Below are 140,790 nucleotides of genomic sequence, written 5' to 3' on the forward strand. Positions count from 1 at the left end.
GTTCTAAATCTGGTGTTGTGTTCTCAGATCAGGCACCTCAACTCAAATGATTCATTTAATATCAATTTGGCTGGTGAACATCTTAAAAATGCCTTGCTGAAAGTCATAAAATGAGATTTTATAATCCCTCTCATGTGTTGTGATGATACACTTGGATTGGAATTTCTATACCATGACTCTGTCTTCCACTTCCCACTGGCCTAAAAACTGTAAGTTTGAGGTCATCTTACACAACGGGTTATTTCAACAGATGAGCCTGCTTCCAATCTGACAGTATACCGTGTCGGCTGAGGAGAAGTTTAGGGACAATGGGTGGATAGGTTATGTCTACAGTGTGCCTGTTGCACACAGAAAGGTATTCGAAAGAAGAAAGAACACATTTTTATACAATCTGGCTCATCTTGACTGCAGCACGCATTCTTTAAACCTCAGAAAAAGACTGAGCTGCTGGCAGCAACATTGTTTATGTTCACTTCAGAGCCTGAGCAGTCTCAGACCCCTGGTCAGACATCTGTGTCCCCATCAGCTATCGGCCTCCTGTGTATGTGATGGCTGGAGCTCAGGACGGAAAGCAGCATAGAATGCATATGAGCCGATTATGAAGACAGCCTCAACACAGATAAGATAGTGAGTGTCTCTCCTTTCTCCACCATTTCTGTGTGTTATAGATACCTTTGCATAAGAGAAATAAGTTGTATAAGATGACGTGTGGAAAATGAGGACTATCGTGAGCCCTGTCTATCCATTTCTGCAGACTCTTAAACACTGAGGTGCCGGTGGATGAATTTTGCTGAATGGTGAGCAGATGTGGTGCAGATGCTATACCTTGGTCCCCAGCTGCACCTTGACGTCCACCTTCTGCTTCTTCTGCTCCAGGATGCTCAGCAGGTACTCCTGAAACACGCCTATCCTGGTGAAGAAATGCTCGTTGTGCCAGCAGCCCTCCATGTTGTCAAAGTCCACCCCGAGTCCCAGCAGAAACTTCACGCTGCGCGGATCCAGGGCGATCTGCTGCGGCCGGCAGAGCAGGGCGCTCCGGTAGCGCTCGTCCAGCACGGTCAGCTTCAGGACCTTCCCCGAGCGGACAGCGACCAGCGCGGCGGTCAGCCCCACCGGACCCGACCCCACCACCAGCACCGAGATCCGGGCCCGCCACTGCCGGATCCCGTCCAGGCTCACCTTCACCAGCACGTACACGGCCACCGCCACCAGCGTGCTCAGGGCAGTGTCACACACCAGAGCTCGGTACTTCTCCTCTGCATCCTCCCCGGTGCCGCCAACTCCGGCGGCGTCCTCCTGCAGCCCGTCCATACCGTTTACTGAGCCCGTCTTCTGTCCTGACGATCGGCCGGTCGGTGCGCTTCCAGATAAAGAGCAGCAGGATTTACATCCCAGCACCGACCAGCCACATGTCTGATCTGCCCCCCCTCCCTCCTCTGGAGTAAGGTGTGCACCCTGACACTCTCAGAGGGCCTATAACGATGTGACACGTATCTACCAGCAGTTTGAGCATGAAGGTTCAGATCAGTCCCGTTTCTAGAAGCGCCGGGACTCCAGAGAGCCAGAGCTGGGCATAGGCATGAGTGGTTCCCTTTGGTAAGTGCTCCGCAGCAAACTGCAGGGGGCGGACAATGCTGTGGTTTAACCGTGACTAACTATTGATTTACTGTTGCTAAAACGAGCTTTACCCCCCCCCCCCCCCACCCCTTCATCTCTGTCTCCCTCAAACACAGCAATACTGTATTCACTGCGTGAAGGAAAAATACTGCTATTCTCCTAAACAATCATTCATTTTGGATAGGAAGTACAACTGCAGTGAAAAAGTGAAAAGTAGATCCTGACAAATCTGATGCGGTGACAAGAGGAAGGAGGGTCCCTCCTGCTGGCTGAAGGATTAAGGGGAAAGCTAAATGACAGAGGATGCTGGTGAATCAGCTTGTAGAAAGTCTCTCTTTAATCTCCCCTTTCTCCCTCTGCCCTTTGCATGACAGTTTCGATTGAGTGTATCTATTATAGGAGAGCTTCCCTTTCTTTTTTCCTTCTCACTCACCTCCTCTGTGAAAAAGAGGAAACAATTTAAATGAAAACATGTACTTCTGCAGTAATGCTGCTGTAGTCGGCTCATAAATGGACCACAGAAAGCATGAGTGACGATGATGATGAAGTACAATTGTTAGATTTTACATATCAAATTTTTTTAAGATATACATCCTTTCAACTTTTTGTGTCACTGTGTTGGTCAGACTTCCTCCTGCTGGGGTGGTAAGGGCTCCTCATACCTAAACCTCTGGAAGAAATAACGAATAAAGGAGCTGAATAAATGACTTTCGACGAAGAGCATTCAGTGTGACATTCACCCATCCAAATATTCCCCATAATTTTTCTCCACTCTCCTGCCACCGCCAAACGATCCCAATGCACATTCATTATGCCTTTTCACATTTTAACTAGTGCTCTGACCTTTAAGCCCCATTTGAGCCCTGCTAATAAAATGAGAACTTTGACGGTGGTGATGACATCAATTTACCTAAGTGATTCTGCTGATATATGCCAAAGCCTTCAGAGCAGACTGGCTGGGAGGTTTGTATGGAGGGTGTCCCTCTGTGTCTGCGAGCATGGAAGAAAAGCACCCAAATCCATAAATCTAATTAAAGGGATCAAATATGAAAAGAAAGACATACTGGTGTGATACCTCCACCGGTAATTGGTTTCCACCCCTGCTCAGGTGCCTGGCAACCATCATACCATCTAGCCAGTCCAGGTGAAAAAGAGAAATTAAGCTCTAATCACAGTCGAAGGCCTACAAGCTGGCGAGCATCCACCGACAAGGCATTTTCAGGGAAATTAACAGAGAGTAGCCGCCTGGAAAGAAAATGATGAGCTGAAATATTCCATAACGCAGCTCTAATGACCAGTTTATGGAACTAAGCTGTTTATCTTAATCCAGAATGAGTTTAAAGTGCAGTTTGGTGAAGATATGGTCCGCCTCCACCTATTTTGCATGCAAAAGGCATCTAGGACCTGCTTCAATAATATGTTGATATTTTTGGGCAGATTTTTCTTCCTATGAGATATTTCCAAAAGTAATTTATCCATTTAAGTACTTCGTGACCGTGAGATATTTCACTATAAAACAACTAGGCATCTAAGCAACATTTTCGCTTTGATTTTCACATTAGCGTGCTAATATATGCAGTTACACAGGTGCTACAGAGATAATCCTGACACGAAGCTTCGGATTTGAATGTGTTAATGACACTTAGTGGATCTCTGACACCATCCTACGCATGAACACAAGGAAAATAGAGAGCAGGGTTTTTCTCTCTCTCTCTCTCCCTTTTATCCACTTGCTCACATCTTACAGTCAGTAATGGGGCTGTGCATAGATCTGAGACCATTAGAGAGAGGAGCGAGGGAAAAAAGTTAGGGACTTACATAATGAAGACAAACCCTCATTGTTGCCAGGGAGTTCATGTGGTAATGAACCAGTATATCCACATACAGGGTCAACACTAAGAGAGTGGGATGGAGCCACAGATGTATTTGCACTATTTGAATGGAACAAACTGAAGTAAAAATGATGAGATCACTTAATAGATACAGCAATGAAATATTAACAAATAGAAATACTAAGAGAATCCCACAGAGGGAGGTGTCACAGACGCACTCTGACAGAAAAGATATCAATGTGAGGGGCAAAAAGCCAAATTTGTAGCAGCCAGGCTGACCGGACAGTACATTCTGAAATTTGGAGACACGCACTTGTGCTATACACCCACAAATATTGGCATGCAATGTAATAACACTCTATTGTCCCATTTTCTTCTCAGCAAGTCATTTCTCCATCTTAGTCCTGTACATGCTCCCCACCCCTGTTCTAAGCCAGAGATGTTATCCTTGCTGCCCACTGTCTTCATCTGATCAGTCTGACAGATGCCCACTACAGTACTGTTATGGGTTTGGCATACGCTATTTCATCAAAAGCTGTTGAGCTGAAGGTTCATTCATTCACGCACAATTCCTCCTCCAGACTGCCATGGGCAGTTGTGTGAAAGGGAATCTTTTTACTTCCTTTTGTAATCTTTGGGATGTCCACCTAAAATAAATTGTCTCCTGTCTATTGGTCTGGAAGATAACAGAAACAACACAGACCCTGTGACATAATAACACACAAGGAAGTCTCCTGTTAATGTAGGCTGAAGTGCAAATATTTTGGACTATTTCAAGGCCTTGGCTAAGCAAACTACACAACCGACAGTGACACAACAGATTACCCTGGACAAAGGCCAAAATATTCCACTCACTTCATCTGAAGGACAGAGAAGTGCTTCCATGTCCTGACTGTTTGTCCAACTAGTCCTTTAGATCAAATCTTTTTTTTTTGCCCAATTAAAAAAAAAAAAAACTATCCTCTTTACTAAGAGATTGAGGTTATGAAAGGAATAAATTCCAGAGAAAATTTGCCAGGGGAAAATCCAGTACTAATTCACAGTATTTGGACTGCCAGCTGTCAACCTGTCCAGCTGAGTTTCAAGCAGTGACGTGATCAGAGCTGGAGGAGTGAAACTGCAGTGACGTAGGTTCAGGCAGCCAAGAACACACTATGACCACAAGGAACAGATCAAATCACCATGTTTACTCAGCATAGTAAGGTCAACGTGTGATGCTGGATGTTACCATCTTACCAAACAACTGGAAGGTTTCCATCACGAATCAGACGAATAGTCTTTTCATCTGAATTGCCATTCTGCTGAGCACACAATGAAACAATGACTCCTTAATTGGCTATTTTCATCTCACTAGTATATTGTTAATGAATTCTAAAGCTACACTGTGGGCTACCAAACATTTCCTGAAGCATGTCATTAAACATTTGCCAAGGAAAGTCCTTTAAATAAACTGTTTCTAAAAAGAAGTAGAGCAAGAGAGTGAAGGGGGGAAAAAAAAAAAAAAAAGACTGATTCAGCGGTCCAACTGCCAAGAGAGCAACTTTCGATCATTATAGCATTATCTTAAGAAGAGATTTACGTAAGATAAGAATTAACATTCATTAGGATTAGTACTAGTATTATAAAACAATTCTTTATTTTGTCACTTGTGCGGCGATACATTGACTGGTTTCATTATCTGCTGAAAACAACTCAAATATACGTATAAAACTGACTCTGCTCTGATTTTACAATACTGGATTTTTCTTGGCAAATGACAGTTAGCATGTCACATTGTGAAAATAAATCTTAGAAAAAGGCCAATTCTAAAAATATGACTTTTACTGTATTGCACAAGCAGTAGAATTGTCTCCTCAGAGTAGCTTTTAACATAAATGTTCTCAGAAAGGTTGAAGAGTGGTGACTATTAATGGACCAACAAATGCATCAGCTGTCCCAAAAGTCTGCAAAAGATAAGCCTAATAAGACTCAGGGAATGTCAAGGTTCTTCCAGCAACAGCTTTTCACTATATTTGCAAGTTATTTTAATTCTGACTGTATACGACTGGTCTGATCCCGATTCTGTTTAAATGACACATTTTCCTGTGAAATGACTATTTAAAGGCCTCTAGTATGCAAGATTTTCTGGCATAACCACACAGTCAGGTCAGAGCCTGTGACTCAACTGTTGGGAAAAATTCCCATTTTGGACAGTTACATACAACAGATTTGAGAGCCTTGACAAAGACGACAGTAAAATAATAAGTTAAAGAGCGTTGTACTCCACACACTTGGATGGATCTGTTGTGAAGTGTTTCTGGCAGATCGTCATTAATCTTTTCAATCCCTGTAGCAAGATAAAAAAAATAAAAAAAAAGGCAAAGAAATTCAGCTGTCATTCAAAAACTGTATTCATATATGAAATGTAAACTATCATTATCACAATTTTACTCCACCCAGTACTATATGCCAAATTTATTTCTAATTTTAACCCAGCAAAAATTATGCAATTATTTAATTCATCAATTTTGCTACAATATTGGTGGCATAATAATTTCATTTCCTAAACTTCTTAGCAACATATAAATCTAGTTCCATTTTAGACATATTAAAATCTGCTCCATCTGTGTTTCAAGATATAGACCAATGAGCAAAATTATATATAGCCAAATCAGCTGACTTTTATTAAGCACTGACCGCATCCATAAACCTGACGAATTTGTATAAAGCCCTTGTTAACATAATTCTTAGGATGTACTGATATAGTCACCACTACACCATCAAAATAATGCAGCAAAATTTGCGTCACCAACATGCAAAATCTTTTGTGACCTGGGTTTACCATAGAAATTGTCCTTCATCAATCCAAGTCATACAGTAATGTGACAATATGTACCTTTATAAAGAGCAAATAACTCTTGACTTTAATAAGAGAGCACTCCCATTAAAGGCAAGGGATTGTGAAAATAGTGCACTTTATACATTTACTTATCTGCAGTGCAATAGTCACATTAACCTGAATATGGCATTTCATAAACTTCAGAGAAAACTACAATTCATTCCTCACAGTTTTATGCCCTTGCTATCTGGACAATGTGCAGTCCACATCTATCATATCCTACAAAGGTTTAGGTGCTACATGTTGTGAATTATTTGAGTTTCTCACCTGAATGTATTTTCTTTGTGTTTCATCGTTGAGAACATGTGCCACGTGTTTGGAGAAAATCTTTTCTCGCCCAGTACGGGCATGGATACCCACCATAGTCACACCAATGGGCCAGGGAGCATTCCCAATGGCCATCTGCAGGTAAGCATCATTTGCCTAAGAGAGATTAAAATTTGTGTAAGTATGTTGCATTAGAGTTCTAATAATAAAGCAGTTAAAATCTTGACGAACCTTGACATACTCTCTCTCCAACATGAATTTAATGATGTCTGTAATTGATTCTTTGATGTCAGCTGGTAAGCTCTGGAAAAGGTAAAGAAATTCAACTATGCTAAATTAAACATTCACAATAAAAAAAAATAAAAAAAATAATAATAATAATAATAATAATAATAATAATAATAATAATATATATATATAGTTTGTTTTGCTCTCTGCAAAAATCACCTTCTTCCTAAGCTTCCTGAAGAGGGGTTTGAGGTAAGACTCAGTCTGTGAGTGGGTTGCACTGGCCAGCTTGCCCTGAACACTGCGCTTCACATGGTCTTCGCGGCTGTTCAGATCCTTGGCCCAAACACCAAGAAGAAACTAGAACACAACAGAATACGGGGCTATTAAGAAAATGTTATTGAGCATGTAAACAGTGAATTACACTAGACAGGTTTTGATTATTTGTTCCTTGTTAGTATAATTAAAATAAAAAAAAAGAAATCACCATCAAAATAGCTTCAAAATTCATTATTTCTTAATCTATTAGAATCTGTGACTTAGTTACAAGAATGCCAACTGTTCCAATAAAAATACTTAAAAACAACATGACTAGCAGCCATGGCAGTGATGTAAACATTTTTTGTCCAACAGCTCCCTCTAGACTGAAGGTCAAGCATGAATCTCTTCCCTTACGCTCAAAAACTTGTATATGACGTCCTGGTCTCCATCATCATCACCTGTGCCCAGAGTTTTACCAAGCGCCTGTGGGTGTTTCCATATTAGAGACAAAAATTAGCCATAGCCTTGGCTGACAAATCATTTAAATGAATAATTAACATGACGATCTGATTAAAATATAATTTCCACATATATTGTTCCTACATATCATATATCTTAGGAGGACAAAAGTATTCATCACACCAGTTGTGCACAGTACAATGGAAAATATACCTCCAGTTCTTCTATAGTGGTGTTTTCTTCATGTACTTTCAGGTCATGTTGTTTATCCACTTCTCCTTGCTCTGTTGCTCCAACAATTTCATTCAGGTACTGCTGGTCAATTTTGTCCATTGCTGCTTTCAGGTCATTCCTCAAGCCCTACACACATAAAGGCATCAGAAAGTCCAAGGACTCCAAATTAATTAGCATCCTAAAACAATATAATACAATTTTTAAAAATGTTATCACAGAATAGCAGTTTACATGAATAAAAATAACAATTGAAAGAGCTTGACAATAGCTTAGCTTGAGCCAAACAAAAGCAACACAACTTTTGATCACTCAAAAGGTGTTGGTGGTAGTGAAATGCAGTTTTCCAAAGACTGAAGTGTGAATTTCTGTCTGGATCTGGACACTGGGTTCTGCTCACAGATGGTCTTAGTCCTACCTTGTTTACTTCTGGGGTCAGAATCTCAATCTTCCTGAGTCTCTGGAAGGCATCATAGTCTGACTCTCCAAACAATCTGATTGGTTCCCCTCTTTCTCTAAGCCGTCGGATTACCTACATAAACACAGCAAGACACATTTTACATGGAAAATAATAAAAAGGCTCAGAGGCTAGTGGAATTAGTACATATTGGCTCACCTCCTGTCGGGAAAGTGTCATTGGCAGTTTCTCTTCTGTTAGTTCCAGTTCTAACACTGGATTTGCTGAAGTGGATGGTTCATCTTCCTCATTGTTATCAATCTTCAGGGTAATAAGAAAGAAAGCAACATACATAGCATTTTTCAGATGTTCAAGGATGTGTGGGTTTAGAAATTCATATCATATCAAAGGATCAGGGGTATTTGGTAAATTTCAATGAAACTTATAGACCCGGGATATGTGTGAAATGCATCTGAATTGTCTTAAAAAAATGACTCCTCCACATTGAAGTAGACAATGATTAAATTGTAAACAGATCTACATCCCTATCTTACCTGTAGTTATTCAGTCATTTGTAGCAGAGGTCACTGAATAACTCAGGGGTAGAAGCAAGCATACTGATTAATAATCTCAATCTTTCAGTTAGTGCTGGCCTTAACACAGCCAAAACATGTCCATAGTCTTTTTTGCAACAACGACGACTAAATAAATAAATAAATCAAAGTATGCAACTGCATCATGCTTTCATAGGCACATGCATCCTGGCCCTCTTAGATTGTAGTTTAATCCCCACAATCTAAAAAAAAAAAAAAAACAAGTGAAACAGACACTGAGCACAACAAACCTTCCAAATACTGGACTTGGCTCAAATAGACATGTATACTGCATGTGTGCAAAGAGCAGGGCTGATTAAGTGCGACATTTTAAGTCAAAGGCAAATGCAGTTTTCCAGAGAACGTTTTGATTACAAGGCAATGCAAAAAACAGGGAAAACTCAGTTGATCAAAAATATTAAAGCTGCTGTAACAGATTATGTGCAAAATAAAAGGTGCAATTTGACCACAGATTTTTTTTTTCATTTCAGTTCAGTATCTCATGCTGAAATTCTGTATCCCATTCTGTCTTTGTGGCTTCCTTTCCTTGTTTCCTTGCTTTCTGAGAAAAATATTTTTTAAGAAAATAACCATTCCAGTAGGTAGACTACAGATCACAGTGGATGTAGCATATAACAAAGCAGTAAAAACATCAACAATGGTGGAGTATTGAATGCATGAGGTGATTCAGAAAATTCATATGATGCAAGTCAGTTTGAATTAAGTCACAAATTTGAAAGCTTTTACGTGTCCGACAACTATAATTTGAATGATGGAAAAATCATTTTGAAAATTATCCTGGAGTAAACCTGATTTTTCAGGCATAGTAAGCAAATTAGTATTGTCTAAAATAAGTATGTTCACAGACTGATAAAACTTGTCTCAGATGACATTAACTTGTGCATCTTGCACCAAAACATCCAGCTCTTATTGGGTTAAGTTTAAAAATCTGCAGTCACAAATAAAAGCTGTCTCCACCGTGTTATTTCTGCTTTTATCCACACTGCATTTGGTGAGTGAAGTTTGAAAAAGGATGCCAAGGAAGTGGAAGCTTTTGAGACATATTTTTGTTTTATCCTTTTATCATGCATCCTGTCAGCTAATTTAATGCTGCAATCCCATACCTGGCTCTCAGGAGACTCGCTCTGAACCTACAGATGCAGGCAGCAGAGGCAGGTTGGGGAAAAACAGCACAGTAAACACAGATATATACACTAATGCACATCTGAGCATCAATTCCTGGCCTTATTTTATTTCCTTTCAAAAAAGGTTATCCACAGTTTCAAACAGCCAATCAAAATATGAAATTAAACTGAACTGGAGAAAAACAGTGAAGTGGTTTAGATGTGTGTCAGTGAGATTCCAAGAGACAGTGACCTGATAGTATCTACCTTATAGCCACATCTTCTGAAGTAGTCTTCTTGTTCTACTCGTGCAAGTTCAGACCTTTTGAAGAATTTTTTTGACTCCTGCGAAGAGAAAGGTTGCTTGAATTACATGCATTTTCCACAAGGCATTGCATCAACACTGAAGAAGACACTAGGGCCATTATTAATCATTTCAGTGACTTTAGTTTCCTAAATGAATATATATATATATATATATTTTGTCGGATTTAATCCCAGTAATGACACAGGTAGGTTATTAATGTCCATCAGGTTACATGGTGATAGTCTGATAACGTTACAGTTACGTACTGAATAAGTAAATAAATAAATAAAATGTATTTGTATAGAACCAATCATAAGAAAGGCACTTTAAGCATTGAGCAGACCAAACTCTTTTTTTAATTAGTCTAGATCTCTACTTGTTAACTTTTAGCTTGGAAAACGATACGTTGGCCACATGTTCGTCTTTAACATGCGTGTAATGTAATAAATAAAAAGCGATGATCTGCGCTACGACAACATATCAGGAGAAACATGTTGATTAAACGTGTTTTGGTAGCAGAGCTGCCTAAAATAGCGCTAACATTAGCAATTTGGCTAACGAGCGAACAATAACAATTAACTTATTCGACAACTCACGCCGACAAGCTGTTTGCCCGTGACGAGTTTCCTCTTTCTGGCGATTTCCTCTTTAAGTATGTCCATTTTAAAACCTCAGTATTCCTCGTTAGTTGTTTATTTGAACAACTAATCACCAACAGCAGCCGGAAGTTACGACGCTAACTGCTATATGCTTTAACCGGAAGGTAGTAGTGGCTAGACTCCAGAATAAGAGTCCTGAGTGGCACTATCTTGTCTTTCAAAATAATGTAAAACGTAAAAATTAAATGTAACTTGTTGATCTTAAACGTTTGTTTTCGAGATGTCACATAGATATAAACATCAAAATATATGTGATTTGTTTCATATTACTTCAAGCCGCTCTTCTCTGCGGCTGAAGGACCAACAGAAGAAGCCTCTGTTAGTGTTTTCCTTTGGACATTGTGCTGTAGATAGGTAGATACTGCAATGCACAAAACATTAATGAGCAACTGATTAAAACTGTTATTTAGAAGGTCACATAATGGGGATGTTTAATAGGGATGCACCCTCCATAATTTAACATGCAATGTTGTCCTGATGGAATATCATTGAATGCATCAGTTCCAATATTCAGTTTCTTTTCGTATTATTTAAAAAAACAGATTTGTCCTGTTTTCCTTTGTGCCTGTGTAATGTAGTCTTACCACAACAATACACCGAGCAGCTTCCCCTCTCTCTAAATCACTCACCCACCTGCATCACATGGTTTAAGTGATTATCACGATACAAGAGGGGGGTTAATGAGAACTTTGATAACGAGGCTGGAAAAAGTGAGATAAACTTAACTAGACAACATCTGAATGCATACTAAAAGCTTGAGAAATTATGAATTATTCCATCTGTATGAGAGACGGTGTTTGGTTTCAATGAATTTACCACCTGGACTGAACAATCATTCATCTGGCTCTCCCTTCAGCCGATTGTGTAAACGTGAGGTCACTGAAATACTATAATTTAAATATGTCGTCCAAAATAAATCGCTTCTACAAAAATAGAAACAAAGCAGTATGATAATAATCTGAGAACCCATAAAAGAAGTTTATATTTGTAGTCTGGTGTGAATTGTGCTTTTGTTCAGATGCTGGTTCATTATAAGGACACTATAGTGGTAAATGTCTGACTCGACCTTTTAGATGAGCACGTTACCATCAGGTGGCGCAAAGGGATATGTGACGATTTTTTAATATTAAAGTCATTAATTTATTTACATGGCGCAAGGGAAGAACCAGCATCATGTTGGGGGACGAGAACAGATGATACAACAGCCTTTATCAGGACAATTTACCCATAAAGCGGCGGAAATCTGCCGCTGACAGGATCTGTAGCTGAGCCGGGGGAGAAATTGAACTGATTAATAAGGCAGACGGACACTGATTGTATCCTTGTCACTGATTTCGTCTCTCTGAAGAGCGATCTGCGACCAATACGGCTGACTGAATAATCCCCCCTGAAGATGGAGTTTGGGGAAAGGAAGAGGAGAAGGAAGTCACAGAGCTTTAAACTGGTCACGGATGAAGGTAGGCTCCTGGATGAATGCAAGGACCTTGTAAGACGCGCGTCCGTGTCTGGGTGTTTGTCTGGCGCTGTGTGCCAGCAGATCGACTCTGTAAACAAAAGCGATGGCCACGACAATGCCCGTGTTCAGTGTCTCTGTCTGAACGCGCAGCTAACTCTAACGATTCAAGACTTGGACGGTGAAAAAAAAAATCCTCTTCAGACGTTTTTCTCCACGTAGATGAGAGTGTTTAGATTTTAAAATATTGCTCAAGTCAGTAAACAGTTCAAAATCGGAAAATGCGTTGCACATTGTGAACATGCAACATTGTCCACTTTGCCTCTCTTCACTACACTACTTCATACCACCTACAGGTGGTGGTTTGTGCATGGGATGGGAGGGGAGGAGGGCTGGGGGTGCTTCTGGCTCGGTTGACATCACAGTCCCCATTAGATGGAGCAAGCTGCATCTTAAAAATTCAAAAGGCCAAAACACAAAAGCTGTAACTTGATAATTGTCATAGGCTGTTGCTGTGACAAACCAATGCTGATTTCTACATGCAGATCATGACCCGTCATACATGGTGAATTCCAGCTGTAAAGATGCCAACAGACAGCCTAAGGATGCTGCTGTGCCTGACGGTATGTGCCACTGTAAGGATCAAATTTTCATATTATAGATAGCAGAGCTCACGACTTCCACTAACACTTCTCTCTCAAAGTAGTGTGGCTGGGGGATGAAGGAATGGAGATCAAGAGACAAATCACAGGAATGATGAGGCTTCTGAGTGATAAGAGCAGCAGGGTATATCAGCGTGTGGCAACCGAGCAGGAAAGCTTAACAAAGGAGCCCCAGGATAGGCGCCTGGCGTGGGTGCATCAGCCTGTACCTTTGTCTCTTGTATCAGAAGACCACCAGAGCAACAACTGGAATTCTACAGGAGACCCAGGGCCTTCCCCTTCATCCATATCCACCCCTATTCCCAACGGTCCACGCTGTGGCCAGTACAGCACACGCTCAAAAGCTTTAAGGATCCTCAACAATACAAAACATTTAATCAAAGTGAATGAACCTAACGGTAAGTGGCTGAGCGTGCGTGAAGAGGACATGAAAAAATAAAAAGCTGGTCATGTGTAGTGTCAGACATCAAACAGCAACAGACTGTTTTGTTGTTGAAGGTTTTCTCTGCAAATTTCTACATACAGGACAGTTCAACACCTACAGTGCACCCTTAGCTTAAGTGATGTTTTATGAAAACACACTGTGCCCTTATACACGTTTAAGAGAACCATCACTAACCAATGTACCACTGACTTTTCAGCAGATGTTGTGCCTTCTGCTATGCCAGAAGCCCCCTGCTGTATGTGTAACTGTAAGGGCACCTTGCAGGCTATTTTGCAGGAACTACGTGCCATGAGAAGAATAATGCAGACTCAAAAAGGTCAGAGGACAAACTTTCACGCTCACACCCTGTTAGAATGAGCATAGGAGTGATGCTATAATGTGTTACTGTCTTTTTGCAGCATCCTTGGAGAGGCAGGAGCAAACAGTTTCACCATGCCAACCTCGTCTCAGTCCAGGACCTGCTCCTCGCCGCAGGCCACGTAAGAGGAGGCCAATTTATAAAGTGGCACCACTGACTGTGTCTAGTGCTAGAAGAGCTGCTCTTACTCCTCCGGAGGCATCACCACTTATAGTTGCACCTGCTGAATCTGAAGAGACAGAGGAATCTGAGAAAGAGCAACATTCATCCACAGCCAGCACTCACCCCAACTCCTCGGAGATTACTATGCTGCCACCTCAGAACAATCCAGTAACCATTAACAACACACACAGCCCTCTCTTGACCCAGTTAAGGGAACCACAGTCACTGGAGGTAATCTGCATGTTAGTGTACACAAATGTATATGTGGTCGTGTGTTTTCTTAATTTGTAGCTCTGATTTATGTTTACAGTGGATATCACTTTCTCCCTCATAAACAACATTTACAATTTGAACTTATCACCTAATACATAAAATGATTTAAAAATTACATATTTATTATATTTACATTAGGAAGAAATCTGATAATTTTTCATATTTCAAATAATACATATTCAAAATCATAGATATGCCATTAATCTTCCTCCAAAATTGTATTAGGAAACAGAAATAGCAAAATAGTTATTCAATATGAAAAAACCTTCTCTCTTCAGAATGTGTGTTCACTGATCTCTTGGACTAGCTCACTAAATCGTAATATTGGAACAGAAACAGCAGCGTTACTCATTTCCACCTATAAGTTTGTGTTCCTTCTAAAAACAGAATTAATCTTGTTATTTGTTGATTTATAATTTTCCCATATGTCCCATATTAACAGTTCGTTATTTGAATCCTTTTCAGTCTGAGGTGCGTCTTGCAGAGGATTATGATGTGTTTATTTCAAAGGCTCAATTGGACTCCATTCTTGTCAACTATACACGCTCTGGGAGCCTGCTGTTTCGGAAACTGGTCAGCACCTTCAGTTTTTTTAATAACATATTATTTGGCCCATTAAAACAATTATGTTACATTACTGGATGCTTGTAATTTGTTCTCAGCAATCATTTCTATCAAATGACTTTAATAATAAGGCTGCAAAATGCTGTACTATGGAACTGCTCTATGTTTAGGTGTGTGCCTTCTTTGATGATGCTACCCTGGCCAACTCTTTACCAAATGGTAAAAGAAAGAGAGGTCTCAATGATAATCGTAAGGGCTTGGACCAGAATATTGTGGGTGCCATTAAAGGTAGGTAAGAGAAAGATACTTGAAATTTTATCAGTGTCTTACCTGCACTAGCAAAACAATCATGACCTAAGAACATTAACATAGTTGCGTGAATTGCATCCAGTCTTCACAGAAAAATACTGCACTGAACACAGAATAGAGAAATTGCCTGGGCCACGAGATTGGGTGCAGATCCTTCAAGATCAGATCAAGCTTGCGAGGAGGAGACTGAAAAGAGGTAATATACTGCAATGGAGTCATCTTGTAGTAATTTTTTTTGTACACTTAAATTTTAATATTGGATTATTTTTTTTTAAATCCTTTATTCTTGTTTTAGGATAGAAACCTTTTTGTGAAAACAAGTTATCAAAATTTTAAATAGGATATGTTTTTGTGAATGCATCGGGTAAATCTTGGTGTTTCTTTGGCTCCTCAGATGCCGCAGAAACAGAAGAAGTCTTAAATGGACCTTCTAGAAGTATGAAAGACACACAGGGCACACAACGGGGCAGCAAATATACAAGCTACCGTACCTATTTATTCAGTTGTCTTCTTTTATCCCTCAGTTTCTGCACCTTTCCCCTCACAACTGTGTTCCCATTTTGCAACATCTTTCTATCAGCCCCCCTCTGAGGCCACTATGTCTTTGCCCCCTCCACTTTGCTGTCACAAAGTGCACGCACACACACACACACACACACACACACAAACTGGTGTTGCTAGCTTGCTTATTGGCTCATATGTCTTAGTCACGCTGTCGCTGTGACATTTGACATTCTCACACAGCTTCCCAAAATGTCAGCTAATTATCTTCACACCATGCACCATATGCTCTCTTTCACCTCTCCATTTCAACCTTGATGTCAATGAAACATTTCTTTCTGCTGTTTGTTTGTTTTTGTTTTTTTTTTCTTTCAAGGAAGGCCACAAGAAAAAAAAAATCACCATATTTGTGATCATAGTTGTCTTTATGTCTATACACAAATGCATTGAGTCTTATGGTTGAAGTTTTTGTTTTTTTCTCTTCCTTTATAGGCTGCGACTATAACAAGCCTGCACGTATCGAAGGGACAGTGATGAACATGACTGGTTGATTCAAGGATCTGCCACCACGGCCTTAGAGCAGAATTATTGATTGTCTCCATTACTTCTCTGACTTGGTGCATTTAGCCACTTTAGATATTTCCTTTGCTGCTATGTGTTTTGAATGTAAAGGGAACAAAACAACAGGACCAAATCAAGAAGCCTGCTTAATGACATCCTCTCTCTCTGTAACACATACGTATATACACACAAACTCAATCTTCTGTGGTTCATTTGATGCATATTAAATCGCCTGTATTAAGGATTTTGTGACATCAGACTGGCTAAGAAATGCCATTAACATGTTCAGATGTTTACACTATAGGCACAGCTTTAAAAGCACACATATGCCTAGTTCACAAAGGTCTTTAATAAAAGGAGTCACAAGCATAAAATAAGAGAAATACTTTAATTGGATAGCATTCAAATATTTTGCACATATGATATTTTAAAGAGAGTTGCCCATTGTGGATTGTGCCTTTAATGTGACCAGTACTTCAATGGGTGTAATGTGCAGTACAGCATCCGCCTCTTTTCCAGACATTAAGTTAACATTTGATGTATTTTTGGCAAGTTTTTTCAAATAAAAAATATTTGAATGATATGCCACATATGGATAATAACAATAATTATAACAATAATAATTATAATAATAATAAAATTTACTATAGTAATTATTATTGTTATATAAACCATAGTATTCTGCCAATGTTTCATTAGTTGGTTAGATTATTTAGGCCATGCATATAAATGCTATTGTTGTGAACATTGTGATGGAGTTGATGGAAGTACATTTTAATTCATTTCTGCTCGCAGAGGATCTGAAATGAATAGTTGTTTGCATCATTAAATATGGTTTCTTGACAACTGTGTCTATGTGTCGTATTAAAATGCCGATTTAATGAGGCATTATTACAAGATGACGAGACAAAGGAAAAGTGACATAACAAATAACTAATAGAATAGTGACTTAAATATTTGTTGCCACGGTAATATCATTATTATGAAAAGACAATCCCCTAAAAGCAAATTAAAAAAGTTCCTAAATATCAGTGGTGGGGAGGCAGCCCCACTTTGAGCCAGGCAGCGTTGTAGTGCCGTGGATGTAATTGGAGGGAAAACAGTAAATTAAAGGTACACTCCATTGTAGAGTTTTTGTTGCCAGACTTCACAGCTCGTTAAAGGGGATGTCGAAGCCGCCGCTGTGCAGGCTGAGGACCCTTTGAGATCTCGTGAGTTTCCTCTTTGTTTTGCAATACGAATATTTTTTCATGAAGGCGAAGCATTGTCGCATATTTTTTTTTGCTACAATATAGTTAATAGCCCGGAATGGTTTGTATTTTCAGACCTGTCGTTTGGGGTACGAGGGGAAATGTGTCTCCGTTCTCGTCAGGCGTTCACGGACGATGCCTGATTCCAGCCGCGGTGCATTGTGGTCCATTCCCCGCTCTTCTGTCGGGATCCACCGCTAACGTGAAGCTGGTAAGGATAAACTGGTCAGAGCAATTAAAGGGGAAATGTTGCAAGAATATAACTCCACTTTGGTCCTAAAATCGCACATAGGGCAGTTGTAAACACTTTTATTGCACCACACCGTCACAAAGTTTGCACGAGTCGCACGTTTAGCGTTGTTTTGTTGGTACGAAGTCTGATGTTGCACACATCGCATGGCGAGGGACACGAAGGGGTTAATTTTTTCCGCCGCCGACATTTTTGTTCGGCGGTATACGGCAACTTTTTAACTTACATGTGCGACCAGCTGGCGCTATGTTTCAGACGTGTGTGACACGCGTGGAGCAGCTTCTGCGGTGGTTGTTTTTGAATGAAGTGGAGCTCCTCTGGCTCGGCCGTCCCCGGCTCTTTGTTGCTCAGAGCCGCTTATGCTCATCACCTTATACATGGATCAGCGGTTGCTAGCAAGAGCTAGCGCAGAGCCCGGGAGCTGCATTTGCAGCAAAACAAACAAACACGATCCACCGAGCCGCCAAAGTCACCTTGTACATCGAAGATTAGAGCCCACTAGATTATCCTGTAGACTGCTTTGCTTTGAATGGACATGTAGATTTGTGCACCCCGTTGATATTGTCAGAGCCTCAGGGTTGAATGAACTTGGCAACATGCTGTCTCTTGAACACTCCCACTGTTTACTAACCGAGGCTCCCTCTGTGCCTCAGAGCGACCAAACGACTGACCGGGTTCACAAGGAAACAGTAACCTCACTGAGTTGTCTGTCAGGCCTTTCCTAATGGCTTATCACGGTAGACCATTTATATTAAATTATAGTGCGAGAGTCAATCAGCAGTCTCTAGTTCATTGTGAAGTTTTATGTTTTCAGTGCATTCTCTCTGTGTCCCAGATGTTTGTTTAAAAAGTCTAAATGCTAAGTGTTACAATTTATAACTAGTGCAAACCACTTTTTCTGTTTGACTAAACTGATTATTACAGACGACTTTTAATAGCGCTGTCTGAAAATTAAAATATGTTATACCTGTTGCTCCGTTCTTAAATTAGTCACCCATTAGTTAACCTGGATCAAATGTAGACCTGTCTGTTAATAATCTAATGTGGTTATTTACAGTAGACCTCAGATTAATTTACTAATATAGGGCCAAATCATTATATAGCAACACCAGGGCACTTTACTCAGAGCTGGTCTAGGCCAAACTCTTTATAGAGATTTTAAGAGACCAAACAAATCCTTCCAAGGGCAAGCTTTGGCAACAGTGACAAGGAAAAACTTCCTTTAAGAGGCAAAAAGCTTGGGCAGAACCGGGCTCAGGGGGGCAGACATCTGCCTTGCAAGGTTGGGTTGAGAGAGAGAGAAAGAGAGTGGTGAAGGAGAGGAAAGGGAGGAGAGGGATAGAGAATCCTCCTTACTGTCCCGGGAGGTCACTTCGCTCTCTGGATGGAGGTTTACTTGTGGTCCCTAGAGTCTCCAAGAGTAGAGATATTTCCGCTATCAGGCTCCTCTTCTATGGTACCAACTACCAGTTTGTGTCTGGCTCGCGGAGTCTATCTGTCAACACCAGGCTAAAAATCTTCCTTTATGACGAAGCCTACTGTTAAAATGTAAGGTTTAATTACTCTTTTTCTTTTAGCTGTGCTGCTATAGGCCTAGACTGCTGGGGGTTGCACTGAGCCCCTCTCTCTCTCTCTCCCTCCCTCTCTCTGTGGGTCTCTCACTCTCTTTCTCCTGCATGTATGTACATTACAACATTACATGTCTCTGACTTCGTTCCTTCCCATAGTGTTTTGTGTGTTTTGTCCCTCCTGTCCCCGTCCTACAGGTGCTGAATCTTCTCAGCTCCATACTCCTGCTCAGTACCTGCTGCTGCAAGAGTTACCTTTAGTTATCATTACACACTACTACTCACTTCCCATTGTAACCTCTTTGTCTCTTCTACTGCTCATATTTAGTAGTCCCACAGAAGAACTACCATCACTGTATGTTGATACCTCTGATTCTCTCTCTGCCTCTTAAAGGAAGTTTTTCCCTTGCCACTGTCACTCCTGGAGTGATATGTTGGATCTCTTAAACAACTCCATAAAGAGTTTGGTCTAGACCTGCTCTATGTGTAACGTGCCTTGTTGTGATATGGAGTAATTTTGATTTGGTGCTCTCCAAAGGGTACAATATTTTGTGTATGAAATATTGTTACTATTATTCATTGTTGATTTAGCACTGCAGTAATTCTTTTGTGATGACAATAATTATTACGCAACTATTTTGTCAAATGATGATTTCTTTTAATAATTTTCTCTTTCCAGTGTCATCAGTTATGAATCAATTCTGCTGATTTTCTTTTTTCATTATTGCAAAAAATGTGTTTGAATGATAAAAGTTTCAGGAGATTTTTGAGTGTATCATATTACCTAGCTTATCTGCTGTTCAAGTACAGGATTCATACCTGTTTCTATAATTCATATTTCATTTGAAATGATGCTCATAAAAGGATGTGAATACTATCAGGTGGCATTGCTGTGTGGTGTATCAGCTACTTTATTTTTTACAGCTCTCTGTGACATCCACAGTGTGTTTCTAATCACCTTTTTCATGTTTTAAATGTGATCCTAGTGGTGAGGGCCCAGAGTTTCTTCAGACATGTCAGTGAGGGAGTCTTTTAACCCTGAAAGCTATGAGCTGGACAAGAACTTCAGGCTCACACGTTTTGCTGAGCTCAAGGGCACAGGCTGCAAGGTTGGCTCTTTTATCCGTTACTGCATTAGTAGCATTCTTGTCTTTATACAATTCAATTAACTTCTCTGTCTGATTAGCAATGTAGTCTAAATACATTTGAATTTGTGAATTCACAGGTGCCCCAAGATGTTTTACAGAAGCTGTTAGAAACTCTACAGGAGAACCACTATCAAGAGGATGAACAGTTCCTGGGGGCAGTTATGCCTCGATTAGGTATTTATGATCTACCTAGGGTCTGTGAAATGTTCTGTAATCAAACAACAGCTGGACCAATCACAGCAGGGAAAACAAAAAAAATGATAAAAGATTAGTTAAATATGCTATGAAAAAGAATTGTCTTTATGTGACAATTTACATTCCCAAAAACATATTTGCTTCATGGAGAAGTCAGAAAGCATGTGTCCCCTCACAGATATACACAGATTACACAGATATACATACCTATCTATACACAAAGACCGTATAACCTAATTGAGAAGGTAAAGGAAGAGTCTTTAATTAAAAGTGGAAAAAGTACATCAGGATACAAAATATTATTTGGAAAAAACGGACCCCCTAGTCAGTTGAATTCTGCACAACCTGATGCCGTCTAACTATCTTTTGGTTTTAGGGGTTTTGTACACAAATGTAATAAAATATCACAAAAACTTTTTCTCTCCTTCTTTCCTTTTTGAAGGCATAGGAATGGACACATGTGTAATACCGCTCAGACATGGAGGCCTTTCTCTGGTCCAGACTACAGATTACATCTACCCTATTGTGGATGATCCTTATATGATGGTATGAATCTCTTTCTGAATTCTTTTTATGAGGATTGCAAATGGCACATGGAATGATGTCACAGTTTTAATTCTGTGCAAATGTGTGTTATTGTGTCTTTTGTCGGCATAGTTTACACACCCAGCCATTAATCTGCTTAATTTTCAGTTTTTCTATTTTTTGTAGGGAAGAATTGCATGTGCCAATGTTCTAAGTGACCTGTATGCAATGGGAGTGACAGAGTGCGACAACATGTTGATGCTTCTGGGAGTCAGCAACAAAATGTCAGAGAAGGTAAGAGGCTTTTCAGTTGACGTGCCCACTTTTAGTTTGTGATTCTCCAACTGTGTAAATCATTCGTTTGGTCATTATTATTATTATCTTTTGTTTTTGCTTGAACTTTACTTGTTTTGTTTTGGTTTTTTTTTTTACAGGAGAGAGACAAAGTCATGCCACTGATCATCCAGGGATTCAAGGATGCATCAGAGGAGGCTGGAACATCTGTAACAGGAGGCCAGACTGTGCTCAACCCCTGGGTGGTAATGGGAGGAGTTGCTACAACAGTTTGCCAGCCAAATGAATTTATCATGTAGGGACGAGTTAATAATACACATTTCCCTCTATATGCTGTTTGAAATACTTACACCTGCTCAAGAAAATGTAAAATTTTGTTGTAATCCAACTAATTATGTCCAATTGGACATTTCTTAGGCCAGACAATGCAGTTCCTGGAGATGTGTTGGTGTTGACCAAGCCGCTAGGAACGCAAGTGGCTGTTGCAGTACATCAGTGGCTTGATATTGTAAGTCATGAAGGATTATGTCTGAAAGTTTGTGTTTTTAGGATGACCACTAAAGCCACATTATATATAACTTTTTATATCTATATATATATATATATATATATATGTATATTAGCCTGAGAAGTGGAACAAGATCAAGCTGGTGGTAACGCAAGAAGATGTAGAGCTGGCCTACCATGAAGCCATGATGAATATGGCTCGGCTCAACAGAACAGGTAATACCATGTCCCACACCCTTGTTGATCTGGAGACCTGTCAGCTTTGAACTTTTGGTTCTTGGCATTTTTTCAGTTAAATAACCATGTTAAGCTTTACATGAATGCATCAGCTGTTGGGCAGGGAAGTTTTGAATTTTCTGAACAGCAGCACCTTCTGCTGCAGCTCAGATGTATTGCACCCTTTGTTTCTGAGACTCTTCTCAGCCATTAAAAAAAGCTCAGATGTTTCTTCAAGATTGGAAGTGTTAGTTTACTGTATACACTTTTGGTTTTTTAAATAATTTTTGTTTCTCTTTATTACATAATATTATTATTGTTTCTGTAAATAAATATAAAAAGGTAAAGCTTTAAGAGCTGGTTTAGCCTTCCTAAGTCTCTGTCTCTCCCTGTAGCGGCTGGACTCATGCACACCTTCAATGCCCACGCAGCCACTGACATCACAGGGTTTGGCATCCTTGGCCATGCTCAAACACTGGCACGACAACAGAGGAGTGAAGTTTCATTTGTCATCCACAACCTTCCAGTACTCGCCAAGATGGCTGCTGTGTCTAAGGCCTGTGGGAACATGTTCGGTCTCATGCATGGCACCTGCCCTGAAACATCAGGTGTGTTCATTTGTCATTCATAATTACTTTTATTGCTTTGTTTTTTTTTTTTTTTTTTTGTTTTTTTTTTTTTTTTTACTTTTATGTCTCAAGCCATTTTTGTTAGCCTCATAAATTTTAAAATAAAATAAAATAATAAATAAATTGCTTTTTCACTCACAGGGGGAGACTTTAAGCCCCTGGACAGAAAAGCTCATAGTCTTGTATAAAATAGATTGAGAAAATGATTAAATCTGAAACTTGAATGAATTTTCAGTCCTAATGATTTCAAATCAGGTTATTTTAAACATGTTTGTAATTTTTTAAGGAATGTTAACACTAGCTAGGACACAATATGTGAATAACTAGAAAGGCCATAATTGACAAATCTTTTCATACAAATTTGGCACTGATGAGAAGTCCTGAGAATACGAGTATATGAGTGTAGGTTGAACTTGGACTTGTGTTGTCAGACTTGGAATATACAGTATCTAACATGTAATAATTTTTTTAGTTTGCTTGTTTCTTTTGGGGCAGCGCAGTGGAATAGTAGTTAGGGCTGTTGCCCCACAATAAGAAGGTCACGGGTTTGGTTCCCAGGCCTGGGGCCTTTCCGTGAGGAGTTTACACAGCCTAAAAACTGATAAGTGGTTGAAGATGAATGAATCTTTGCTTGTTTGCTTTTTTTTTTGTTTAAAACCATGGTGTATGGATATTCAAAAGAAAAGCAGAAGTGGGCCAGAAGGGAACCCAAAAAGACAGAAATGTATCTGTATCCAAATTTGTATCAGTGAAGTCACTCATTTGCAATGTTGAACATTAAAAATCATAATTCTGTCCCTTCATTTACAGGAGGCCTGCTAATCTGTCTGCCCCGGGAACAGGCTGCCCGCTTCTGTGCCGAGATCAAATCCCCAAAATATGGAGAGGGCCATCAAGCATGGATCATCGGGATTGTAGAGAAAGGAAACCGCACTGCTCGCATCATTGATAAACCTCGGATCATAGAGGTGGCCCCACAGGCTGCCACACAGAATGTCAATCCAACTCCAGGTGCAACCTCTTAATCCTCACTGGCTGAATCATTGACCGGAACCTAAAAGCTCTATCGGGTGATTTTAGACACATAAACTACAAAACCATCCTAGAGTGTTGAAATATATACACAAAATAGTATGTACACAGAAAAGACTGGGTTGATGTGTATCAACATGAAAAACAGCACACACACCATACAGTGACCCGGGGAGCATGTCACCACCCAGTGGACTCAACCTGCTGTATCCCCATGATAAAAATTGGTAAGAAATAGAGCATACTTAATATCTATATGCCTTGTATGTTATATTCTGTTATGTTAAATGTGCTTGACTGGCAGGCAGCTTCTGGTAGGAGAGTAATAGAGACAATAATCTCATACTGTTGATTCATTTTGAATCTTTGGAAGTCTGGAGTGTGTGTTGCCTCTTTTAAAATTGCTCTCATAAGCAACATCAAGGTGATGTGATGGTGTTTTTGTTTATTCATTCACTTTGTACAGTTATAAGGCCTAGTATTAGTTCATTGCTGCAACTGATGCCTTGAAAGAAACTGAGTGTGACCAGAATGATTTTTTTTATTACTTTGACTTTTTGTAATGTCCCACATGAAATAAATATTCAAATGGAGGATGGTTTGCTCTCTGTTTGGGAGGTGCAGTCTTGTGAAGGAATTCAATCAAATATCTTATCTATTTACATCACACAACTGCAGATTGATAACAAACAGCTGATGCTGCTCCACCGTGCATGCTTAACAAACCATGGTTTAAATTTATAAATGAGAGAAAATCTGCATAACCCTCAGGAGATGAAGCATATGCACTCTCAGTATCAGAATTGTTCAACTGCTTAAAAAGAAAAATCGTAAGTTTGTCCATCAGCAAGTGCTCTAATCTGTGAGTTTTGCATCTGTTGCCTTTGCTCAGGATCCAGTTTTGCTTTCTCAACGTTGCCAGAATGTTTTTCTGAAATAAGTCCGACATGTAAAGAAACTTCTAACTGACCAAGGTCCAGATGAGTTTTGTTTATCTTAATAGTATGGATGAATCTGGAAGGCCTCTGTAAATGTTGATTGGGACATCAGTAACATAACCTCCACCCCACCTCTTATAATAAACTTCTCTTCTAATAGACAGTTTTTTTCTCATTTTTTAAGTGTTACAATGTTGTTAAATACATAATGAAAATTACCAGTATCATTAATATATTTTTATGATTTTTTTTGCTTTAAAAATTGTATGGATGCCAGTGATAGTATCACATAATGTATGTATATTGGTGTTTTGTAAAATTTACCAGCTAAAATGGTCAGTACTGTAAAATGACCAGCAAATGTATAAATTATGGAATATGGCAAATGATTTCCATCTTACAACATAGCATTGAAGTCTTTAGATAGATAGATGTACAGCTTAAAGATTTAGATTTAGATTTATCACATAACATTAACTTTATGTACAGTTAATAGCATAAACCAACAAACATTTCAAGAAGAAAAAAGCACTCTTTGTAAAATCAAAATTTCCTACATTCAAACATCATATCTCCCCCTCAGCACCAAACAGCTGTGGAAAGTACATTTTAAATAGAAATAAATTAAATGAGTAGAAACAACTTTCTTCTGTGAGCCTGTGAAGTGCAACCTGTCACCAGAGCTTTGTTTTTCCTCTACATATAAAGCATGTCAAAAAGTAACTCAGCTGTGTGTCAGCTGAATGTACCCACGAACTACACAGTGTGTTATATGTGCTTCTTCCCATTTTTCAGCTGCACAAACTCTCCATGCTGCTCCAGCTTATCATTTTCAGGCATGAAAAGTCGCTTGATATCAAGCATGGCCCTCTGAATGTGCTGACCAAACCGGTATGAGTCCTGCAGGTGGCACAGAGGAGGAGTAATGAGAAAAACAAATACAGTATTGATCTTTAAGATTATCTGCAGTAAGTGATTACAGTGGGATCTATTCTTACTGTATCAGGGCTGGAGAACTTGCTGGAGATGTGGAATGTGATGAGATCTTCCCCGATGATGATATAAGACACCCCATAACCATCATCAGCCACCTTGGCGAAAATAAGAGACCACATCATGTTGCTTCACTAAATCTTACATATCTGACTGACAGGGTCAATCAATATGAGGATCTAAAATGAAATGATCTAACTTACTGGGCCAAATCCCCCACCAGCACCAACATATTTAGGAAACTTGTTGATATCAATTAAATTGAGCTGCTGCTGTGGAGTCTGGCTGGTAGACAACCTCCAGGGCTCTGAAAGTACCTAGAGGCAGAGGCATTGAAGAGAGCGAAAGAAGATAAGAAACGAGAACAATTACGATAGGACAAGAGGAGAAACCAGAATTCAAAATCAAAACAATGCTCTAACCTTCTCAAGAAATTGCGAGTCAATACCAAGGTATTTGGACACTATGTAGAGACAGAAGAGGTGGCGGTCAATACCAGAACCAGTCATGGCCAATCGATACATGTTTTGATGCTTATCTGCTGCGTTCCGAAACAGGGCAAGTCTCTGGGCATTCTGACCACAAAGAAACCAAACAAACATGACAGTTTAAAGTCTTGTTTTCACAAAAAAAAAAAACAGAAACAAGAATCCAAGTCAGCATGTGTGACATTGCCATCACGTCAATATGATGTTTGGTTTTGTGTCAAAGTGTCAGTTTGACCTAGAACACCAGGGCATTCAAAATTCAATCCGGTGACACGCAATTTCTAGGACTCGGTGACCAAGTCTGCAGCAGCACATGACCCTGAACATGACCTTTTGTATAATTCTGCGTAGGATCAATGCAGAACTGACGCTATGGCTTCAATGTGTCACTGATAGTGTATTTGGTACACATTTCTTTGACACCTGATATGTCCAAAGTCTATGATTACTGCAAATATTTGGCTTTTGGTGCAGCTAAGCATCCTTCAAACTCACAGAATAATATCAAATGGTACTTTTCCGGTGTATTATCTTGATTTATTTTAATGTGTGGGCATGTTTATGCATTTCCTTACTGTCCCACTTGGGTCTTCCATGGCTCTGACAAATGCAACAGCCTCTGATGTGCAGGAGCGGACCGTCTCTGTCCGACCATCTCTGAACATACGAGTCATTGACGACTCGTAGGTGAGACAAAAAACTCCCTGGTCCTATGGAGCAAATGGATTAATGTGATTTAATAATAGCAGGTGATGAAGTTAAACATTTAAGAGGCAATGGTGAGCAATGGCGTCAGCAATATGATTCCAGATGACGGACTGTTTCAGGTCCTACCCTGAATTGTGCCAACTGCAGGGCCAACTGAATGAAAGCGTCAGGGCTGGTCCGACACTTCTTGATCAAGCCTTTCCCAAACTCAGTAAACAGATACCCATGGAAGTCCACATCATCTGCAATCTGCTTGGCCCACAAATACGAGGTGCCAATGGCGTCCTGACACTAAAGAGAGGGATATAATTTTGTGATGGAAACATACAAACGTATTGCATTAGTGGCACTATTTGAAGCTTCATTGTACCTCTTTTGTAATCTGCCACTGAAGCCGGGTGGGATAAGGCAGGCCTTTATTCTCATCTCCTTTACAGTGTCCCTCCTCTGTGTAGCCAAGATGGAAGCAGTCTGTTGCAAGGATGTACTACACAGAGAGAAGGAGAGCTGAAGATCGATATCTTACTTGTAAAATTAATGCCATATGCACGTCTCTTACCTCCCACATGTGTCCTACAATTGGTGCATCAGCCCAAGAATGTTCTGCATTTATACCAATTTTTCCATTTGGATAAGAAATCAACGTGAAAGACTTGTCGAACCACCTGTGAGACAAGAATGTTTATCAGGAAATAAATCCCTGTATTTCCAGCCTGTAATGAGAACAAGAAATACTTTTGTGCCTTTCCTGACTACCTGTCATAACACTTTCCATGCAGCAGGGACTTGGCGTAACTATCAAGTGAATTGGTCTTTGCAGGGTCATAACCCTGCGGCTCATCGTCCAGTGTCAGGAAAAAGGCAGCTGATTCGATGGCATCCAGGGACACTTTGTTCACTCCGTGACTAAAATGTTTGATCCGAGTGCGAGCCCACGGGACTCTAGAAGAGGAAGGGAGACTGCTCAGTCCATGTTAACCAACCTGATCAAGTATCTGTTTGGTGTGTTTATGCGAATACCTATGTCCTGCAGTCAGAGCAGCTAGTTTCAGTTCTCCTGGCTGAGGTTCAGAATTGTCATTGAGGATCCTTTGAAACTGAGTCTCCAGCTCGCTTGGTAAGAGGTGGCGCCCCCCTGTGTACAGCCACACTTTGAAGAACCGGCCTTTGTGGTAAACTACCAGGTGCTTACGGTCAGCCAGGTGCTGCACAATATCTGCAGGGATAGTTCAGCACGAGCATTAAACAACAACAGAGGAAGCCATCTTAGCTGTAACAAAGATTAAAGGTTAGAAGTTTAGTAAGAAGTGCACGCACAACTTTTAGCTTCAACACTCGGCACACACACTGGGTAGAAAACTGAATTTTGTGGGTTGCAAATGAAGCCGGTTTCACTTTTGTCCACTCTTAATCTGCTTTGTGTGGCAAACACGCAGCTGCTGCCGGTCCCAGCTGCTGACTGATCATTGACTAAATTGTACACACCTAAAAAAAAAAAAGCTCACCTGTTTCAATGCCAGGAATGCGAGTGGTGTTAAACATCCTCTCCATCTGAGTGGAACACATAGGTACAGTCCCCAAAGCCCTCATCTGAAAAGGAAAGAATTACATAATCTCTGATATTAACCAATGGGGGAAAGTAAATATAATCAATTTAAAAACCTTCATAGCTGCAGCTATTTTAAGAAATTGCTGTATTTGTGCTTTTACTGCTTTCTCCTTCCTGGGGGTGTTTTCCCTCCTAATCTTAATTTAGATTGTTGTTTGTGTTGAATAATTGACAAAACGTGGATCACCAAAGTGTTTCTCTCCCGCAGCAGTAGTCCAACTACACCTCGTAGTGTTGACGGATATTATATTATATTATTAGTATGAGACACTCCATCAAGATCATTCATTTTGATTATTTGTAAGTATCAATACTCCAGCCTGTAATAGATGACCATCAATAATTTTGCTATTGCCGGACATATGATGGTAATGTGTGCGCAATATTATGACGTGAACACAACATTACACAAGCTAACACCACTTGGCCTGCTCTCCACTGACAGCTCTATCTCCCTCCCTGCTCTCTGAGGCGGATAACAGGCTCGTAGTTATCGGGCTGCGGTCCGTCACATGTGTAACTGCACACATTTAACGTGTGTTCTGTGCCCACACTGAGATTCGGATCCATTGTTTTCTTATTGTCCCGGTTCACTGCGCTCCCTCTGCCTACGTCACTTCCGCTTTAGCGTTTTCGGATGCGGAAGTAAAATTTTGTCACAAAAACGACCCTAGAAGCCCAATTAATGTAATTAATGTATGTATATACCAATATATTTTGAAGAAGGAAAATCAGTTTCTATATTGTTTTTCTAAACACTGATTCAAAGCAGTCTTTAACCTGCAATATGCCCTTCAAATCAGCATTCACCTGCGACCCAGAAACGGATAAGCGGTTGAAAATGAATGAATGGATGATCAGTGTTCAGTCTTATTTGTAGGGAACCTGTAGTGCTGGTATTGCAGGGAGGTAATGTGGCTGGAAGTGTTACCGGGGCATGTTCACCGCGTTCCAGCTTGCGTCTGTACTGCAGCATGGCGTGGACCACGTTCCCAGCACGGGCAGCCTGCCGGTGTGTCGGGGTCACATACAAGAGATCCTTCACACGGAACAAAGCTAAGTCATCCTGAGCAGACACTTCTTCCAAATGTCACTGATACAGCAGAACCATCCACTCACCATGATGTAGAAGTTACTGTTCACCATGATTGGACTCCTGCCCCTGAGGTAGATGTACTCCTCCCACCAGTCACTCACCTAGGGCAGCTATCCATTAGTATTGTATCACATTGTGAACTGAATGCAAAAATTTGTATTGAAAAAAAGAAGAAAAATACTCACATAATTTGTTGCCCAGTAGGATTTCAGGATTAAGAATCTCTGCAGCTGGGCCGCTTTGGAATTTTTGAAGTCATTGGCCAAAACCTCCATTTGGTCGTACTGGTCACTATCCAGCAGAGGATGGACTGACTCTAGGTACTGTGGAGAAACAAAGTAATGTTGTCACGACAAGGAAACAGTGTTATGTGGAAATGCAGCTGATTTAAGTGTTTGATGTACAGTAAACAAAGACAAATATGGCGGGCAGTTGACATTGGATTTGACAAACTGTACAACAGCACTCCTCAAAGTTTAACAAAGTGCAGGAGAACAGCTAAAACAGCAGATGGTGGTATTGTCAAATTGTTATCTCGAAGTTTGAACAAACTTCTTTGTGTGTTTGGTTGATTAGAATATCAGGCATAAAAGTCATAAAAGTCATAAATAGAAATCACGTGGTATCATTTTTAATTATTCAAATTACAGCATGGCAAAAAGGTTGTGTTACATTTCATGATAATTTTGGTGGTTTGGACCGACCTTGACCACCGTATACCGAACTTGCTGTCCTCCACCCATAAAGGTCTGGGAAATAGTTGTCCACAGGGCCGACTGAGCAGGTACCTTGGCCCTCCAACCTACAGAGGGCCTCCCAATGCCCAATGACTGACCAAAGTTATCTAACTGCTGTATTTATTTTAATCACAACTGATACATTGACTGTGTGTGTTTATGTTATATGAAACAATGACTGCACTCATGTTATTTGCATGTTAAGTGCACAACACTAGTATTTAAAAAGGTATATCCAGCATACAGTTAAAATGTCTTCAGTGTGCGTTTGGGGTTGTGGTCTTGGAAAATGAATTATATGTAATTACACACCCTGCGGATTGTATCATCCACTCTGGGCACAGGCAGCCTGGGTAAAGAGGCCTGGAAACTGAAGAGCAGCGGTCTGCGTCCAGAGAACATCTTCACCAGGCTCTGGTAACAAACAACACCATACGTTATACAATGACAGTAGAAGATACCGTCTGATTGGAACAATAATCAGACACATTGTCTCCACTGACAGACAGACATGAGCTTAAATGCAGCGTACCAGCCAAACCTTAGTAGATGTGCTCATTCTTCCATGGGATTCAAAAATCCAGCCATGGTAGGACAGCAGAGCTTTGAGAGTGTATCTCAAAAGGTAGATGAGGAACAGCCACAGTCCGGTGGCAAAGAGGATCGCACTCAGCACAGCTCGGGTCTGCACTGACATACAGTCTCTGCTCAGGAAAGGCACAACACTGCCCTTGTCATGTTATCACTTTAAGGTGAAATCGATCAGAAATGTGAATTTTAACAGCTGATTTATTGCTAACAAGCATATTCTCCAGCACAATACGGAACCAAAGCAACGAATGATATGATCACAGCAGACTGAGGAGGATTTCTTACCTTAGTGGGAGATTATCCTTGATGGCATCAATCATTCCTAGAGACGGGTCTACACGTATATACAAGGAACTCATCATGGCAATCACAACTATCAGCCAGCTGGATGGACATGCGGGATACACCCCAGCTAAAACGCCATTCTGGGAATGCAGCAATGCACTTCATTACTAACACAGGATTTCTCTTTGTGTCTTATGATCTGTTCGGAAATACTTTGAATGTAAAAACTGCACAGTAATCGCAAGTGACTCCATATTTTTCACAAAACTGGTGAGCAGAGGAACATTTGGCTTTACCTTGAACTGTATGGCTTTCTTCTTCCATGCTGTTACTCCTGACAGGTAAATGTTTTTGATGACATCTTGACTCAGCTTAAGGTCCACCCCATCAGGGCGCACAGTGAACTGGAAGCCCACCGCCTGATGTGCCTCAGCCATCTCTGTGTATCACTGTCACAGGCAACAGAGGTGATTAAAAGGGAATCACTTATAATATTATAATATAGTTAGTTTAATAATAATCTTGATCACATATGGAGGTCCATCAAGTCCAGTAACGAAAGAATTTTAAGAGAAAACTGCGCTCTTGTCATGTTTGCACACAGTTTGATAAGAAAGCCCACTGACATTTGTGGATGTCAGCATAAAATGCTGCAAAGCTGGATGGATTAAATATTTGAAATGACATGTTTCTGAAATTGTAAACATAATTTTTTGGAGTTCACACACAAGTCCATTTAATGAACAGGGGGACTGGTCTAGTATTTCTTTTTCCATGTCATATGACTAAACAGTCACCAAGTGGGACAAAGTTCAATGGCCATATATAGCGGCAGACCAGTTGAGCATGTGCATGGACTTCAGATGGGCATGAAAATATAAACACAGAGTATATCCCACAGATGAAAGCTCAATATTTTGGTATTACAAAAAACTGTGGTAATCTTTTAGATGTGTTAAAGGCTGACATGATTACTATGAAAACTACTAGTTTTCAAATCTTTAATAAGCTAAAATGAGCGCTTCAGCTCTCTGTGAGAATGAACTTCCCCATTACAAGTGCAATATTTTACAAGGGAAGACGCTAAATGATGTCAGCAATTTAGCATTTTGGCCATTTCACACAATCTGTGTACAGTCAACCTTACTCTGCAACTATCAATCACAAAAACCTCCACAGATAACACATCAACATGCAGACATGAATAAGAAGTGCAAGCAAGAAGCAGGCTCATATTTACCTTTGTCAGAGCAGAGTCAGTGTAATCCACTCAAAGAAGGAAAAGCTGTGACTGGTTTGTGCCAGTGAGGCAGCAACATTCCTTTCAGTGTGACTCCGGTGCCCTTGAAATGGCTTTCCTCAGGTAGTGAGATCACAGCTCTCGTCTGTTGTGTCCCCCCCCCTCCCTGTCTCTCTCACTTTCCTTCAGTGTCCCTCATTTGCAACATGGTCCTTTTTGTAACAAGACACCAAACAAAGACAGAGCCTCACCTCATGAGCCACTGTAATCTGTTGTGTAACTGTATCTGTTACAGTCCTGTGTGTTGCGATGTAACAGAGCAATGCGACATTTTCTTTTGAACTACATAGTACAAGCACTTCCTCAAAATGGAATACAATGGTGTTTGTCAAGTTCATTGTTAAGATGCTTTTTACGTATAATATAAGATGGTTTCAGCTCAAACAACAAACATATAAACAACACCACTCACACAGGAGTTGCAATTCAGGAGAGCCTCTCTAGATCATGAAACAGAAGAAAAATCTTTATTAGCCAAAGCAATAAAAGTCACTAACAGTTGACAACAGCAAAAACTACACACAGTATACATATTAATCCAATGAGTACCAAAGTCCCACTAAAAGAATGGTTACAATTTATTATAATTTACACAATGTCAATTCTTTACCTCTCAGAATTAATGTGCTGCCTTACAGTAGTTTTGGTTTGCCATTGATGCTAATCCCTCATTAATAATGCTGAATGAACAGATAGGCTCTGAGGGAAACCATCGGCATAATACCATTAGAATCATTCACATTAATATTAATTCAGTGCAGTATAGCCGGAGCAGTATAGTCCATCATAGCATTAGCAGTGAAGATAAAAGACAGCTTCATAACGAGTAGCGACTGGTAGAGGAGGTAGAGCTCTGATGGAGAGATTTTGGACATCGATCTCTGCAACAGTGTTGTGCTCGATACTTGGCATCATGACCTTATGACCTGCATTTGTACCCTGTCCTGCAAATGCCACTTTCTCAGCCCTGCGCACCTGGATGGACAGAGGTGAAAGGAGATTCTACCTCATTTAGAAATAACAGGGAAGATGTGTTGCCTAAGATGCACATGACTCATAATGAACAGTCTGAGTCTCTTACCTGTCCCCATTTCTGTGACTGCACACAGAATGATGTCACAATGTTCTCCGAGTTGTTTCCGCCGATCACAAGCAATTTGTCGGTGACGCCCAGGAAGTAAAGAGTAGGGATGTCTGCATCTGCTCTGGTGAGGGTGGGAAGCAATTCAGACCAGGAATCTTAAGCATGGAGAAAAGGCAGAGTCACAGTTTTTCACACATCCTGCTGAGCATATTGACCGCTTTAAATCCAGAGTGAGTGGACGGCCAACAGACAAACTTTCTGGGCTGGAAATAATGGTCAAAAAGAGCTGTGCTGCGTGACCTTGTCGCACCTTCTCTTGTATTGTACTGCAGTAGCAGTTTCTCTCCAGTCCTCTGGATGCTCCCCAACACATAAAGACAGTGTCCAAGGCTGGTAGCAAGGGGCATGTCATGTGACAAGGAAACAGTAAACTTGAAGTCGGTGAGTGGCAGAGAGGAGACAAACCTAAGGCAGAGATTGAATTCAGTTACCGGTCACATTTCATTTAGAAAAGCACTGGTTAACACAAACAATGGGGACACAAACCTCCATGTGTTCTCCCACGGATCATAACGTTCCACAGCTGTATAGAGAGCTGTGCTGGAGTCCGGCGTCACCAGGGAGTCCAAGTACCAGCCCCCCACAGCGTAAATACAGCCTTCACACGCCACTGCACTAAAGTGCCGCCTGTGCTGTGGACACAACAGATGGTTGTAGTTCTCAGCAGTGTTATGTGACTGAGAAGGACAAAAAAGAAAAGTGTTTTTTGGGGTAAGACAAAGAAATCCACTTAAGAAGCATTCTCACCTTAATGAGAGGAGCTGTGGCGGCCCATGCATTAGTAAATGGATTATACCTAAAAGAGGCCATCTTGAACTCCCAGCGTCCCTTCACACGTTGTCGGTAGCCTCCCATCATGTACAGGTAGTTATACAAAACCGCTGTAGTGAAACACCATTTGTCAGCCCTGAAAGGAAGCTCTGTAACTGGCTGCCAGTCTTCACTCTCCTCTGACTCTTTCAAGATGAAGATATTTCGGGCATGTTCAGTTTCAGGGTCGTCCCATGAAGTCAGGTTCTCTTTCCGGACACTGCAGAGATGTTGGTTTCCTTTTAACCTCAGGCTGATAATTTCATCCTTCTCCTCATCGTTCAGACCCCTGAGGTAGAAATCCATTTTGTAATGAAATGAGAGAAATGTGACAATCTGTCTTTGTGCTAAATCCAAATGAAAGTTTTACGAACATAAGAACTACATTTGAGCTGTGCATGTATAATGATGCCGTTAAGGGGAACATACTTGGTGAGGGTTGACAACTCCATCATGTTTCTGCTTAGGTAGGTGAACACCGTCATCTTCAGCTCTGTACAACAGATCTCTTGAGCTAAATTCAGGTAAGATAAACAGTTTTCAGGCCTGAGTTCCTCTGCCAGGACTGACAGGCACTTTGAGAGGAAGGCCTCAGTCATAAGATAACTGCCGACCTGCAGTCAATAATGGAGGCAACATGATTTGTTTTAGGGTAGATGGCAACACTCTGGGCACACAAATAATCAGCTGTGGAGATATTTTCTTGCATACCTCGATGTGTGTACCCAACTGACCCAGAGTTATGTTGAACTTGTTATAGAAAGAGAACTCAAGGATGTTGTAGAAGACCGAGGAGGACACATGGTCCAGGTGGATCAGGCTTTCAGAGGTCTCTCTCATCTTGGACTGGGACAAGGCACGGAAGTACTCGCTGCATTCTGAAAGTCTTCCAAGGTCCACCTTAAAAATGATCGACTACAGTCAGTTTCCTACAGTCCTCAGTTTGGTTATTGATCAAAATGTATTGTTTGAAGAATTTTGCTGTTTTGTACTCACACTAAAAGCGTGTGTAGTGGTTTGGATAGTAACCATTATCTTATCCACATCCCCAAGCTTATATGTACGAAGTACCTCTTTGTTTTTCCACTCCTCGGAGTCTTCTTGGCATAATCGCCTGTCTGTGTAACCTATCCACGTATTAACTGTTGGAAAATCGCTCCAAAACCTCTGAAGACCATAGTTCAACCATAAGCATACCCACTGAAAAAGGATAATTAAATATTGTCTGAAAGATTTCATCTCAGTGACACAGCATTGTAAATTTCAAACACTGTGTTGCTGCCTGTCTAAGGTGTCATTTTATTGATTGTTATTTATGTTAAAAATTCTAAAGACTCACTGCATCTCTCACACGACCGCTGTTCTAATCACATGTTCAGAATCACACTGCAAGTCCTCCCTATAAAACGGTATCAGAAGCCCCTGTGGAATTTAAAAACCCAGCTGTACCCTGAAAAAACAGGATGGAACAGTCAGTGTTGAAGTCAAGTCGGTGAATCTTCGACTCGCCTTCGCCTCCCTGCCTCAGATCTAACAGTCACGTGCCCTTTAACAGCATGAATGAAGAAGCAGCTGTCAGAGGTTTACTCCAACAGAGACAGTGTGCCAAAGAAAAGGCTGGTGAAGCCAAAACTTCAACTTCAGATTCCGCTTTGTTCTTCAGCACATCCAGTTCATTCAAAATAATCTCGAACTGAGTAGTCGGCTTCTTTCTGCTGGTCTATTCTTGGCACATGGAGGTGGGACAACTACCCTCTGGGATGAAACATGGCTGCCTTCACTCTGCTCTTGACGTCAGCATAGGGCTCTCAAATTACCTTGCTGTTAGATGCCAGTAATACGAGGGCAAGCATGTTTAACAAAGTATACAAATATATTTTGTTGATAGCAAGAAAATAGACATAGAATCCAAGGATATTTATACAGTTTAAATGATTTTTAGTCGTGCAAATAGAACCACCATAATACAGAAACGTTCTAAAAGAATGAACAGTTTTCTATAAAAAACATCTAAAGCTAATGAGGCACAGTTAAGGTAAACTGGTGCAGTTATGTTCAAAACAAACATGTTAATTGATGGCAGTGCATTCTCTCAAATCCATGAAACAGTCTATATAAATAAAAGAAACAGAAAAGAGATTGAACAAACTTTCTAGAAAATGTGTTTTGTATTCAAATAAGCTATAGAGAGTATGTGACACCAACACATATTTAAGTCATTGTTAGCTCTAATGTAGGCAATCCAGTTTAACGCGGTTACATATATGTGCTGAAACAACTCGTTCACAAAAATAACCAAAAAACTAAGAACGCAAAAAATATTTGATTGACATCAAAAGAAAAAGAAGGTGGATTAAACAGACAGCTAAATGTGCAACTAAAATGTACACATCATGGCTGATCTCTAAAGAGGTGGTAAGATCCAATTTCACAGACTTAAATTCCCTAAACTGTTTAACAGTGTTGTTGACTATCATGAAAATAGCCCTTGTGATGATTTGATTTGGGGTAACTCAGTGAGAATGTTCACAGTTTACTTTGTCACTGCCTTTATAACCAGTTCCTATGGAATCTAGCCACCTCAACGCAAAATGAGCATGAGAAGAAAGAAGTGAGGTAGAATGACCGAAAACGTCAAAGCGACAAAAGTGTTCTATTACTGAACTTAACTGTAAGCGTTAGAGTCTGAAAACAAATACTCCGGCAAGTGGTACTAAACACCACTCAAATGTACAGAGAACACAGTTAGAGGATTAACAATGCCAACGTCAAAAAATGGTCCGACAAAGTGAAGTGCATAGGAAAGTGGCTGATAAAATAAAATAGCTGAACATCTCATTGAATGGGCTCCTTTAAAAATATACACATTCAGTGCCATAGAGATGCATCTCTTCTAACAGTTTCACTCTAAAGCCTTTCAATAAAATTCATTACCTGATTGCGCAGATTGTGCCATTCTTAAAGTGGAATTATTTTTTTTTACCCCTCACATGCCATTATTCATCTTAAACTAAGCTGCAGCAAGTTCAAGTTGGGGAAAAACCACTAACCATCAAGCAGAGCAGGTTCAGTCAAACAGTATATTCTGATTAACAAATGGAATTCAGGAGAAGAGCTTCTTTTGCTTGAAGTAGGCATCAAAACGACACTGGGCATAGTCCTGCAAAACAATGTTGCTTATTGTGAAGTTGAATAAATTTTTTAATATAATACAGTGCAGATATATAAATGTCTGTGTTTATCTTCAGGCTTAGTCTCCTTACCATGTATCCAAACTCAATCTTGGATATCTTGGCTTGGATAATGGACCACAGACCCCAGAGGAAATGGGATGCTAATGCATATCTAACAATCAAAACAAAGAAAATCTTAAAATCTCAATGTTCTTGGGACTGTTGTGAATTTTTATGGATGCATATTTCCCAAATATTACATTAGTTACCTGTTTGCTTCAATGATCATGTCCTCCTCAATTTGTGTCTGGTCCGTGGTAGCATCAGTGTGTCTTCTGTCTTCTGACAAATAATTTCTTATAAAATGGAGCTGAAAAATAAAATGATCAAAATGATTTGTGACACATGTAATATACATTCCATGTACAGAAGCTATATTTGTAGGCAATTAGTTTCTTTATTTTCTTCTCTGCTAAGCCATATGACAATTTTTTTTATATTTAGTCATATTTCTGGAAATTCTAATTTAGGTATTAGATAAATAATATATAAGCTTGTTACATTAACAGAATCTTTACAAATTCTTTTAGACCATTTTACAATACTTTTTATTTAACTTTTGGCCCAGAATTCTCTAATACAGAGGTCTCCAACTCCAGTCCTGGACAGCCATGTCCTGCATGTTTTAGATGTTTCCTGCTCCAACACACCTGATTCAAATGACCAGCTCGTCATCAAGCTATGCTGAGGTCTGATAAGGAGACAATCATCGAGCTGAGAGTTTTGTACAAACACGCCAGCACGAAGATACATTCTGATTTTTACCAATAAACCAAATGAGTACATATTTAATAAGAAGAGGCAGAGAAAAACTTTTGAACAGACTTCCTTGAATCTAGACAATCTATTCAAACGTCTATTCTGTCATCTAGACTCGAGATAAGCAACATTGCTTGAATTTGCCCATCCAACCCAAACTTGCATGGAGAAATGTTACCACGAGATGGCAGTGTGACACTTCAACACTTTTCTTGTGTCTTTTTTTTTTTTTTTTTTTAGCTGATGTGACTTGCTCTAAATCCTCCTTTAGGCGCCCAGATGTGGAGAAAAATGCATATCTAACAAAAATGTAAGTAAAATACAGTAATTCTGCATTTTCATGGAGGAATAACTAGTATGACTGTTGACAGGTACTCTTTATTAACATAACCTTTATTTTATTATTTATGAATACAACTTCTCAAGAAAAAGGTATTTAATAATATGAAAATACTAATCTTTAGACCGACCTGCTGCTCTCTGGTGGGGTAGTTTTCAGGTGTGGCTTTGTAGAAAGGCCACTGGTCGTAGGTGTAATCATACATCCACTCACAGAAATGGTTCCCAAAGTCAAAGCCCCTGCACAAAAGAAAGCATAGTATGCGCTGACCCAAAATGACTTGTCTCTAATCATAAGGCCAAACAAAAAAAAACACAACCACTTCCTTTACACCACATTTTCTAATAAATCCCATTACCTGTAATTATAACTGCTGTATTCAAAGTCTATCAGCATGAGCTTTTCTGTTGAGGTGTGGTCCTGTTCTTCCAGTATAAGAATGTTGCCTGCACAAGAAGAAAATAACCATTTATAAACATGATGAATTACACCTTTTTCTTTGCCTCAGCCCCACCATGGTTCAGACAAGGGGAGGTTTATTTTGACAAATGGAAACATATTTCTGTTATAGTGGCAATTATTCAAACTTTTCAGACTCATCTCCACACGGTGAGTTTCACTGCACAATAGTTACATGTGTCTCTTAACTGAAATGTGTCCGTCTAATAAATACATGAAATGGTAATTATTCAGACTTTTCTGGGGTCTGACACAGTTCTGGTCGTGTAACTTTTGTCGCGAATGCAAAAAATATTTCAAACTTCAGTGTTTCTCAAAATTGGCAGCAACAAATTGGCAAAACCCTTTTGGGTTTATTTGGGTGTGAATTGTATGAAAATGTATTGTTTGGCCATTGTGCCCTTGAACTTTGACAACAACCATCTCAATTCATTCATGTGTCAAAGCCAGCAATTGTGCCAAATTCCGAAGGATCTCCTAAAGGCATTCTTGAGATAACATGGTCAAGAGGCCCAAAAAGGTGTTTGAGGTCACACAGTGACCTTGAACTGGTAAAACTGAAATGTAATTAGTTTACAAAAGGATCCAAGTGAGCGATGACAAATAATGGTCAGGTATCCACATACAGTGTTCAGCTTGGGTGGTTTCCTGCCCTGTGATACAATGTCATTCAGGAGAAGTCTGTGACAGTCACCTCATCATCAATGGTGAGCTCAGATAAATATGAGCTGCCCCTATTAATACACCTCGGGCTTCTTTTGACTTGACACTACTCTCTTATGAAATATAGCAGTACAGCTTGGCAAGACAGGTGACAAGATAAAAAAAAGAAATAAATAAATAATGTGACAACATATGAGACGTTTTTACCTTCCTGGACGTCATTGTGGCAAAACACCACTGGGGAGGGAGTTGCTGCTAGCAGTGCACTGTTGGAGAGTCAAATGAATAGTGTGTGATGAAAGAGAGGGTCAGTGTTTCTTATGCAAGTAGTGTTACTCAAACACTATAGCCGAACTATGAAAAGTTAGGCCCAAAGATAAGACAGTTCAAAGTTCAAGACAGTTAGGACAATTCAGTTCAAAATTAAATGAAACCACTGAAATTAGATAAGAGCTATGAAATTCACACACTTGAACGCTCACAGTCACTATAAACAACAGGCCACAGTGATGAACGTTGAATAAAATTCTGCCCTCAAACTTGTACTCAGCATACATATGATAAAACATGAGAAATATGTAACTGTGTTGTTGTAACGGTACATACTCTACTTTTATTATCTATTTTGGATAGCAGGTTTATACACACAGGTTCTAAACTCAGAACTAGCCCAAAATGTTTCTTAGTGTGCTTTTATAAGAAGACATAAGAACTGCTCAGTCAACAAGTGCAGTATGGTGCTATGCTTTAGTTTGCAAGAATGTAATAACAATCTTCAGTACACTAACATGATGACGATTACCCAGAATGCCCTTACTGACTCGTTTCTCGACACTCAGTCTATGAACATGGCACACAGAGGTCTGACATATCTGCAAAATTTTGTGATATGAATGCAAATAAGTTGGTGGGAGCAGATAGCAGGGAATTTCCATGCATGCAGTGGTGCAGCCTATCTCTGTGTCCGCGTGAGACTGGTAAATGTCTGCTTCATAAAAACGTGCTCATAGATAAACAGATACCACTTGTCTGATTTGCTATTGGGAGCAGACTTCAAACTGTCAGCACGACTCAGCAGTGGACTCGTGGAACCACTGGAACAAAGGTCAACAATTAGACTGGATGCAGCAGGAGCTGGTCTTGTCCCTGACATTAAATTCCTGGCTCTACAAAATGTCTAGCCACAACGCTTGGAGCCACCACCGTTAACTGTTACTGTTTTCTATTCTTATCGGTGAGGACATGCTTGTACCAATATTTGTACATCTGTCACCAATTCACTGCTGCAAACCAAGCTGTTCCTCTCATCTTTTTGTTTTTGACAAAAAAGATTATTCAAAAACAGAAATCAAGCTGTTTACGAGAGATACTGTGGACCCTCATCAACAGAAAAGAGGGTTTGCTCCCCTTTTTTAATCCTTTAATTGTCCTCTAATGCTCCTCATGTCATCTCTGACATTAAAAGCCACTATTCAAGCATTGTTTTGGCATTCCTCTACAAGAAGACGAACAGACTAGACGGCCACTCTGCCTAAATGTCGATTACAGTAGGTAATTTAAGATGGCCCTGACAAAACATTATCGAGCTGGCACTTGGCTTCAGCAACAGTGATTGTGTCATCATTCTGACCGAAAAACCCAGGAGTGGGAAATTTTTGCTTTGTCACTCACTGACACTGCTCTGCACTGAAAGCAGATAAAAAGGGATACTGCAAGTTTCATTCTGCCACTGTCCTCAGCCTAGCTATCACAATTGTATGGTTTTATACATAAATACAAAGTACATCTGAGAAATATACAGCATGTGGTTGCCTGAAGCCGGTGCCCCAACTTACCGGAGGCTCTCCAGTTCAGCCGGCAGGTCCAACTTCATCAGTTTCTTGAACTTCTTCAGATGTGCCTCCCGTACAAAATTAAGTTTCAACACTTGATCCATATACCTAAAGGAAAAAAAGAACACAAAATACATATATACATAAAAAAAGAAAACTGATCTTGTAGTAGACAGAGTGATAATGAAGGTGTCTTTACCTGTCAATGGTCCCAAACAGCCACTTAGGCTCTTTATTAAAGGGCATGATCATGTTGTGGAAACGTGCCAACTTGGTGGCGATCTCAGCTGAGATGGCAGGATGTGAAAGTTGATCTGTACGCATACGGGTGTTCTGGGAATGCAGACACATGGAAATGACTTCGGGTACAAATGCTTGTTCAACATTAGGATCTGGATCAAGTAACAATTCTTAGACTCTCAAAATTCCACAAATTTGTATGTGTACTTAGGTATGTATCATACCGGAAGATATTGTTCTAACCGTCCTTCAGGAAAGATGCCGTAAAGTCTTGGCCCAAGAGTTCGCTCTGCGAGGATAGCAAACATCACACTCTCTAACACAAGAGAGTCCACTCCCTGTGACAAATTTACAGAGAGACAATCAGCCATGACCTTCCTGTGCTTTTGATTTCTCTCACACTTCCATGTACTGTAGTACAATGGCACTACTAAATTGTTTTCCCCACACATTTTCATGGAATAGTAGCTCCTCCCGAGAACACTACTAGGACAACAAACCTGTAGGATGGCGCCGTAGATTCTGAGGAGCACCTGATGAGGTTCCTCTCCCTCAGGCTGCACATGCTCAGGTAAACTACACAGATACAGCAGATTACTCAGTCCACCGCTGCAAAACAAAAATACCACGCGTTATCAATCTGGAGTAAAATTTGATGGCCCGTTTAGAGTTGCCATAAAGATAATTTGCTCATATAATTCACTTTTCTTTGATAAAGCCTTTATGTTGTGTTTATTCTCCTGTGCCAGAGTTTATCATTAAAGTCAACGAGCAGTACAGAAGAAGTCTAACACAACACACACTAAACACTGATGGTTAGTTTTGTGGCTCCTTAGATGAAGACCCTACCATAGTGTTGGAGAGACAGAATCAACAAAATACGACAAATAGCTAAAAATATTATTAAATTAAAAATAATTAAAACACTCGATTGAGCCAAATGAATGATGGCTCCTTGAAAGGTCACTACAATGAGCACTCATACGTGTGTTAGACAGGACCAAAGCATCCGTCTGTTCCCTTACCTTACGATGCTGATTTGAAACTCGTCCTCCCGGATAGTCTTCCACGACCCTGACAAGAAGTCTCTGCACCAGGTGAACGCCCTGCCCCTGGTGTCCCGGTCCACCTCCTCGGTTCTGCCATCCCGGAAAGACTCTGCCTCCGAGTCGTCATCACAGCTGGCCCCGCACAGAGGACTCGGGGTCCGCAGGTTTCTGTCGTTCACCAGCAGCGCGCTGCCCACCCGTCTCCTGTCCGCCGGAGGACCCCCGGCCTCGGCTATGACTGCGGGGACGCTGCTGAGAAGCTCCGGTTTGTCTACTCCGTTCAGACGGTCCCCGTCGGACCTGCCGCCGCTCGTCGCATTTCGACCCGTCTGCATCGTTACTTTCCGGGCGAAGAGAAAAGCGGGAGGACCGGTGTGAAACGTCGGTCTACGGCGGCAGACTGGACTCGCTGGCGGACGCGTCTGGCCGGTAAAGCTACTTAACCGGAAGAGCCGAGCAAGGCCGGTCGGTCTGAATGGCATGAGAGAGGTGGCGGGGAAAAGGCGTGAAACGATAATCCTCCCGGGAAACACAGCCAGCGACATCACCAACGGGCAGGGCCGGCGTCCAATCACAACGCGAGTCCCCGGGCATCGGCACACCCCATTGGTCGGTTTGGGCACGTGACGAAATTCGTCAACTTCCTGTGGCCTGCTGCGGGTTTAAGTTGTTTAACCCGGAACTGAGGAAAGCTGAGTTTTCCCTTTCAGAGAGGTGCACAACTCAGTAGCTGACCGGTAACTTAGCCCGATCGGGAGCAGGTTTTCCAGTTTCTAATGACTTCTTGTTTCAGTTTTCATTCGTTCAGCAGGTCTGGTGACGCAGCTGTTGAAGCGGTGTCCAGCCTCAGATACCTGGGCGGTCATCTCAGTCATGACCTCACCTGACCCCAAAACACTTCCCGTCTGGTCAGGAAGTTCCCGTCGGTGGCACACAGGACTCAGCCGCTCAGTGCAGATGTGGGGTGGAGCGTGTTGTCTGCTCCTCCATCTACAGCACCAGAGGCAGAAAGAGGGCCATCTGCATCATGAAAGATCCCATCATCCCGCACATTAAATCTTCCGTCTTCCTTCGAGGAGAAGGCTGCAGAGCATCCAGAGCAAGACCACCACATTAGTAATTCCTCTTCCTTTTTTTCCCACTATTTAGTAATATTATCTATATAATTATAATTATAAATATATAATTATATAAATATAATTATAATATTCTTTCTTAAACCTTTCAGTTTCATTAGTTAATCTTATTTAGGCTTACTTATAATTGGTTGCACTAGTGTAGTAATGTAGTCATGGCAATTACCGGCAACACAAATTTCATTTCCATTTCATGTGAATGTAACTGGAATGAAACGAAAAACTTGAATCCTTCATTTCCTCTTTCCGTCCGTATCACACACATTTTGGACTGGCTGTTCGAATAAACATTCAGACAGTTTGAGAGGCCTATAGATATAGATAGAAATCCTCAAGGATGCTGTACATGAAGGGGCTGTAAGTTTAATGATAACAATGTATAGTCATACTGTATATTCCATGGGGAGAAAACTATCAATAACATATAACACGAAGATGTCATCTCTGGCGGCCTCTCTGTGACAGCAGACAATGTGTCTTCATCATCCTCATCACCCTGTCGGGATGAGCATTATGTTTTTTCGATGTAATTCAAATAATTCAAATCATTTTGCATAAATTCAATGTTTAGGTAGCCAACTTGCAGCTCCAAGGAGTTGTGTTGTGGCATGAGGTTCCACAAGGCATTCCCATCAATATCTGACATATGAAAAGCCCATAAAACAAAAAAATAAAGCCTATAAAAGAAAGAATATAAGCCTAGGCCTATTTCATGTTAAGAAAACACCCGTGTCCTGGCGGGTGATTGGCTCAGATGAGACTATAACGTCTGAGCCTTACCTGTTTGAATTATGTTGTTATATTTCATTTTAAGCTGCTTCCAAGTTTCAGGAAGTTAAATGTTAAACATGTTAAATATACAAGTCTATTTATTTATGCAATCATTAAAACTTATGCAGGAGCATTTCTTCTTGGCAGCTGTGCTACTTTTCCTCCTGAAAAAAGGGGGAAAGGGAAAAGGGGTTCCATTAATAATAGCTTTTTATTGTCTCGGCACATGAGCTGAATCAGCCATTCTAAAACCGGACAGTGAGGCTGTTTCAAATCAAAATCAGAGTTTGTTGAATCTCCTGAAAGCGGGCTCTGTATGCCGAAGGAAATGTTTGCTTTGAGGTGTGACTGAAGCGGAAACTTGACGTTGTTGTGTATTAGATAAAAAACTTAGCTACAAATAATGCAGTCGGGAATGTGATGGATTGAACTATGTTATTTGATGATATGATTGGTACATATTTGGTATTCTCATTTAGTTGGCATCGCTGTGGAAAGGACTAACTGATTGGCTCCTCTAGCGGTAAATAACTTGATATCACCACTAAGTTGAGGCATAGTTACTTTTTTTAATGCAGATTAATAGTTTTTAAGTATGTTAGAATAGAATGGAAATGACAAAGGCTATAAGAATGGCATTTTATGAGATCAGACAACACATTCAGAGACTTGGAAGATTTATTTGAAACTCCATGACTTCTACAATTGTACACAAGGAGCAGAGATTTCATGGAAAGAAAGTTCTTCATTGGCTCTGTTGGGTACCGTCGGCTGGCTGACTGAAGACAAGCTCACGACTGCTGACCAAGGTGGTCTCAGCTCTGGTGCCTTTCTGGACAGATGCTACAATGTCTCTCCCTATGAACCAAACATGTCATTGATGAGTTTGTGTACACCAACCAAATGTCGCACCATAGTTTTAAGAGGCCATTATTTACCCTACCAACTGCTTAGTACTGTCTTTAAAGGACTTTTTTTCTTCTGACTGTACTGCTCAATAAGGCTGTCATATCTAACAAGAGAGGCAGCAACTGAGAAAATTTAAAAGCACTGTTCACTCTGGTGTGAGTTCTTGTTCATTATTATAAAGAAAGAATAAGGGCAATGTTAGGTAAATAAAATAATATATTCATGACAATCGTTTGCATGCCAAAAGTCTGTGACCTATTAGTTCGTTTGTTGACAGCATGCCAAATATTAAAAAAGGAAGATGGACAGGTGATTCCCAATCCCTTTGCTTGAAAGGGAATCAGCAGGGCAAATCAAGCAGGGCAAATTGATCAGGGGAATGGCCAGATCATATGGCAACAGTCAAAATGATGTAAATGATAAATACAAATACTTTTTTTTTCCATTGATAAATAATGTGCCTTTTCAACAACCATCCCTCTATACTGGGATGGTTGTGGAGTGACTGTCAATTTTGCAACCTGTACATGCTTCATAACACCACTGAAGTACATTGTCTCAGTAGTTGACATATCTAAGCTCATAATTGAGCAAATTGGCTAAAGTGGATTTTACATTTTAAGGAAAAATATGCACAGAAAACAAACTGCTAATGTGATAAGGTACAAGTAGTTTTAGTGTCAACAGGATGAATGCTCTACTACTCACTCTTTCTGAAGCACCTAGGTTCACAATTATTTCCAAGAGAGGGTTGACACACAGTTGCATCACAGTGGATATACACCTGGTGGAAAACAAGTGTTTTGTTTGCAAAAAGGTAGACAAGGTCATATTAAAAGAAAGATTTAAAAAAAAAAAGGATCCCGTACCTTCTCCCTGAGAGGAATCACCTCTGGATTTGCTTGTCCTCCCTTGCCTTGAGTAGCACTACTAGTTGCCACAAAAGTGAACATCTTGAAAATAAAACGCCTGTAGTGGGTTGGATACAAGATGTCTGGTGAACTACCCACTGGCACCAACTGGGTCAAGTAACGGTCATCACGGTAGGGGCAGCTACGATAAGAGGAGAGAGTGGAAGAGGGTCTCAGTATACCACCAAAATTAATTATCTTAACAACTATCTTCAAATCAGCCCATCATTTGCATTTACCCATCAATCAGCAAGTCCCACTGAGGCAGACTGTGAGGGTATGGGTCACAAGTTGCCCAGCATCTTCCAAGAGTCAAGACAATGTTGGGATCGGTTCTCTCTAGCATTCGGACTTCAACGTACACAGGATCCCTGAGCACCTTTGGGACAGGATAGTCAGCATCCTGGTAATAGGAGCTGAAGGCCACTTCCTCTGATGAAACAGAAACACTGGTTAGTGACACAGCCACTGTCAAATTGGGTTAACAGCCTAAATATCTCTCTCGCACTAACCTTCCACACAGCCCTTGGATATACATATTCCATTGCCAAGTCTGAGCTCCACACGCAGAGGTCCTGGAGCAGCAACTGGGGGCGGTGGTGGAACGTTGCCAACCTCTATGACCAGAGCCTCAACTGAAGTGCCGATATATTTACACTGGATAATTAGCCTAACAGGTTAAATAAGGTTTATATCAGAAAATATATGAGTAAGGATTGGTCTGTAAAATGTAACAATGAAATAAACCAAACCTGTAGTAGCTAACTCAGGGTGAGCTGTATCTCCTTGATGTAGTTAAATTATTTCAGTACTGTGAAGCTTTGGCTACATGTAATAATCTTTTGTCACGCCTACTCACTGTTACAAAATGGAAAACACATACTCAAAGCTGCTGTCCCTGGTAACTGCTCCCCACCGTCCAACAGCAACTTCAAAAGACGATGCCATCCTGTTCTCATAGATTAAAGTACCAGGCTCCTCCTACAGTAGGTTGGCAGTATTTCAGTCTTATTTACTACCTGTCAAAAATGAACTAAAATCAAGTTGAGCAGCCAAAAGACTGACCCTTACCGTCACAACAGTGCCACAGGCAGTGACAGGGAACTGGTAGATGGCAAAAGCTGAGGTGGTACCAATAGGACCACAGTTTTGATCACTTCCAAGGAAACGAATTGTTTCCAAGTCAAGGTTTGGTAGGGTGGCGTCTCTGGCCACCACCACAATGAACTGGGCATCCTTGGTGCACTGAAGAGTCACTGAGAATGACAAGTTAGACAGCAACTGCACTGTTCAAACTACATTCATTGCATGTATTACCTCCACCATGAGTGTCAGAATGCTGTACCTTTCATGTTCTGTGAAGAATAGAGAAACACTTACCAGCTTTGCCATAATAGCACATGCGTCCATCAAAGCAGCAATTTATATGGTCACACTCAGAAGCAGTGATGCCGGGAAGACCGCAAGATATCTTGGATGCCTCTTCCACTTCACAGGTGTGAAATGATGGATTCGGCAGCTTTGTATGTGGAGGAACATTTGACTGCTGGGGAATCTTTGCCTGCTGAGTATTTTGTTCACCACCCCTTTTGGGTGGTGTAAGATGTTGCCTCTGGGGCTCTTGGGGTGGGTATAGTGGACGCTGTGGCCGTTTAGGGTTCTTAGAATATTGAGCATCACCCAGGGAGGCAAGTATGGCCACCGCCAGAAGGCACCCACAAATCAACTTGTCTGCCATGGCCTCACAGCACAGAGTGATTCATAAAGAACACTGGATGCTGTGAAGAATAAAATGAAAATTTGCTGAGTTTTATAAGGTTTGGGTAGTGCTGAGTCATTGATTTCTTGCATCCCATTTGCTGCTAGCAACTACCAATCAAATGCTCTACTTACTGTGTGGTTTGAGGTGGAGCAAAGAGAGGCTAAAACCTAAACTCAAAAGCTGAAATTATAGCAGTTGTCACTGAGCTTTTACATCTGTACAAATTAACCCTACAGATCAGAGAGAACATGCCACTAGGTATTAAAATACATAAATCCAATATATCTAATATTAATTAATTGATATCTGCACCATGCTTGGTACAGAGAGCCCACTGATTTTTTTTAAATACAGAAAACCCTTAATTTATATTATATTATATATAAGAGTAAGTGACAAAACCTGTAAGTATTTAGTCCTGGTTAAAGGCAAAACTATAAATGAAACATTCTAATTCTCTCTTTGTGACAAAATAACAGATTTCTTGCAATTTTTTTGACATTACAAATGTTTTTTAAATATGTTAGATATATTTTTCATAGTATGTAATGATCCTGTGTAAAAACATTCAAGGACCTTTGCTGGGGAAAAAAAAAACGCTCACAAAAAGGTCACTGGTTGGAAATTCAGGTTGGTCGCACATGGAAGTCACTCTCACCGTCCTAGAACAGCAATTTTTTTTTGATGACCTTGTTGAATAAGACAAGATAAAGTACATGTATGCATATTTTATATCTGGAGTTTTAAAAGAAGTTAAGACGAACCTTTCAAAGAATCTTTTGTGTAGTGTTGATCTTTCCCTGTATGTACAATTGGATTTTGATGAATAATGTCTTGGTTATAGAATGAAACACTGTTAAACTATCTTTCACTGTTACAATAAAAAATATGAAGTATTTTAACCTATTGGAATTATATACTAAACTACTTGATTTAATAAATGTTGACTTGAATGTAGCTTTTAATATTAAAAGCCTCTTTTGAGGCTTTTTATCACCCAAACCTTATTTTGTTCAATCTTAAAGTTGACTAATTTGATTGATGGTGATGGATAAATTTTTTTTGGATTAAATTCTTGTTAAAATAGGGCAGTTGGGGCTAAAGAATGGAAATACAAACAATACATTTGTAAAAAAAAAAAAAATATATATATATATATATCTACACACTGGTTTGAGCCACTTGCTTGATTGAAAAGTTTGCTTGCTTTTTTTTCAAACCACTTTTCAGGGTCCCTGGACATAGTGTAGCTGGAACTTCGTAAAAACTTGGCCCCTGAATCCTTTATTTGGTGTTAGGTGATCTCAACTGACACTATACGGAGCCATTGATTTGTAGCCCTTAACAAAGTGTACCTTGGCAAAGAATTTGACATGTCATGATGAGGGCAGGTAGTTCTAACCCATGTCAATATAACTTTTTGTGACTTTTTTTCTGATTACGTTGTTGCCAACTATTTATTTATATTTTCCAGCTTGCCTAATTCCATTACATAGTTGTCAACCATTTATACATATTTTCTAACTTGCCAAATGGAAATTTTTAAAGTACTAGTATAATGCCAGTATGTATTTCATTTGAAACATTAAACTCTTATTTAATTATGTAGGAACATTTGACTTGTGCTTTAAATACAAATCCACTGCAGTTATCCACTGGTAATTATTTATTACAATCACATTTTATACCTTTAGAATTTGAATAGCCTCAACTGAACTAAAGATGTCTCACAAGATCTCGAGGCATAATGCTGTCTTAGGTTTTGGTCAACACCTGCACTCATTTGATTAACTAAGGTTAAGGCTCCTTTGGTCAGATGGGGAGTGGCCAGCTGAGGGGGCGGGAGTATAATGAAAGTAAACAGGCTTGCTGTATTATAAAAGAAGGTGCTTATTACCACCTTCCTTACAGCCCCGAGTGAAGTGTTCAGATCACTCGTTGTTGTGAAGCCATGGTGATGAAGTGTACTCCTGTGTGCCTTGTGGCACTGGCCTTGCTTGGCAGCTTATGTGATGCTCAGTGGGGTGGATCACAGAAGCCCGGAAACCCTAAATACCAGAAGCCATCCCCACCTGTGAGGCAGGAGCCTAAACAGGTGCCTCAGCCACCACAGATAAAGCAGTCATTCGAGAAACCCCTGACCTGGACATACCCTGAGGATCCCAAGCCTGAGCCCGTACCTGAGGTGGCTTTTGAGCTGAGACATCCCGTTGCTGCTTCAACTGTTTCTGTCGAGTGCCGAGAGAACATTGCTCATGTGAAAGTCATGAAAGACATGTTTGGTATTGGCCAGTTGATCAACCCTGCTGACCTAACCCTTGGAAATTGTGCTGCTGTTGCAGAGGACCCTTCTACTCAAGTGTTGATCTATGAATCAGAATTGCATGATTGTGCCAGCGTATTAACAGTAAGCTCAATAATTAGTACATATCAGAATAATAGTTATGTATGAATACAGTGATGTATGCTGCTACTTCTCTGTACTAATATTCATTTCTTCCCTAGATGACGCAAGACTCTCTCATCTACACCTTTACTCTGAACTATGATCCCCAGCCTGTGGGTGATTCCCCTGTGGTGAGAACTAGCAAAGCTGCTGTAATTGTGGAATGCTACTACCCAAGGTATGCAGATTATCAGTGAGAGGCGTTGCGGTGAACAGAAAAAAAAAAAAAAAAAACAAAACCAAAGAAACCCGCAACAAATACATTTAATAGAATAAGTGTAACATAAACTTTTTAAATTGAACGGCAACCTATAGTCTTTGACTTACTCAAACACCCAAACTATTGTGTAAATGATGGAGTAGTTAACGTTTTCTGCTTTTTAATAAGCATGTTTAATCATTTAGGAAGCATAATGTGAGCAGCCTTCCCCTTGAGCCACTCTGGATCCCCTTCTCTGCGGTTAAAGTGTCAGAGGAGTTCTTGTACTTCACATTGAAACTCATGACTGGTGATTTAAAATACAATTTCTTTTTATAGTCATACTTTTATGGAACAGAATTTACTAAATATCATTGTTTCATTGCTCAGACAACTGGCAGAGCCAGAGGCCATCCTACCAGTATTACCTGGGAAATGAGATCAATATTGAAGCTGAAGTCAAACAGTATTTCCACGTGCCCCTCCGTGTGTTTGTGGACCACTGCGTGGCTACTCTATCCACAGATGCTAACTCCAGCCCTAGATATGCCTTCATTGACAACCATGGGTGAGGATCAATGAGTAATTGAAATTATTCTGCGGACTGGGGTTTATAGCTACAAACACTGAAACATTTTTGAAAACCTCTAAAATGAGTTGTCTTTTTGTTTGTTTGTTATATGTAGGTGCCTAATTGACGCTAGGATCACAGGCTCTAAATCAAAATTCATGCCTCGTACTGCAGACCACAAGCTTCATCTCCAATTGGAAGCCTTTAGGTTCCAAGGTGTTGAGAGTGGACTGGTCTGTATCTGCAAGTCTTGGCTAATTATTTCATACTTTCTGTTTTCCATCCAATGCTGTGAAAATTACGCTGCAATAACTCAAACTTTTTCACTTTTCACACAGATGTACATTACCTGTCACTTGAAAGCAACATATATTGCACATCCCCTTGACGCTGAACATAGAGCTTGTTCCTTCTCAGGCGGGTGAGTCTGTTTGTGTGTGTGTGTGTGTGTGTGTGTTTGCGCATGTGTGCATATGTTCATGAAAAAGTGTAATTGGAAAAACTGGTAACTGATTCACTTTCACATGCCCAATTTTTCTTAGGTGGAAGGAAGCTAGCGGTGCTGATGCAGTCTGTGGCTCCTGTGAGTCTGCTGGATTAGGACCTGTTATTTCATCGGGCGGAGTTGGTTCATCGTCATCATCATCTGGTTCCTTTGGTGGTGGAATACCTGGTCTGTCTACTCCTGGAAGGAAGACCCGTGATGTGGCCAAGAATGAAGGTATGGTATACATAAAAATTAATCGTCTGAAGTACTTCATATTATAAAAGAAAATTGAACAGTCAACATTTAACACCAATTTAATTAGTTCATCTTATTGTTCCAATGCTATAATGATGAAATTATTTCTTATTGTATGCTTTTGTGTGTTGTAAGACCATTGCAATGATAGTGTAATGCATAGCTTCCTGTTTTTCTTTTTCAGTTTTCGAATGGGAAGGTGATGTCACTCTGGGTCCCATACTCATTGAGGAGAGTGTGATGGCTTAATTCACTTTCCTGCCATGGCATTAACCATCGAAATAAACATTCTCATTGGTTCATATTTGTTATTCTCTTCCTTTTTGTTCATAATTCGGTTTAAATTAGGAAAGAAACTCCATATGCTCAATTAAATGCAGTCCAAATTTGACTAATCAGAGCCATAACAAAAGTGTGAAAAAAGAGAAGTCCCTAAGATGATGCTGTACTATATAGCCTATTCTATAATGCCCTTTGTGCAGTTATAAATGTTACATATAGACCGCATCTTCCCAATTCAGAGACTATAAACCCTTCCATTTAATGAAAAATAAAAGTTCTATTGTATCATACAGAGAGGAGCTATTTTTCCTATCTTTGCTTGACCCATGCACATTGAAATGCAAATAACTAGTAAGATAAAAGTATGGTTTTAAATAAGTGGGTTAACATAATAAGATTAAGAAATATCTTTTTATTTATTTATATAATATTGTCTAAGCAGCATGGTGTTATAATGGTTAGCACTGTTTCCCCACAACAGGAAGGTCATGGGTTCAGTTCCCGGCCTGGGGCCTGTCTGTGCAGAGTCTGCATGTTCTCTTGCGTGGGTTTCCTCCCACCATCCAAAGACATTATGTTTAGTGGTGACTCTAAATAGCGTGTAGGTCTGAGTGTGAGTGTGAGTGGTTGTTGTTGTGCTTCTGTGGGTTGGCCCTGTGATGGACTGGTGATCCATCCAGGGTGACCCAGCCCACGCCTAATGTAATGTCTGAATTTCGCCAATGTTAATTGCACAAATAGATTAATGCTGTTATTTACTGAATGAACATTCAAACATACAAATTATCTAACCACGTCTTCCTTTAGTGAGTGAGTTAGCATTTACCGTCCCCTTGTGGCATACCAGCTGAACTGCAGCTTGGCAGCGCACAGTTTCAGCACTACAGGCAGTGAACAGCTCTACACTGCGCATGCTCAGTACAACATCATCGACCTCTTGAAGTCTGATGTATGACTGATATTTACAATCTGCGATCTAAATAGAAAGGAAACTTCAGGCCAAAGCATCAAGTTGTCTTCTTTGATAGACCTGATGTCTGGAAAATGGCTTTCAACTAGATGTTGGGGCTGCAGCCCATTTTGATGATACTTACAATGGACTGTGTCCAGTGAGCAGGTTTTGTTTTATTTAGTTTCTCTTCCATCCTTAGAGTTAACCTTATTTATTCATTTCTTTCTTTGTTATAGTATTTTTACTTCGGTCTGTCTCTGTGATGGCCTGTTGATCTGAAGAGGCAAAAGACGGGACAAAATAATCCAAACAAGGTCGAAAACCAGGAAGACGAGAGACGACAAGGTGTGCTGGAATGTGAGACATGCAACAATGAACTGGCAAAGATACGGTAGCCGGGAGGTGCAAAACAACATTACAAAATCTGAAACACTTTTACCAATCTTGAGGCAAATTTACACTTTGGAAAACAAATTAACCAAACGCAAAATGCTTTTACAAATGACAAGACAAATTTATACATTCTGAGGGGGGGGCTTCAATTTAAAACATCAGCGGGCACGTACAACATTGAAAAGTGTTTCTGTTTGTGGAGTGAGGCTGTGGAAGAGTTTGGGTGTGGAACTCAGGCAATGTCCAAGTATGATCCATTTTAAAAAGCGGTACAAGCACGTGGTTTCCACAAGGTACAAGGAGGAAGAAGGGTTTTGACTATTCTCGTAGTTTTGTTTGATTGTCGTGTTTTCAGTTTCCTTTCTTGTGTTACACGCCCATGTTCGAAATAAACTACACTAACTAACTTATAAGTCCCAACACAAACCGGAAAGATAATGTGCCAACTCCGGGGTTGAGCCGGAAGTGATAACGGGAGTGCCACGGAGTTGGAGTTGGAGTTGAGGGTGGACTTTGGTGATCTGTTGTATATTCATGGCCCTGTACACTGTGTACCATGGTGTTATGAGGCTTGTTACAGGCTGCAAAGCTCTCACACATCATATTCCCGTGTTAGGTCGCCCTTAGCCGCACGGAGGCCTAATCACTGGTATTTATTCATCTGTAAGGCCATTCTGGGTTTACGCCCCACGTCTCCGTGTGGCCATATTATCAGAGCCCACAGCAACCACAGCCTTCATTCCAACGACACACACCAGTTAACTGTTCTCAAAGTCCGCACCGAGCTAGGGAAACAGGCACCTGCTCCAGAGCAGGACCTTATTAGTCACATCCTTCAAAAAACTCTTGAACAGACCCGGAAGCAGACTCTTATTGCATTTGCACTTGCTTTTCATGATCCTGTACTGCCCATGCTTATTTCACCGTCTTGTCTGTTTTGCTCGCATTTTACTGCGTGTCCATGTTTTTTAGTCTTTCCTTGTTATGATTCATTGTTTGTGTTAATGTTGTAACTTTTAACTCCTTATCCTGCTGCTATCTTATTCTATATGAGCTAAGGGGCTCATATCAAAACGGGCCATTGTTGTCCATACGCTTATCGAACTCCCACAGGCCGCTCCCATTACCACTTCCGGGTCAGCACCGGAGTTGGGACATTTCCTTTCCGGTTTGTTTCGGGACGTCGGGAAATTTGTCTCGGCGTTTGTAAACATGTTTCGCGTTTTGTTAAATTGCTTTGTGACATGTAATTTTGTTTCGGGACTTGTAAATGTGTTGCTACATAAAGGACAAAAAGGTGAATGGTGTAGGGGGGTATCTACAGACAAGGGGAGACTGACACAGGTGAGGCACATTAGGGAAATCCCGTGGGCGGGAAACACGCGGAAACAGGAAGTAAGGTGATCCGAAACGAGACAGAACGTGATTATCAAAATAAAACAGGAAGTGGCTCACACACACACAAAACAAGGCAAGTCATGACACTACTTTTGTCAACACTGCTGTTGTCTTTCGTGGCGCAATCCCCGTTGTCTTTACAGCATCCAAGAAAAAACACTCCCCCAAACTGAGACAACAACAACACCATATCACAATATCCACACCCATTATCAATTACAGTCACGTTAACGTGGGTGAATGGCATTAAAATAAAAAGCTTTCCCGGGGATACCCTGGATCCACCCCTGGGGAAGACCTGGTACTCCGCAGCACGGCTTTAAATCCACTGCCAGTTTAATGTCATCGGAAACACATGACGGACTTTGTGCTTTTCTGTCATTGTGTTTTATTTTATTATTTTTTTTTTACTTTTTTTTTTTTTTTTTTAGCTGTGCTTGCATCTACGCAAGGCAGCCTGCTCACACGGTGGAGGCGCTGACGTTATACCGCCTCCCTCCTCCCCCTCCTCTGTCTCTGCCTGTCTCCGCACTGCTGGCCCCTCATCCGTTTGTGTCACCGGCAGCATCCCGGCCGACAGCGGACATTTGGCTGCTCCCGAAGCTGCGCTCCGGTGCTCGGTGTGGAGCTGCCGGTGGGGAGACGATTCTGTTGCGCATTTATCGCCGCGGTAGTTGCGAGCTGTCTCCGAAGAGCCTTTCTTGCCTTGGCGCCCCCCCACCCCAACTCCTCAACCCATGCACCCCCACTCCCTCACTCCCGTTCTGCTCTGTGGATGGTCAACTGCTGCAGATTTCATGGTGCTGAGCAGGCTCGTCTGATTGAAGGCTTTGCGGGCCGGGGGTGGGGGGGAGGGGGGCACCAGTGGGGGGACCTCTGTGCACGGCAGCGTCCGTCCTCTGCCCTGCCTCTGTGAATGGACTGCGCTCCCTCTGTGATTTTCTGCAGTCGCTCTGAGTCATTTGTGGAAGAAGATGGCGGACAGGGCTGAGATGTTTTCCCTATCCACTTTCCATTCCCTCTCTCCTCCTGGCTGCAGGTAAGCGCTTACAGGGAGAGCGGCGGTGAGGAGGGCGGTAGGGAGGGCGGTGTGCACGGCTGGTGAAGTGGGGACAAGGACACCAAAGACGAAAAACACCGATGTGTCAGTTTTGTTTTGATGACTGCAGTAAAGCGCGCATCCTGACTCCAACAGTATTAGATATTGGGAATAACCTGTCGGGCCTGCTGCGCCTTTAGCACAACGCCTGCAGCTGAGCCGAGCTGCCTGTCCGTGTTTTGCAGCTGATGAAGACAGTTGCTTTTATATGAGCACCGTGTGTAAACGCTGAAGGTGTGTAAACGGTAAAATAGATGGGATATGGTTGATCTTCAGCTGTCGCGTCAGTCTTTGCGCATTCTCTGTGAGAGGCCCACGCCCTGTTGAGTCCTACCCAGGCAAGGGCATGTTGCTGAACAATGATTTACTGTAGTCCTCCTCATATTCACGCTATTTCAAACGCCCCTAATGTGACCTTTGAGCCACACAGTATGAAAAATCTGCTGCTGATTTAGGAGTAGGGAAGAGTAGGAATCTGCTGGCAGTTAGTGGGGAGGAACAACTTGTGCAGAATCAGTGACAGCTCAGTTATCCTCTCGAAGACTGCTGTTTAAAGGTAGCAGACCCAGCGTGTCTTGGATGAAACGTTGGAATCATGACAGTTACATCAAGGCACTTAACCAAAGAGGAGGTCTACACCAAACTCTTTACAGAAGCATTCAAAGAGACCCAACAAATCCTCCCACAAGTAAAGACTGGGTGATTGTGGCAAGGAAGAACTTCCTTTTAAGAGACAGAAAACTCAGACAGAACCAGACCTATCTGCCTGGACAGGTTGGACTGAGAAGGAGAGAGATAGAGAGATGGGAGGATAAAGGGAGGGGAGTGAGGATAGAGAGAACTAGAGCAGGAGAAGAGAGAATACAATGAACAAGGCAAGCAAAAAATATGCACACGTAAAACAGAATCCATGCCTGGTACCACTAAATGGGCATTGGAAAGCATTAACAGTGAGTAAAAATAGCAGAAGAAGATGTGGAATATTGCAACAGTTTTGGTGTGGTTTGGGTGAATTTGTGTGGAGGCTGCTGGAATATTCAGATCTGCTTTATCCTTTAGGCACAGTCTCGGAACAGGTTGTAGAAATATGACAGATTTCGTTGTATTTGTGATTTGCATTTTCAGTAATCTCATGGCAGTAGATGCTGCTGCCAGGCCTTCCTGTCTATTACCACATACACATGAATGAATGTTTTTTCATTACTGTGCCATCGTATATTATTTTACAACTGTATACAGTGACTTTAACTCACCCACACACAGTGGTAGGAAGAAAAAACATGATGAATTGGATTGCGGAAGCCCTCAGCACTATGCTTAAAATCCAACAGCATTTCATTGTGCCTGTGTCTGCCTCCACATGTACCCTGTCCGACTGAGTCCAATCACATTAGCAAGCCATCTCCCGGTGGATTTAATATCTACAACATGCACTCATGCAGGATTTAGTTACATGCTGCAGCTTCATCTTATGAGCGGATCATATCAGATCAATAGACCTGACTTTTTTTGCTTGACTACCAGTGACCTTAGTTCAGATCACAGAGCCAAGCTTTGGCCATAGCATCACAATGTTGAATTTACAGTGTTGGCATAGCCGGAGAAAGGTTATCTTAAATGAAAATGTATAAATTTGAGACATTCTTGTTTGTCGTCTTGTTCGTTTCATCTAACTTATTCCAAATGAGATTAAAGTCTATCCAGTTATGGAAAAGAAAGCTGAGGATACACAGTCGCGGCACTCAAATAAATGAATTTGGTGGAGACTTTGTCTTAAAGTTTGAACCACAAACTTGTGTTTATTTTTCAGTCAAATGTGCAGCGTCAATCAGATTGATGGAATATTGGTTTGTAGAGCATATGGAAATCAAAAGTGTATTTCTTGACTTGTTTCCCACCTTTCTGTGCGTGTAACTGATTCATGGATGAAATCACCAGTATGATGATATGGTACAGTAATCTTCTTTACATAACCTCAACCCTGTTTCCAACGGGCAGCATAATCCATAAGCCTTTCTCTCTCCTTTGAGCACCAAATATGACAGACTGTAATTTCTCCTGCACCGAGTGAGCACTTCCCGCTGGAGGTACAAGCTTTTAGAGATAGGCATACATTCTGTATACTCTACTGAGGAACATAGATCAAATATTATTTAAGAGCATACATGAATATGTTACTTCCATATAACAGGGTGGATTAATATAGAAGTTTATGTGCTATTTTACAGAATTTCTGCATCAACATCTCAATTTACAGAAATATTTATTTACAAAAGGAAATGAAATCCGTGGTGTTTCAGCAACCGTAGCGCTTGCTGTGTTGAAACCAAAAACTTAGAAATTCTGCTAAACGAAAATATGAGACGCCATCTGTAGGCTACTTACAATCCATACTTTTTCACTGATTGTATTCTGTCATAGTATTTGTTTGCATTTTTCTTCTGACAATGACCCAATGACCCCCAATGACTCTCCTTCTGAATCTCATACATTTAACAGTCAATGTTCTACTTTTTCCTTCCAACCCTTTGAAGCTGTTGGAGATGGCAGAGTGAGGGAGGTGTGTAGTGGAGGGTTTGGTTATCACAGGGTAAGAGGCTTAAATCAAATACAGAATCATTTCAGCTTAAATGTTCCGCTGCAGCCTCCCCCCTGTTATCGTCGTATCTCACAGGTATTTCAGAATTTTTGGTGCTCAATCTGTGCACAGACACCACTTGCAAAATTTTCTCCATTCTTCTCAGTCGATGTTCTAACCTTCCGTTTTTCCGTTTAATAGTGATAAAATTTGTCATGTTCATGCAGTCCGTGAGGTTTATTTTCCTCCAGTATGATGCCATTGAATACTTCCCATCTATCCACAAGATTGAAATTACAGCGAATGACCTCATTAAACCCAAATTCAGCCAAATCTTAATGCAATCTTCTCTGAGCAAACTCATACATCATCTCTGCATTCAGTTAAGTGATGGCGTGATCTTCAGGTTTGGATCTGACGAAGACAATGGATAGTGCTTCATTAGGTTAAATGCATGACTCGCGTGTGTGTGTGCGCGCGCGCCTGAGTGTGTTTGTGTGTGGGTGTGCCTACATTACTGGAGTCTGACAGTGGGTGAAAAGCCTGGAAAATTGATCTTGTTAATGACTCAGTGGCAGCCACATCAAATGTCCTTGTCTTTTAAAGATTATGATGTCACTGTGGAGCAGGTGCTCATGGGTAAAAGGAACCTGAATTAAACATAACTGATCCACTTTGTAGCCGTAGCTATTTCAATATTGGTACTGAAGCGTCTTCTTATTTCCTTTAAAATCGGGTCTTTATTTGTATTATTATTTTTAATAATGTACTCTTTTACAGTAAACACATGAAATTTCATTGACATGTCCAATTCTTTTTATTGATTCATTCATTCATTCATTTTCCACCGCTTATCCGTTTCTGGGTCACGGGGTGCTGGAGCCAACCCCAGCTCACATTGCAGGGCTCCTTTGATTTAAATCAGCTTAAATAAAGAATAGATTTATAATACATGGACCACATATTGGATTGAAAATGCAACAAACAAACAACAAGAAAAAGCTTTAATGAGTGAAATTGAATGAACGTGTGACAGTGTAATTGCTTGGGCAAATGTCGAATGCAGAGATCATTTGAATCTTAAAGGGAAAGGAAGAAAATGGGTGTGCCATGCAGCGTGGATGGCAGCTTTCTGCTGACTTGTTTCTCATGGTAGGATTCTCAGTTTGGTCATCATGTCACATTTTAGAGTTGGTGGGAATCAGTATGATGCAAGGCTGTTTTTCCTGTATGATCCCAGAGCGTGATACAAAGATGTTTCATTCTGCAACTCCAAAATCTCAGTTTTAAAATCCTAATTGTGTAAAACAGTGAGAAGCAGAGGATAACTGGATGTCATTAGTGTGTGGTATCAGCTAGGCAGCAAACACAACACAATGTGGTGTGACAGGCACTGCACACTCCCTTGGATGCTGTCTAAACTACAAGTAGGAGCATGGACCTGCAGTAATGACTGCCTCTCATAGTATGCTATAGATTTTGAAATCTAATGAATACTGAATATTTCTTCAAATGACTGAACGCATACTGCAGTTGAAAGTGACAAAGAAGGAGGCTAGGCAACTGATTCATTTTTGAGTGTAAGCGCATGCAGGCATGTAGTGGAACTCCATGTACATGTATTTGTACAGTATGTTTGTTGACCATCACACATTTCTAAGGTTTCCTTCAGTCAGGGGGAAATGGGGCCATGCTCTGCTGTGACATGTATGACATGACAACGCAGAGTAGGACAAAAACAAAATGGAGTCTGGAAACAAAGCCTATTAGGAATCAATACCACTGAAGGATACCACAAGAGACGGCAGGTGGCACACACAGCAAAGAGCTCTTAAGTAAAATAGCAAAAATTGTATGCATAATTAGTGTTATGTTGTTATATCAATGTTTTTGTCTCCACCTATTTGTCTTCTGATGTTCAGAGCACTAAAAAATTCACTGTAAACACGTTTCAGTGACTTTTTAGCCAAGAAATAATCTGGGTTGATGTTGTGGTCTGTGGAAAGATCTGCGGGACAAGGGCATTTTATACTGTGGCACTAACTCCTAAAGCTGAAATCATCACCAAATCCATTTTGGGGCATAATTAGTTTTAAAATGTCTGTAGTTTTAAAATGAGAACATCATAAACACCATTAGAGGCCTTACCAGTCTGCATGAACTCAGCATTTTTATAGAGTGGCAGTAGGTCAGCTTTCACAGAGAATCTATTGAGTCAACATAAAATTTTTATTTGTCTAGTGCACTTGTACTTTTAAACTCCACATTTCCACTTCCCACACTGCAGGATTCTCATCATGGTCCTTCCTTGTACTCTTCAACTCTCTTGATTATCCACTGGTCTCGGGTATCCTTCATTTATTTTTACCTCACTCAAAAACCAAACATAGGGCTTTGTTCCACTTGTGTGTTGGTGACAAGCTGTCTTGGATACAGTGTTGCTGATGTGATGTTTTTCCATTGTGCATCACACAGCCAGACGCACTTAGAAACCCAGATTCCCTGAAGGCTTGATGGGCTCATTAGACCATCTTTTTCCAGGTTTGTTTGAGAAAGGCCTCTTGTCTGTGTACATTTTCCTGCAAAAAGGTTTTGACTCCCTCCAGCAGACTAAAATCTGTCTGAGAGGTTGGCATTATTAGGGCTAGAAGATTATTGTTCATAGTGTCTGGCATAAGTTATCACACTGCAGTGACACTAGTGGCAATTCAAATCAAGCATGATATACAATAACGTAATTTAAATGCTAGGAAAAAAGTAATCTTGATTATCAACATGGCACGCTAATGATTTGCTATTGCGTTTGTCAGATTCTGTGGACATTGGGTGCTAAAAGTGTGTGCCTTTGTATGTCTCAGGATTACATTGCATTTAAAACTGCCATTAGTTGTGTGGGGTAACTGGCAGACACACACCCTAACACACAGGCCCAAATTTGATGAAACAGGGAGAAAACCCCTTTTATGTCCCTCAGCCCAGAAACAGTACAGTTGTGATAATGAGGCTTCATTTATGCAGATGAAATGTTTAAGCACTTGCAGCAAGCATTTTTACCTTTATTCTGTTAGGGAATAATTACATTTCATGGACACATTTATTCAATATACACTTCCAGCTACTGTAGTTTGTCATTCGCAGATGAAAAGACCCTTGACAATTTTTTGTTTTGTTTTGTTTTTTTGTTGTTGTAAATTTACAGTTGAAGACTAATTGAAGTTAAGCCTATTTTTGTCCAGACAACGGCAGTTGTTTTAGGTGTACCAATGCCTCGGGTTCTTTGTGGTGTTTTAATGGACATAGAGTCAATTGGTATTATCTGTTCAAATTCATGGGCAGCTTATGTTTCACTGATGACACTTAGGCTGCAGCAGCAAAGCCGACACGGTTGTAGGTGCGGTCGTAGACTGAGTAGTACTGTCTGAGGAAAACATCTCCAAAGATCCACAGGGGCATGCCACCAGGAGCAGGCAGGTAGGTGGGGGTGAGGCCTACAGAGCAAGTATTGTATCCATCCTGTGTTTTTGGACGTGAATTGAGAAGTGCATGTTATTGGATGTACAACATCAAATAAAAAAAAAATATATGGCATGCATGTAAAGGGGTATTTGGCCCCACACAGATGGCATACCTGGGTGATGTAAGCAGAGGGAGGCAGAGGGAAGGACACACCGCTGATAACAAAGGTGAGAGTTGGCAAGTTGCCCACTTGGCTGCAGTCCACACTAAACTGGGGACCGAAACAAAAAAGAGTGGCGGTTTGAGAGGGATTATAATGGCAGTTTACTCTCTAAGTGCTTCACTTTTCTGTCTAAGAGCGTCAATCTGCCTGTGTCTCTGTCTTACCCCTCCATATTGTTTCTCCTGGGCTCCAATGGCCTGCATGATGTCGCCCAAAAACTGGTGTGGGACAGTCAACATGGAGGTTCCGGTGTCCACAATGGCCCTGCAGCCCTGAGAGCACCAACCGGTCTCTTGGCTGTTGATCCTGAATCTGTGGGGCAAAGGCCAAAAGCCTTTTTCTTTTTATCTTGCATTCATAAAAGGATACAAAACACAATCAGAAAATCATTTCACAGGTCTTGTTGGAGTATGCTGAAAAGCACAGACCCTTCAACACCGATCTCCCAGTAGCTTTGAGAAGTGACGGGGGTCCAGGAGATCTCTCCCTGGAACAAGCTGTTGTCCACTCCTCCAAAAGAGAGCACACTGCCCTGTTGTCCTCCCCTAAACCAGACAACCAAATGTTTGTTGTAAGTTCAGTGGATTGTTTGGAGCCAGTTCTGTGGCAATGCTATCTTAACAGTTGAACCAACATGTTGTGTATTTCCTACTGGATACATTTTAGAATGTAAAGGTCTTGTGTCACATTTACCCAGACAGGTAGAAAGCAAACATGTCTGCATCCAGTAGGTTAAGAGAGATCATGTTGTCCATGACAGGGGTTGCTCCTCCAACTGAGATTGAGGGATAGGCCAGGCCGAGGATGCCATCGAACTGTGCCACCACAAAGTTCTCACCAGGCTCGTTTGTACTCAGTCCAACCTCCTGGTTGTTGATCACAAACCCGCCAACCTACAGGTCACGAACCAACCAATATAATGAGTAATATGCAAATCATAGTCTATTTATACACATTCAAATACAGTCCAATGAAGACATGACATGACTACATAATCATGAAAATACATGAATGGGGCAGAATTACAATTATTTCTTTAATGTTCATCGTGTAATACACAAAATCCACAGCACTCATTTGTACATATCCAGCATCCTGCTGTTCTCACCAGACTGTACTCTAATAATACACGGTCTCAGTTCCTATGACTCAGTCTACTCTAGTTTGCTAAAAAAAAAAAAAAAAAAAAAAAAAGTGGAAAAAGGTGACTGAAATACCAATTATCGAACTGATTGGTGGGTTTAACTCACAGCGACAGTGTCGTATCCAAAGACTCCATTCAAGCTTCCAGCTCCGTAGGGCAGATAGAAGGTCTGACCAGTACCTCTGAAGGTGGAGGATTGCTGGGGATTGAACTTCTTGTGTGTGTCTGTAAATGGCACACATCAGGATTATCTCTGCTGCCTTTTCCATAAAAATGTCCTCATGCCCTGCAGAGCCTTTTGTCATACTGATAATTCCCTTGATGATAGGAATCATGAACTGAATTATAAGTAACACAGTTGCTGATGCTTCCCTCAGAGTGAAAAAGCTGGTGTGGCATGTCTGTAATTACACAAAAATCTAAATCCCACGTGTGTACGATATTTAATCTCTTGGAAACAAGCTGGAAAACTGAAACCCCTGAAAGCTTAGCTTATATCAGCTTGAAGTCTTCTGGAGTTCTTCACATGCAACATCCCCTGTAGAGAGCGACAGATGAAGGATTTCTGTTGGTTTGTACTCACTGCAGGCCTCAGTGTTGCAGTAGATGGAGTCTACCCACAGGTTGGAAGAGCCAGTGTCAAACAGCACCTGGAAGGACTGGGGGGGTGTCCCAACGGTGATGGCTCCAAAGTACGTATTCTGGGCAACACGTTGGTTGGAATTTAAATCAGACAAGAAGAGAATGAAAGGAAATACAACAGTCAGTTAATGCTTGGATGAAAATCATTGGTAGAGTGCATTTATATGGTGGATTGCTTACATCAGCATAGTTGTTGATGTACATGTTGGCAGAGCTGGCAAACTCAGTGGGTTGGTACTTGAGAGCTGGGTCCTGGTAAGGCAGCTCGATCCCCTTCTCTCTTAGGGCCTGACGCATTGACTTCTGCTTCAGCAGAGGGACTCTGAGGAAGGAGGAAGCAACAACGTTGACTTGCAATCACATAAGAATTGTTTGTTTGACAACTTCATGAACATTCGCACATTACTGCACTATTGTACCATATTCAAACACATAAATTCCTAGTATATTTCTACTATTCTACTATTCTGATTCTGAACAAAAAAAATAATGCTGGAGTTGATTCTTACTTGACAAGTCCTTCAGTGAGCACAACACAGACCAGAACAGCAACAAGACACTTCATGGTTCCTTCTGCTTACACAGCTCTCCCAGACCGATACAACTTAACCCAGATCTGAATACGTTTTATATACGTGTTTGGTACCGTATCATTCAGACCGTTATCTAAATCGGTCATATCAGCTCAGACAGAGTGACCCCTACAGCTTCTTTCTTTGAAGTTAATCTGACATTCAGTGCTCCACAAACTCAGCAAAAAGCCTGAATAAACATTATATAATGAAGATATACTGAAATCTTGTTTACTTTGTTGTATCCAATGAAATAATCTCGTTGTGAGAATACATTTTCTTCTGGTCTTTCATGTAAAGTAAAATCTTATTATTTTGCTATGCTTGTGTCAGTATCAATATGGATATTGTTATTCTACATTAAATCAGTAAATTGAGTTAATTTTTCAAAATGAAAAGCTCATATGAAGTAAATTTTTCATGTGCAAAGACTTTCAGTTAGGGTTATGAATTAATTTGAACCCTTTAAAAAGGGAGCATTTCTGTCTTTATATCACCAAACTGTTGTAAATTCTCAAAATGCCACATTTAGTACAATACTAGAATTTAATTTGACTAATTATACATTATGTTATTATTAGCAAGGTCAAACTGAATAGTTTGTAGACAGCTGTAATTTTCTTCACATGGAAAATGAACGTGTTATATCTAAGCTTCAGTAACAGTTGCCGCTTAACCACACAATCTTATCAAAGTGTTTTGTGCTATTCAGCTTAATATTTTTCCATTTGATAGCAGTTTTCCTCCGTCCGACTGAGTAAAGATAATGCTTTTTAAAACATTGTACAACTGCCTTTGATTTTACTCATTAACTGATTTTATTCTCTGATACAAATGACAGACTTTACATGACCTTGATTTAAAGCCACTCTTTAGCCCTGAAATATTTCCCTCATGCCTTTGCCAGGATTTTCTCTCAGAATCACAGTGTTAGCTTTGGGATGCTTTGACTCCTGTGACTTTTCCATCCTTGGCTTTATTCACTTTTAGATGTGTCAGCATATTTTCATTTGCTCCTTAGGGCTAATGACGCTGTAAACAGAACCCCTATATGAACATGTGATGTAAGCTTGCATCCATACGTAATAAGTGGAGTATCCTCAGCGGGAGAGCTGCAATGCAGCATTTCCTTCAACACGTTGCAAGTCAACTGTTGTGGAAGTGAGAGCCTGCTGAAGCCAATGTGGCAAAAATGAGACAGAGCATAATCAACAGAACTGGCAATGTCACGGCTCATTACGGAGACATACAGCCTCCTCTGCTGTAGTGTGCTGCTGCGGCTGTTCACTTCCAGCGCTGTTTCTCACATCCTCAGCTCAGGCACATGTATGATTCTGCTAAATCTGAAATGTGAAATTTCATTTCAGTACTTTATGTGTTGCTGGTATTTTTGGGGGGGCGGTGAATACCACTGACATTTGTCACACCTTGTTAGTATTGCTCTGTGTATGAGAAGAGAAGACAGAAGATGTGGGTGTTTGCAATGCTTCCTATGTCCTGTATGTAAGACCCAGACCCAGATAGAGTGCGGCAGGCTGTGAGTTAGAGCAGGTTTCCCTTAGAGCTCAGTGTGAGGGAATAAATCAATGAGAAATTCCCCTGCAAAGCATTTAATAATGAAACAACCATATTGTGGATTTCAGTGTTCTTCTTCAAGACATGTAGTGAACATACTGTCTCTCATGTATTTCCAGGCCAGCCCACGACATCAGCCTGGAGGAGTTTGATGATGAGGATCTCTCTGAAATTACAGATGACTGTGGAATTGGACTTAACTATGACTCTGATCCATATGAAAAGGTAAGATTTTTTGATTTATGTTGTTACACTTATTCATATTTACTTTTTTTTTCTTCTCCAGTATGTAACCCCACAGACTTACAGTCTGGATCATGTTTGCATTCATGTTTCTGTAGATGGCAACTTTCAGCATTGCAGGTGATCAATAACAACACGAGACAAATGGCAAGCACAATAAACCAAAAAATAGAAATTTAAGAAAGATAGATGGCATCCGAAGTGCTTTTAGAGCTTTTTAGTGTTGAGAACAACTTATTTGCATTTGCATGAACATCTTATATAAGAATCTCTGTAGCTTTAAATCCTTATCTTCAGGCTACCTAGCTTACCGGAATTGCAGTTTAAACAGTGTGGCAAAGAGCTTCATATATTATGAGTGTCAGGATAAGAAACATGCATAGCTGTGTTAAAGCGAAAGACTGCTGAAGAACTAGCCATATTCATCAAACATCACACATACTGGACCTGAGTGAGGAGCTGACGTTCACCTAACACCACATATAGCAAAGATTCCATTGAGCCTCCTATTCATGTGACTGTGTTGAAGTACATACTAATAAACTGAGTCAGTAGCTGTATCAGCCCACGTCTGTCCAGCTTAGACCTTAATTACACAGTTTCTAAGAACTATTGTGCCACCCCTTCTCACCCTCTCTCTCTCTCTCCTTCCTGTTGGATGTAAATGTTTTATGCTGGTGGCATGGAGCCACAGCTGCAGCAGAGGGTGGGTGACCCAGTGCAGTTTGCTGCTATGCAGAGACAACCTCCCTCCATCCATCCCTCCCTCCCTCCCATATGGCTACCCTTCCCTCCCTGCTATGCAGAGCGTTGCTCAGAGACAGAGCTCAGATTCCCTCCTCTCTGTACTGAAATGATTTAGCTCATGATTTTTACCAGATTTAAGCTCCTGATCGAAATCTATGCTCGATATTTTGCTTCCTCCATTTTAATCCACCGACAAAACACATTATGGATAGCCAGCAAAGCTCCTATGTAACAAAGCTGGGTTTTGCATAAAATGAGGAAACCTCCAGGGAGGGAAAGACTTAAGGGAGTGGATTTTTTTCTTATCATGTTTGAGAGGTCATGTAGTTGTAAACCAGACACCCATGCCCTTTTTCTCCTCTCTGCCTCACACATGCAGTCACACACAAACATCAACAGAGGCCTAAACTGCTCAGCTCACAAACTAGAGTGGTGGTCCTTGTTAAGTTACAACATTGCCCAGAGGAAGTAATGTCGCTGACATCGGATGGGTAAGAGACACACGCTGTTGCTCTCTTGGTATGTGCAGAGGAGGAAGAGAATTTCATGTGTAGGGTATTTCACATGGCGTTTGATTTTGCTTGCACCAGTGGGGTGTGTTTATCAGCTCATCAGCAGCAAAGTTCCTCCCTCATGCTCTGCACTCTGCTGATGAAGACAGGCTTTTGGTCATATTGGGCAGCATGTCTTTGATGTTTTGGAGGAACAGCCAATCGAAACAGTGAGATTATCCTCCGGCCCCAATCCCCAACTCTGATTAATGCTAATTCGTTATGGGGTTCAGGTTTTAATCTGCAAAACTCTTTATGATGGCAGGACATACAGCAAATATAAATGCTCATGCATTTAAATATCTTATTCTGTCATCAGAAGCTGATGGCAAGTAATTAAAGATCATCATCATCAATGTTAGATTTTCCCTCTCAGAGGATTGGATCATTTAGCTTGAGCAGTTCTGGCTCAGGATGTCATTTTCTACTATCTGTGATGTCACTGGGAATTCAGTTTGACAATGTGTTTTTCACACATGATTTGTTTTTTTTTTGTTTTGCTATGACCTTTAATTTTAACCCAGCATAACAAGTAACACAACAGAACACAACAGAAGGACTCTCTCTCTCTGTCTCACACACACACACACACACACACACACACTCATCTTCCATCTGATTCTTCTCTTCCTCCAGAGCCTTGATTGAGTACCATGAACCCATGTATTATTCAGTGTGTGAGAGAACACTGGTGTCTGTGACTGACTTAAAAATGTGGAAATGTACAGAAACACTGATAGATGGAGGCCATCGCTCACAGGGTGGTCTCCATTACTGGGGCACTAATCATTCCAGCATAAAGCTTTACCAACAGGATGAGCTAAATTTGGTAAAACAGGCTTAGGTGGCACTTAAACAATTCATGTTCATCATTATGCAAAATAAATGCAGTGCTATTTTGCCGTGGAGGTTATTATGTACCCAGGGTATTGTTTCCATTTCTAATGTTTATCAATCAATTATATTGGCCAAAGACGCACCAGTGAATGATTCTATGCACCAAATAAACAATATTCCCAGTTAATAAAGGAAAGGCCACCACCTACACCTCTACGCTAATTGGGCAGCATCCTTTAACGGTTTAACAAAAGAGCTGTACATTAGACGGCAATAACGCTTGGTATTACTATCTTTTTCGTTGTCCATTGACACACTGCATGTTCAATCTTCAAACACCATTTAATTCTCAGTCTCCTCTCCTTTTCTCTGAGATGTATGAGTGCCTGGTGTCTGCTTTGTTCACCAGGCCATGCAGCCAATACTTGCTTGAGGATTCTGTCCTCAGGTTCTTTCATCCATCCAGTGCTGTATCTGTCAGCTGGTCAGCCATCAACAAGATGGCACCGCAGTTCAGCCTAAAGCCTCTGCTCTCTCCACCTCTGAAGGCTCTGTTGTACAGTAGAATTGCCATCTCATGGTCTTTTCATGGACAGCTAGTAGGTCTCGAATAAGCTCTGCTGACCAGGTCTGTGGTCTGCTAATTAGGAACTAAAAACCTGCCCGGACTACAATTCTTTTTTTTGTTATTTTTTCATTCATTCATCCTCTCCGACTTATCCATTTCCAGGTTATGGGGGGTGCTGGAGCCAATCCCAGCTCACACTGGGTGAGGGCTGGGTAAACCCTGGACAGGTTACCAGTCCATCACAGGGCCAACACTCAGAGACAGCCTGAGACAAACCACTCACACTCAGACCTACAGACAATTTAGTCACCAGTTAACCCAAACATGATGTCTTTGGACAGTGGGAGGAAACCCACCCAAGCACAGGGAGAATATAGAAACTCTGCATATGGTTCCCCAGGCCTGGGAACAGGATCCGCGACCTTCTTGTTGTAGGGGAACAGTGCCATCCACTATGCCCGCACGATGGTGCCCTCGTTTTTGCTATAATACAAGTAATACATGAAGGTGTGTGTAACTGCTGGGTGTGTCTCTGTATGATACAAGGAAAAGGATTTAGCATCTATATAATTTATATAAAATAGATTTGTGCTTTCTCATGCTTGTGTGAGAAAATAAGACAATATCCCTTAAAATTATAAAATAATATTTATATATAATATATATACTTATAATAATTACAATTACATATTTAAATACAACAAAAAAAAAGGTACAAGGCACAGACGCTGTGTATTAATTATTGTGAACGTGTGTGTGTGTGTGTGTGTGGTCTATTGAGCGCAGTATTTGTTATATATTATGACAGTATCAGAAAGGAAAGACTGACTGAGTGTTCAGTGTCTGCATGGGGATGAGGGATGTTCCCAAACATGAACGGTAGCTTAGCTACCACCTCCTCTGTCATTGGGGAATCTTAGAACAAAGCTGGCCTTCTCGAACCAATCATAAGAAGGTTAAGTTCCTCCCAAGAAATGTTGCTGGATGACAGAGAAAGGACAGTCACAGGGCTGGATGTCCTTGGAAACTGGAGACCATGGGTATTAATTCTCTCCAACACAGAGCTCTTATTTATAGTTCTTTCTCTTTCTTGAACCTGTCAGATGGCCTCACGAAACGATTCCCCCTGACAATGCAGATTATTCTCCAGGCAGATGTGGCATTTTCACAAACCCATTGATAGATCTCTAGATTTTTACAGCGTAATGGAGTTTAATGTCACATATCCTTAGTGCTGGATAATGATGGCTTACTGTGGAGAAAAAGCATTGTTTATCTTTATAATAGGTTGTCAACCAAGTATTCATATCTATTGATAATTAATATTCTATTTCACAAACTCATTGCATTTCTATACAGCTAAATCACAGAAAATATATATATAAATGAATTATCACTCTGCATATTCATGTGTATTCTCTGGTTAATAGATTCAACAATGATTTCTTTTACAGTGGCATAAAGTGGATGCACAGAGTGTCAGCAGAATTGCTTTGAATTGACACTTTCAGCCATTAAAAGACCGCAATGAGAGGTAGAAAACTGCAGCGCTGTTCAAACTGGAAGTACAATAAATCAATCTCAGGTTTTACTTTTTAAATATATTCAAAGTAAAGCAGAGATGATCAAAAAATATAAATGTTTGCGGTCAATTCCTATTAAAAAGATTTTTTATTAATGACAAGTAATACTCCAAGTTTTTGCATTAATGAGAGGTTATCTTGGGGGTACTTACAGTAGAGCCTCTGTAAGGATGAATGTAGGGTAGACCTCAAATGCTGTTGGGGCAAAATAACTGAAACATAATCAAGTGTTCTTTTATCAAACAATTTCTCTCTTCTCCCAGTTCAGCAAACAGCATTTGGTTTGTTTTTCAACTGCACTGTAGACCTCAAAACAACATACCTGAAATCTGGCAAACAAGACTACACAGTTGCACACGACTGGGGAGGTGTGGTCTGTTAAACCTCAAAGTCATTTACTGCAGCACTTTCCAGTAAAGCATCTGAAACCTGAGAGATGTGGGATTGATCCAATTCCATTTTATTCTATTCTGCCTTACCTACACACACACACACAGTCCACTCCCATCCCACACACACACACAAACACAGTCCGACTTGAACGCACAAGCATTGAGTTGCCCACTACAGTGTTTTGATGTGTGCTTGTGTGTCTGTATTTTACAAGAGCCCTCTGTGTAGTTAAATAAATGTGCTGCATGCTGTCCATATGTGCTCTCCCAGATCTTTTCATCTCTCAGACAGGTTTGTTCTTGGCAAAACTGTGAAATGAAAGACTGTAGTTTATGATAGCAGTTTTTCTCCTCTGTTTGTTTACACCATTAAAGCTTCCTTTCTGCTGTAAGGAACAATAGAGGAAGGAACAGTAGATGCTTTGATCAACACATCTATCATTTGACATTTGCTGCGTGAAAAAGCATATTTATTTGATCATATGTCCCTATCACTAATTTGCTAACTCTTCTGTGCTTAGGATTCTCTCATTCTGGAGAAGAGCGACATGCACCACCCAGTCTGCTCCTTCCAGGATGACTTCCAAGAGTTTGAGATGATTGATGACGAAGATGAAGATGATGAGGAGGAAGAGGAAGAGGATGAAGAGGTTGACCCTGATGCGCCCCCATCTCCGTCTGCCTCACCTCCTCTCTCCCCTACTCTTGGCACTCTAAAGAGCAGACCCACCACACTGAACCTCACCACTGCTGTGTCACAGGTACGCTGCCTGCAGCCTCTGGGCCTAAATACAAACTGTTATTCTTCCTAATAGTTACCTCCAAGCTTGTTAAATATCCTGCTCTCTCTTCTTATTAGGATTCCCTGAACAACAACAGCAGTCTGTCCCCAAAGAAGGGAAGCTGGCAGGACTCCCTACGTAACCCTGCCTCACAGGGTGAGTACATGGTCACTTATCTAGAATTAATTAGGTGTGGACAGTGAACATGTTCTCATTTGCATTGTATTAATTTATGTGTCCATTAGACATAATACTAGTCCCACTAGCTGGTGCAGATTTTCATTTGGTGGAATAAACGTTTTGTCCTAATATTTAAACATTTTCATCGCAACAGAAGCTTTAATTACTTTATCTGGACAACTCTGACATCAGCGATGGAGTTCTTGATTGCATTTACTCCCAGAAACTGCTTACGTGGCATTGACTGGCTTAAACTAAGTGCCAAAATCATAACAAAGTATTTAAGTTAAGTATTTAACTGATAATTATTATGAAATTAGAGAGATCCTGAAAAGACATTGGATTTCATGGTATTGAAAGGTTCTGAAAAGCGCTTCACCTTAAGGCTTCTCTGTTATTGACTTAATGGGCTGCTTACTTTTGCTTTCAAAGGAAACTCAGTTATTATTAATTGTAATTTAAAATATCGTCTGTACTTTCAGGCCGTCTGTCTCCAAACCACTCATGTCTGGAGGATGGTAGCCATGTGACAGGCCAGTGTCCAGCCATCTCAGTTACCCAGGCACCAGGGCCTCAGAGCAAAGGTACTCCACCAAAACAGGCAGGGGAGGGTGGGAACCCCCAGTCCCCTCACAGGCCCCTCCTCTGCGATATGGAGGGCAACAGGCGGGAGAGGCCCGAATACGGTAACAAGAAGGCCAGCCCAGCAAGCTACGGGCTCATTCCATAAACATCATGTTGTGAAACGATTTGACTTGTTGAGTGATTAAAAGAAGAAAGTTCAGCAACGATCCCGTATTTGCACTCTCTCATGCCCTTTCATTGTTTCTCCACACCCTTTTTTTTTTTGTCTTTGTAGGCTCATTTGGTCAACATAAGTCCCACCCATGCACTGGTGATGTCACCGAGCCAAAAGGTGACCCTTCAATCCAGACGACCAGGGTACCCTCCATAGATGAGCACTCCCAATGTTCGGACACAGAGGTTGATCACGACCTTAACAGTGACCACAATCACAAACATTCAAACAGGCTGGCCACAGACACCTACACAATTACCAGCGAGTTGGGTCTGGAGCCGGAGAATGATCCAGACCCAGATGGAACCAGTCACTGCTTGTCATCCACTGCACCAATGGGCGCAAATGATGGTGCAGACACACCCTTGTCTGATGAGGAACTAGAGAAGGACTTTGAGGTGGAGTTCATGTGTAAGGAGACCTACGATATGGTGTGTAAGGAGAATCAATCATCATATGTTGAATTCCCATCCATTGAACCCTCCGAGCCTCCCTCCTTCTCCAGCTATGTGTCCTCCAGCCGTTCAGATGCTCTCGACCAGTCCAACAGTTCAGATGTGCCACCAACATCTGCTGTGGAGGCAGCAGCTCATGACTCCACCTCTCCATCCTCAGATCCAGGGATAGCCGACATGAATCAACAAGGTTACATAACTTCAGACCAGGACAAGGACCTCAGCTCTCCAGGCTCTGACTCTGACATTGAAGGGGAACTAGAGGCAGCGTTTGCCTGTGGAGGTCCTGTTGTGTCAAACATGATCTCCTCTATCTCAGAGACAGAGCTGGACCTCACCAGTGATGACAGTAGCAGTGGACGCTCATCTCATCTCACCAACTCCATTGAGGAGGCAAGCTCACCTACATCAGACCAGGAACTGGATCCGGATACAGAGTTAGAGCAGGACAGTGGTATTGTTGGACTGAAAGCATCTCTACTTCTGGGCCAACCTGACCCAATCAAGGAAGGGTCTCCTCTCCCATCCCCTTCCCCTCTGCCCTCACCCACTATTGCTACACCATCCCCTGTTGACTCACCCATCTTACCTCCTGAGTCCTATGATGATGGCCAAGCTCTGATGGAGCCACATATTGTGGATGATGAGATGTCCTTTGAACACCAGGCTGACCCAGATGAGACTTTGCCACCAGCCCAATGCTGTGAAGACAGTTTATCCAGACAGATGGTGCTCCAGATAGAACCAGACCACAGCCTAGAGAGCTTCAAACGGTCCTTTTACCTGCCGGTGGGACCCAGGCTAATGCCAAGGGCCGATGAATATGACGAAACAAGTGAGGGAGACTCAGAATCAGAAAGTGAAGATGACCTGAGCGAGAACTCAGACTCACCTTGGCTGCTCAGCAATTTAGTCAACAGGATGATCTCAGAAGGCTCATACCCAATCAGCTGTCCTGAAGAGTGCTTCAAGCGGAAGGTGTCTGTGTCAGACACCATCTCACCTTCGTCAGACATTGGTGAGGGAGATGGGTTTAATGATGGGGATCAAGAGAAGAAAAGAGAGATGGATGGATCAGAAGAAGAGGAGAAAGCGTGTGAAGGGTATAGTATGGAAAGAATGGAGGCTGGAGAAAGGAGGAGCGTGAAGTCTTCTAAAGACGGAGCAGGGAGAAGTCCCTGTCTCTATCTGAACAACCCCACTGGTGACACCATAACCCCTCTAATTTTAGAGCGCTGTGGAAATGATGTGAGGGGAGCCACAGATGTAAACTCCTATTCCACTAAAGACTCTGAGAAGAACACAAGCAAACCAGAGAAGAATGTGAGGAGACAAGAGGAAGATGAGGAGCCCAATAATGATTTGATGATGCTGGAGGGGAAGAGGGATCTGGACTCACCCAGCCTCACTGAGAGTGTGGTCAGTGACAAGGATGAAGGTCGAGAGACTGAGCCCAGGCCAACAAGCCGTTCCTCAGCCTCTCTCGAACGCATCACTGAGGTTAAACACAGTCTGACGTTGGACATCCCCACCGCGCAGACCAACCGCTGCTTTAGCCTCACTTACTCCACAGACAACGATGATGACGACGATGACGGGGACTCTTATCCATTCCTGGGTGGCTTGAGGAAGCAGTCCTACAGGGGTAGTGACCTGGAACTTGATAGTTCACCGCCCATCGATCCCAGTGTACAAGACCATCCCTTATCTGACCATGACCTCCCACTATGTGAGAAGAATCTGGCTCTGAGGCAACCAAATGAAGAAGATGATGGACTGGCATACGACTCCATGAAGTACACACTAGTGGTGGATGAAAATACTACACTGGAACTCGTGAGCCTCAGAAGGTATGGAAGATAAAAATGTAATAATCCTCTCTGTTTAAACTGGCCTGAAATAAAGGATTATTATTTACATAATATTTTCAGCTGTAGATGATAACACACCGTGTAAGCCTAAATGTAGACTAGTTATGAGAGATAATATTGCATAATACTGCATGAAGAGTGCTTGTGCTTTTTTCATTGTAAATACTTCCGTCATTATTGTCTGGGCTTAGTTAATCCAGCACTTTAACAGTATTAGTGGCTGCTTTATACTGAAATTTGAAATCTTTTTCTCAAAGGTGCACATCTGTCCTGAGTGATGAAAGTGAGCTGTCCACGCTATGTGACGAAGAGCCTGTGGGAACAACCGAGGTGGGCTATGGTCAAGATGATGATGAGGAGGTGAGACCAGAACTTCTCAGTTCCTCAGAGGACTCGTCTCCCGAGGCTGACCTCCCATTCTCCAAAAAGTTCCTCAATGTGTTCGTCAACAGTACGTCCCGCTCCTCAAGTGAGTCACACGTAAAGCTTTATTATCTGACATTTCCGAAAACATTCTTTATTTCTCGCTGATGAGAAGGTTAATACCCCCATTAGCTATGTCTGTTAAGTATAAAACTTCATCCAGGTGACTGTTAATTTTGTTTAACATAAAAAGTGAAATTAGGGACACAGCTGACTTGCCTCTGTCCAAGTGTAAAAAATGAGCAATTCTCAATGTCTCATTTGTTTATCCTGTGATGAAGTCACTGTGCTGCACCAAGAAATAGTACAGCATATCATACAGTACTATTGTTTCCAGTCTCCACATTAGGCTCATTGGCTGTAGCTTGATATTTACTGCATAAAGATGGGAATGGTATTGATCTTCACAATTTACTCTCAGCAGGAAAGTTATTAAGTGTATTTCCCAAAATACTGAACTCCTTTAACTTAAGCAAATGGAAATGATGTACCCTAAATATTACAACCCAGCAGCATTATTGCTAAAATTATCCCTTCATGGTTCTTGGAATGAATATTACTGTATTAAGGTTTAACACATTACTGTCAGCATGATGCATTAACATATGTTCCGAATATGGCACAGAGCCCACACAAGACCAGTGGGAGGACTCAGCTCCCCAGTACACTCATCATCAATCTTGCTTCAAGATTTATGTCTTTAATGAAGGTTGATTTGCATAATGCAAAGTTCATTACAAAGGCTTATCTTCCCATCTCTTTTTTGACAATTCCAATCAGCCTTAATTTAGACTTCCACTCAGAAAGTTAGATGACAAATATTACCTTAACAAATAACATGCAGCAATTAAAAATAATATTTATTTTGTTTTATTTTAGGCCAAATAGTTGCCATTTAAAAATGTAGTTTTCAGGGGATTTGAGATATTCTAAGCAGTGTCTTTTTGCAATGTAGGCACAGAATCCTTTGGACTTTTCTCCTGTACGATCAATGGGGAGGAACGGGATCAAACACACAGAGCAGTGTACAGGTAAGACGATGTCAGGACATTTATTGCCACTTTGCCATTGTTTGCACTGTTTCTGTTTTGCTGAGGATTTAAAGCAAAAAGCGGATTCATAACAAAATATAGAGTAAAATGATTTAATTGATCGTAGAAACAGAATGGTCATTAACTCCAGTGTCTCAAGTACTGTTTGGTACTGTTTGCAAAAAAATCCCCAAAACATGGATAAAAAAAGCGATATTTTTTTAGGTGTTATGGTTTTAAGTGTTAGCGCCATGCACCAATTGAAAAAATATTGGTGAGAGGAAGAGTGTAGATGATCTTCCAGTCAGATGCAGCATATATGTTGTGCAGGGATGTTGCAGGGAATCCAGTGATAATCAGATCAGCCACCAGCTGCATTTGTCTGTCTGCACGTTTGTGTGTGTATGTGACAGCATGCTCCCTCCCCTCTAAACATGTACATGTTGTGTATGCATAATTATACATTTGTTTTACCGCAGTCCTCTTTCCGTTATCAAGTCTTTACATTTACATCGCTCTGTCTTCCCAATTCCACCATCTTTCTCTGTCAGCTGTTTCATCATTCCTCATCCTCTCCTTCCCACTGGGAGTCACCTGAAATCTAAACAGATGCTTCGAGACCGAATGCACTGAAGGATGCTCAGCTGCAAGGATACCATATAAGGACAGAAAGCTTAACAAATATGTTTTTTTCTCCTCACTACTGCCCTCTGCAGATTTATTCCCAGACATGCAGATGAGCTGGAACTGGATGTGGATGATCCTTTATATGTGGAGGAAGAAGAGGATGACTATTGGTACAGAGGCTATAACATGCGGACAGGGGAGCGAGGCATTTTCCCTGCCTTTTATGCCCATGAGGTTATAGGCCAGTCTAAGGAATTGCTGGGTAAGAAGAAAAGTGCATCTGCTTTATATTCATCTGTCTCAGTGAGAATATCAGCAGGGTCACATGTTCTCTTTGTATGGACTCATCATGCCCTTCAGGAATGAAAAGAAATCCAGCATGGATTGAGACTTTCAGTGTTCAGTTTTTGGGGTCTGTTGAGGTACCTTATCACCAAGGCAATGGCATTCTGTGTGCTGCCATGCAGAAGGTAAGCAAAGTTGAAAAGAGCAAAACACATGCACAATCCCAAAATAAATGCACATTAAAACTGGTTTATTCTGACATGAGCATTTCTCATGCTTAGATTGCAATATCAAGGAAACGGACGGTACATGTACGACCTCCATCTCTGTGTGAATTGGAGATTAGCTTGCAAGGAGTGAAACTAATCATGAGCTTGGAGGATGAATATGACACCCTGGATGAGGTATAAGTGAATAACTGAATAAAACAATGAACTACACTATTTCATAAGTATGTATCTGCATGAAACCTTGAAACCTCAATGTCCCTCTCATCTATAGGAGAAAGTTATAAGAAGCAGTCATGCTTCAAAGAGGGTTTTTCAAAACCAGTAAATACATTAAAGCCAACATAAAACCCCACTAATCTCTCTCTTTGCTTCTCGCCACCCTCAGTATGACAGATGTAGTCACTTCTTCCAGATGAAGAACATCTCATTCTGTGGATGCCATCCGAGAAACAATTGGTAAACAAAAATCAACACCATATGATGTTACCAGTGAGTGATCAGCGTAACACTGAACTGATTACATGTTGTTTTGTTCTGTCTGCAGCTACTTTGGCTTCATCACTAAACACCCCATGCTGAACAGATTTGCGTGTCACGTGTTTGTTTCCCAGGAGTCCATGAGGCCCGTAGCAGAGTGTGTTGGGTAGGTCCATCTTACTCTATACTCAACTCAAGCATGTCACATGTCATAGGTCACATTTGAGTTTTTCACTTCAATTGTAAATGCACTTCAATTACCAAGATGCTTAAAATGCTAGCAGGCCTTAATAGTTTTTGAACTGTTATGAGTCTGGACTCAAAGTCGTAGTTTAAAGTTTATATACCAATTTTACCAAACCATCATCTACTGTCATCTGTACCGTATTTTGCGGACCATAAGGCGCATGATAAAACACATATAAAGAGAAACAAAACAGTCAGGTAAGTTGAACTGATTATAATTGGATTATGATATGGATTTGAAAGTTGGGTTTATGTTAAAAACCTAACGTTGGCTTGACGTCTAATTATATATAGTAAGGTAACATTGACTAAATGTTGGATGATGGATTTATGTACCACATAAAATTGGTTCGATGTCAGTAAGCACAACAAGAATCCATCCACCGGATAATAAGGCGCACTGCTGATTTTTTTTTTTTTTTTTTTTTTTTTTTTTTTGAGAAAATGTAAGGATTTTAAGTGTGCCTTATAGTGCGAAAAATATAGTAGCTGGCTAAAGTAAACAGTGTCCAGGTTTATTTTGCACACTAACCTTTCGTGTGTGCACATAAAGTTGGATTTAAATAATTAAAGATTCCATAGTTAAGTATCTCTGGATGCAGTCAAAACAGAATGGGCTAAGCTGTTTGGCACACCAGATTTTTATCCTGCTCTCCATGCTCCAGATGAAAACAAAAACATTGTATGAAAACGGGTTTGCTTGCCTTTGATGTTTATGAAGTACTCCATGCTCAGATAGTTGTGAGGGTAAGAGTCTCACTTACTCATGTGTCCATCTGTCTTTTCTACAGGAGAGCTTTTCAAGAGTACTACCAGGAACATCTGGAGTACGCCTGCCCCACCGAGGATATCTACCTAGAGTAAGAAGTGTTGTCATGACGACCACCTTCCTCTGCAGATTGTGTATATTCATGAAGTTTGCCACCAGAGGGCACTGTCAGTGGGGTCTTCTCTCCATTGTAAAATAGTCCTCCCTCTATAATAGTGTCCCTCTAAAACTGGGATCTTCATTTCTACAATATGCTAGGCATTTGACTGATTTCATCCACCTCTCTGTCTTTGTTTGTTTCCATCATCTCGATGGATCAATTGCCTGTTTCTTTTATCTTTTTCTATTACACAAAACTAAGACGCTGAGCACCTGTTTATTTAAAGGTTCCTCTTTTGAAATGAAAACAATATACCTACTACCGCTGTTTCACTTTTCAATGCATGGCTAGTAGGGTTAATGCAAACAGACACACCAAGAAATTCACATATCCAAATGAATGGCAAGCAGCTCAACAATCAGTACAGGAAAGGTGTAGATTCAAGAGGCTGGCGTTTAATTAACTGTAAATATGTATTTGTTCAATATTGATAAACTGCTCATTTGATTTCTACTGATAGTGGCATTGGAGCAAAGTAGAGAGAGTGCAGTGAACTGTCCTTGATCCAAGCTTACCCCTGTGTTGCGTACAAGATGTAGTGTGTGTTGTAAATACATGTATAGAAAGTAGACATACAGGCGCCTCATCCACACTAATTAAGAAACACACAGTTGAGACCGGCGGTGGGGATTTTGTCCTGGGCTTGTTGTAGGTAATAATGGCGGTGACTGCAGGTGCATAAGATTTGAGGAAAGCGGTAATGATTTGGGATGAACTTTGAATGTCATCAGGCCTTCAGATATTTTATTCAGCTTGGATTCAGTGGAGCAACTGTCAGCACATTTTGATGCTATGACCCGTTTTACTTTTGTCTAGTCCTCAGAAAATGCACCGTTTGCTGTCCATCACCACAGGGAACTTTCATAGGAAATCATTCAGCTGTTACTGTGCTGTATGCTTTGCAACGACGTGATATGTTTTCAGGTCAAAGAAAGCAAAGGCCCTCTGAAAAGCCATATTCTCACACCTATGACTGTTTAACTGGTTTAACTGGTTTTTAGTGACGGCCTAGTCTCCATTTAATTTTGATTTTGGAGGTTCAATGGGGGAAAAGGGATGACTAGATTGACCAATAGCCATCTGTCAGTAATGCTCTGTGGTAGTGTGCCTACTGTGCAGTGACTGTCCTGCTAATTCTTGGTCCTGGTATCACAATGGAATCAAACTTTTAATAAAGCATTAAAAGGAGGTTTTATAACTATGTAAATGGTTAGACTTTGAGCTTGTTTTTTAACCTTGATGGTCAGAAGGGTTGGCCCATATTCATTAATTGCTTTTAGTCTGGTCCAGGGTTGAAACCTTATTCGCATGTTACACAATAACCTACTCTGGGGTTGTTTTTGTGACAAATCATAGCTTACTTTCTTGCACCTTACATTATGTGAGGGGCATATTGAAAAAAGATGATACTGTCACCACAGTCAACTGTCAACCCCAACCCTTTTCAGGCAGTGAGATTTATCACTCCCACCTCTCCTCATCGTTCTTTCAGACACTGTTTAGGATCTTGTTCTGCTGCTTTTAGTCACGCTCAGAACAAACACACCTCAGATCTGCAGAACTCCAACGTCTTAAGTTCACAGGCCATTGATATGGCAGGAGTCGGGTATGGTGTTATCTACATGTGTATTGCTGTCGGTTAGCTCATGTATATACAATAGCGAATCTAAGATAGTGCTGTGTCCTTTGTTAAGTATGTTGAAATAAATATGTACATTGATTTAAAAGAACTAAAAAAAAAAAAAATCAAACCCTCACAAAAACCCCAGAAGGAAAAGACAAACCCATAATTATCTGTAATCTGCAATAATTTATTTCAGTGTGTTATGTTTTTACATAAGGTGTTATCTCAGTATATGTCACATATGTGGCATTTCAGTTCCTGCCAACTCCATGATTCTCTACAATCTGGCTTCAGCAGCACATTTAAGGCACATTTGTGAGAAGTGACATCATTAGTGTGACACACCCACCAGACTACAGACCAATCTCCTGTTAGAGCTGAATAATGACTGAGTCAGCTACCACTGGAGAACTATTATTGCGTCTTGCCGATTATAGTAATCGCCTTTGAGCTCCAACAGTGTGACCCATCTCAGATCTGTATCTGTTTGCTTCTGATTCTGTTTTTCTATCTTGTCACAGCATAGTTAAAATCCTTATTTCCACTCAGCTACACAGAAACAACCTCTGAGGAAGATCTAGTCCGATATAGCCGCTGAGACATACATTAACAGTTTTGACTTTATTACATTAACAAGATTCTTCACTGTATACCTAGAGCAAAACAGTATGTGACAGAACAAACATATCCTATCTTGTATCTTTAAAAACAAGGACTTGTAAAATTCAAGAGAAAAACTAAAAAAAAAGAAAAAAAAAATCACTCTGCCTTGTCATGGATTTGGTCTTATGAATAAAATATATGCTTGATGTCCAAAACCTTTATTCTTGTCCTTATTGTTCACTACTACTCTTGACGATTTTTGTGACTGAAATTAATCCATGTATTTTATGTTCAGCAGTAAAGCAATGGGAGGGTATAAGTGAAAATCAAATAATTAGCATGTATTAAAATAAGAAAATACACAGTACATTGTTATATGAAATATTAATTTAATCAAGATCGAGACCAAGAAAATCATCTCCTCACTGAGGAATCAGTTTTTTTTTTTTTTCAGGATGAATTGTACTGAAAAATTAACATTCCCCAAGAACATCACAATGCACAATTGCAAAACTACAATCACGTCTTGTGAATTCTTGAAGCCTTTTTAAGATCAAAGCAGTGCATTACCCCCATCCTGTCACACAACATTTTGATTGGCAGTTGAGAAAATTTGTCTTTTCAACAATGGCAGCAGCTGGGCTTGGGGCTACACTGGGGATTGCAGCAAGGCTCCAGGTTAACATCTGTTCCTTTTGATATTTGACTCTCGCCAAACACCATGGTGGCTTCAAACTGTTCCTTGACTTTCTGGATCTGCTTCAGCAGCTCTTGGAGGTCTGGTCTTTGCGTGGCAGAGATAGGGTAGTTCTCAGAGGGGTCAGTCTCCAAGTCAAAAAGCAAAGGGGGATCGTGGGCCTTGAGAACTGCGAATACTGGGCAGTCTTTGTCTGGGGTAGTACCACTGTGGGTAGCACCTGACACACAAAAACATGAAGAAGAAAGAATAAAAACCACTTCAATTCTGAATGTATGATTTGGCTGGAACTTGTATTGTACACGTTACCTCGTGTGTAAAAGTGAGCCTTGTATTTCCCAAGCCTGAGAGCAAACATGCTGTACATTTCGCTGGGATCTGTAGGGTAGAACATCATTGTCTCCTTTTTACTCTGCAAAACAAGAATTACAGATGAAAACACCTCTTTGGCCTTCACCATATTTCAATTTCTACGGAATGTGAGGTATAAAGTCACTACAGTACCTTTCCTTGGTTGAGAAGGATGTCTGTCATATCAGCCCCATCCAGCATAACCTCTGGCAGCTTGGCTCCTGCTAGATTTGCAATGGTGGGGAGGATATCTAGAGTGCTAGCAATCTCATGGGTCACACCTGAAGCGATACAAATCGAAAAAGAGAGAGCAGGTGTGATTATTTAAATGGGACTGAAATGTGAAAAATCACCAGTATGGCCTTTGAATAGAGAAACTGACATCTCTTTTGCAAGTTTTTCGCTGTTGATGTTTGTTTTTTTTTTTTTTAATCTTAGAAGGTAGCATTCAATGAATTGTCAGGACCTCGTCTGATGACACCCGGCCAGTAGGCAATAGCTGGCTCTCTCATGCCTCCTTCATATGTGGTGCCTTTCCCACATTTCAGAGGACCAGCGATACCGCCACGGGACATGCGCATCAGTTCGGGTCTACAGTAAGAGATAGGAAAATCATACTATTAGATTAAAGACAATAAATGTATAATAATAAAAGAACAAAAAAGGACAACTTGTACAACTTTTGAGAAGAGGCTAAACATACTACTGCTACAGCAACTACTGGTTGTGGCGGTAGGTTAACATATGTGTACACAGTAAGGAAATGTAGAGACTGGAGACAAGGATTGATTTACAAATACTAACAAACCAACCCATTGTCTGAAGTGAAGAAAATCAGTGTATTGTTGATCACTCCTGTCTTTTCCAGGGTTGTCAGCAGGTTTCCTATGGTGTTGTCAAATTCCAACAGAGCATCCCCATATGGGCCCCTTAGAGACTTCCCCGCTGCTGCTGCACCTGCATACTGGGGGTAGTGGGTGTGCTGGAGGAGAAAGTAGAAGAAAGTGCTATTATTCTAGTAATTTCCTGAGTTACTGGAATCCATCAACAGGGAGTTGAAAACATTGGCCATTTTGGCTTTGAAAACCTCACTGTGAATATTTTATGTTTTTATTAGACCAGGACAATGCTCTGTTTCTACACTCTACATATTATTTTGCTGGCCGAAGGAGGGCTCTACCTCATATTGCACTTGTTGCTTACATGGGAGGGATAGTAAAGGAAGAAGGGTTGTTTTTTCTGGGCTGACGTGGTAATAAAATCAGTTGCAAAGTCACTGTAAGCCTTTTCCAGGGTCAGGAAATTGACAGGTTGCTCCTTGATGACCTTGTTGTACATTAGTGGGACTGCTACAGTGCCAACATCGCATAACCCAAAACACTTAACATCTGGAGGGAAACAAGTCAGGTTCCAACAGGGGCCCTGGGAAAAGAGCAGAGGAAGGAGTATTAGAAAAGACAATTACTTGTAACAGATATTACAGATTCTACTTCATATAACACTGACCATGTCATGAGAGTAGGGGATCCCCAGGTATTGGTCAAACCCCTGGTTGGTAGGAAGAAACATCCCATTGGCTCCAAATCCCAGATGCCACTTCCCCATAGCAGCAGTGGCATAACCCTGAGGTTTCAAAACCTCAGCGATGGTGGTCTCGTTCAGAGGAAGACCGCCTATAGAACCTGGATACAACACTCCTGGGTAGATGCCTGAGCGGGTCTGATAACGTCCCGTCAACAACGAGGCCCTGGAAATCACCACCAAGGATGTATTGGACGTATTGTATTATGTTGTTCAGTACAACTGATGAAGTTGTGGTTGTTTGTCAGGTTCGCTTTGTAATGTGATATTTCCTATGTTGGTTGCAGATCTAGTTGTTTAAGAATCAGTGCTGAGAGCCGCTAATGGACATGCTTCCATGGTGTTTTATCATAATCAGTAAAATAACAGGATCCATGTTTAGTTCCTCCCTCAAGTGCTGCACCATACAAAACTAAACGTGAGGTCGCATATGAAATACAGGATATTAGGCACCTCTGTTAATCAATCTGAGTGTATTATATTAACTACTTTATCTTCACCTCCTGTTGCATAATTTCCCAAGGCTCACAGTCTTGCTGAGGTTAATATTTTAACAAGTTGGCAGTGAGGGAGAATAATCTAAATCCAAGTAAATATAGAGCATTAGTGCTGTTTTGTACTACTTAAACTTCCACATCATTCACAGAAACTTGACATTCCACCTGGTAACTGGTGAGCCTGGTGAAATTCTGGGTATTTGAAATGAGGAAGTGTAAACAACTGCGTAATGAGTTCTAAAGGGATTTTAAGTTCAATTTACAGTGGAAAAAAATGACAGTAAAAATCAAAGCCAGTTGAAAGTCCATTGTCCACTGAAAGCATCCTGTAACCTCTACCAGGAGTGATTTTATGGCTGTTTAAATGTGAGGAGTATTGAGATCCACTGTACAGTATTATTGTCCTAAACAATAATATTTAAACCACTCTATGATTTCATTGTGAAACTTGCTGGTGTGTTATTGAATCCTGACATGTTATTTAGGTCGTTTTCACGGCCTTCAGCGACGCTCCCGTCTGTTCCCCAGTAGAGGCGCAAACATTTTTGAAACATTGCGGCTGGATGAACGGTGACGGTACCTGGACGGGCTGCAGACCGGACTGGTGCAGTAGAAATCTGTAAAGCGGAGTCCTCCTGCCGCCAGCCTGTCCAGGTTCGGGGTGAGAGAGGTGGGGTGGCCGTAGCAGCCCAAATCCCCGAAACCCAGATCATCTGCGAATAGCAGGACGAAGTTGGGCGGTGAAGCGGCGCCGCTGCATAGCAGACCGACGTTGAGGAGGAAGAGGAGGGTGAGAGCCATCCTGCTCCGTCTGCAGCCGTCTGCAGCCGTCCGCTCCGAGAGCAGGAACCACAACACCACCGATAAAAAGAGGCGGACGCCGTCGAGGAAATATGACGTCACACGAGCCCAGGAAACGTTGCCTCGGTTACGTTTTGATGCTTCGTAGAGCAGGTAAACGGATTTTCTTCATCATAAACTTTAGTGCTTTATAGCAAAAACAACAACAAACAAATGAAACTGTTGGTAAGTTTTTTTTATCTGTTAATCTAATAACAAAAACACGGAAACTGCCTCTGCTGCTGAAGACACTTGAGAAGCATATTTGGGTTTTTTTCACCCAATTATTGTTACCGTATAACAATTCGACTCTTTCAGGGACGTCCACGGTTAGAAAAAATAGTTGGTAATATCTGTTCTGTTCACAGCTGGGGGGCATTGTGCTTTATCAATGGTGGAAACTTTGAGCTATGTGTTTACAGAAGCTTAAATTAAACCTGCAATAATTTTTGTTTGAGATTTGAACACAACTTGTGATTATTTGTTATGACAAAAAGGATTTATTGTCACAAACAGCAGGACCACTAATGTCACTTTTTTTATTCACTGAGTGAACTGAAGCCTGATATTCTCGGCTCATCAAGAGTCTTCAGCTTCTCAATACTTCATTATGTTCGCCGGCCAGTTTCATCTGCCTGCTCTCTGAAAATTGTGTACTCTGAAAACAGCTTCCACATGTGGCTGAACAGGCGACCATGAGTCTCCTGCTGTGGCAGGAGAGAGAGTGTCTGCCTCTTCACTGAAGGTTTCAGTCTGAGGGCCTGCAGCTGAGTTTCTGTCCTCGTTGGCAACCTTCGTTTCTGTGGCTGATTTGACCTGACACATGGTCAATTACACAAACAAGAGCAGAAAAAAATCTCTGGGGCATTGCTGCAGATATTGCCAATTTGAGGAGAAATGGACATCAGAGCTGATTTTGTAGTACAGTCCAGTCCCCATCACGCTCTGAGCCATGCTCCGGTCAGATGGACAGGGAAAGACAAGAAAGGTGCGATCTGAATTCAAATTGTGTGTTTTTCGAGAGTAAAACAGAGAGATAAATACACAAATGCCACCACCACAAATGTAATTTTAATCCCCTGAACATTTCGCTCAGGTTAGTCCCAATTGGTTTTATGCAAACTAATGCTGACAACTGAAACAAATATACTGAAGAGTCAAAGTCAGATAATAGCTGTTTTCTTTGGTTCAGATGAATTATGAAACACATCCATTGTAACTTTCCACTCCTTTGCGTTTGGGCATTATGTCTACGTGTGTACTTACGGCTATCATTTAGCTTGCATGCTGTCCAGCATTGCAGTTTAGCCTCAGGGAATTGTTGCTGTGACATTGGCTGATGGATAGTTTTGATTTACGATTCACTTTTACATGTCTCTACAGCACTGACCTACTTTGAGTTGCCACTGTTATGTATGAGTGTCTCTGTGTGTGTTAGAGAGAGCCAGAGAAATAGAAAAATACAATTGGCATTATACAAATAATTAGATTTTGCATGCTGGTGCAATTTTACCAGTTATGTTTTCATGGCCTCTCTAACTTGTATTTCTTTATGCTCTGGGAATTTCACACTCGCCCAACAATGGATGGTTGTAATCATAATTTTATACGTTATTAGCTCAGCACATCCTTTACAATATGTACACAGTTGTGTCTATGCATAGTTGTGTTTGTGTCCAAGTTGTTATGTGTTAGCATTATGGATGCAGATAATGGATAAATTCATTAATCATTAGTAGATTCACCATATCAATCGATAAATGATTAACTGATATGCAGCGATTTTCTTGAGAACTGTAATGTTCCCTGGTAAAGATAGGCTCTTTCTGTCTAAAACATAAAAAGCTAGATGTTCTTTATCATATACTATAAAAGAAATCCATGTCATATTCCTTAATCAGTGTTGTATTTGCTTTAGGGATACAGTAGTTTACAGACAATGGCATATTTTTCTAAAAAGTAAATTCTACAAAGAAAATTACATAAAATATGTAGACTACTGGGCAGTACTTTGGTAGCGCTTCTGCCTCAAAGCAAAGAAGGTCATGAACAAACTTGCTGAGCTGTCGTTCTAAAATGTAAAACCACATCGTGAACATGTGAATTTTTCTGTCACCGTTTATTTGTTTGAAATAGTCCCCTACAGCACTCTGTTTTGAAGGCTTCATGTTTGTGTGTACTTTCATGTGAGTCCCATTCTGGTAAGAAGAATGGTCAGTTAATTGACAATTAATTTAATTTAATTGTAGTAAGTAGAGTAAATTCTTATCTGCAATTAATCTTTAGTCAATTAATTGTTAACATCCCTAGTTGGTATACACAACCTTGAACACAGGAGAAGAAGTAGATTCACTGCTTAAAGTAATTCCTTTAATACTTGAACCAGTAACCTGAACAGAAGAGAGCACACACACACAAGCTGCTGTGTGCAGGGAAGTCGGTGATATGAGGGAGCTTCTGAAGAACTGCCTATCAGCAGGAGTTCCCTTCATCTAACCATCTGAACCCCTGAGCTCTGGAAACACCTCTGCAGCGAACTACTTGGTTCTGCAACACTCAGGGATTACAAACAACCGCTATTAATTTCAAATGTAACACCACAAATCACACTTAGTTCTAATTGGTTAGCAGGTCTCATAGAGAGGACAGGCTGGAATCTGCTGTTGATAAATGAATGCATGTGTTACACGGCATTTCTTCTACTCCTTCTACTGTGATTCAGTAAAAGATGATTGCTCTGACCTTTTACTGTGAGTAAATAAAAACTGTTGCCAATGACAAACACAAAGCAGAACAATTATCTTGACGCAGCTGAGGCGACAAAAAAAGGTCCTCACCTCTGCTTTTGTGTGTGTGTGTGTTGGTGTGGTGAGAGAATTTGTGTGTATTTGTGCCTGTATGTTGTGTTCACTGTTGCACAGGATAAAATATCTTTGGGATTGAATTTTGGGCATCTTCATATGAGATGGATTGTCCTGTCAGGAAAACTCATCTTATTTAATGTCCCATGAGAGAGAAAGAGGGAGAGAGCGTGACTCGTCGGCAGCTTTTTGATAGGCACATGTGCGTTTCTGCTGGTGTCCGTTGATGTGTGTGCACACACAAGTGCTATTGCTTCAGGCAGATGGAGGTTTGGAGCAAAACAACCAGGCCGAGCTGATGGAGAAAATGAATCCCACCGTCTTCCCTCATCCCTCAGGACAAAAACAGGGAGACCTGCTGCACACCTGTGGGGAGCGGCTCTCTCCTGACTTCTCTCCATCTTTCCTTACATCCTTCTCCTCTTCCTAAGAATGAGATATCGTTTCATAAATTTCTGCATGCAATTCTCAGTTATTTGGCTTCAGGAGAGGAACAGCAGATAATAACTGTGGGAGAACTAAGCAGCTCCTTCAGCAACAGACTGTTGCACCCTACTGTAGGTCATTCATCCCAGCAGCTATCAGACCGTCTGATAGCTGTCAATAAAATCTGCACTCTGGACTAATTACATTTACATGCACTACTGCAAAGTTGTTTTTTTTCTCACGTTCACCTTATCTTTATCACTGCCACTTTATATTTTCGTTTGCATTTTGTTTATATTTTTTTTTATATACCTGGCTTCTATGGCTGCTGCTTTAACAACACATTTCCTACATGCGGGATAAATAAAGCACTCTTTATCTTATCTTATCATGAGTGGGATGTGAGCCACCAGTAAACAAGCACCAATGGGCCTCTGTGGAAAGAAAAAAAAAAAAGGTTTCTTATCTTCTTGTTTTTTATCATTTCACACTATGTTAACAATCAGAAGTTGTGACTTCAACTGTGAAGTAAATGCTGCAGTGCTTCAGGGATATCCTGCGTGTATCCAGGAAACTGCAGGTCACCATTTTAACACTAGTGGGCACCATTGGCTCACAGTTCCCCTCACTCCTCTTTAGATGCACCATGTTGCTGAAGTATTCCCTCACCTGCCTTGACTTGCATATGAATTTAAATGACATCCCATTCTTAATCCAGAGGGTTTAATATGGCGTCGATCCACCATTTGCAGCTATAACAGCTTCAACTCTTCTTCTTCTTCCACAAGGTTTAGGAGTGTGTTCATGGGAATTTTTGACCATTCTTCCAGAAGCGCATTTGTGAGGTCACACACTAATGCTGGAGGAGAAGGCCTGGCTCTCAGTCTCTCACTCTAATTCATCCCAAAGGCGGCTGCAAAGGGTGGAACAATGTCATATGTAACCCTCTGGATTAAGAATGGGATTCCCCTTAACTTCATATGCACGTCAAGGCAGGTGAGCAAATATTTTTGGCAATGAGTAATAGAGTATTACCAAAATCAAAGTCAAATTTTTACCATTTGACCTGCTTACCATCTCTTTTAAATCTGACCTCTCATGGCGTGCTACACAATACGTTTAGCAGTAATGGGGCCACTGAGGTTTGATATGTATCTGCAGGACCAGTTGAATTGCAAATTATCTTTGACATTTCCAGGCTGGGTAATGCTGCTCTCTCATGTCTCCATGTTTCCTCACACTTGTCTCTTCAGCTGCCTCTTCCTGCCATTTCTCTTGGTGGGGGGAAAAAAAAAAAAAAAATCTCATCTCATCTCAACTCATCTTACGCTCTCTCAGCTTCACTTGCAAATTGCCTAAGAGACACTGTTATAGAAGGTTAGAGATGAAGGAAAAGCACAGAGATGCAGTGTGAAAGAGAAAGCAGGAGGTTAGATGGGTGGATGGCTGGATGGATGGATAGACTGACGTCAGGGCGAGAAAGGTAGGAGTGATGACAAACACATTCAGGAACACGGACAGCTTTTAATACTTCAGCTCCTAAATGTCTCTGAATGAGAAGCCTATTATCTTGTCATCATGCAAATGCACTTTGAGCAGCATGCACTACATCTTTTGAAGTTGTTCCTCGAGAAAAGATGATGAATAAGGGCAAATTGAAAATAACACCAAGAGTATTTAATATCTTATAAGTTTCATTACAGACTTAACCTAATTGTGATAAATAACACACACACCATCACTGCAGTATTTAAAAAGTGTAAAAGAAAAGTTCAACTCTGCTTTAGATTGCATTCAAGATGCAGTGAAGGCAGCTGGTGATATTTGCTGAAGGCAGTTTTGAGTCTGTTTTGCTACAACCTCCTGTATGACCAGGGATCAACTAGTCCTTTCAATGATGAAAGGGATTGTTATTTTGGCTTGCAAGCTGAGGGAGCAAGGACAGGAAATATCCTGGCAAATAAACAGAGGTCCATTGGCACAAGAGAGGCTGAAACAGAGCACAGAATTATACAGTGAAATCTACAAGGCCTCTGTGGACCAACATGAGCTGAAAAACTCATAAATGTTTGAGGACCTGCTGGGGTAATATGCACTTTTGTCGACAACGTCAGCTCACAAACTGAAGCTCTCGTTGTAGTAAACATAGAGCACTTCAACCACACTCCGCCCTGTGTACAAAACGCCTGATTCAGGCAAAATTAATAGTGGTGTCACTTTTGTCTTTGCTCCACTATCACACAAACAGGTGAATGCACACACACAAATACACAATGGACAGTCAGATATAAATGACACCTGCACCACCTCCTGTGATCCAGTTGGCGTGCCTCTGTGAGTTCTCTCGTTTTTTTGTGATGGATTCCTTGTGGAAAAGCACGACCTGCCCTTGCAAACCATTTCCTCTAGAACTGCCCTGTAATATTATAAAGAAAGGAGTCTGAGTGGCCCTCATCCCAGCTGCCATCCTCCAAATATCCTCTGGCTGTCATCTGCTGCCTCAACAAGTGATTTATTCTCTCTCCGGCTAACTTCTGTATCACCCCAGCTCTCATCATGCAGACAGACTGACCTGGGAGAAGCACATAGATGACAGAGCGCAACGGGCCTCCACACCATCAGATGACATGCTGCTTACTCAAAATGGAGTTCCTGCTGCATTTATGGCGATATGAGATAGCTGATATTTGCAAAGAGCTAAGCCAAAAAGACATATAAGATGAACTTCAGAAATGTATACGCGCGCTGAGCTGGTTCATTTACTGTTCCACTCACCTTGAGATGTGCCTCAGCTCAGTGTGTCCTCAGGGACAGAAAACTCTCTGCTTTGATTGTAAACAACTCTCCCTGAATTTATAATCACCCACCATGTGTGTAGAATCACAACGATCACTTCCTCACATCCCCATTTCCATATTCATGCAAATGCTGCTGTCAAAAGTAAATGGTAATTCCGTTAATTTCCCAATTTGAATATTTACATTGTCATCATTTGTAATTGGAACAGATATAGCCAGCCCACTAAGCTGTGCCACACTCCTCCCCCATATTCTTGTGATTGATTAAAAGGAAAAACACAGAGCTATGTTTTGATTTAATAAATTCAGACATGCAGTTCTCAGGATGACAATTTCTTTCCCTCCATCCATTCATATCAGCTGTGGAAAACCACATTTAAATCTATTTGGATGCAAGCTTTATCATTCATCACACAGAATAAACTGATGTCCACGACTGATGAATCCGAACAGCATACATTTCACCGTGGAAGACGTGAGCAGGACTGTTAGATCCTTCGTTAGCAGCTTCAGTGCTTTACAGTATGTGACCAGATCACTCCTAACAACATTGAAGCCACAAACTAATGAATGCAAATCGCATGAGTTGACATAATGATTATTTTCCCATTTTAGAGTTTATCTTGATCAGCCGTTGGCACACCTCGCTTCCTCTGCAGCTTGTCCTGAGTACTGAGCAGATCTGATAAAGGTAAGAGTCAATAATATGCAAACAAGGGAAAAGGTGAGAGACTTAAAACACTGATCATTATTCATCTGTGAATCACAGGATGCCATTTTTGTTTTTGTAGCATACTTAAATAAGATTTTGATAGTTTGCTTTAAATATTTCATCTCAATAATATGATTACACACACAGTCACAGTGTGATATAAAATGCTGACCTTAAAACTATAGTAACCTATAAATAATTTGAATTGGTAAACATTCACTCGCTGGACTTCTTCGGTGCTTTCAGCAGGATCTCTTGGCCTTCTTTAGCCGATGCATTCTGCATTCAGATCACACATCAACTGTTTGTATGCTAGTTCCATCTACAAGTTATTTTGGAGGCTTATGCTGAGATGAAAAATAATATTTCACACTACCCCACAGTGACAAAGCAAAACCCGCTGATACAAGAAGTGAGGTGATATGTAGTTCTTTTAATAGAAGAAATAACAAGTTAACATTGACTCGGGTCTAATGTCTTTAGGATAGCAGACATGCATTGAAATGAAGCCAAACTGTTTTATCAAACTATCTTCACTTTAACAGCTTTATTTTTTTTTTCTTTCTTTTTTTATTATTATTATTTTAGCATGAAGCTCAGATCAGTACAAAGCTGCATTGATAATTTTCCTTCAGGAAATTTCTCCAATCTCCACCTCTGGATCTTTGGAGCTCAGCCTGAGTGACCATTAGGTTCTCTTAACACTCTACACTCTAGTTCAGTTTGACCAAGCGGCAGAGCTCTAAGAAGAGTCCTGGTTGATATAAACAGCTAAGAGTTACAGAGGCCAGCGTACCTTCTACCTTCTGAAGATCAACACTGTCCAGTCTCTGAAGGCAGCTTGTTTCTCTTTATGCTGTGGTTTTTCCTCTGATCTGCATTGTCAGCTATGAGACATCAAAGTGACAACTGTGTGCTTTTTGAAATCATGTCCAATCGGCTGATTTGAACTCAGGCAGACTCTAATCAAAGTGCAGAAACATAAAGATGATTGAAAGAGTTTGGAGACACTTGAGCTAAATTCCAAGACTAATAGCAAAGGGTGTGAATAATTATGATACTGTGATTATGACGCATTGAGCTCAGGCTGCAACATGCCAAGATGTGAAAGTGTACTGTACAGTACTGTGGAGCATATCAATGCTAACCAAAGGTGTTAAAATGACACACAATTTTTTTTTCTCAACTGTATAATGACACCACACTATAAGTAGAGTACAGTATCACTCATCATCCCTGTTAGAGTGCCAGATTGCTTTGAGCTTTAATCGCAATTGTTTGCAAGCAGGAAAGGGCTGCAGATAAATGAACAAATGTAGCCATCGAAAGTGTCTAATTAATGTTTAGACTCCAAATTAGCCTGGGAAGCTATCTCCTCCTTACTACCCTCCTCAGTTGGAGGAGTGACCCTTCACAGAGCTGAATCCAGCTCTGTGTCAGATTGGTATTTAAGCTATCACACTGTACATCAGTTCCCATACAACAATGTTCCTGAGGTCAGGCTCAGAGCAGATTTAGATCTTTAAATCAATTACATCTTTAATGCCCACAAACCCAGATCCTGTTTCTCCGTGTCATGCTCAGTAAAAGCTATTCCCTGTCTTTCTGCACTGTCCGTCTTTCTGGGCTAAGGCATTCTCTCATTTGTTTCCTGGATTTTTAAAATGCCGTTTCATGTTTTGTGAAGGGAGTCAGAGGCCTGGCTGGAACCGGGTTTTTCACCACTGAGAGCCTAAACAGGAGCAATTCTGGTGAGAGTGCTCAGTGACACCTCCATGTTTCAGCTTAGAATGATCAGAATCAAGAAAGATCAAGCTTCATTGCTATATTTTGATAAATGCTCACATAACAGTACCCCTTATCCTTGTCTAAAAACATCATTCTTTAGCTAAGCTGATGTTCAACAAATTGGAAACAAAAATGATCAATATCTGTCATCGCCATAGTCAGAGGCACCCGTTCCCTAGTACACACATGCACACACACACGCACACATTCTTCTTCTCTGCTGGGTGAAGAGGCCAGTGACGTCTTTTCTTTGATGAAATTGCTGCATCTACTTTGTTGACAACTAAGTCTCATGTGGCCCCTGGTGGGTTAGTACATCAGATACTCACTGTCAAGAAAATAAATCTGCCAAACTAAATAAATAAAACAATTGTTCCATTTAGCAAAAGGGAACCGCTGCACGTGGGAATAAAGCTGTGTTAGTAGTAAAACACACACATATTCAAAGAGTTCAGCTGAGAGCGGTGAGTTGTGTTTATATGTGCATTAAGGGCAAACCATAGCAAAACTGATAATGGAAAAATAACTTCAATTACTTGAGTGCTTGGATTCTCATATTCATCCCACGTGAGAGAGAAGATAATGTAAAAAGAATTTATTTTCATGCTGGCAACTCCTCCTGTCTATACATAGCACTTGACACTGAGGCAGAAATCAGTGATGGATTTCCTTGATGGTGACCCTCATCAGATTTAGTCAGCATTGTTCTGCTTCGCCATGAATATGGAAATTGTCTTTTTTGGCTCCATTTGAGGTGAGATCAATTTGAATTGGCTTTCAGACTGTTAAATACCCAGAAATCTCATTGATTGACAACCGCTGCCCTTCTCAGGTGGGAGAGTGAGTGGAATATTAGGACAGCTTGAGCAAATGTGTGTGTGTGTGTATGTGTGAGAGAGAGAGAGCGAGAGAGAGAGTCCACCAATAAAGATGTCACACCGCAGCTTAAGAGTTGCAATTATCAAGAGTAAATCCTTATCCCTTTAATTCGGCTCTGGCATGTTGCCAAACGCACCAGCAGAGTTCTGCTGACTTTCAATTTGGGAATGAAAACACAGGATGCACGTATGTATGGTGCAGTTAAACAACGCCTGCCTCCCTCTCAGGCACACACAGCCAGAGACACACTCAGAGCGCCCCTCAATTATTAATGCAGGTGTCGATTACCCCACCAGAGAGGGAGAGTTTAGGCAGGTAAAAAGTGATCTGTTTCACTCTATCTGCTCCATTTCCTGCTCCTGCCTTAATACCCATCAGACCCCTTCAGCCATATCGTCCCCTTTAACTCCCCAGGAGGACCGTTGGACCTGCCTCATGATGAAACATGCACACAGCAGCACACAAACACACATTGTTATCCAATGACAGGCCAGACATTGAAAGGTTTGCCTCCTTCCTTTTCTCACAGAGGAGGTATTGAGTCCCCCCCCCAGCCTCCCCAGCCTCCCCCACCTCGGTACGGTCTCTTCAGTCCTGGCTAAGATCGTCTCAGCGTGACTCAGTTAAGTCTGTTCATCTTCGTTTGAAAAGCCAGGTATTGTTTCATTGGCCAGTATCCTTTTACTGTGGACAACAAAGAAAGGCCGCAATACCCACACACACACACACACACACACACACACACACACACACACACACACACACACAAAAGCAGGGGAACAGACAGACTTTTTGGGTGAGCAGGTTGAGAGCAGCAGGCACATTTTTCTCAGGCGTCTGCCTAGAAAGCAACAAGGGAAGACATTCTCTCGACACTTTAAAGATGCAGATGCAGTATCTTTCTTCATTGTGGTCTGAGTTTCCTGCTTTTTTCAGACAGAGTTGAACTGCAATTTTCTTCTTTTAAACCTCGAGTAAATTTGCTGCTGGGATTCAACTGCGCACTTGCTGTTTGGGATCCTTCTCAGGTAGGACAGAGCAACATATATATACATATTCAAACTAACTAGCATTGTTTCAGCCATGTTGCAACTTGCTTTACCCACAGAGATATTTAATGGCTTTGAATCAAATCTCTTGAATGAATGGTTTTGCTCTTTTGTGAGGAAATGTCTTTTTGGATTTAATCTCTTAAGGATTATTGTGTTCTTTTATTATTTATTATTATAAAAAAAAAAAATCCTAACATTTCCCACAAAATCTTGACATGGGTCAAAAACTGTCGTGGGCCTGGACATCATTGATACATTTCAGACAGAGCCGGCCCAACCTACACGCAGAACACGCTGTGCGTAGGGCCTGACAAGTAATGAAGACCTACTTTGCACAAGGGGGCGCATGCTTGGAAAATGTGCAAAGGAGGCGCATCGCTGCTGTGAGGCGCGTGTTTGAACAAGTCAGCCCGAGGCAGGAGGGATGGGTAATCTGACAATGACTGACCAATCAGCGGTCGGATGCAGGTGGAGAGATGGCCTCCAAACGGCAATATGTATGGGCAGCAACCAACAGAAAGAAAAAGTCAAAACACAAGCAGGATCGTGCTTAACTTGAAGGTGGGAATGTTGCTGAAATAAAAAATACAAACTTTGTGGCATTAACACTCCAGCTGCTAGCCTGCTAATCATGAGACAGAAAAGAGGATCATTCTGTCTTGATGTGGACTGATTATCATTTATTGAATTTCATGTTGACGCCATTTTGTTATGGGCCAGGGGCCTCCAAATGAAATTCTACTTAGGGCCCCAATTTGGCCAGGGGCAGCCCTGGCTATAGAACTATGTGAAATAACTTGACCTGCCATTTGCGTGAGAATTCACGTTTCATTCACAAAGCCACTCAGAAGATTGAAACAACAGATGAGTGTGCTCCAAATTCCTGAAGCATCAATAAAACTTAACACAAATATCTAACAGCTGAAAATACCAATTTAACAATGCCAAGCCTGCAGGATACACACAGCCTACAGTATTCACATCACTAAGGGAAGCAGTGGATGAAATAGAGCTAGGTAATACTGCCAAAAGAAAACAGACATTACCCCACAAAAACTGCAAAATCCAAGTCCAAAGACACAAAAAAGAAACAATGCGTGTTCAAGTCAGTCATGTGGAAAAAGAGTAGATAGGAAAGCTATAATGGAGAAAGAACTGCTTCTCTGTGACTTCCCCTCCATGATTTTCCCAGGTTGATCTGAGACGTAGAGCTCGGAGCCTCGTAGTCTGAGCGTTAGTATCTTTAATTCAGGCCTTTGGCTGCTGGTAACCTTATACCATGTTAAATGTGATATTAACTCTGGGTAAGATTAAACCTTATTATTATATTGGTTAATAAAGGTAATGGAAATTTCATGATCTTGCCTCTCCAAAAGATCTCCCTCTCTGTTGTACACAATGTTTCATGACTGCAGGACTGCTCATTAAGAAGCCTAGCTTGGTGAAAGTGTTTACGTGTCCTGGAAAAATGAGTGGGCCCTCTCTGCGTCCTCCCCCGATGGCCTTGACATACTCTGTGCCTCTTTTCTCCTTTCATCACCGCTGCCCTCAGGGTTCCTATGCACCCTCCTCAAATCCTCCATCTGCTTCAATTAGTCGGAGTGCAGGGTGGAGCTCAGAGTTCGATCACACAGGCGAAGAGCTGCAGGTACACCTAAAGCACGGAGCTGACAAACAGGAGTCACTCTGTGCCTGTCAGGGGATGCACTGTCACAGGCGAGAGTATGAGGCTGTCATGGCTGTAAGGGAGCTGCCAAGAGTATTTGTGGGAGGCTGGAACCATTTGGGTAAATGGCAACAGGCAGTTGGTCACAATCACAGCATCAGAGACACAGACAAGAGCAGCCGATTGCACATGCATTATCCAGCCACCCTCACCCCCCCACCTGCTTATCTCTTCCACTCTCCCTCAACTCCCTCACACACAGATTGAAACATCGTCGTGCGCTGTGCATGTATGAGATGTGCATTTACTTCTCTGCTTTGATTAGGAGTGGATGTGACTTCCTGAGCTTTTTTCTAGTGTTCAGCACTGCCAGGCACAGTGCACCCTGATAAGAGCTGCTGGGGAACATTGCTTTACTGTGACAGTGAGCCAACTGTGACTTACCGAACTGCATCCATCCACTTTTGCTGTGTGTTAATTAGAAACATTTTACATATTGCGCATTTCAATCCAGTGGTTGTGTGGAATTAAATAACAGCAAATAGGACGGCAGCAAGTGAAAGGGCAAGACTACATTTATACTGTACAAATGAAGAACGGGGCTGCAGAAAATGTTAAACAGGCTGGTTTGCTAGCTGCAGTATCAGAGAAGCTTAATTCTGGGTCATGTTAATGTCTTGGCATTAATGTCTCAACTTAAGAGGAAGAGACACTTAGCAAAATCTCAACTCATAGTTGGAGATGTGTGTATAATGTGTGTGTAATGTCCACATCCACTCCGATTTTTTATGTATTTATTAATTTTCAGAAAAGAACGACCACTGTTAAAGAAACTTGCGGTCCGCAGTAGTTTAATGAAGTGACAATAGCTGCCTGCAAAATGTGAGAAGCCACTTTTAATTATTCATTTATTTTTCAATTTTAATATTATTTAGCCAGTGTGAGACCAAATTATATTTCCAAACTGTGCACCACAAGAAACAGATGAGCTTCAAAAGTCAGAATGTTACCAAGTGGTTGTGGCGACATATTCTGTAATTTCATCTTTGGTCATACCTTGTTATATGTTTTCACATTAATAGTAAAGATAGATAAATGCTTTTTTTGGTCACTTATGTGCAGTCCATCAAAATGTCTTATATCACTTTAGACAGACTGTGTTAGCAAGCCCGTTGTTATTTAAATCTAGCTGAGCTGATAGTCAAAATCTTCATCAGACTTAAGGTTTTTATTATTAGAACTACACGTCCGTGTGTTTGTGGTCCATGCAGGAACAGGAGATTGACTCATTTCAGGCCTGAATGTGCCTCTGTTCTCAGCAAAAGCCTCCCAGGTTTTTGGCTATGGAGTTGTGAGTGTGATCAAAAGCCTTTAAATCCCTACATCTGTGTTTTCAAGCATTGCATTCCTAACAACAAATAGATCTCTTTGACCCATCACTGAAATAAAACAGTGGACCGCAACGTTTTTGACTAGCCTAATGGATGGCAATCAGGTCAGCCAATGGCACGACAGTATTGAGGGCCTTACAGGATGAATGATAGAGGACGTGATACGAGCAGAACAGAGGCAGATGGTCTTCTGACTCTGTCAGATACTGGGAGAGATGCTAATGACACTCTCCCTCAAGCACTGAGGCGATATGTGAGAGAAACAGTAATGACTCTCTATCTCTTTGGTCACTAGCGAGTCTGCAGACAGCTTGTTGAATCTCAAAGCAGTTTAACAAGATGTTACTCAGAATGTATGGTGGCAACCACTGCGAAAATGTCTGGTAATTTAAAGCATATGTGCAATTACGGGGTGTATGATAGGGGCTTGAGAAAGTTACGTAGGAGCAGTGAGTGTTTCCCACAAACACCTGGAAAACTCAGATCTGTTTCCCGTCGACAGGGTCAGTATTTAAAACATCCTGGAGATGGTGAGCTTAGCATTTAGATGGAAAATGGGGGAGACACCAAGACTTGCTCTGTCACATTCCAGTTAAAAAGATCCATCTAGCAGCATCACTACAATGTATTAGCTTGTTTAACTCATTCTGAAACGCTGTCAAAAGCTGCTTCTTTGTCTGCCACCTGGTTGTCAGAAGCCTTTTTGGAGACACCAAACTTGTGATTGAAAATCTATAAATTCTGCTTTAAAGCCCAGATATCGGTCATCTAATGCTTGAGAAGAGAATATGAATACCCATATTTTTAACATTGTTAAAAAGTCACATAGTCAAACTATTCCTTTAAAGTGAATTAAATGAAAAAGCATGTCCTGTGGTGTGTTCGGTATTCTGTACCTCTTCTTTCAACTAATGAGAAAGTCTTTCCAGGTTTTGCTCCCTCCCAAACTAATATCTGCCACTGTTAATGATGGAAGCCAGAATAATTGACTATATTACATTCTCTTCCTCTGAGAATCCTTCCATGATTAAGAAAATTATCATGCCTCAGTGTGTGATACAGATACTCATGTGGGCCCTCTCTCTCTCTCTCTCTCTCTCCTTCACACGCACACACACACACACACACACACACACACACAAACACACTCATCAGAAGTTAGAGCATGTAGAAGATATAAAAAAAAAAAAACATTTGAAGCTACAGCCCATTTTAAATTTGTTATTCAAGTATGTGTTAACATCTCTCTGACTTGTTCTGCTTTGCTCTGCATGCCTCTGTCTTTGTGCAGTTTATACAACTTCATAATGCTCCATCAGAAAGAAACAACATAATCAATACGACAAACCTCCTCATAATTTTTTTTTCCCATCTATCTTCTCAGTTCAATCATAAGCAATCAGGCTTCACAAAGAAGAATTTCTCCTTCTGCCAGATTTGGTGTTGCTCTCTGCAGACATGAAGCTTGGTGAATTCTGAAGTCTCTGCTTCATCCCTCATTGGCTGAGACATGCCTAGGAGGGAGCCATGACAAAGAATGGCTGACTGTTTGTCTTTAGCCCCCCCCACCAAACTAGGATGAAACAAGCACTTTGGGGCAAGAGCCAGACTCATCTGTCACTTTCTTTGTCTCTCACTCTCTATTCCCCTCTCCCATGCAACACTCACTGCTGTTGTGATTTCACAAACACCAGGAGGGAAGCTGATAAAACACCAAGACTGAGGTCAGTGGACTTGCGGTCGATCACTGTAGGTGGGTAAACACCACGTGTGTGCTAACAGAACTCTGGAGTTTTACCTTGTTTTGAGCTACATGAGACTGCACTGAGATCAGACGCTGCCTCTGAAATTTTCCCCAGCTGGACACTTTAACTGGTGCTGTAGAAAACAACACGGAGCTGAGGTATTGTTGGAAACAGCGTTGTGCATGCACAAACTATGAGTGTTTACATATATTGTTCTGTTTGAGGCAGATGGATTGATGCTCCTTGAGTTTGATTCATTTTCATGAGAAAATAAATCAAACAGGGTCAGAACAGGATTGACAAAACAATAGCTGCAGAACATACTTACTGAGGAGTTTTATTTGCATTGGCTCTTGTTGACATTTAGCCTTTTCTTTCAGCAGACAGTATCTGATTGCATTCATTTCCTTCAGTCTACACACATGATATAATCTTTTCCTGAGTGTGACACCACACAGAGGCTCAGAGGGCTTAGAGTTCAATGTTTTGATTTAGTAATTTAAATAATTTAACATGCAGATTAAAGGTGGAACAAACTATTAAACAGCAGCACATCATGAGATGGTCTCCTGTAGTACTTTATCTATAGAGTGCCATCAGCATTGTGATCAGGGTGGAAGAAGCATTTCGATCCATAACTTAAAAGCAGTACCACCGTGATTATTTAAAATTTGCGAAGAGTAAAACAAAAGAAATGAACAAAAAGAATGCTTATTGTGCAGCAGAGTGGCTGTCAATAATGCAAATATCTGGCTCTCGTTGTTACTTGTGGCAGATTATTTATCATTCTAATATGGTGATGATGTTCATTATGCCACTTGCTTATGGGTTATTTTCGCAGGGTCACACGAGTGCTGAGTCCCAGCAGCATTGGTGCTTTAACACATCAAGGTCATGTCAAAGCCTCTCAGCTGTGTTGTGAGGTGTTTAGTGTCTCTGCTCCACGGTTCACCCTCCTGCTGATCTAATTGTCACCATAATGACAGTGCTGACTTTGCCGCCGGCTTTGCTGTCTCTCTGGTTTTCGCTGTTGAAAGAAATGTTTCTTTTCATTATTTTATGTCTCCCCCTACCTCTCCATCCTCAAGAACTGATTGAGTGTTTAACACTACTATCACTTCCAAAAACACAAAGCCATGCTCCCTGACATGCTTTTATTGTTTTTATATGTTCAAGGCATCCCTCTCTGGTCACTGTGGACATGTCGTGGTCTTACTGCTGACTTTATTTTTCTCCATTTTTATCAGCTTCTCTTTAAATATTTCACATATTAGCCTGATCAACATCATGGATGCTGGTAGATGAGATGTACATCTAATACATATGTCCATACATCAATAGAACAAGAGGTTTAATAAAGTTATGGATTATTTTTCAAGGTAATTTTTAAGATATTACAATTCACCACACATTCACCACAATGCACATTACAATCTGTTACTGAGTAATTCTGGGTTACTGTAATTGTAATGTTCTGTATCTTTGCTATTGCGTGCTGTGTCCACATGCATTGGTGACATGGCTGTAATGTCAAAACAAAGCCAAAAATGTCTCCCCTGAGGTTTATTGAACGCCAAACTAATGATTTTTCTGCAGGTTTTATGAGTCAAAAGACATAATATCTTGAGAGTTGTTCAGTTATTAGGATATCATTTTTCTCAGTTTCACTGTAAGCCACACAGGCAGTAAGGCCTCTAACTGGCTCTAATGTTCCTTGTTTAACTGTGATCTTAATCTAAGCCGGTGCCAGCGGTGACAGTAGGAGCAGCCAAACAAATTTGTCCTTTATTTGATGCAGGACTTAGTCTGTAGTGGGCTATTTGGTCCTAAACAGGGTGAAGTCATTTGTAGTGTTGTGACACCAGCACAGCGCACTGCTGTATCTTGCACATATATGCAGGCTGATGCGGTGTGCATACCTTTGTGCCTCAGGCGTTCGCTCAGTGGAATATCTTTGCAGCAGATTTCTTAAACTGTAAAATCGATGACACCCAGTCTAGTCACCATGTACTGTTTGTTGTCTGTCTTTGAGTCTGTAGTTAGCACTACTGGGGTGTGAGTGATGCGTGGACTGGAACTAGCTTGTCCCTGCTTCTTCTGCATTGTGGAAAATACGTGAGCAGTGAATGTCTCTCTTTGAATGGTTTATTGTGTCCAAATGAAATAAACCTCAACTAGATTTCTTCAGTTCAGAGCTGAAGAGGGCGTTTGGAATAGCAGATTCATTTTAGGGGATATAATCATTTTGGTTTATGTTGCAGCATTTGGATGAGTACGATTAATCCATGTGTGACAAACCATGCGTTGTTTATTCATCATAATCACAAATCTGTGGAGGGACTGAATCTTACATGATGGCATGCTGAATAGGCGTTGACTTGCTGGTCTACGGCTGGTGTTACAGGCTTGCATTAGCTGCCTCTGGCCTTGAACAAGGCGCTACACAAAGCATGTCATCTCTGCCTAAAGCTACAATATCTAACCATTATTGTTTTAAATAGTTAGCTTTTTCATCCATCCATTGCACTCTTATTAGCAGCCCCTAGCACTCAGCAGTGGTTAACTCAATTAAATAGCTCCATTATAATCAGTGCAAGCTGTAACAGAAGCCTGAGTTATCACAGAGCTGATGGAGGACTGTGTCGCAGCTACAACCTGGCCTCCGTAGGGCTGGGCTCAGAAATGGAAAACTTCACAGTTGGACAGTGATTGAGGAGCTGCAATTTACATGCTCCAGAGGTGTGGAACAATGTCTCACAGCTTCTGCTCAAAGGGTTTTTGCACATTTCATCATGTAGAAATATGGCGAGTTTTTATCTGCTAGCTTGCAAAAGAGACAGAGGCATTAGTAAACAGGAAAGATCAGATCTGCTGGATGGAGATTCAGCCAGGTATACATGTAAACAGACAGAAGATCAGGCAGGCAGACAAACAGCAGTGATGCTCAGATATGCATCCAAACTGACTGAAGTAAATGCAACCACAAAGGAAAGCAGGGGAGCATGCAAAACAATAGAGTGGTCACACTTTCATTGTTGGCACTATAAACAAATGATTAGCTGCTACAAATGGAAGAAAATTATTATAATAATATAAATTTAATGATTGTAATCGCTTTCTGAATCATCTTACCTTTCAGATTGAATTATTGTTTTAGTTTAATATAAAAGGGCCTAACCCAATCAACAGTGTTAAAGCCAAGTTCTGCGGGTTTGTCTCAGAAGTCGTATTCTATCTATACAGAGAAAAATATGCCTCATTTGTGTAGCAGTTTTTTCTCTCTGCTTTGTGCCTCTGTTGCAGGCTCACTCTGATCATGAGCCAGCTGTTGGCCAAAAACAAAGAAACATAGAAACTCATTTCTGCTCTTCTAGCCTTCCAGTTTCAGTTTGAGGGGGAGGCAAGAAAAAGTTCCATAACTAATAAATAAATATAGCGTGCGTTTGTCTGTGTGCATGCATGACTGAGTCAAGCTTCGTCCTGTCTTGTCTTGCAGTTATGGTTGTTTGTCTGCTGTTACTGCTGTAACCACGTGAATAATGAAAGAAAGACCTGAAGGCCCGTAGTTAGGAGTCGTGAACGAATCAGTCGCACCTGTACTAAGAATCCGCAGCAGTCATGTGACGAGTGAACGAGAGACTCAGACCCAAAGGCCCTATTTTATGAGTCATGAACAAATCAGCCCCTCCTACATAGAGAATATGCGGCAGAAAGACCTGTTTGTGAACAAATCTGAGCCTGTGGTGTGGACAAGGGAAGAAAGAGCAAGTTACCCACTGAGATGACTTGTTACTCCCAAGTCATGAACAACACATCAATAATGGTCACTACTGTCACTAACTTCACGTTCCTCAGAATAGAATCACCGATCACTACAGTCGGCTTTCCAGGGAGAGGGAGGAAGTGTGGAGTGGAGACAGAGAGCTAGAGGACATTGCTAATCATTTAGTTAGATTAGCGGAGCAACAGAATCATCTGAACAGTTGAGGGAAAGAGAAAAGAGGTTGATTTCTGAGCTAAGTTTTAGTTTGATAACAGTTTACTATCTACACGAGGTAACACACAGCACAACCACCACACACCTCCACAGACCGGACCCCCGGATCCCCCGGAGTTTAGACTGAGTTTATTGGGACTCCTGCTGGATAGGAAGCAGAAAAACAGAAATTCAATTCTCTTTCCTGATCCCCTAAAGTGGAGCTGTGTGGATATTAACCAGCTGTTTCAGCACAATATCTCTACCACAAAATACCACAATTATCAACATGCATTTCAATATAATCCCCCATTGCTGAGGCTGTTTTGTGTTTGTAAACCTTTCATCTTCTAGACCTCACCAGAGATTAGACCGGACCCCCACAGAGACTAGAGACTAGACCACACTCTTCCAGAGACTAGAATGAAGCTTCCAGATCAATTGGTGAGATGACTTGTTACCCCTGAGTCATACAAAAGATCAGTCCAAAATGAACGACACATCACTACCTGCGGACAGACATAGATGGATGTATTAACTTCTCCGACCACTCCAAATCTGGGCAGGAGTCCAGGCAAGCCCTATAGAGGCAGCAGAGCTCTGTCTGCTCTTTCCCTGCTTCTCCAAACTATCACCCACTTACATGATGCCAAAATTGGACTAATTCTTGCTCATAACCATGCGATGATGGACTTCTTTCCATGTGAGGGTGTGTAAGAAATAAGAGAAAGATGTCAGACAGATGGAGGGAAGTGAGGACTAGTCCTTGTGGAGTGCCTGTGTTGCAGTTGACAAAGTGATTGCATGTAACGGTGCTTTCCTGACCTCATTAGCAAAATGCCTTCCCATGAGGTAAAGATTACAAATCACATTTCGAACTGGGGGCATCTAAAAGTTTATATGTAACAGATATAAATAATAGTGGGGGTTAGGCCTTTGAAAGTGAGAAAAAGATTTTGTTGTGTATATGTATAAGTGTGTGTGTTTAGTCAGTCTGTCTTCCCACTGACCTCGGGTTGTGGTTTTCTTTCAGAACAGATGCTCCTGGGAAACTTTTGGTGTGTGTGTGTAGGTCAGTGTTTGCCGTGCCTCTTATTAAGTGTGTGCCTCAGTCTCTTTCTGTCCTCTGAATGTCCTGGGGAGCATTTGTTACTTAGTGACAGCGCTGGACAGTGAGGTCAGAGCACAGCAGCCACTGAAAACTTACTGCTGTTAAATACTTTTTGGAAGTCCGATGCCTGGATAGGGATAATTATACTTAGTGATATAATAGGTAGACGCTGCAAAGATCTTTAATGGATTTAGTTCAGTTGGAAATATGCAAATTTATAAATGAAGTTTTTAAAAACAAATAGCCAATCCCACTCTGGAGAGGACTAAATCTATGTCATTACATCTGTCTTTTGTTTTTCAGTCATAGTTTCTTTTCTTTCATGCTCTTGGAAATTGGAATAATTTTTGACCTAAGGAATATTAGTATGAAGTAACAATGTCATGAATGTATTTTCTGCACAACATATTCTACCTCACTAAAGTTACCCGTTTACTAAATTCCAAAAGAGCTTGTTTCCAGAATTGGCTATTTTTATAGCGCTCCAATGAACTGATTTAATCCCGTAAGTAGAAATCATTGTACTTTGTCCCATTACAGTCAGTGACATTAAGTTCGCTGGGTTTCAAGGGAGGCTTGGCAGCAGAAGTTTGATTTCCCTTGCTGAAGTGGAAACCCTCGAGAATCTTTCACCCCGAAAAAGCAGTGAAGAGAAACGCTTCAATGCTCATACCTTGACTGGAGCTCTAATTCCCAAACATCTCACACAATTACATCTATTAGCACAGGTAATTAAACTCCAAAAAGCCCCCACACACGACCCTCATGTCTTCTGTGAGCACATTACTTGGAAGCCAAAAATACACATGTATCCATATTTATGATATTTGATTTAGTCCTTCGCTGGGCAGGCTCTTCTGTTGATCAAGTTAATCGTAGTAATTTACTTTAATCATGACGTAATGGTGTTTTTTAAAGCCTGAAGTTTTATAGTCCAGTAGGGATCTTTTAATGCATTTGCAAGAAAAAGAAATACTTGAAAGAAAAAAATCTGTCAACCCACAAACAACTAATCCGCCTTGTGAGAGAATCAAAGAGATGAGGAAAATGAGTCGTGCAGACTTTCTGAACTCAGTTGCTGTCAGGTGGGTTTTATAGTGGAGTCCTGATATGTTTCTTCCCTCGTGACAGCCAGGAGTGTCAAAGACGTGAAAACGGGGGGGAAGACGGAGTGATGGACAAGAGAGAAATGTAGAAAAGACGAATGTCAAATCCGGCGCATTGGAAGTGATCTTGGCAGGAAACCTAAGTTACTATAGCGACCTGGTGAAAGCTGTGCAGCGAGAAAGAGAGGAACAGAGAACAGACCTTGATGTTTTGTATCTCTCACTGTGGTTCTTTTCAATATTTGAATCCTGACTGTTAAATTAATAACAAGTATAGATACAGATCTTGTTCAAAATTGTAAAATTAACTCTATCTATACTAAACTATACTACTTCATCTAATTCACATTGTGTTTACCTTATTAATCAGGCATTCATGTTTCTGCTACCACCTCCTCTCTGTTGCACAGTCAGGTTAGTCACAGAATCCATCAGGATCACCATGTCTGTCTCTGGTTGAAACAATGTGAAGCAGAACTGCATGTTCATTTCCATCAGTATGCTCTTTGTAATGTGGCTGCTAATTGGTTGTCTTTGATGCACCGGACCGCTGGGACTGGCTGCTGACTTTAATAAGCTTATTCACCAGAGTCAAGATTCAGATAGGGTCTCTGCCACGGAGAGCCAAGGGAGAAAATGTATACATATACCCATACATGCACACACAAACAACTATTAGAAACACGCACGCCTGCATTTAGGCACATAGTGGCATAAACACGTGACAATTATAACAAAGACAGGAGCAATGTTAAGCCATGTTACGTCATGAACACAAACACAGACACCCACATATTCACCTGGGAGGCGTCAGATGGTCTTATCTGTCTGTGTAACAGGACCTGCTGGGATTATTCTGAACTTGATAAACATCTCCCCAAACCTGCAACGGAAGATAAACACTTGGCAGAACAAGATTACCAAAACTGCCAGAGCCAATCTGTAACTATTCTTCCAGATAAGTCTTCCTTGCACTCTCTTCTCGTCATGTTTTTACACTACACAACACTCAACTGGTTGTTTGATTCAAGGGAGCCAGAAAGTGGTCACAGACTCTTGAGCCGTATGCAAAAGTAATAATTATATAAAAGTTCTCTAAATAGAAATAAAACATTCTGCAATAGTAAGATTTGTATCTTCCAACAATACTAAATAGTATTTTTCAACATGATAATATTTTGTTGCGTAAATACACAAACATATTATTTTTATTTTATTGATCAAATACTTCTGTTGGCTACTGGTGGGTTTGAATCTAAAGGTGAAAGTTTAGTCATTCAAAGCACATCATGTTTTCAGATAATTCCATGTTTTAGATGAAATTTGTAATCCGGGATATAACTAAACAGCATATTTTAAAAGTTCAAGGTAGTAACACTAATTTGCAGTTAAGTTCCACCATAGCCGTTTTCCAAAATGAACCTTCCTTTAATAGCTCTTATGCAGGTTTGAGGCGCCTGAGCCTGTGAACTCTAATGCCATTTGTTGGCATTAGCAGGACATTTGTCCAGGAGACACTGATGGACAAATGGGAGACATTGATTTCCTCTGTTGTATCTTTGGTGTCCAGACTCATTCCTGTGGTGTTTCTGTCTGTCTCACACGCTCTACAATCAACGAAAAATGTCAAGCAAAGACATTCCATGGTCAGTCCCTCCCCCTCCTGATCACCCAGGATTCCTGTGTGTGTGTGTGTGTCATTGTGTTTGAGTGTGTCTCTGTGTCTGCATGTGTAACTTTGTGTATTTTTGAATTGACATTGCTGAAGGGTTGCTTCGTTTCTATGTTTTGGAGAACCTTAGAAAATGTCACTCACACTCTAGATGGTACAATGTGACTCACAGCCGTCACAAATTTCTACTGCGTTACATTAAGTCACCTTTTACTGGGCAATAAATCATTCCATGTTCAATCCCTATGTACATTTTTTGTTCCAGTTGGAGCGATTGCCCCTCTTTACCACACACACACACACACACACACACACACACACACACACACACACACACACACATAGAGTTTGAGCTTTGTGTATATGTGAATGTCTGGTGTATGTTTGCCTGTGCAGTGTGATCTGGCACCACATGTGAGAGAGATTAAACATCTCCCACCAAAATCTCATTCCGCTCCTGTGCTCTTTTCCTATGCCTATGTCACCATCGCAACTACTCAAACACTGTTGTTCAGTCCTGAGGGGGACGTCCAGCCTGTGTGCAAGTGTCTGCACACAAGAGTGTGTGTGTCTGAGTGTGGGCTTGTCAGCGGAGGGCAACTAAAAGTGTTGAGAGGTTGTTCCTTTCTGCTGCTAATGATCACCACATTTCCACGTGGGGATGATTACAATTATTGATGATAGCTGCATGGTATCCTGTGTGAGTAAGCCAAAGCATCATTACAAAGTCATAGGTCCATCGCACAATTGTGAAAATGTGTGACAAAAGCTTTCATCAATGTGACTTTTAGAAATGCTGCGGGGTCACCATGGTTACCAGAAGGCAAAGTTTTCTCTCTCATGTTCAGCTGAGAAAGATTTTCCCATGTGAATAAATCAACAAAAACACTGTTTGATATTCTGACCCAAATCAGTGTCAACTCATTTTGACAACGTTTTCTTTCCTTCCCATTATTTTTTACTGTCTAACTAACAGAAGCTGTTTCCATTCAGATATGTTCAAACTCAAGCTGTTCTCATCCAGCCATGTGTCCATGATGGATGGATGAACTGATGAATGGATGGATTTGCTTTATTGTCGTGTATATTAAAAGCACAGTTTACAATCAATGCAATGAAATGCCTCTCTGCTTCCCTTTATAATATATATATATATATACATACATATTCACTGAAAACCTTAAACATTTGATGTCGTCAATTCACAAAATGCACTTACAGGCAACTTCCAGCCTCTCTTTTGTGTCTGAGTCATTTTGCAAGTTTATGTTTTTATGTCAATTAGCAAAACAAGGGTTCAGCTTAATGAGGCTAATGAAGAAGCACCTCGTTTGGCTCTACTCGTTAAACCGTCTGCCAGTAGAGGGACAAAACGCACAGAGACACACACATATGCTGTTTTAGAAAAGTTTTGACCCAAATCAAAACACTATCTTCAGTTATAATTTGGAAATCGGAGAGAGGGAAAATTCTGAGCCTTATGAGCGACAATGTACATCTTCTAATAGCATGTAACAAACACTTTGAAGTAGTTACAGCAAAGGTTTGTTTAGGCCAGCGAAAATATTTTTAATAAGGATCTTAAGCCATCTAGTTAGACCAATCAATCTGATTATTTAAATTATTAATCAGTCCAAGTCATCATAACTAATGATGACTGTAATCAGAATCTGTTTCATGGCTGATGATGAGGACACTCCATTTCCATGATCATTATCATGGGTATGGTTGTCAGTGTAATCTACCCCATAGCGTAGCTAATGATGTTGCTAAGGCTAATCAGGTATTATTACTGGTGGAGAGAGAAAATCTGTTTGCATTTGTGCGTAAGTGGAATGGAATGTGTGGTTGAGTATGCGTTTGCATGAATTCTGACATGGCTGATTCTAAAGTCATTTCACAAGACCAGAGTTAGTTGAGTTCTGCTCTTTCAGTGATGGTGGGTGTGTTGAGACAAACTGCGACACTGCTGCTTCTGTGCTCTCCGGCGAGCGCTGTAAACAAAATCATCGAAAGGAATTTAACTTAGCGATGTGTCATAATTAAATTCAGGTAGCTCTTTGTGCTCTTTGACATCTGTCTCCAATTCAATTTTGCTTCGAAAGTGTGCATAAATAATGTTTGGATTGTTCATCAGGAGGAAAAAAAAAAAGAAACAAGAAATTACCTGAGTTGATTTAGATATTTAATCCTCAATTCATTTTTATTCCACCTTTCACTATCATAATGTAGGTGCCATTTGTTTTGAGAGCAAACTGACATGAAATGTAATTGACTTGGCAAAAAGTTATTTTAAGTGAAATGGCTTTTCATTCATGTGATTAACTTGAATCACTTTTTAATAACTAAATGTACAATTCCTGATGAAGGCATCTGCCTGGACACTGCATGCAAAATTCCCCGCATGCTACTTTGGTTAATTTTTAATGAACTATAGCAGCTAAGAGACCACATGACCTCATCTTGTCTGTCAAGTTGCTAGTTTATCTCATCATGCCAGGTAGCTCTGTGGTATCTGTGAAACCCACAACCTCTTAAACGGGTGTCCTTCACTAATGGCTAACCATATTCCCCGGCTGCTACAGCTATTTGCAAAGCAAATCCTTGATGGTGGGCTGGAGACTGAAGCCCAGTCAAATGTGTGATAGCAGGTGTTCCAGGTTGGTGGTTTGTTTTTGCCTTTCTGTTTGATTACTGCTTCTGTGTTCTGCATGGCTGAACCCTGAGCCACACAGCAGAGCCGGCTATCTGTCTTTTTGCAAAACACACACATACATGCACACTGGAACAGAGTAGAGTGGGTTTTTTTTTTTTTTAAACCACCAGCTGTTTGCACCTGTCAAAACTGGCCATCTCTGCAGTGGGTATGAATACAATCTCCTTTGCATTGAATATCCAAACAACATATGAATATGAACTGGATGCAGACAAGACAAATGTGACTTTTTAAACATTGACTTGCACCTCATACTGCAGTAAATGGTTTACTTGACCCTTGTGGCACCAGAGCAACAGTTCAAAGAGTGGGCACTTTGTCTGATTGTGACCTTCATTTATCAGGTTGTTTATTCATCCAGGACTACACTCATTCCAGCCTGGCAGCAGGGATGTGGGAACAGTTGATAAGGGATGAACAGATGAAGACACTGAGATTGGTTTAAAGTCAGGAGACGAACTCTGGGATTTGGTTCATTAATGCCTCTCTCCCCAAACTCTCACTTCCTCTGTTGCTATCTCTCTGTCTCCTTCCTCCTCCTCCCCTGCTCTCCTCCTTTAAGCCTTTTGTTATTTTCTCACATTTTGTGTTACACATTTTTCATATTTATCAGCCTTTCATCAATATCCACAACCACCTATTCATACAAATTCAGAGCCCCATCGTTCCTATCTTTCTGGCAATCACTTTATCTGTCTTTTTATTTTTGTGTTTCCCTTCGGTTATCTGTTCAATTTTCCTCTCCCTTCACAAACAATTAATCAATCTTACCCTGCCAGGTATAAGTCATCCATCTCTCTGAATCTCTCCACCGCTCTCTTGCTCATCTGCATGCTGCTCTGTCTTTATGCTTTGTCACTTTCTCTTTTCATTAATTCCCTCTCTCTGTCTGTCTCCTGAGTGGCTGCTTGTGAGACATAAACTTCACAGAGGGAGGATGCCATGTGATGTTGTGCTTCCCCTGTTTACTGTGATCATTCTTTCTAGTTATCTTGCGTATGCTTGTTTCTATTGAGCCTGGCAACAGCTGGTCAATATCCTTTGCATAGACACACGTCATTAACAGTGCCTTCCACAGGCAAGTGCTCACAGATCAATAACCATCTCATTTCATTTATAGCTAAAGCCCATTCACAAAACAACTCGTTCAGAAACTAATCCTCAAAAATCCTGATGCAAATTTGCTATGACTGTATATTAGTGCTTTACTTGCACCCTTACAACCTGAAAGTGTCTATAATCCAAATGGAAAAGACACTCTAGTCAGTCCAATAAAACAAGGAACAGCAGTTTTTATGCCTCAGTGACAAATGCCTCTTGGAATGAGTACATATAGATGTATAGGTACAACTTCAAATGATGACCTCGCTCATCTTCCGCTCATTCAGTCTTCCTTTGTAGGCCCTTGTCTAAACATTTATTCATGCAACATCTCCATCCTCAAGTCCTTTTCAGTACACTTACCTGACCTCCTCCTCACACTGCTTACACTACTTTTCTGCCTTTTACTATTGCTGTAAAAGGGCTTTTCCACAGCTTGCCGGGCAACAGTCCAGCAGAGAGATAGAGAGAGATGGTGACAGAAAGAGGATTGAGGGGAAGAGAGAAATGGGAATGGAGGGGCTTGGAGGAGGTGGATTGTAGAAGTGCCCAGAGGATTGCTCCTGCCAAGGCAGCACAGATGACGGTTTGTGTCTCTGTTTACGTTGGTCGTCCCTCGTGTCCAAGAATGCAGCAGAGGACCAGCTTGCCACATCACGGATCTAATGTTGAGTCTGGGCTGCCAAGGCTAACGTTGTAAGGAGGGGTGGGGGGGTCGCACAGTCATCTATCTAAGCTTGTGTCCCCTGCCAGAGTTCAACTGAGCACTAAAGGCATAATGCGCTAATATATGACAGAAAGTGCATCTCAGTCATTACGACAGCTATCAGCTGCAGAGATGGAATTATGTTACCTGTCATTACACCTTTTAAATGACGTTATAACATCTTAGAGCCAGCATCATTACAGGCTGCCCTTAGACCCAAGGAGAATTATAATCCAAGTCAGATTGAAGCCCATCCTTTATTTGTGACCTTCCAACAACCCCACGTCCACACCCGCTTAGTGAAGGTCCGTTATGCTCATTGTTCTGCTCTGTTAGGCAGGGAATAATGGAAGAGCACTAGCCTTTCCCTCTGGGTTGCAGACCACTGTGCATTGTTTTATTCAGGGTGGTGCTGCTGATGATATTAATATATCGTCTCAATTCACGTACTATTTATATCAGCTCATGATGAGATGTTTGGCTGTATTAAGGAATTTTAGATAGAAATTAATGTAGGTTTTTGTGTCAAAAGCACTTAATATGATAAATAGTTGCTGTTTTCACCTGTAAAGTCTCTTCTTCAATGTTATTTCAGAGACTTTTAAAAGGCAAGGATACATAAAATTATGCACAGATGACACCTGGGACTAACTGACTTTGACATCAACTTAAAATGCAAAAATGCTTCTTCTGCCCAGCATGTGTTCTCAGATTTGTTACCTTCAGACAACACAACACATGATAGTAAATGTGCCCTATACACACACACTCAAATGCACGCACTCATAGAGTAATTTGCAATTTCAGCAGTGTCACAGGTAATTCTTCATAATGGCAGGTTGACAACACTTGAGAGAAGGGCCTGATGAATATCTGTTTCCTTTCCTTTATTTCACTGGTGCTGTAAATACTTAAGTCCTTTTTATGTTGCCCTCAAGCATTTAAGTTGATACAGTACAATGAATTAAAAAATATTCTTCAGCTTGCATATTTTCTCTTTCATCTGACAGAAGCTTGAAGGGGGAGGAGATAAATGAGTCAGGCTGTTTGGAGTAGAGCATATAGTTATTTCACTTCTTACGGTGAGGATAATCTTCACAAATCTCTGAGAGCAAGCTATCTCTAAGTGAAGGGAAAACTGGGAAGCTAAGGCAGTAGTAAATGTAAAGATACATTTCCGTACATTTTCCCCAAATTTGACAATTTGTTGTATCCTATTTTAATTTTAATTCTTTATCTGTGATGGAATGTGTAATGTTACAAGAGGCAGCTGTATATATCATTAAACTGTAGTAACTGCAAGTTAAAAAACAAAAAAGGAGCACTTGTTTTTTTCTTTAGTTTCCACTGTAATCGTTTGGCACTGGATTAGACTATTGCCCAAACAGGAGAAATTTTAGGAAGAAATAGCAGTTAGGAAGTTAGTGGTTGCTGTTTGTGTCATGATCCACTCCTTCACAGAGGCTACATGGTGAATTCTCAACACAATTTCATTGTGATCAAGGAACAACTACCCAATTTGAGCAAAACTCGATTTATGGGACATATATTCCTATGACCCACAGGAATTTTATGGTTGAAAGCCGATGACATTACAAAATTGGAGCAAGAGGTGGGGATATGTATAATTTCTCAAAATGAGCTCCTTTGACATTTTTCTACATTTGTCAAATCAGTGTTTTAAGGAGGAATTACATTCAGTATTTCATCATGATGACATTATTTTACTAGAAATCTGGGCTGATTTCAAAGACATCTATTCTTGACAGATATTGAAACAAGGATTTCCTTAAATGTGTATGTGGCTCTGCCAGGGATAAACTACAGCAGTGCATGTTCTACATCCCTCAGTGCTTTGCTTTTAATGCTGATGCAGCAAGGGATGGTGGGACAGCATTTGTCCTTTCCTTTCATAGAGTAAGGTGCAGCAGTTTCCATGCTAACGGAGATAAGACAGGAAACAACCAAGCGTCTCTCCTTATCAATTAGGGAGTTTAAAATTCTCTAATCATGGCTGTTGAAAATGTAATTCTGGACTATTTCATCCAGTGAGGAACATTCCTCAAAAAAAAAAAAAAGTTTCATTCATTCATTCATTCAGCCAGTCCAGCTTACACTGGGCGGGGGCGGGGTCACCCTGGACAGGTCACCGGACACAGACACTGTAGTGATGGTAAACTTGATTCTTTTTACTGAATCGAGTTTAAATGAGTCACTCATCAAAGTGAACCGAATCTTTGAATTATTTGAGTCACCGAGTCAGGAAAGGAAATCGTGCGGTTCGCCAGGGAAATGGTGAGTTCAGTTAAAAAACATGACCTGCTGCTGTTTGATCATTAGCTTGATATGTTTCTACAAGTGCTGTTAGAATAGCAGTTACATAGTAATGACACACTGATTGGTGTCTTCAGTTAGCTGTGCTAACTAACTAGCGGTAGCAGGGATGAGTCAGTTGGGACCAAGAGTCGTTCTTAATGAGTCAGTAAAGTGATTCTCGGGTACTGAACGATTGGTTCATGACTCGGACAACACTAACAGACAGTGACCAACAACCACTCACACTCAGAACTGCGGACAGTTTAGAGTCACCAATTAACCCAAACATGAAGTCTCTGCACGGTGGGAGGAAACCGGAGTACCCGGGGGAAACCCACGCAAGCCCCAGACCGCGAATCGACCTTCCTGTTGTGAGCCAACAGCGCTAACAGCTCTGCCGCCGTAATTAGCAATTAAGTTAATACGTCATCGGGAGGCGACGATCCAACTCCCCAGCTGCGTAGAAGAAGAAGTTTTGTAACCCTGTAGTTGCCGACTGTCTGAAATTAACCTCACAATATTGACAGATACCTTAAAGATTTTGAGACTTGGACCTGATGGGCTAAAGGATTATAAACGATTGAGGAAGGAGGTTCAACACAACTTCAGGTAGGCTCTGCTGTCACACGTGTTTTGCGGTGTTAATCTGAGTTAATTATAGGTTTGTTTACATCTGAATCAGCCACTATTCAGCAAACTGAGTAGTTCACTATTTATATTGTGAATGAGAAACATCTCCTTGGATTTTGTACATAAACTCCATTATCTCCAGATTATGTTGCTCACACATTTCTCAAATTCAATGGATTAGCCCTTTCTTCCTTAAAACATTTTTTAGTTATGACAAAAAAAAAAAATCAGCATTTTTTTTTTTTGAGCAATTAAGGTTGGCTCCTTGTATATTAATTCCTCCCATTCTTAGTCCAAAACAATGTAAATGTCAAAAATAGTCTTTGAATAAAATTCCATTTCCACTAAGGATACACAGCCTGATCTATCAATGATATATGGTGTCAGTCTTCAGGTCCTCTCATTTCTTAGATTTCTTGATGTTGGTTTGGGTTCTTACTGGCATAGTCCCACAAAAGCTAGCATCACTGTTAGGTTGTGATAAATTGGGCATTACCTGCTTTAATTTCCAACACTATGCCCCTCACCACCCAAAAAAAGCCCAAAACAAAACAAAACCCCCAAAAAATGAAACACAGACATTGCAGCAAACCGGGGAATAAATATTAATGTCAGCTTATTAGGGTTTTTAGACAATGCCTAACAGGTCATGCAAAATGGATTCATCTAAGGACACATTGCCATGGGACTCTTGTGGAATGTACCTGAGAAGCACATGTTATGTATTCAGTTGCTGTGTCCAATGGCACCTTCTGTGCTGTCGGATGAATAATAGCATTGAAGTGCAATGTAGGCAGGAACTCTTTCCATCTATGTCTCATTAAATAGCTATGTGTTGTGCTCTGTGATTCTGAGTTCTCCTCTGTGTTTGATATCTCATTTGGCATTCCCTGTGTGTGCAGCCCTCATTATCGTATTCCAATGGAGTGCACTGGCATTTGACACGCAGACACCAAAGACTTTGGCAGCATTGCAGATCAACTGCCTCTCACAGCAGTGTTACCTCTCTCTCTCTCTCGTTGTGTTTCTTCCTCTCTGCCCTGTTTTGTTGCTCTCATAGTCCTCAAACAGGTGATGGATTTAAGGGACCAAGGGGCTGTCACTTGCCTAAGTCTTAATTTGATTAAAATCAAATTACTGTAGTAGAGGTGAGAGGAGTGTTTACCCATGTGTGGTGTGGGAAATGACAGCATGCATGCAGCTGCTTGAAAGCTGCAAGCTGCTTTTGACATCTGAGATATTCTCATTTATGTGGAACTGCATGACATCTGCATCTGTTGTTGCAGATGTAAAACATGGCCATGAAAGTATACAAGATACAGGCTCTGTTCACCAGAAGGTACTGTATGTCCCCTCTAACGATTATAAGGACATTTTATTTATGTAATTTCTTCTGTGGTTAGGACTCTTGTGTCCTGGGTTAAATATCATATGACTCATAGTTTGTTTCGAACTATTGTTCCTACAAAGTTTCCATATATTAGTCAATCACACCTGACCACAAGGCCAAGTGTTAGACTGTCTTTATTAAATAGTTTCATCATGTTGAGAATCTTAGAAGAAACCTTCTATTTCCAGCAGACTTTGTGTATGCAGTGCAAGCAGTTCACATTCTGTTGGCTGTTTTCTTTGCAAATACACATCCAGTGTCAGGGACAAAGAAGACTGAGAGACACACAAAAAACTACTTTACGAATTTTATAACAGTCCAATGTGATCTGGCAAAGTATACCTCTTTTTTTGAGGGGGGGGGGGGTAGGCGTTACTGTATTTGTTGTTTGAAATGAAAAGCACTCTGTAGAGTTTAACTGTTACTTTATGATAGTTAAAAGGGGGAACACTGTGATGTTAACATATTATATTATAGTACAGGATATAAGACCTTACCTGTACAATACCAAAGGTCTTAATCTAGACACTGACCATCTCCCTGATTCCTTCCAATTTTTGTTGATCAAGTTTTTAAGTTAATGTTACTTTCTAATGCTTGACAATATTTTATAATACTGTTTCAGATCATTTTCCCTTCTTTGCTTCTTCTTTCATCTGTCATTGATGAATATTGAATGAGCACCTCATATCTTATGCTGCTTATATCGCATACCTAGGTTGTCACGCTGACATTTTGAACATCACTAACCATTTAAAATTAAACAGAAACTGGTATTTCTGTTTGCTTTTATAACAAAAACTGACAAATTCCAGTCAAGTGGAAACAAACAGCCATTGTTTAAACTGGTGCTGCTCCACTTCGCATCACATACTTCAACTTGCTGTCAGCATGGGTCTGCTGGTGGCTATTTATTTGTTTGTGCTGCTCCGTGGTGTCTCAAATAATTTCCATTGTTTTAACAGGGCACTTCTGACAGCTGTGATACCTGGAGCGCTGTGGTTTGCCATAAAAAAAATATCAGAAAGGAATGAACCTTATAATCGCACACACTAAAAATTCCTTGGTTGATTGGGTATTCCTGTGTACCACTACACTACTCAGAAGTGTCCATAATTTATTTCATTTGTAAACACTCTACAAATTTCTTTAATAAGATGTGCACACTCATCCTGTGGTCAGAGGACACTTTTTAGAACAAACGTCTCCCTTCATTGGTCCTTGTGCTTAAATCAATAAGTATAAAAATGTGTTGGGACATTTTTGTGTTCCTGATGTGATGAATCACTTGACAGTAGGAAATAGCGAACTGTATGTTTTGTTATCGTGAAAGCCATGGTCATGTGCAAAGATTACTCTTGTTGCATAATTCATTCACTTAAAGGTGCTTAAATTGTCTCCAATATCATTTCAAAACAAGACGTAATAATTTTTTCCCCCTTGGTTGCACGGGCACACTGAATTGTCTTTGTAGTTGGGGGAGAATCAGCAAATGAAGAGCATTACCCATTGTGGTCTTATTTTAGCATGTGGCATGTGTTGGGATAAGGCCAGATGGACATCTGTGATCCTATCACCTTTGTTTCGGCCTCAAGACCCTGCATTCCTACACAAGACAAGACGGATGGCCAGCTTCAATGTCTCCCTGTTTATTGACACCGAAGGAACCTCTGACTTTCCTGTCTGTCCATTCAGAAAGCAGTTCCAGTTCCACAATTCTGGTGGAAATATCAAATCCACTCTAAACTTTTTAATTTCTCTTATCTCCATGCTCTTCGGTTTTCAAAAAAATGCTGACATCTCCATTGAAGTACATGATAGTCAACCTCTTTGTGTTGAGCTCAGTGAGTGACTTGGCACTTAGCACTCAGACAGCTACTTCACTGGTGGGCGGTGGTGTGCATTATTAGTGACCCCTTTGGAGAATTCAGATACGTTCCTTTTTATTCTGGAAAAAAACCCCAAAACTTTTATGTAAAATTTCACCCACTTCCGTGCTATTCCGTGTTTATGATGAATTCTGTTTTTTGTGAATGCAGATTTTATAAGGCCCAATTTACCAAATGCCCAGAAAGACCAAGCTTGACATGAGCCTCAAAGTGTGCAAGGTTTGCAAAATGAGGATGTTTAAACCATGCTTAACTGCATTATTTGTTTTTTTTTTTATATAAAGAGACACTTTTATTTTTGTTACTTAAGCAATATGTGATATTGCTTTTATGCAACAATTCCATCTAAGCATGGATAAATGTTTAAAACTTAATAAATGTGAAAAAGACACTTTAATGTCTCCATTTGTCATGCTGTCTTGCAAAGCAGACTGGAGTGGCTCATGAGGGGCCTTTGCGCACCTATAGATTGAAGCAGAACTCATTATGAATCGAATTGTAGCCCAAAAAATCTGAATTGAATCGTGAGATAGGAAACGATTCCTTCCCATATACATACAACTACACACACTTTTTTTTTGTTGCTGCTTGAACCTGCCATTTTTGTAGCCTGGAAGCAAAACCCAAGTGAATTCCACTTAGAACAGCTTAATTCTCCGCTCTGGTGTATTGACAACCATTGCTGAATTAGTGAGGCAATAAGAAACAACTGTCTGTCTGACTGTGCTTGTATGTCTGCAACAACAAGTTATTGTTTGCCACTTTGATCATGAAAAGTTCATATCAACAGCCATGAATTTGATAGACATCTTTCATGGCAATAGTTCAGCAAAGCTGTTCCTGAATGCCTTTGGAGGCTGTTTGGATAACTTTGCTTGCCAAGGCGCATTCATTTACATCAACAAAAACAATTTGAATTTGCTTTGCAAAATTTAGACTTTGTACCTTGGCTGAGTGATTCTGACTTGACACTTTAAGTCCACAATCCAACTTTTTCGGGTTTCCTAGCGGTGTTGGCTTTATGGAGATCAGATGTAAAAATGAAGTGGTAATTCACCCAGAGCAACATCACTTACCTCCTCCCAAGGCAGATGAAATGATGAAAATGAGGCCTGATGGGCCCTTAACATAACTCAATGCCACTCAGACCTTGAAAATGGAGAAGCATTTTACTGAGTAAAGGTACACTTAGTGTATTAATATGCACTGTTATGGGAACTGGTAATTCACACACTACCTACTTGTCTCAAAAACTTATGTTCAAAAAAGCTTTGGGTTGTGTATTTTTTTTTTCAATGATTGGCATATTGCAAGTACATTTCAAAGATGTGTCTCATGCTTTCTTGTACTCACGGCTGTTAACTTCGATTTATCCAATTGAAATATTTTAGAAATGTGTGTTGATTGATATTCGTGGTTATCTCATATTTTATTGCTCATATTTAGCAGATCAGCATCTTAATCAGAGATGGTGAATGTTCTAAGCACACCTGCATGTACCATGGCAGCTGTTGCCCTGAGGCATGTAATGGGACATTGATAGTTTCATCAGACTCACCATTAACTCTCAGCTTCGATCACTGATTGGCATTTACGTTCAGTAATTATGCATAGCCACTTCAGTTACTGGGTGTAGGGGGTGAGAAGATGAGAAGAAGTACAAGGGCAGATAAGCTGGAGAGTAAAAAGCCTGTAGAGACTCAGAGAGGGAAGAGCGACAGTAAGAGGACAGATAATAGATGTTATGAGTTTTAATGAACAGATAACTGATTATGTCCTCATGTTGCTGTTAAAAGCGAAGTTTTAAGTTGAAAAGGACACAAAGTGATTAATAACCTTTAGAATATGGGTTTAAATGTGTGTTTGCCTTTGTTACTGTCTTCGCTTACATGCAAATTAAATCATATTCATGTGGATACAGAAGAACACAAGGGCTGCTTCCCATCTTGCCTGTTTGGCCTCGTGCACCTCTGCTGGCTGCCTCCCCAGACTCACGATTTTTGTGTGTGGCCAGCTGGTTTCAAAGTGATGTGCTAAGGTTTGAAGTTAAACAGCCATTTCTTTTCCCATGCTGGCGTAAAATCACCATCTGTCTGCTCTGATTTTTGTGATTTCTCTTCCAAACTGGCCTGTAAGATGCACTGTTGAATGAGCAAGGTTATGCAAATAAAATCTGTATTTATGCTAGAGCATCTTATCAAGATGCATTTACGTTGATGTTAAGCCAAGACACTCACACTGTAGAGCAGTAAACATTAAATCGGCAAACAAAAATGTGTTAGTAGAAATTCTTCTATTCTATTCTAGAAACTTAAATATTACAATTCTATGAGATCAAAGTATTTCAACCAGTATACAATAAGTTAAAATCTTTTATCACCAGCAAACTGGCTGATTATGCATTTTGAAGCAGTTTGTGTTTGTTTCATTATGTAATGGCACCTTTTGGTGGGGCGTTGCCTTTGTAGAAAGCCGCCTGGACGACTTTCAGTCCCAGTCTGCAGCAGGACTGTGCAGGACTGTGCTGCTATGTAGATGACCTGCTTTTCTTTTCTTTTTTTTCCTCCAGTGGACAACATCAGGGTTCTATGCAATAATGGCATGATGGTGTCATTGTTGTTTTGCCATGAACACAAGTGGCTGCAGGGGCTGCACTCTTTATTCATTCATGGTATTCCATGGTATCCACTTTTTAGTTTTTGCATGGATAACACAACCAGTCAGTAAGTGTGAGCTGTTGACAATTTCCCATGTATCAAAGGCTGCCCTTAGGACCCATTCATTTACAAAAAGAGGTCACAACAACATAGATACACATGTTGTTTTGAATTGTAATGATGCAGATATACAACTCTCGTTTTGCAGTTTGTTTCAAAGCAACCTTTGAGAAAAGAGATTCACATGATTTGCATCAGCATATTGATAAAAGAGAGAAAAGAGCAGCACTTCACACTAGTGGTTAATTGACTGAATATCAGATGCAAGCATCTCTCTCTGATTCTCTCTCTCTCTCTCCCTCTCTCTTTATCTCCCTTTATCTCTCTTTCTTCCTGCTCACCCTTTTGGCTAATTAATAAGAGATCAGTGAAAGGATGTTTACAAGATTAACAAATACCTCAACACTTAGCTAGTGTATATCAAAGGGATGTAACAGACGTGATTTAGCACAGTATAATAGTTTTTAAACTGTAATGACTTTTACATTATGTAATGGGATGATGTGTTGTCATGTGAACTGATGATGATTAATTGATGAAAAGGTTCATATGGTATTGTTTTTATTAACTTCAAAAGCAAACTTTAACCTTATTATAGTGAGTAAACATGGTAGGTTTTTTTAGAAATGCTGCTTGCTGTTGCTGCTCCTCTGCTGCTTTATTTGTTCCTGTTTTTCATCAGTTTCTGTCTGTCTATGTCTCTTGCTCTTCCTCTCCATATCTCCCTCTCAGCTTTTCTCGGCTTAGAAGTGATTCTTCTAAAGTACATTTCATACAAAATCTGCCACCTCAATCTGGAAGTGTTCTTCCTATGTAAATGTGAGCTACAATTGTACAAAATATTTTATTCTCTCTCTTCTAGCTTTTATGCATTGTAATAAGGTTGTTTGTTTAATTATTCATATCCTAAAGAATGCACAAGAAGCCAAGAAAATGCAAATAAAAAGTAATACAGTGATACTAAGCAAGTGGCAGCCAGAAATGGATCGTGACCGTCTCCTCGTATCAAAACTCTTCCTGTTTCAATACAAATTCACTTTCAATAGAACTATGATAAAGGGACTGTATGCACATTCTCCCCCAAAACATTCACACACACACACACACACACGCGCACAAAGCAAACAGCCCCTCAAGTTTAAGAGAGCGACAGGTATTCACCCTTGGCTAACGGTAGAGAGAAAGAGATGAAAGGAAAGGCTCCAATGAATTATTCCGACTAATTAGTTTCTCCCCTACACCAATGAGAGCTGTGTGTGTGAGTACAGTGTGCTTTATGGATGTTTGTGTATTTGACTGTAGAATGTGAATTTGTGTGAATGTGCAAAAGAGATATGGATGTGTTTTAGCCTCCGGTTGCCAAAGGTAGGGCTAATGCAGCCGGCTGCCTGTGCCTGACACAAAGGCATCTTCTAAATCCTTTACTGAAGGGAAAACAGCACATTTCACATTTCGTCCCAACAGCTGCACTGTAAACCACTATTAGCGTCTGTGGAGCTCAGAATTTGAGCGTACTGTTTTTTCAGAATTAATTTGTAACCATTGTTATTGGTATGGTAAATGGTTTAGATGTAAACTAGATGAACCCCTTGACAAATCAGACCTAAATGTTCAAAATGAATCGGTTCTTTGCAAACAGTGGTAGAGGTTAACTACTAGAATTGCCATATGAATTATTTAATCATTGTACCTTAGCATACACTTAATGTAACACACTAGGGTGTTTCTGCCCTACTTATTTTTGTGTTTTTGCTTATTCTCTCCAAAGCCCAGGGAATTTTGCCCCATAATGCATCAGGTCAGGTAATTATTAGATGAGAATTAAACCTCTGCATGATGTGATGAATATCAGATCAATTCCAAGGATGGGAAGGACACTCATTACTCATTATTGTTTGAGATGAAGACAGTGAAGTCAGGCCCAAAGTGTGCAACACAAGCTCTTAACCTCTCTTGGGACTACGTCTCCATGACAACCCCTCTTACTTGTGTGGAAAATTTCCAAAGAATATAGGGAGCAGGAAAGCAGAATAACTGGAGTATGAACAGGGATCGCAGGGAGTGGAGGAAGCTGAAAATTGGAGGAGAGAGGAATGCAGATGTTAAAGCCAGTGTGTGTGTGTGTGTGTGAAAGGAGTGGTGCTGGGTAATGATGCTGACTGTGCTCCAAGAAATGACAATGCTTTGGATTGAAAATGGAAATGCAAACACTTTTCCGGTATCCTGTACAAGGCTAATGAACAGCATTAAAGTGGCTTGCTAAAGGATGCTAGGAGAGCGCTGATCAGAGATGCAGGCAAGAGGCCCATGCCATTAAAACAAAACATATTTGTGTGCTAGAATGGCCCAGTCGAAGTCCAGACCTAAATCCAATTGAGAATCTGTGGCAAGATCCCAAAACTGCCGTTCACAAACGCTCTCCATCTAATCTGACTGAGCTTGAGCTGTTTTGCTGAGAAGAGTGGGCAAAAATTTCCGCCTCTAGATGTGCAAAGCTGGCAGAGACATACCCCGAAAGACTTGTGGCTGTAATTGCAGCAAATGGCGGTTCCACAAAGTATTGACTCATGAGGGCTGAATACTTTTTGCACACTGCACTTTTTTTATTTGTAAAACAATGTATATTCATGTATCATTTTCTTTGTACTTCACAATTGTGTGCCACTTTGTGTTGGCCTTCTACATAGAATTCCAATAAAATATATTTATATTTGTGGTCGTAACGTGACAAAATGTGGAAAAGTTCAAGGGGTATGAATACTTTAGCGAGCCACTGTAAGTGGACATTGTGCCAGTTAATTTGGTACAGAAGCAGCTGTTCAGAATATAGACAGTAGGAGCACAGTGAAAAGATGGTATGCATGTTGACACACGTGTTTGTATATTGGTATCGAACAAGAGCACTCTTACAATATTCCTTGTCAAATAAACTCCATAATTCATTAAAACCTTTTGGATTCTTTATAGATCATCTGACATCACTATTCAAAAACATCAATGGTGAAAAAAGTGTTTACAGTACTGCAGTAGACGACTGAGTCAGAGAATGTCCAACACTGCAGTTCTTGTGCCATGTTCTTGGCTTGTAGTTGTCAGTACCTACCAAAAGTGATCCAAAGAAGTTTCTGGACAGCCACGTGATGGAAGAGAGAAGCCTGGTCTGGTAAAAGATGTTTTATTTTACATCATGTGATCAGGTGGGCATGCATCACTTATCAGGGGAAGACATGGTGCTGTGATGCACTATGGGTATAAGGCAGGTGGTTTATGTTTCTACAGCAAGTTCATCTGTTACCTTAAATGGCTGTTCTGTGTGTTGCACACAATGTTGCCCTCATTATATCAGCAGTACGGCCAAGTACACATCTGCACAAACTGCACATTCCTGATTTTTGTGTAATATTTTCACTTTTTATATTTAGTCTTAGTTTTGCAGTGTTTTCCTGTTCATGGGATAGATCAGGAAAGGGCTTTGGATGCAACAGCCCTTAATTCACTGTCCCCAGGGAATGAAAGAATAATTTCTCTCTGTTTGCTATTAGATTGAAAAGCTGCAATTTCACATGCAGGAAAATACACTCGTGCATTCACAGACACACACACGCACAGTCAGGCAAGTGCACACACACAAGTTCACAGTGCACCCTAAAGTGGAGATATTAGGTCATTATTGTTGCTCTGGAGAAATGAACACCTCATTTCCAGCCCCTTACTAGAGGCTATTGATTAGCTTTCCACCTGCAGAGAACCATATCTGTTATTTTCAGTCTTAGGGCACACTGCCTCGTTAAGGAAAATGCCATGTGTGAGTAAAGAATGCAAGCATTAGTCTTTATCCAGCCTCCATACTTTTGAAACTGCACCTACAGCTACCTACCATAAGCAAAAAATAAAACTAAAAAACAAAAATCCCCAAACAAACAGAAAAAAAAAAAAAAACCCAAACTCATTAGAGTACTCACAAGGCACAAAGAACGTCTCAAATACCCCTTTCCTGTCCTCTGTGTAATGCTAAATATGAATTATTGGTGTAGTTTACACAATTCTGAAAACCCCCTTTTCACTCATTGAAAGGGAGCCCTGCTCCATTAAAACTCTTTGCTTAATTTGGCACAGTGTGTCCAACGGGAAGCCAATGAATGACCCTCCATTAGTGAGTGACTATTAGGATAGCCGGTAAATGAGAATAAGCACTACAAGGCTGGTAGGCAAAAATGGCACCCTGCAGTCTAGTATCATTAGGTGAAGAAAAATGATATGAATCACTTGGCTATAGCCTGAACCTCATTTAAACAGGTATTTTTGGCACAAAGAATAATGTGCTCGTGGTATTTGCACTTGTTTTTTTTTTACATTTTGCTGATGCCAACACACAATCCTACTTGCACTACAAAACCATCAATAGTGTCAACCTCTCAGCATTTTAGATGACAACTTTATTGCCAGCTCCATTTCCTCCTTTAAATTTCAGTGGCCATCACATTTTGAGGTCTGACTAATTTTGAATATGATATTGTAACCCATCCTACGCCAGCCCACGCTGTCTGAATAGCACGTGCTCTCCTTCATCCCTGGTCAGAGAGTCTGCCCCCATTTGCCCACGTCACTGTTGACTCTGAGGTGCATTTGATAATAAAGTTATTTTTAACCGGCCCTATTATTCTCAACATCATAAACTATCCACTGCTCTGGGCTCACTGCCAGTACTGTCATTGCAGTGTAATAGGCAATACATCAACAAGTGTGTGTATGTGTGAGCGTGCCTGTCTGAGTCAGTGTATGAGATCTCAGCAATATTAGACATAAAGTGGGCATGCAGGTGCCTGAAATCACTTGGTACCTCACAGTGCTCATCTTTCTATCAATGGGCTGCATTTAATTGATGTTTGCTGAGGAAGTATGTGTTAGTGATCGAAGATGAAACCTGGTCCTCCAAATATTGCAACGTGCTATATGAATTTGCACTGTGTTCAATGGCTGCATGATATCGATAAACTCGAGGTAAATACACGAGGAGAAATTAAGACCATCATTTTTGTTGGTCCCGTGTTCAGTGAAGTGCAGGAACCCATAGCTCTGAGAAAGAGTTTTTTTTACACCCATTGCCCTGTGGAGTCATGTTTTGATATGCTGTTTCTCTCTCTATTGCTCAGCTCCTACTGCTCTACTGTAATTACTGCACTTGGCAGACAGTCACGACACATCGACATCAGACGAATTTGGGTGTAGGGAGGGGATGAGCGACAGAACGAGGCATGTGTTGGTGGGGATGGGTGTTGTGTGGAAGGAAAAAAATAACTTTTTTTTTTTTTTGCTGTGGAAAGGCAGAGGCAGCTGAACATATGCTTGTAGCTGAGTGCGTCTGATGTGACATGGTACAGTGAGTTTTCTTTGTGTTAATTAGGAAATGTTTACTACATGTACTATATATAATTAAATCTTAGACACACGATCACCACTGGAATTACTTTAAGGCTGTTGTTTTTCTGCGGAAAGAGAGATGACACCAACACTCCACACAGTGATAGCTTTGATGTACATCACCAAATCACTCACTTATGTTAACTCATCATGCCCTCTTCCATTATTACTGATAACTACCCATGTTAACATTGTCTGTCCATGGCTGACTGAGTGACCAATGAATTCTAATTTAAAATGCTGTTTCTGATGATCAGTGTAAGCTTTTAAGGGTTTTTTTGCTGATCATATGGGTGTTTGAGTCCTCTGACTCATGGAAAGATTACTCTGAAAGGAAAAGAGGAGCGCTGATTGATGGAGCGAGTGGATGACTAGCAGTATGCGTGTTACATCATTTCCGCTCACTGGTGGTGCTGTTTGACTTTGTGTCGCCTATCTGTGTGTTTCTCTGGTTTCAATCAGCCACTCACTCAAAGTCACAGTTAGATAGGCATTTAGTTTTGACTAATTTCTAAATCATTTCTTAGCTCTAATGACTTAGCTTAGCAATTAGCAGTGGCCTCTCAGCTTCTCCTTCTCTGTCTGTATGGTACATGTCTTGTAGCTTGTTGACAGATATGGAGGAGAGAGATAATGGGTTGGAGGCACAGCTCTGCACTGTAGCTAGTCCAACTTGCGGTAGTGTAGCTAGCTGGTCCCCTGTAGTCGGTGCAGGCCGACCTAGAGCGGCTCAGATATACTTCCCCTCCAGCAGCTTGGCGTCAGTCAGGGCGGATGGCTGACAGTCTGAGACAAGAGGCATCACCGTAGGCAGCAGCCCCTGGTTCGCCACCAACCAGTTCACGTCTCCAACAGGTTCACTCAGTGACACACCCACTGAGAAACCGACTCTAGTTCTGAGGAACATGAAGTTAGTGACACCAGCGGCTATAGTTTAGTGCATCCCTGGGGCCAGAGCGGGTGACATCCAGTCTTATCTGAGACTGTTGGATAAGGACAAGTGTAAATATTGTAAAGTCGTAGTTCACGTCAGCAGTAATGACAGCCGACTGCGCCAGTCGGAGGTCACAAAGATTTTCTCTGTAGCAGCAGTTTAACCGTCGTCTCTGTGCCGCAGTCAGAGCCTGCCTAGAATAGAGTACAACCAATGTTTATAGAAAGTATTTCTGCACCCGACCTCTTAAATTTAGTAGATCTGTTAAACCACAAGTAAACAGAAGAGGAGCTAAAAACTTCATCAAAATTAAAACTAATACAACCAATTTGGATCTAAATGTTACAAAAATTAAATGTTTAGCATTGAGTATTAGATCACTATCATCCAAATCCCTGTTAGTAAATGGTCTGATCACTGATCCTATTACAGATTTTCTCCTGCATTGCCTACTGTTTGCCTCTTAAAGGAAGGTTTTCCTTGCCACTGTCACCAAGTGCTTGATATCCCTCCAGCATATCTTGGAGAGATATGTTAGGTCTCTAACAACTCTATAAAGAGTTTGGTCTAGACCTGCTCTATATGTAAAGTGCCTTGATGTAACTTTATGATTTGGTGCTGTATAAATAAATTTGATTTGATTTGATGTAATTGATGAGAAAAGGGTTCTGCACGTTAACATTTGTGCCCTTTGATAGACTCCCTGTACCAGGTAATGCTGGTGTGCAGCGGGAGAAGGTGGAAATATCTTTTAAGAATCGATGATGCCTCTCAGAAAAGAGTTTATCCAATGCATTTATTGGGACAGCAGTTTCAGGACATGCTTTCTTAATGGTCGATGAAGCTGGAAAGAAATGAAGTCTTCTAACAGATCACTAAGGAGCTCAAGGATGGAAGCGTTGGAGATGGTGGTCAAATTTAGGTTAGGCTTGAAACAAGATGCCTTAAATAAATAATTTTGAGGGCCATTTTCAATTTTAATAACCGGTGGCAATAGTAGACATAACTTTATTTTTGTCAAATGTTAGTGTTCATAGAATCCCCTTGTATGATTTGCCGTAGGCATTAAAAATTGGGAGGCATTTAAAAGCCGAGATAAGACACTAAACAGAAGCAAAGAGAGGGAATCTATTTGGTTGGTGCCACTTCAAAGTTTCTTTATAATAGATATTAAAAATATTGTGAAGCGTGGAATTAGAATTAGTGACTATTGTGCTGGGGAATTAATGTTAAGGGACAGGCTAAGGATCCTTCAATCAAACATCTCAAACTAGTATCAGCGAAATCCATTATGGCAGCAAGCGGACATATACAGTTAGTATTTATCCTGGCAAGTCACTGACAAACAGAGGCACACAGTTAAAGCGAGACTCAGGGCCTATCTGCAAACAAACTCCGGATGCACTGAAGGACTTGATGCCATCTGTGCACCACTGTTTTGTCATCTCATTTAATGATGTCTTCAGATCTTGAGTGCATAAATGCTGCATCTTGTTTGCATAACTGTGAAGAGGCTCACATTGAATACTATTTTGGTTTTTCATACACCAATTTTTCATACACCAATCAACACGTTGCGTTGCCTGATTCAACATTTTACAACCTTTTGATGTCACTGGCTTCTATTTGTATACAAATTAATTGTTGTGTAAAGCAACTAAATGTGAAATCAGTTGTATCCATCACTAGTTGTAGGGTATTCACTGCTGCTCAATCCAGATTTAGGATCAGATAGAGGGAACGCAACACACCAAGAAAATTTACATGACGGACAAGACTCCACAACGCTTACATCAAGATTTAGTTGTTGTTCATACATTAGGCAGCCCAGTAGAAGTGAAACAGGGATCTGTCATTGCACTGTTGTGTTTTTATGTTGAGCTTGAGTCAGTGTAGTTTTGTTTTGTTATTCTCCAACAGTTTCACCGACTAAGCACTGTAAGGCCATTTCATATTTCTTCTCTGACTTTTCTGCTTTATCTGGATAGGAACCGCCCTTTCGTAATGTGCAGCTGTAATTGTCTACCCTTTTTCCTTTTCTTGCCATTACTCACAATGATGGGGAGGGCCGGAGCTGAAACGTTGTGTTTCCTCCCAAGCTTTATCTGTTTTTATATCAGCAAAGATGACAGAAAGGAACTGTAGGAAAATGGGGCTATAGCAAGAGCAGAACAATGCATCTGCAAAGATTGTAACTATTTTAGAATCCTGCAATAAAGAACTCTTGCTGTGATTTTGTTTATATGCTTATTTTTGCTACATTTGTGCATTGTTAAAGGTAAAAGTGACCTTTTTCCATGTTTGTGTTAAGAAATACATTTTGCGTGCACGTTTTCCATTCGCAAGTACCCAAATGGAATATCTGTCCGTTAGGTGGCCTCACTATAGTAGTTGTGGGCTCACTGATTTTGCTTGAGCACAGCTTAGCATAATCACAACTAGTAACACCAAGTTTTGCCCAGTCGAACACTGACTCAGTTGCCAAAATTACAGAGTGTGAGGTGTCTAACTATTCTGACCAATTATGATCAGATTCCAAATTATGTTGCAGCCTTTTAACATCTCGATACTCATCGGTTTAAAAAAATTAAAAAAGTGAAGCTCTTTTACAGCAGGGACAAGGAGAACTGACTGTTGTGGTTGTTGTAAACCTGCATTCTATCTAATGACCATCAGGGGGCAACGCTCTGGATGTAAAAAGAAGTCAGGTGGTATTGAATTCTATTGGGAAAAAGGTTCTACTTGTCACTAGATTAATTACCCCAGTAAACATTTCCTAACATGTTGATGGTCTCAGTCTCTAGTTTCCAGTCTTCTTCATTACAGCATGGAGGTAAAATTTCCAGATGGCAATCTTGTTTAGCACAAAACAGGATATGTAGGATATGCATTAGGGTGTACCTACTGTGTGATCGACAGTTGTACCACAAAGGGACCTGACAACCAGGATAGATATCAGCCCTCACTCCTTCACAGCTCCACCTTGTCCTCCAAATATAGTTTATTCAGGTTTCACAAAACCATGATGGTGACGGCCAAAGTACAAACTCGAGGCTTCAAACTGACAGTTCACACCCAAACGGCTGATGTCATGGATTGTCGCCACTTGCACAATTTGGTTCATTTCTTTTTTGGCAAAAATTGCAGCATAGATAACCATCACAACCAATTTTTCTTAAGATGTGTTTTTTTTTTTTTTGAGTCTCATACCAGACAAGATTTTGTTGGACCAGCGGACCAGAGGGGTTGCCTAGCGACACACTAATCTTAACAGGCTGTTCTGTGTATTTCCTCAGTCATTCAATGTGCTCCTTTTAAATTGTTAAACTAAACAAACTGTTGGTGGAAACGGTGTGTTGTATGAAATAACCCACAAGCCATGACACACTCTGATGTGTCAGACTGCCGTTGGGCTGGATTGTGACCCAGATACAGTATGTTTCTCTCACAAATGACACGTGTAGATCAATAGTCATAAACGCTCAGGAGAACATGGCTTAGTAATGGCTTACATCCCTAGTTGAGAGGGATTGAATGGGTTGGGCTAATAAATTATGGTTTACCTTCAGTCTTTTTCACTTACCCTTCTATATAATCTTCTTAATCTATAATATAGCCGCATTAACAATCGATAGATGGATAAGTGTTAAATTATCAAGTGCACTGTTTCTTTCCCTAAAGGTTTCGCCATAAAATCATAATAAATAATTAATTTAAAGAATGGATGAAACAAACACTGACTGTCACTTGACTTATGAACCAAACAACACAAACTAATGACAATTTGAAATTCTGGAGTATCTACACCCATCTGGTACTGTACAACAATTAGCCCATCAAGATTTGAAAACAAAAAAATTATTCACAACTTCAAATGTGGGAAGTTTAGTATAAAATCATTTGTAGACCTTAATGGGATCCACTGTGCATTAGTCACTACATTTATACTAAGCCAGGGGGTGCCACTTAAGTAGTTCATCACTTTTCTCACTGTACTTTTCAACAGTAGCAGAGCTGTTGTGTGTACTGTACAGTTTTTGACAGTTACATGACTCATTTTCAGCATTTTCTGTTAATAAACTCTTAATTGTTGAAATGAAAATATGTGGTAAGGGAATAACCATTAACATAGTTATGGGACATTTGTCTCCTGTTTTTTCTTTTTTGCAGGGATAAGACGACATACAAGCATAGACAAAGACAGAATACCGTTGGGTTTAAGGCCAGCAATGGATAAAAAGTGGTGGTGTGAAATATTTATGATGGAGGGAGGATGCCTGAACATAAACATTGGTTGAAAAATATTAACTCTCCACTATTTTTATGTCATCTTGATTCTTACTGCTTCAGCAAGAATTTGGTCAGCAGTGTGTTTTATGTAAGTCATACTGTGACTGCTGGGGCACTGGGTCATATAGCTTGTACTTGTAAACTATTATTTTATCCATGAGAAAATCGCTTAAATCAGGAATTCTCCTCGGACTCACTGTATTGCAAAGTTTATATTATGACCATGCCTTTAATATTATATATAGAAATTCCGTCACTACAGAGACTCATTGAGATTACACCACCTCATCCCTGCTGTCGAAATAGAAGTTACATTTTTTGACATGGCATATTTCAAAATAACTAGAGGGAGGCTTCGTGAGAAAGTGCTTTAATGAAATGTACTGACTTTGAGCAACTCCCCTGCCTAACTGCAACAACTATATAAACATTCAGATTCAGTAAGATGTGGTATTGCTTTATCCCCAGTGGTACTTATTGCTTTTTCTCTCTGGAAATGGATTTTTTTTTTTATCCCCAGAATGTTCCTTATAGGCCTCACTGATGTTGTTTTTGTAATGAAATTGTATACGAGGAGAGAATAAGGAAAGCAAAGGTTGACAACAGGTTTGAATTAATCAGGATTGCTACTTGGAAGAGAGAACAGTACCTGTAGTAGCTGCCATTAACAAATCATGACCAGCAGTCATGTAATTTATTTTGAGGCATCCATGCGTCAGGTTTGTTATTCCATAATCTTCCCCAATCTGCCGCCTTTATTGTGTAGGAAATGGCAATTGTTATTGCATAGTCGAAAATATGCTGCAACTGCCTGATTCCTTTCTGATCAACATGTACCCGACTCAACACCAGCCCAGTTTGATGGCCACTGGTGACCTCAGTGCAACATTTCTTGGGTTTTGTATTGAATTTTGTATGGTACTGTTAGAAATGTGATACATCTGGTAAAGGTTCATTGGTCCTGCATCCCATCTTATATATTTGATATGGAAGGATGAACATGTCGAAATGTGCAGCATCCAGAAACCGTCATCTAAATAAAGCACTCAATTATGATCCCAGTTTGATTGTCCATCACAGAGCAATATTTTATAAATTAGCATGCTAAATTGTTTGTTACACAATACCACGTGGGAAGTTTTTGTTGGATCAGATACTGTTTGGAAAAAGGTCAGGCACTTAAAAACACTTGTTGCTTGGATGAACCATCTGTTATCGCTGAGGTGCCAAAGAGAAAATAGAGCATGACCAGAAAACCTGAAGAGCTCTGAAAGCTAGATAGCATGTTGATGAAGTGTGTGACACAATCACAGTTTTAGCAACTATGAGCATTGTGGCACTAGAGAGACACCCCAGGCTACAAATCACATTCACCAGACATTAGGAAACAAGGTTATTTGGGGCAGATATTTTTTTTTTTTAGGCAAGAATTGACTAGAAAAATTTAAATTTCTTCTGAAATCACAATCGCACTATGATTATTTTTTGCATGCTGTGCAGCCCGAGAATCATCAGCATACAATGTTTGTCACCCACTTTCCCAAACTGCCAACAACTGGCAATATAACTGGGCTAATGTGGACAAACAGTAATCCTCTATTGTGTCATATGTTTAACAGCATTCCTTTAAGCCTGCCACAGTGATAACCTTGACCACCCTAGCATCCCCAACCTGCCTTTTGAGCGTGGTTGTGGCATGTGGCGAGATAATGTAGTGCATGCTACGGAACTGCTCTTAATTGGCTCTCAGGCTTTATGAAGTTCTCTTTGGAGCGTACCATTGATTATTAATAGGCCGGCTGCATCAAAGAGCCAACTGACACATGAGCGAGCAGCCACCCCGGAAACACAGAGATCAACAGATACTGTATATCCACATCCTTCTGTGGTCATGGAGAGAACTTTGAGCTGACAGATGGTGAAAAAAAGAATTGGGTGGGAACATGACGAGACGGCAACGCTGGAAAAACCAGTGAGGGTGCAGTGTGTAAATTGATTTTCGTACATAGAATTTTGTCTCTTTCCTTGTGCATCCTAAATGAGCTATAGCAGCATATCTTGTACAGAACTTGTTACAGAAAACTGTCCTCTGATAGATACACCCTGAAGACAACAACATACCCCAAGGCAGCATTGTTCACCTCACATTTTTTCCCATTCATGTTTTGGACATCAGTCTTTGGACGTTAATAGAAGTGTACGCATGTGTCTATTGTTGTCTGTAAACAGTGGTAGAAGTACCATAAATGAGTCACATTAGCTGTAGCGATTCATCTCCCAGACTTAGTGCAAAATCTTTCCTGACAGAGCATACAAATAGCTGTGTCCTCAAATGTACCCTTTGCAGTATAGGCAAAAAAAAAGTAGATGCATTAGGTTTCTATAACATTAAAATGTGTCTCTCCGTTAGTCTGTCACATTTCCAGCTCTGTCTGCAGGGATAACAGATTGAAAAGCCGTAGCGAGGGAGCTTGCCAAGCAGTATTTCCAGCCTGCTAACCAAATCAAGACAAATATTGATATAATAACTCACAAACAGCTTAACATTATGATTACCCTGCTGTTGAGCTGAGGAATATTACTGTAGTTTCTATCTATGTTCGCAGTGTGTGTCTGTAAGCGAGAGAGAAAGAATGAGGGACACATCTGCTTGCTGTGACAGCCCAGTCCAACTGAATAGAGATGGTGGCTCTGGGATGTAATGCAGCTACTGTACGTTATTGATTCCAAAAGCTTTTAGCAAATGGCCATTTTTCCAGATGGGGCCTCTGCATGTGGCCACTGGGCCATGGATGGGTCAGGCACTGTTGACAGTGGCTAGTCTGTGTAAGATGTGTGTGTGTGTATGTACATGTGTCAGGTAGGGACAGAGTAAGATCCTGCATGAGTGTATGGCTGCCCTGTTGAAGCATCTACTAATGAACAAACACATACACAAGCACTCAACCCCATTTGCAGCTGTTTATGCTTCATATAGTACTCAAAGCAAAACAAAATAACTGTAATTTTAAGTTCATTCATAATGTTATTTCACATATTTTGCAAATTGCTCAGCACTCGGTATCTCCCCCAATCAATACCATTTACCACCAGCGATAGTACTGTCACCTGTTATATACTTTTTTTTTTTTTTAATTCCTGAATTTTTAATTTTTTAATTTTAATTTTTCATTTTGGTGCTCCAGCGATCGCTGTTAACAGCATCAGCAAAGTTCAGCTTTGTATTAAGGCATAAAAATAGTGTTGTAAATGCGTTCTCGTTTAGGGTTTTTTCTATTTGAAGGACTAATCCTTGTGCTACAGTGACCGCTTAAGTCTTTTCTAGAAGATGTTAAACATGAAGCTTCCCTTCGCTTCTCTTTTCAACGAGGTTCAACTTGCCTGCTTAACTTATAGGAACAGCCTTCAGTTATTTATGTCTAGGCCCAAGGAAATTTACCAGCTTCCATGCAGTATCCACTGGAAGAGTTATGAGTATTTAGCTGTCTGTCACAAGTTCCGCATCTGGTCCTGAATGTATTGCCAGCGTTTGGGGAGCGAGAGAGAGGCATGCAAACATTGCGGAAATCTAACAATCAATACAAATTACAATTTGATGTTGATGGCTTTCTGTATCTAATTCTCACCCAGTTGTTCACACCTAGTTAAAAGTGAAGGTCTTATAAAACGTTATCTTAAAGAAAAAAATTCCCTCCTCTCTCTCATCTCTGTTCTGCTTTATTGTAAGACAAATCAGCCAAGTACTCAAATCCGAAACCCAAAGCAAGGAGCTTAAACCCCATTCTGCCTTTTTTGTTTGATGCTTGTGCGCCTTAACAATGAATTAAATGAATTAGCTTCATTCAAATTCACCATAAGAAAGAGAGTGGTAACAAAATGTTTGAAGCTAGAATGAATGAAAATGTTTTCAGGGACAGAAAGATAAATTGAGTATGTGTATCGGCGCATGTGTGAATAAATGTGGCCCCGGGTGGCTTCAGTTTGTGAGTGACATTTGCTTTACCAGGTGGAGAGGAGCGTGAAGCAGACTCTGATGGGGCCTGTGAACAGTTATCACATTTACTCCAGGCCACAGGCTATGTGTCTGGTTTTTCAAAGCTTGACTCCTTCCCTTGCTCCCACCCTCCTTTTCTGTCGTCACTCTCCCACCCTCTCTTTTTTTTCCCAGCTCCCTTCATCTCTGACGCACTCTGCTTCATGCTACCTCAGCCAACTTGCTTACCTTTATCTCTCTCCCTCCTGCCCCAGCTTCCTTTTCCCCCAGTGTGGATGTCTTGGAGGGGAGCAGGAAGGGCTGCCTGAAGGCCTGCAGCGGGGGCTGACGAGGGTCCTCATGTACAGTGCAACTCTGTGGCAAGGACTTTAAAAGCCTAACGGATGTTTCAGTTACATGCATACATTGCACTGGATCCATGCACACACTGCTCTGGTCATGAATTATTCACTTTGTTTTTGCTGGGCGGGGGCACAAGAGATGGGGTGAGACGGGGCGCAGTGAAAGAGATCTGAGCTGAAGAAAGAGGAGGCGGTAGCTGTTAGCTGAGGCATGGGAGCTAGCCTCCTTACAATTCTGGTCCACTCTCTTAATGTTCCAGAGCCGTGGCAGTGAGACAGAAAACCTCGACTGCAGTGTTAATCTATAGACACTTTCTGATCTGAAAAGGAACAAGAAACAACATATTATACTTTGCACATTGTTAACTATGCAGGTAAATTTTAACAGTAATGACACCACTGAATCATCATCCAGCCTTCAGTATGCCAAGATCATTATTTCAGGCCAGAATGAAGCCCAACTCTGTCATTGGGCTTGTGAACCTTTCCAAGTACTGGTCATTTGTATAATTAACATGGTTTTCTTTGGTAGATAAAATATAAAAGAGGGTTTCTGTAGATATTACTTATACTCTGCTTACAGAGTGTGACTTTTCATTGCTGGCTAATGTGTTGAGTCAGCTAATGCAGAGTTTTCGGGTCCATATGTTAATCAAATGGTGCAAAATAGTCACAAAAGCATTTTGGGGGACTGATGTGATGTTTTCACATAGTTTGTTTAGTCTTAATGCTAGTCAATGCTCGAACACCAAAAACCAATCAATTATTAGTGAATATCAAACACATTAAAGCAATGGATCCTCATATATAAGAAGCTGTAAACAGAGAATGAGAGGAGTAATTGATTTGAATTGTTCCAGATATCTATATTTGTCCTTACTGATAGAATATAGATGTTCATGCAACTACAAGTGCAGCTTAATTAATTACAAATTTCTTCTCCATCCTGTTTTCCCACATCTCTAAAGCTAGATAATTTGTTCCCACTACATAGATCTCTCCAAATGTTGTTGCCTACTCAAGTTTCTCCTCATATGATGCAAGTAGGATGAAATCTGTCCCTGGCGCTGGCCCAGCTATCTAGGGGAGTCATTGTTGTTTTGGCAAACCATCTTAGGTCTCTTTACCACATTACCAGAACTTCATCTTTCTAATTATGTCAAATGTTGTTATTTATTCTGGCTTCATGAACACATGTAATTCTAGATATCAGTTGTTTTAAACATGTCAAGGTTTGTATACTGGCTGTAGATATTATATCATACACAATACAGGTGGGAATCTTTTACTATCTCACAATTTGATTCAATGATGATTTTTGGGGCTACGATTCAAAATCGATTTTCGATTCAAAACGATTTGATTCATCATGATTTCTGCTTCAATCTATAGGTGTGCAAACTCCAGTCTGCTTTGCGAGACAGAATGTCAAATGGAGACATTAAAGTTTATTTAATTTATAAGTTTTAAACATTTATCCATGATTAGATGGAATTGTTGCATATAAGCAATATCACATATTGCTTAAGTAACAAAAATAAAAGTGTCTCTTTTAAAAAAAAAATAAAAAATAAAATAGTGCAGTTAAACATGGGTTCCTTGCACACTGTGAAGCCCATTTGTTAAATAGGGCCCTATAAAATCCACAGTCACGAAAAAATTTAATTCATCATAAACACGGAATAACAGGGAACTGACTGACATTTTACATAAATGTTTATTTTTTCCCCCCGGAATAAAAAGGAACGTATCCTTTGGAAAAATTCTCTGAGGGGGGTCACTAATAATGCACGCCCCCCTATCCATGAATGAATGAATGAATGAATGTGGTGACTAGAGTGTAGTGGGCGAGATTCCATTCCCAGTGCGGGCACCTGAACATGTTGAGGGTAACTGATGTAAATGTACCCCTAGCATGGTGGCATAGTGGTTAATGCTGTCGCCCTGCAATAAGAAGGGCACAGTTGGATTCAGGGTTGGGGCACCTGAACATGTCTAGGTTAATTGGTGACTTGATTAAAATGTATGTAGTGACCTGAGCAGCACGGTAGTGTAGTGGTCAACGCTGTCGTCCTAGAGACTAGACCAGACGAGAGACCGGACGGCCGCAGAGAGTAGATACTACACCAGAGACGGGACCTCCTCAGATAGGCATACAAAATGGAGGCAGCCTGTGGATTTGTTTTATTTTTTATGTATTTAAATCGATGAGTCGTAAATGAGAATTGTGATTCTTATATGAATCAACTTTTTTGGCACACCCCTAATACACAAGTTCAAATTGTAACTGAAATTCCCACCACACAGCGCAGTGATTTCTTGGTAATCCATTCTGCTAGTGTTAAAGTGTGCAGAGACCCATTTGGCCAACATGGTAAGGCCACAAAATCACTTTATAAACTGTGAATCCTGAGTAACACAACAAGCTTTTGGGACAGAGTTATCAATTTTCTTTGCCCTAAAGACCTGGCAAGCCCAACTCACATACAGGTAGAGTGATCTGCTAAATCCTCTAATGTATTAGGGCAGGCTGTCATGCTCTTTCTCAAATGCTAATGGGATTACATACTGTGGAGAGTCCAGCAGAGGCAAGTCACTCACATGCAGTACTCCATAGTGCAGGGTAACACACCCACTTCAGTGTCTGCTGGGTAAGTACATTTAGCTTATATTTTTCAGTGAGAAGACAAAGTGTGACTAAGAAGACTTTATATCTTTTTTAGCCATGTGAATGGGTCAATTTTGTTAGTGTGATAGGTTTCCAAATAATGTGTTTATCTCACATGAAAGGAAGCATGTTGAACCAAACCTTCTGAGGTGCTCCTAATGATTTCATCTTTTCATGTCCGGCTTTGTTATGATTCCTTGTAAATGTATGACTACTAAAGAAACCTTCAGAGATGTGAACGATACATGAAAAGAT

At 40.7% G+C, this 140,790-nt stretch overlaps 11 protein-coding genes across 15 annotated transcripts; 4 read left to right on the forward strand and 7 right to left on the reverse strand.

The window, feature by feature from the left end:
* Positions 1–4,615: 4,615 nt before the first annotated feature.
* prpf18 (PRP18 pre-mRNA processing factor 18 homolog (yeast)) lies at positions 4,616–10,946 on the reverse strand. Of its 2 annotated transcripts, XM_029522823.1 has the most exons (11): positions 10,791–10,946; positions 10,155–10,232; positions 9,888–9,914; positions 8,390–8,491; positions 8,192–8,305; positions 7,756–7,902; positions 7,498–7,566; positions 7,042–7,182; positions 6,826–6,897; positions 6,595–6,750; positions 4,616–5,775 (listed from the first exon to the last, which is right to left on the reverse strand). In XM_029522823.1, the coding sequence occupies exons 1-11, from the start codon at positions 10,854–10,856 to the stop codon at positions 5,695–5,697; spliced, it is 1,053 nt and encodes a 350-aa protein (XP_029378683.1). In that variant the 5' UTR covers positions 10,857–10,946; the 3' UTR covers positions 4,616–5,694. The 2 variants fall into 2 exon arrangements, with proteins under 2 accessions (XP_029378683.1, XP_029378684.1); XM_029522824.1 differs by lacking the exon at positions 9,888–9,914.
* A 1,300-nt stretch (positions 10,947–12,246) lies between these two features.
* On the forward strand, positions 12,247–16,131 carry bend7 (BEN domain containing 7). Its single transcript, XM_029522426.1, has 9 exons — positions 12,247–12,310; positions 12,852–12,929; positions 13,013–13,366; positions 13,610–13,729; positions 13,812–14,101; positions 14,672–14,779; positions 14,941–15,058; positions 15,162–15,275; positions 16,073–16,131. Exons 1-9 carry the CDS (start codon positions 12,247–12,249, stop codon positions 16,129–16,131), a joined length of 1,305 nt encoding a protein of 434 aa, XP_029378286.1.
* A 1,431-nt stretch (positions 16,132–17,562) lies between these two features.
* On the forward strand, positions 17,563–24,863 carry sephs1 (selenophosphate synthetase 1). 2 transcript variants are annotated; one of them, XM_029523940.1, is made up of 10 exons: positions 17,563–17,602; positions 20,196–20,318; positions 20,435–20,531; positions 20,995–21,098; positions 21,264–21,371; positions 21,512–21,666; positions 21,789–21,879; positions 21,995–22,094; positions 22,490–22,702; positions 23,534–24,863. In XM_029523940.1, exons 2-10 carry the CDS (start codon positions 20,223–20,225, stop codon positions 23,746–23,748), a joined length of 1,179 nt encoding a protein of 392 aa, XP_029379800.1. In that variant the 5' UTR covers positions 17,563–17,602; positions 20,196–20,222; the 3' UTR covers positions 23,749–24,863. The 2 variants fall into 2 exon arrangements, with proteins under 2 accessions (XP_029379800.1, XP_029379801.1); XM_029523941.1 differs by lacking the exon at positions 17,563–17,602 and adding an exon at positions 17,750–18,378.
* On the reverse strand, positions 24,236–32,562 carry cpt1b (carnitine palmitoyltransferase 1B (muscle)). 3 transcript variants are annotated; one of them, XM_029523937.1, is made up of 19 exons: positions 32,441–32,562; positions 31,497–31,649; positions 31,201–31,340; positions 30,857–31,028; positions 30,637–30,738; positions 29,773–29,910; positions 29,611–29,688; positions 29,423–29,530; positions 28,388–28,472; positions 27,903–28,098; positions 27,639–27,824; positions 27,442–27,547; positions 27,253–27,369; positions 27,009–27,173; positions 26,750–26,884; positions 26,109–26,261; positions 25,890–26,003; positions 25,692–25,784; positions 24,236–25,593 (listed from the first exon to the last, which is right to left on the reverse strand). In XM_029523937.1, exons 2-19 carry the CDS (start codon positions 31,635–31,637, stop codon positions 25,462–25,464), a joined length of 2,361 nt encoding a protein of 786 aa, XP_029379797.1. In that variant the 5' UTR covers positions 31,638–31,649; positions 32,441–32,562; the 3' UTR covers positions 24,236–25,461. The 3 variants fall into 3 exon arrangements, with proteins under 3 accessions (XP_029379797.1, XP_029379798.1, XP_029379799.1); XM_029523938.1 differs by having other exon boundaries at positions 30,857–31,031; XM_029523939.1 differs by lacking the exon at positions 32,441–32,562 and having other exon boundaries at positions 31,560–31,637.
* Positions 32,563–32,999: 437 nt separating this feature from the next.
* On the reverse strand, positions 33,000–35,693 carry LOC115056932 (kelch-like protein 42). The gene is made up of 8 exons (XM_029523732.1): positions 35,451–35,693; positions 35,166–35,354; positions 34,884–35,068; positions 34,392–34,743; positions 34,131–34,276; positions 33,895–34,049; positions 33,582–33,739; positions 33,000–33,475 (listed from the first exon to the last, which is right to left on the reverse strand). The coding sequence occupies exons 1-8, from the start codon at positions 35,691–35,693 to the stop codon at positions 33,293–33,295; spliced, it is 1,611 nt and encodes a 536-aa protein (XP_029379592.1). The 3' UTR covers positions 33,000–33,292.
* A 663-nt stretch (positions 35,694–36,356) lies between these two features.
* On the reverse strand, positions 36,357–43,912 carry chkb (choline kinase beta). The gene is made up of 11 exons (XM_029522223.1): positions 43,006–43,912; positions 42,481–42,589; positions 42,205–42,318; positions 41,940–42,073; positions 41,744–41,848; positions 40,116–40,174; positions 39,145–39,232; positions 38,917–39,025; positions 37,897–37,997; positions 37,718–37,799; positions 36,357–37,614 (listed from the first exon to the last, which is right to left on the reverse strand). The coding sequence occupies exons 1-11, from the start codon at positions 43,572–43,574 to the stop codon at positions 37,558–37,560; spliced, it is 1,527 nt and encodes a 508-aa protein (XP_029378083.1). The 5' UTR covers positions 43,575–43,912; the 3' UTR covers positions 36,357–37,557.
* A 1,769-nt stretch (positions 43,913–45,681) lies between these two features.
* On the reverse strand, positions 45,682–48,494 carry LOC115056168 (zona pellucida sperm-binding protein 4-like). Its single transcript, XM_029522427.1, has 8 exons — positions 48,137–48,494; positions 47,828–48,012; positions 47,640–47,737; positions 47,269–47,426; positions 46,996–47,188; positions 46,715–46,898; positions 46,554–46,629; positions 45,682–45,794 (listed from the first exon to the last, which is right to left on the reverse strand). Exons 1-8 carry the CDS (start codon positions 48,492–48,494, stop codon positions 45,682–45,684), a joined length of 1,365 nt encoding a protein of 454 aa, XP_029378287.1.
* A 1,975-nt stretch (positions 48,495–50,469) lies between these two features.
* Positions 50,470–52,725, forward strand: LOC115056291 (zona pellucida sperm-binding protein 3-like). Its single transcript, XM_029522611.1, has 8 exons — positions 50,470–50,925; positions 51,024–51,142; positions 51,370–51,473; positions 51,554–51,731; positions 51,850–51,967; positions 52,073–52,155; positions 52,277–52,455; positions 52,661–52,725. Exons 1-8 carry the CDS (start codon positions 50,470–50,472, stop codon positions 52,723–52,725), a joined length of 1,302 nt encoding a protein of 433 aa, XP_029378471.1.
* Positions 52,726–56,475: 3,750 nt separating this feature from the next.
* mapk8ip2 (mitogen-activated protein kinase 8 interacting protein 2) lies at positions 56,476–82,480 on the forward strand. Its single transcript, XM_029522726.1, has 14 exons — positions 56,476–56,540; positions 66,910–67,015; positions 72,233–72,472; positions 72,571–72,649; positions 73,156–73,359; positions 73,533–75,777; positions 76,056–76,267; positions 77,177–77,252; positions 77,969–78,141; positions 78,240–78,349; positions 78,446–78,568; positions 78,780–78,850; positions 78,939–79,037; positions 79,909–82,480. The coding sequence occupies exons 1-14, from the start codon at positions 56,476–56,478 to the stop codon at positions 79,979–79,981; spliced, it is 3,876 nt and encodes a 1,291-aa protein (XP_029378586.1). The 3' UTR covers positions 79,982–82,480.
* Positions 62,536–65,208, reverse strand: LOC115056360 (gastricsin). Its single transcript, XM_029522730.1, has 9 exons — positions 65,153–65,208; positions 64,824–64,965; positions 64,585–64,702; positions 64,108–64,226; positions 63,551–63,750; positions 63,286–63,402; positions 63,022–63,169; positions 62,807–62,905; positions 62,536–62,691 (listed from the first exon to the last, which is right to left on the reverse strand). Exons 1-9 carry the CDS (start codon positions 65,206–65,208, stop codon positions 62,536–62,538), a joined length of 1,155 nt encoding a protein of 384 aa, XP_029378590.1.
* Positions 82,481–82,681: 201 nt separating the features above from the next.
* arsa (arylsulfatase A) lies at positions 82,682–86,272 on the reverse strand. Its single transcript, XM_029522729.1, has 8 exons — positions 85,980–86,272; positions 84,828–85,068; positions 84,525–84,743; positions 84,134–84,303; positions 83,788–83,912; positions 83,475–83,602; positions 83,280–83,382; positions 82,682–83,190 (listed from the first exon to the last, which is right to left on the reverse strand). The coding sequence occupies exons 1-8, from the start codon at positions 86,198–86,200 to the stop codon at positions 82,895–82,897; spliced, it is 1,503 nt and encodes a 500-aa protein (XP_029378589.1). The 5' UTR covers positions 86,201–86,272; the 3' UTR covers positions 82,682–82,894.
* Positions 86,273–140,790: the final 54,518 nt, after the last annotated feature.

This window comes from Echeneis naucrates, chromosome 16, assembly GCF_900963305.1.
Source record: "Echeneis naucrates chromosome 16, fEcheNa1.1, whole genome shotgun sequence".
Taxonomy (NCBI): domain Eukaryota; kingdom Metazoa; phylum Chordata; class Actinopteri; order Carangiformes; family Echeneidae; genus Echeneis; species Echeneis naucrates.

Excerpts from the sequence above, each read along its gene's own strand:
- prpf18 (XM_029522823.1), bottom strand. The coding sequence starts at position 10,856 with ATGGACATACTTAAAGAGGAAATCGCCAGAAAGAGGAAACTCGTCACG. Across the intron at positions 8,306-8,389 it reads TGACACTTTCCCGACAGGAG|GTAATCCGACGGCTTAGAGA; the intron begins GTGAGCCAATAT and ends GTGTTTATGTAG. Across the intron at positions 7,567-7,755 it reads CCACTATAGAAGAACTGGAG|GCGCTTGGTAAAACTCTGGG; the intron begins GTATATTTTCCA and ends AAACACCCACAG.
- bend7 (XM_029522426.1), top strand. The coding sequence starts at position 12,247 with ATGGAGTTTGGGGAAAGGAAGAGGAGAAGGAAGTCACAGAGCTTTAAA. Across the intron at positions 13,367-13,609 it reads CAAAGTGAATGAACCTAACG|CAGATGTTGTGCCTTCTGCT; the intron begins GTAAGTGGCTGA and ends CTGACTTTTCAG. Across the intron at positions 15,059-15,161 it reads TATTGTGGGTGCCATTAAAG|TCTTCACAGAAAAATACTGC; the intron begins GTAGGTAAGAGA and ends AATTGCATCCAG.
- sephs1 (XM_029523940.1), top strand. The coding sequence starts at position 20,223 with ATGTCAGTGAGGGAGTCTTTTAACCCTGAAAGCTATGAGCTGGACAAG. Across the intron at positions 20,532-20,994 it reads GGCAGTTATGCCTCGATTAG|GCATAGGAATGGACACATGT; the intron begins GTATTTATGATC and ends TCCTTTTTGAAG. Across the intron at positions 21,099-21,263 it reads TGGATGATCCTTATATGATG|GGAAGAATTGCATGTGCCAA; the intron begins GTATGAATCTCT and ends TATTTTTTGTAG.
- cpt1b (XM_029523938.1), bottom strand. The coding sequence starts at position 31,637 with ATGGCTGAGGCACATCAGGCGGTGGGCTTCCAGTTCACTGTGCGCCCT. Across the intron at positions 29,689-29,772 it reads CCTACTGGGCAACAAATTAT|GTGAGTGACTGGTGGGAGGA; the intron begins GTGAGTATTTTT and ends TAGCTGCCCTAG. Across the intron at positions 28,099-28,387 it reads CATTCCTGGCATTGAAACAG|ATATTGTGCAGCACCTGGCT; the intron begins GTGAGCTTTTTT and ends CTATCCCTGCAG.
- LOC115056932 (XM_029523732.1), bottom strand. The coding sequence starts at position 35,693 with ATGAAATCTTTCAGACAATATTTAATTATCCTTTTTCAGTGGGTATGC. Across the intron at positions 35,069-35,165 it reads AGTTGGGTACACACATCGAG|GTCGGCAGTTATCTTATGAC; the intron begins GTATGCAAGAAA and ends TATTGACTGCAG. Across the intron at positions 34,050-34,130 it reads CCGTGGGAGAACACATGGAG|GTTTGTCTCCTCTCTGCCAC; the intron begins GTTTGTGTCCCC and ends TCTCTGCCTTAG.
- chkb (XM_029522223.1), bottom strand. The coding sequence starts at position 43,574 with ATGTCGCTGGCTGTGTTTCCCGGGAGGATTATCGTTTCACGCCTTTTC. Across the intron at positions 41,849-41,939 it reads CTGTTTGGGACCATTGACAG|GTATATGGATCAAGTGTTGA; the intron begins GTAAAGACACCT and ends TTTTTCCTTTAG. Across the intron at positions 39,233-40,115 it reads CCACAATGACGTCCAGGAAG|GCAACATTCTTATACTGGAA; the intron begins GTAAAAACGTCT and ends CTTCTTGTGCAG.
- LOC115056168 (XM_029522427.1), bottom strand. The coding sequence starts at position 48,494 with ATGGCAGACAAGTTGATTTGTGGGTGCCTTCTGGCGGTGGCCATACTT. Across the intron at positions 46,899-46,995 it reads TGGGACTTGCTGATTGATGG|CTGCCCCTACCGTGATGACC; the intron begins GTAAATGCAAAT and ends CTCTTATCGTAG. Across the intron at positions 45,795-46,553 it reads ACCTAGGTGCTTCAGAAAGA|GGAGAGACATTGTAGCATCT; the intron begins GTGAGTAGTAGA and ends TTTGGTTCATAG.
- LOC115056291 (XM_029522611.1), top strand. The coding sequence starts at position 50,470 with ATGGTGATGAAGTGTACTCCTGTGTGCCTTGTGGCACTGGCCTTGCTT. Across the intron at positions 51,143-51,369 it reads GTGGAATGCTACTACCCAAG|GAAGCATAATGTGAGCAGCC; the intron begins GTATGCAGATTA and ends TTAATCATTTAG. Across the intron at positions 51,732-51,849 it reads GCCTTCATTGACAACCATGG|GTGCCTAATTGACGCTAGGA; the intron begins GTGAGGATCAAT and ends TGTTATATGTAG.
- mapk8ip2 (XM_029522726.1), top strand. The coding sequence starts at position 56,476 with ATGGCGGACAGGGCTGAGATGTTTTCCCTATCCACTTTCCATTCCCTC. Across the intron at positions 56,541-66,909 it reads CTCTCTCCTCCTGGCTGCAG|GCCAGCCCACGACATCAGCC; the intron begins GTAAGCGCTTAC and ends ATGTATTTCCAG. Across the intron at positions 72,473-72,570 it reads TCACCACTGCTGTGTCACAG|GATTCCCTGAACAACAACAG; the intron begins GTACGCTGCCTG and ends TCTTCTTATTAG.
- LOC115056360 (XM_029522730.1), bottom strand. The coding sequence starts at position 65,208 with ATGAAGTGTCTTGTTGCTGTTCTGGTCTGTGTTGTGCTCACTGAAGGA. Across the intron at positions 63,170-63,285 it reads TGGGAGATCGGTGTTGAAGG|ATTCAGGATCAACAGCCAAG; the intron begins GTCTGTGCTTTT and ends TTTGCCCCACAG. Across the intron at positions 62,906-63,021 it reads AGGAGAAACAATATGGAGGG|TTTAGTGTGGACTGCAGCCA; the intron begins GTAAGACAGAGA and ends TTCGGTCCCCAG.
- arsa (XM_029522729.1), bottom strand. The coding sequence starts at position 86,200 with ATGGCTCTCACCCTCCTCTTCCTCCTCAACGTCGGTCTGCTATGCAGC. Across the intron at positions 83,913-84,133 it reads TTCTTCACTTCAGACAATGG|ACCCGAACTGATGCGCATGT; the intron begins GTTGGTTTGTTA and ends CTCTTACTGTAG. Across the intron at positions 83,191-83,279 it reads GGCTCACTTTTACACACGAG|GTGCTACCCACAGTGGTACT; the intron begins GTAACGTGTACA and ends TTTGTGTGTCAG.